Source organism: Platalea leucorodia (genome assembly GCF_965183815.1).
Source record: "Platalea leucorodia genome assembly, chromosome: 15".
NCBI classification, from domain to species: Eukaryota; Metazoa; Chordata; class Aves; order Pelecaniformes; family Threskiornithidae; genus Platalea; species Platalea leucorodia.
This window is the reverse complement of record NC_138837.1, coordinates 610250-751357: the sequence shown is the minus strand read 5'-3', so window position 1 is coordinate 751357 and position 141108 is coordinate 610250. Positions and strand designations below refer to the sequence as shown.

Here is a 141108-nt window from a genome sequence, read left to right as displayed (position 1 = left end):
GTGAATTTAACTTTACAAAAGCTCCTTATGGGTTTCGTTGAAGGCTGGAAAGCAGTAAAAGCCCGTAGCATTTCCTGGCCCTTTCATGAAGAGGAGGGGGAGAGCAGGTAGGGGCTGGCTGGGGGTAAGGAGGGCTGCAGCGAGCAAGTGGTGGCCGGCAAGCCAGGTAAGCGCGGCCATCGCGGTCTCCCTGGCAGCGCCCGGGCAGTAAATCACTGCGGAGGCAGCTCAGAGGCAACGGCTCCAGCACAGCCCCTGACGGGCTCGGTCAGGCCGGAGCCACGCGCTTGGCGAACCCTGCCTGCCGGCGGCTGCGGGCCGAGGCGCGAGCAGTGCCGAGGGACGGTGGTGAGCGCTGGCAGCGAGGCAGGGATGCCCCGGCACTCCTGGGGGCCGCAGCCCTGCGCCCCCGGGCTGCCGGCCAAGGGGCTTTCACCTCTGCGGAGCTGTGACACCCGACCTGAATTACAACCCCAGGAACCACCAAATTCTAAAATCCACCCAAAACCCAGCCAAACCCACTCAGGCAGGCCATGTGGGCAGCACTGACTTCTCTAAACTGGTTTACTTGTTTTAGGCTCTGTTTTTTAGCTGTTTAATGTGTATGTCATATTTTTAGCACCAAAAGAGGGCTGGGGCAGGGTCCCCCAGGACGAGAATCAGGGCAGCAAGCAGCCAGCAGGATCCACTGCTCTGAGGCATCATTTGGTAATTATGTCTCTTTTTACTCATGCAAATTTTATCAATATTATTTATATATTCAAAGCCATTTATAAATAATATATACATTTATGCTAAGGTAATTGCCTCAACTAGATTATTTGTCCCAGTTTTTATTGTCTATCCAGATGCTGAATATTAAAAGTATGTTTTCTTGGATGCATTAGTAGTTCAGAGCTGGCTGTCTTGTCACGGGACCAGCACTTCGGCATCTGCAGGTTCGGTGGGAGGGGGAGAAGGTGGAGGATGGTTTTGGTGAGGGCAGGGCAGGGAGAGGGGAAGGAGGACGGGGAGCAGGGAGGGGAGCTGGGGGCGGGCGGCCGTCCTGACACTCCGGTGCCGGACCCGTGCGCAGCGATGCTGCTTTGCCCTGGTGCCGCCCCAAGCCCCTTCCGCAGGGCAGCAGCCCGTGGGTGGGCTCCTGCTGGGAGGGACAGGGCTTCAAGAGTGACATGGGGAACTGGTCCCAGTATCGCTCACATCCCATCCCACCTCCCACCTCTTCACTTACCAAAACTTGACATCACAATGAAAAAAGATTAGGAGCATTGACAGGCCTGCAAAGGTGACAGCTACAAAGAAATATGGAGCAATCACATTGTCAGAGTGCCTATTAGGAACCTAAAAAACCTCAGCTCTCCTGCACCAGCAAAACTGATTTATTGCACAGTACAGTTCATGAACTCATCAGTGGTTTTGCATGGAGAAGAGATGGATTTTCTTTCAGATGCTTATGGTGTGAGTAGACTGTCCTGAAAGTTATTGTTTGATTTTATAAATCAGTAGTGCTTGCTAGGGTGAGCTAAGAGCAGAGCTGGCTCTCCAGCGGAAACACAGCTAAAACTCATCCTGAGGCCTGAGAAAGTGCTGTGTGTTTCTAGGGTCGCATTTCTTGGGAATTCCCAGCACGGCCTCGCTGAACGAGGATCCTGTTCCTGTCTCCCAGAAAGCCAAACCGTGCAGCCTCTTCTGACCAGCTTCCAGATCGCAGTGCAGTCTCCCCATGCGTTCATGTGGCACGTGGCTGGCCGGCCATCCCAGCTGGCACCGGCACAGCGGCACGGTGGCTCCGGAGGCCGTGGCACACGGCCGCCTGCTGCTGGGTGCTGGGTGCTGGGTGCCGGGTGCCGCGGCCGGCTCTGGCTCCTGATCCCCCCTGGTGCAAGGAGGGGTTTAAAGGTGCGGGTGCAGGGTCGGCTATCTGACAATCCTGTACTTGTGTTAAACATGTGAATGTTTCCTCTCCTGCATGGGATTGCACCTCGGATGCCCTGGGAACAGCTGTGGTTTATGTAGATTTTAAAGGTGAACTTTCATGCTCAGTGAAATTTTAAAAGCAGCTGATTTACACATGAATCCATTTCTCCGCGAGTGTCTATGTAGCTGTTTCTCTTCTTTAATGGTTTGTGACTGAAGAGCCGGGCTGTAAACAAGCTGCTCCCGCACAGAGCAGCAGTGCCTGCGCGGCGGCCGAGACCACCCCGCGGGCAGAGCGGGCATTGGGGCTGGGGCTGGCTGCCGGACACAGGGTGCAGCCGCGCTGGGAGAGGGCTGGCATTGGGGTGCGCTGATGGAGGTGGGGGCTGCTGGGCCATCGGCACCGTCTCAACAGTGAAGAGAGTTTTTTCTTCATCCTCAGAGGTCTGTAAGGGGCTGCAGGAGCTGGGACATCCCGGTATCCTGCCTGCACCATCCTGGTGACTCACCCACCTGCACAGCCCCTGGAATAAAGGATCCACGGGCTGACGTTGCCATTTAATACTCTTCATAGCAAACAGTTCATAAAAATTCATGTCTGCAGCCAAGCTGCTCTGCTCCTTCATGCACTCCTTCCAGGGGACGTGCCTCCTGCCTGCTTTTGGGTGCTGCAGGAGGTGACCTCAGGCACACGTCCCCTCACCAGGGACCCCAGCCACACGTCCTGCTAGAGCCCTGCTTTGAGCCCCACAGCCAGCGAGTCCCAGCACGCCAAAGTGTGGGCAGGAGCGTGCACCCATCTGCCCTGCCCAGAAACTGCTGCCTGCTTCTGCCCTGCTCCTGGGCCCTGGAGAGCCGGCTCCGGCAGGGACAGCCGCCGGCACATGGGGCTCCCGTGGAGCCCACGCCGGAGCTGCCGTTGCGGCTGAGCGGTGCTGGGTGAGCAGTGGCGGAGGCAGAGCCCCCGTGGGAGCACCCGAGGCACTGGCGAGCATCGGCTGCCCCAGGCCCCGTGCCAGCATGCTACCCGTGCAGGGCCGCCGGCTCACCCCATCCACCGGCCCCGCTAATCCCATTTAAACCTGAGCACAGCTCATGGGTCCCCAAGCCCTCTCCAGCCCTGACCCTTTAAAGACACTCTCTCTTTTTGCTTTAAAAACACAAACTTTAAATGGCTCTGAATAAAATAAAAGAGAATAACTGAACTGTGAAGGGTGATGATTGTATTTCTTTCACTTGTAAGAGAGACCTTTATAACTCTCTTGGGAGGAAAAAAACAATAATGGTCCTTCATGGATGAAGTGCTCTAAATATGGTGTATATTTTTTAAAATACCAGTTCTACAGTTATTGAAACAAATTATTGTTAAATGCATTTACAGCATAATAACTGTGCTAATTTGCTGATAAAAAGCATCCAGCGTTAAACCCCCCATACATTATTTTGTCATTAGCATTTGTTAGCTCTTCGTAGGTATTTTCAGACAGAAGGCTTTGTTCTGTATTTAGCACACGGGCCCCGCGCGCCTCGCTCTCCCCTCCCGGTGGGAATTGCTTGTGCGCAGAACTGCAGCTTTTTTTTAAAACTTCATGTTTAAAAACGGAAAATTTATTTCATTTCATTAATGGGCGAGGAAGGGAGGGAGAGAAGGGAGGACGGTGCGTGATTTAGTGAGCAGCATGTCACGTGCCGTGTCAGCACCAGCACCAGCCGGACCCAGGGGCGAGCGCGTCCCCGAGGGGTGCGGGGCAATGCTGAGCCCCCTCTGGGAGCGGGGCACAGACCCCACCGGGGCAGCCTGGCCCATGGCCTTCTGCGGGCTCGGCACCGCTGCCGGCCATGTGCAGGAGCATCGCACCATGGTGGGATTGGGGGGCCCGGCCAGCTTGCACCTGCCAAGGCCAAGGGCCACCAGGGCTGCCATGGTCACCGCAGGCCCTTGTGGGCACCCTGCCAGCGGCGTCTGTGGAGTGGGTGACACGGCAAAGCCTGGACCCTCTGGGGATGGGGCAGGGGGCCTGGCCATGGCCATGCCCTGAGGACAGCTCCGGGTGGGCAGGGGCAGGGCAGGGCAGGTGGGACGGGGGCAGCACAGGGCGGCCCGTCCCAGAGCAGCCCGGCAGCGGCCTGGGGCTGCAGTGGGGGGCTCTGTCCCACCGCCCATCCCATGGTGGCTGCCTGGTACCCCCAGCATCCCTGGGGGGTGAGTGGGGCCTGGGGTGGTGGGTGTGGGCCAGGGTGGTGGGCAGGGGATGGGGCAGTGGCACAGGATGGGGTGGTGGGTGCGAGATGGGGAGGTGCAGAGGGGATGGAGCGGTGGGTGCAGCATGGGTCAGTGGGCAGGGGAAGGTGCAGTGGGCAGGGGATGGGCTGGTGGGCAGGGGGTGGTGGTGTGGGCAGGGGAAGGTGGTGTGGGCAGGGGATGGGCCAGTGGGCACATCCCGGCCTGGGAGCGCCCAGCAGCCGCCGCCAGTGGTCGGGGGTTTCTAGAGCCACCGTTGCCATAGCAACCCCGCTCCGATCATATCATCGCTGGGAAAAAAGCAGCTTTATTATCAACACAGATCTTCCTAAATTAACCCTTGCCCGCCCGCTTGGCTCCAGCCTGGTGCTCGCCCACCCAAGTGCCGCCGGCCGGCTCGTGCCCTGCTCCGCTAGCGGAGGCTCACAGCGGGGCTGGGCTGGGCTCCCTGGGGGCTTCCGCATTAACGAAACACGCCTTCTCCCACCGCCCCAGGAGAGCAGGAGCATGCCGAGGGTCCTTTCCAATCATAAATGTTTATTGTTGTCCATGCAGCTATCAAAACTTTAAGTCATCCGTTTAAGTAGCATCAACGAAAGCGCCGGCGGTGTGAATGTGTGTCTCCCGGTGTAGCGCGGTGCTGGGGGAGCCGTCGGGGTGACAGATGGACCAGGTGGAGGGAGGAGCAGGGAGCTCGGGCTCGGCCTCCAGCCCACTTACCCCTCCTAGCTCCATTTAAAGCAGGAGATATATATTTCCCCTCTGAAATATTACTGCTAATTCTCCGTACGAATGTTCCCTGACCCTTCCTGTGGCCTCCAGATGCAGCCGTAACAGATAAATAATGATAATGAGCAGCGAGGGGGGAGTCAGAGCAGCGATGGCCGGCAGAGACCGCGGGAGGAACCTAATGGAGGCATTTGGAAAGGGCCCGGAGCCGGCACTCTCCCGGCGCCCTGCTTCGTGTCGCCTCGTGGGGACACCTCGCACCCGCTCCTGTGCCTCACACGCGGCCCCGACCCTCCTGGATAACTGATGGGCTGCAGATTGAAGGCCTTAGACAAATCAATTAAGATAGCTACTGTATATTGATTAATACCCGTAGCTATAAAAATATAATTGATTACCGAAGAAGAGCAGAGGTAATGTACAGAACAGACAGAAAACCTGTCTGAAGAGTGATCAATACTTACATTCAGGAAACTTACCCAGGAGTATAATTGGACAAAGCAGAATTTGGGCCAAACCGAGCACCGGGAAAATAATTTTGCTAACAACAAGCCATTAGGAAGCTCCCAGGACTGGCCACCATCTATCCCACGGTGAGTTTACAGCCACGCTAGCTGCAGTAACATTTTTTATTTTCATTCCTTTTGGTGAAGGATGCAAAACATTGTTTTTCCAACCAGACCGAACGCTCCGGCTGGACTGAGCCTCCTCCTGCTCCGGACAGCCCCAGGACTCCCCACAGGGACACGCCAATCCCAGGGACATTTCCCAGATGCTTCTGAGTCTTGGCAACGTTTCGCTTCTGACTGCCAGGGATGCTGCGACCCGGCCCTGCCCGGACCGAGCGGTTTGTTCCGCTCTCCTCATCCACGTGGGAAGCGCACACCAAGCCCAAGCCCACCGGTGTGCAGCAGAGCAGCTGCCCCACCACAGATGGAGCCCATGCCTGGGCCAAACGCTGCCCTCACTGCCAGAGCGGTGGGGTCTGGGCACTGGGGCAGCTGTGGGGCACCCCCGGCACTGGCCCGAGCCCCCGCAGGGTAAGCCAAGTCCCACGGCTGTAGCACTGGCCCAGCCAAGCACCCAAGGGACCGTTGTAGCGTCACTGGGAAAGCCTGCGCTGGCAAACCCGCTCAATTCTCACTCCCTGGGGAAAAAAGCAAGCATCATTTGTGGGGTGTTTGTTGTCCAACACAGGGGCCAGGTGCACTCCTGCCACACGGAGGGCAGGGCGATTAGCAAGACACGCAGTGAGATTACAAAATGCAATGAAATACTTAAAATCTGCCCTCCAGACTAAAGTAAATCAGACATGACTTTGACAAGGTGAAACCAAAGTGATGAAACCAATCCATTGTGCTTGGGGAATCGATCTCCCCAGCAGGGAGTAGAGAGGCCATCGATTCACAGCCTCAGCAGTCAGGAATGTCAAGCTGCCTGATCTAAATTTCTATATGCATCACTCCAGATTAAATGATGGAGGAGCACACTGTGTGCAGGCATCCACCTGCCCAGCCTCGCCAAGTGGCACCGGCACGAACCCGCCGGCTGCAGAAAGCCTCGAGAGGTGACGCGCAGGCAGTGGCGGTGCCTCCCCGGCAGCAGCGGGCGCCTGCTCGGCTCCTCTTGGACCTCCACAGTGCAGACCCCAAACATGCCATGGGCTGCTGGTGGGGGGACCCGGGCCGGGTGGGTGCAGGGACCCCAACCGCCTGCGCCTGCCTGAGCATGGGGAGGGCGCCTGCATTACAGTCTTGCTGTGAAACCCAGTGTAGTAATTAAGATTTCATTCTTAAAAATTAAATATTTATCTGGAAACATGATCTCTAGCTGCGAGAAGCCTGGGCCTGCGTCAGCACAAGGGGGACTTGGGCAGAGAGCTGTCCCCAGACAGGGACAGGGGTCCAGCCCCATCACGCGTGACACCACACTGGTGGGGCCAACGCCATCAGATGCTTTGTCACTGTCGGACCCGGCGAGGCCATTAGTTTTGTCAGTGTGAGAATAAAGAGCCGTCTCTGGGGAGAGATGGAAAAACTCGATCCGGCTCCCAGCAGCCCTGAGGGGGTTGTGTTTTACCATTTCTTTATGACTTACCAGCTGGAACACGAGCAGGCTTAGCCGTCGCGAGTGGCAGGAGCATTTTCTGCTTCCAGCTCCCACGGGGAGCCTGTGACAGAACATCAGGGACCGGCGCAGGAAGCCGAGAAGCCGGGGAACAGATTGAGGGAGGGAGGGAAGGTGGTGGCGCTCAGTTGTGCCAAATCCGAAACACTTCTGGCGCATGCCTGGCCCGTCCCACCCCCTCCCTCCCCCAGGAGCGTTGCTGGGACGGGCACTGCAGAAAAAGGAAGACTTATTGAGAAAGGCCCACCTGCTTGGCGGTGCCCTGCGGTGATGCGGCCCTGCTCAGGAGGGGCATCACCAGTCCAGGTAGGGGCTCTTGAACTGGTCTTGGACCATCGCAGTAAAGGATGGCAAACAGCTCCAGGTACCCAGTTGGGATGGTTGCTTTCATGTAATGGATGCAAATCTGCATGCAAATAAATCCTGGTCTCTGGACTCATAAAAACCTGAGTTTTTTAAAAAACTCATCAGAATAAATGAGTTTTTAAATAAATGAGTTTTTAAATAAATGAGTTTTTAAAAAACTCATCAGAATAAATATGGTTTGCCTCAACTTCTTTCATCCACCAAAGGAGTAAATTGCTCTTTTTCAACAGTTATGTCTCATGACGTATTTAACCATTTCAGTATAATAACTCAACAGTAATAGATGATGAGCTAATACACAACAGTAATTAAAAGTGGCCGTGACCTCTGTCCCTGCTGGTAACAGAGCTGCAGTCATCCCCGCACCTCCTCCAAGTCACCAAACCACCTTTCCTTTTTTTAATGTCACTTTTGCTGCTTTAATACACAGATATGACGCATCTCTGAAAACAGCTGTATGTGAAGACTTGCCCCGCCCCATCTGGCCACCATGTCCCGGGACGTGCCGCCCCAGTTCAGGGACAGCCTGCGGGCTTTCTCCAGGGCTCAGCGGGGTTACGGGGTGCTGTGGGGCCGGGCGTCAGGGGTCCCAGCCCTGACCGTGGGCTCAGCCCCTCAGCGGGGCTCTGCAGAAGTGGCCGGAGAGTTGCGTCCTGAGGGAATGTCCTTTTTGAGCCCTTTCCCCACAAAAAGCCAGGGTGGGATGGGGCGGTCAGAGCCTGCAGGCAGCTGCCCGAAAGGGGTCTGTAAAGCTGTTCCTGGAGTCTGCAGCTCTCGGAGGAGAAACCGCATGTGATGGACGGGGAAAGCAGGCTGGTATCAGTCAAATAATCCTTCTCATTAGTCTTCTGTAAAGCAGGAGATAAGGCAGTGAAAGGGACAGCTGCTCCTTTGGCCGTGCGGTGGGTGGGGGTTCCTGCAGCAGATTTGTCAGTGCCAGAGGACTTTCCCACGGGAGGGGTCCCCACAACAGGCGCAGGTACGGCTCTGTGGGCGACAGCACTCCATCACCTTGCCCGTGCAGTGGCGCGCTGCCCCGGGGAGCACCGACAAGCGGGGGGAGCCCCGACAAGCGGTGAGAGCCCAGGGCAGCGCCAGCGTCCCACCATCGCCCCCTCCGCCCCGGGGACACCGGGCACCCAGAGTCCCCAGGGCCGGGGAACCCAGCCCCAGGGAGGCTCAGACTCCAGGTGCCCGGTGGGCGTGTGGAGCCCGGCCCCCACGGGCAGTGCCTGCTCTGGCTCCTGCTCCTGAGCACGCGACGTCCAGCAGCTCAGCCGCCCGTGAGCTGGAGAGTCGCTCTCTGGCCGGCAGCCCCGTGCCAGTGCCCAGCACCGCCCGGTGAGCCCTGCACAGCCCCCAGGCTGCCCCTGCCACCGCCAGGCGAGAGGGAACAGAGGTCACAGGTTGCATTTTTTTAATGTAGGTATTTTATGTGTTGTTTCCATTCTGGGATACGCGTATGTCTTTCTTAAAAGTGCTTTTAAAGAGACACCGTGAAGCGAGGGTCAACGCTTACAGCACCGATACATGGCTACCCAACGGCAACGCACGCCCGTGGGCACGTCCTCGCAAGACGGCTGGCCACTTTCAAAATGGCATCCTTGAAAATGTTCACGGTTTGTTTTCAACATCCTTTAGAAGTTGCGCGGAGCAGTGTCTGCCAGCAGAGCACAAAGGCAAGTCACGAGTACGGCGTGAAACCCAAGCAAACAGCGTAGTACAGCTCTAGAGAAAATGTAAGGCTTATGTAGTTAAAGAGTTACCAGTTTGATAAGAGCTTCTAAATGACTTGCTTCTTTTTAACCTCACAAAATCCATTTGCAGTTTTTTATAGCAGTTCTGAATGAAACATACACTGACAAACACACCTGAAAAAAGGGAATAGTCTTGATACGTGGTAATTGTTTATGCAAAATAAACTGCCACCGCCGATGTCTGGCACTAGTGTACATCTTTGTCGACAGTATTTTAGTAATGTTCCATTTTCTGTATGAATGATTATATTTGCAATTACGAGATACAAAATACCACCCAGCACCCACACCAACTTCAGCTTCCCACTCTCTCACATCACAAGATTTCTGTACTACATGAAAGCTAGTTTCAAAATTTCATGTTTGTAGTTACAGATTAAATAATATTAAACAGTATTACACTTGAAAGATTTGTTTCCAAGTAGCGAATAGATTCCCCATATTATTCTTTACTGTAAGTAGTTGTTGTTATATCTTATTCATCTGGAAAATAATTTCAAACAGCCATGAAAATAGCGGATTTCTCTCTGTTAAAATGATAGTCAGAGCCTGGGCCGCTGACATATAGTAACATGATTCACTTGGACAGTTACTGACTGCACATCCAATTCATTTCTTCTCTAGAGCACCAAGTTATTATCTGAAATGCACAAGGTGTCTGGGGGTAACATATGATCAGCCAGGGACGCTTTTGACGGCTTGAAGAGCAATCAATAAAAATTGTCTCCAGCAGTTTTGTAGAGTATGGAAGTTGGTGGTGAAATGAAGTGATGGAGATTAACTAGTGGAAGTCAATGCCCTGGTGCTGTGAACCCTGTTTTTTAATTAAAGATCCAAAGCTGCTTTTCACTTGAATAGGGTTCCCCCCCCGTACCAAATTCGGTGCTGAAGGATAACTTCCCTCCGCTCTGCGTGTGCACGGGCGCGTGTGCACCGTGTAATAGCTGCTGCCGCCTCCGCCTGCCCGGGCGCCGGTGCCGCTGCGCCCTGACAGGGCCGTTTGCCGTAGCTGGTGGCGCTGGCTCGGCTCAGCCCCGAGCAGCCCCGTTCCCCCGCCGGCGAGGGCGGCGCGTGGCCATTGCGGGCAGTCGCAGTTGCTCACTCTTTGGAAATGCATTTTAAGGATAATCTTGACAGTCATATTGACCAAATTAACATTCTTGCTCCCAGCTCCGTAACCCAGCTACACCCTTTATTGACAGCTGTTAGTTCACCCTCAACAGAGGACCTGTAAGCTACTAGTCTTATATGACAATCATTTAATTTAAGTCTCATATTTATGAGTCTGCATGCACTCTCACTGAGGTTAATGCAAGTTTTTCAATTAAGGTTAATAGTGTGGGACTGGGCTCTGTTCTCCTTGCACAGAATGACATTTGGTTTGTGAGTAAGCGCGTTGTGCAAAGGCTGCTGGGTCTTTATTGCTTAGCTGCACGGCAAGGGGGTGTTCGTATCGCTGAAATGGGTCGTGGCAATGTCAGTGGAGGCACCTGTCTGCGCCCAGCGAGCCAGGGACAGCCCCAGCCTGCCAGCCCTTGGGAAATCCATTTGCTATTTTAGCATTTCTTAGTGGAGTGGTTTTTAAAACACTCTGTTAATTTTCTTCCATTAAACGCAGTACAAAGCTATATGTTTTTGATGGTGACATAGTAATAAACACTTAAGGACTTGTTTACAAAGAAATAGTTATTGTTTGCTAAATAGTTTTAATGGAAAACAGCAAAGCTCCCTGCTGGGGTTTAGTACAGGACCGCTATGAATGCAGGGTGGGCAGTCCCGAAGCAGCATGCTCTTTGCTTCTCATGTACCCATTACTTAAGCACAGAAAAGGTTTTTGTAACAGCTCCAGTGCCCAAATATCAGATGATTGCATGCTTTAAAGCTAATCTTTCCTCCCATCTATTCAAGCGTCTTTCTGATCAGTGCCATGTTTAATATTTGAATTTCTGTGGATGGCATCTTTCAAGCTCGCCTGGTGAGGCATACAAACAGTATGTATGCACGTCAGCTCCCGCAACAGATGCTACTTTAACCGATCCCTTCCCAGCAGGGTGAGGACTAGAGCATCTCCAGGAGAAGACCCGAGATCCAGCCCCTGCGAGCTGTGCCTGGCCTGGCTCCTGCAGCAGGCACCAGCCCACGCAGCCCTGCGGCTTTGGCAGCTACCGGTCTTTAGCAGAGCCACGGGCTGGCTGGTGCCTGTTGCCCGATTTGGGGGCAAACTAAAGCAGGGGATGTGCCCCCGGTTCCCAGGGCTGGGAGGGGGTCACCCCCCCAGTTTGAGCTGCCGCCGGCTGTGCCTGTCCCTTCTGTCCCATCTCTGCACGGGTGCTGGCACAGGTCTGCACGGTGCTGGGCTGCCTGCTCCTGGTGTCGGCCCACCCGCCTGCACGGTGCCACAGCATATTATCCCCAGATGACTGCTGGGGTTTTGGGTCATTACAGAATCCAGCCATTTTGGTCCAGCAAAGATGTTTACAGACACTGTATAAGGTAAATGGCAGAAGAGAAAAGGTGAATTATGGTTTGAATGTAGCAGCTCATGGAGGCAAAGCAGGCAGCCTGGGTCCCTACGCCACTCCTCTTGTGCCAAAACCCTAACAGGGATGAAAAAGCTGCACTTAAGGAAATCTCTCCTGGTTCCAATAAGTGAACAGGAGCCCGGGCTGCCCCTGAGGACCATGAAGCCTGTGGGACCGTTCTTCACCACTCCCCTGAATACCGTCCCTACGCAGACTGCACCGACTGCCCGCTCTGCACGCACCCGCCCAGGGCCAGAGCACCCTCAGCTTTAGCCTGGAGACATCAGGGGGTGTTTTGCATCAGAGCATCCCAACACCCTCCCTACTGACATGAGGGATCACGCAGCTGCAGTGACTTCTCCACAGAACCGCTCAAAGCCGGGGCTCACCCCGGGCAGGCAGCTGGCCCCGGGGCCCCGGCTTCCCCTGCCCCAACAGCCTGGGAGGGAAGGCAGAAAAGAAATAGGTTTTGAAAATGAAATTAAAAGAAAGAAATCGTTTTAGCCATGACCCCAGCGTAAACATTATCAGGGCCACCTGCAGCCAGCAGCAGCATCCCCATGGGCCAGATCCCGGCTGAAACTGCCTGGGCGCTGCAGCCCAGACACGCAGAAGCAGCAGACGATGAAAGCCCCCACGAGCGAAGGAGAGTGAGCGCGGGAGCTGCTCAGCTGCAGAGCTGCCTCCGAGCAAGCGCTGCCGCTTTGGCCGGAGCAGGGAGGGCGGCTGCTGGTCCTGCCGAAGGATTTACAGGCCCACGTGCCGCAGCAAGCCCCGCGACGGGCAGGCGGGTGGCGAGGGGGATGCGCAGCCCCTCGGTGTCACAGCCCGGCCCTACTGCGAGGCACCTGCAGCAGCAGCTTTGCCAGGCAGCATTAACCCCCCATTTCACGTGCTTACTGTAATCCTCCAGTAAGGGCTGGCTGCATGGGCTTGAACTATACCGCTTGGTTTAATAAGAAATGTATAAAAATAATAAAAATGGAAACTCATGGATATTATTTGTCAAGTGTGTGCCTAGCAACTCCCTGTTATTTCACATATCGTTCTAGTGGGAACATAAGTAAAACACATTAGCAGTAATTTAAAGTTGCTATGTGCATTGATTATTTATACCCTTACATAAAACTCCAGTCTCTCTGTGCAGCACACCAGCCTTGATAAACTGTGTATGTTAAATCACAATCTCCGAATATGTGGACAGAATCTCCAGGCGAATATTGTAGGTTTTTTTAATATATATATAGAGAGATAGATCCACTCTTTGGTAGTGACTTGTTTGGTTCAAGTGCATCTCTAAATCACACTATACATATAAATAATAAATAAGGGAGGCTCATATCCTTAATATTATTCTCATGTCTTATTAAACTAATATTTCAAGAAACTTTTATTTTTCCTTTAGTTGCAGGTCACCGCTAAAGTTAGAAAAAAAAAATTACAATCCAGCTCTGATGCTTCACAGGAAGAATGCAAGAGTCCCCGGTAAAGCACAGGCATGAATGATTATTCTAATTGCCTGGAGATGCCTTCTGAGAGATGGAATAATTAAGCGGTGAGATGATTGAGACCTTCGGCACCTTTGTCTGTGTTCCCCCTCAGGCCCCCCCTCCCAGGCACGGAGAAGAAAAGGACCATTTTCTGAAAGCATGTTTTATTTTTCACTTCATCACTATGAACATTTTATTTGATTTCTTGCCATGAAAATCTTTCACTGCATCTGGGCGATTTCTTATGGCCCTTTGTGCACAGCTTTCCTTCAGCAGAGGGGGAGCAGCGCCGCCGATAAGGCTTAGGGATCCGGGCAGAGCCGGGGTGACTGACGGGCAGGCGAGCGGCCTTGCTAACGCCTCTGGGAAAGCCAGGCTGTCTGCACGGCTGCCGGCATGGCCTGTGCCTGCCTGTGCACGTGTGTGCATTGCAGCGTGTGCCCGGGCTGCACGCGTGGGTCCCTGCACGCAGAGGTGTGTGCCCTCGCTCCTGCTGCGTGTGTTTGCCTGGACCTGCTGCAAACCCGGCTGCGCGCGGCTGCGGCTCCCTCTGCGCAGGCACCCACCGAACGCTGTCAGTGCCCTCGCCTGCGCACGCGGGCCGGCTGCTCGCAGCGTGCAAGTGCACGGCAGCCGTCACCCGCCTTTGGGTGGCACGCGGTCTCTGGCTCGCCTTTCTGCACAGAACTGCAGGTTATTGATTGCTGATCTCTGAAGCCCCACGCTATGTTTGCATAGCACCGTCGGCTTGGCAGTGACTACGATGCCGTGGATAAGCTGACAGCATCACTGAGGAAACTGAAATGGCAAATCTTCAGGCCACGGTTTTCAAAGAGCCCCCGGGGCTGCGTGTGTACGGCGGCAGCACCGCAGGGCTATCGCCGTGTCAGGGGAATCGCTGGGAAGCGTGCAGCCAGTCAGGCACAGCGTGCCAGGAGCGGGAGTGAAAACACCTGCAGGACTCAGAAGGTGATTTCTTGGCTCTGTGAGGCAGCTGGGGAGGCAGCCGACGGTGCTCAGCTGCGGCCGAGTCGGCGGCAGCCATGGTGTTTGCTCGGGAGGTGATGCACGAGCACGCCCGCAGGGATGGGCACGGCTCTGCCAGTCAAACCAGGAGTAAACATAATGCATCAAAATTTACTGGGAATTAACACCCCAAACATCTGCTGGAGCGGGGGTAGTTTGGCAGGTGACTGTCACCAGGGGATCCCGCGACGGAGGAGCCTGGCATGGCCGTGGGTGAGTCGGGTCTGGGGCTCAGCAGGTCCTGTGCCGGTCGTGGCTGGGCCCTGCTGGGTGCAGCGCTCAGAAGGGCTTCACAAACCCCATCACCGACTTGGTGTTGGCTTCCATCTGTTTATGTCTCCGTGGCAAGGCCAGGTTTGCAGGGAAAGGTAAAAGCTGGTGTTAAGCCAAGTGCATATATTTGGAAAAAATGTCACAGCTCTGGGGCGCGCAGGCGATGCTTCAGAGCAGGCGCGGGATGGCTTGATTCCCTCTCTGCAGGCGCCCGGTGATGCTTTGGCACGTCCCATCTCGCGGAGCCGGCGCTGATGGGGACGAGACAGGCGCTGGGTGGCACCTCGGGGGTTGTTCTGCTGCCTGGGCGCAGGCAGCGCTGGCGCAGCCGGCCCGTGCAGCGCCGGCTCTGCGGGACGGGTGGCCTCGCGCCTGGCTCCAGCACCAGGGGCTGGGGGCCGCGGCCTGGCTGAGCCCGGCAGCTCAGCCCCGCTGGGTGAGGGGCGAGGGCGGCTCCCAGCCCTCGGCCGGCCGAGCTGCCGGGGGGCTCCTGGCTGGGCCGCCTCTGTCGGGAAATGCCAGCTGGTCAGAAGCAAGATGTTTTGTAGGAACATGTCGCCTTTGACAAAAATTTGTTTTGAAAGAAAAATTGGGGATGTGGGGGGAAGTTTTCCTGATAAGGTCAAAACATTCAGCCTCAACCTTTTCAGAGCAGAACATTTAAATTTTCCACTTCAGCCTGTTTCATTTCAATTTTGTGCTAAAAATGTAAATACAATAAAAATTTGGAATTAAATCTTCAAATTTTCCTGAAGGAAGTAATTTCTGTTGAGCTAACAGTTTTGCTCCATGGAAGATTCCGGAATGGTCTCACCCCCTCCCATTCAGGAACCGGCTCCTCTTCCAGCCCAGCTTTAACTGCTCTCTCGGATGGCAAGGTCTGGCTTTCTGTTTTACACTGGTTTTTGCCTGGTGAAAGGGTCTCCTATTTCCCATGGGGCTCGCTATTTTTACTATAATGTAAGTAACAAAATTTATAATAATATATGATAATACTGTCAAGGGACATATGAGCCCCAGTTAGAACTGGACTCATCTGACAGTAAAACAGGTAGGAGCTTCCAGAAGAGACGGACGCAAACCTGGGTAGTGCTTCAGCCTCAGCTGTCTGCAGCTGGTCGGAGTGATGATACTGCAGTGCCGATAGCCATTTGCATAACCTTATAAAACGAGGTTTGTTTACTACTGTCCCCGTGCTATAATTGCAGGGTATGGGATGCTTTCCCTAGAAAGGGACACATTAGCTGCTCTGCCTTCCTGGCTCAGCCGCGTGAAGCAGCAGCGCAGCACGGTATACACAAGCGGGCACCCTAGATTGTGAGCGATTGCCGCACGTAGAAGCTGTGCGAGAGGGAGCACGCGGCTGGGGTGCGGCATCACGTCCTCGTGCGCGTGCGGTTTGGGCAGTTCAAGGGCGCAGTTTCTTCAGTGATAGGCAGTGCTGTTATCTGATAATACCTGAAATCACTTTATTAGGTGCTATATGCTGACTCTGGTGACTTATTCCAGTGCCGTCACTCCAGAGCGTGGGCATTACTGTGGGTAATTGCCTGCACCCACCACATCTGCCTCCCGAAGCAGAGGAGTGTGCAGCGTATCCGCAGTCTTTGCTGCTCCAGGCTCCGCGCTGCTCACGACCACTCCAATTAAAAATCTCCATCCATTACGGAACCTTCAAAACTCTCCATTAAATCTAAAAAGTTTCTATACTTAGCAGACACAGCTGATTCTGATGTTCCCAGGATGAAAACCATTAACCCCATCAGTGCTGCTGTGCTGCAGCTGGACTGCGGACCACCGTGCCAGGCCAGCTCGGCTCCTCCTTGTCCCGCCGAGCGCCGTGGTCCCGTGTTCACCGAAGAACGCTCCTGTTGGGGCGGAGCAGCATCCTTCAGGTTGACAAGCAGAAGGAGCCTGAGGACATTGCTCAAATGCCTCTGACACAGAAATCCTCTCCCAAGTCAAAAGCTACAGTGAACACATGGAGCAGACGAACACGGCTAATCCGGTGCGTGAACAAACCACAGCATCTGGCTCCAAAAGCCCATGGGGCCAGCGGCCAAGGTGCCAAGCGCTCGGGTTCTGTTCCAAAGCGGCACACAGCTATTGCACCACGCGGGAGCTGTGGCCAGGGCACGGGGAACTCGCTGCCAGCGAGCGGGAGAGCAGCAGCCACGACTAAAGGAGAAAAGGCTTGGCATGGGAGGAGGGCAAAGTCTGGCGGCTGCTCTCTGCCCGGCGGGGGTTTGGAGCACCGTTGCCCTGGGTGCTGCCCAGACATGGAGTGGTGACCCTGAGGCTCAGGCTGACACGGGGCCACCACAGCAGCTGGGGACGGTGTGTGGCAGGGTGGGCACCGCGGCCAGGGATGGCCGGTGGGCGGGAGGTAAGCAGTGCCTCAGGGAAGGAAGGGGGACAGAGCTGGTGCGAGCCCTGGGCAGTGCCAGGACCCCCACAGCTCAGCTTGCCGTCTCAGTGCAGAGGCTGCCGGATTATCAGCAGTTTGCATGTGAAAAGGGTCTTACAATTTTGTTCTAGGTAATAACAAGTTGCTTCCCTGGCGGGGTTCCCCAAGGGTGTAGGAGTCGCCTCTCCTGCTCCTCTGTGAGGTTCCACACCCACAAATCTTGGTGCAGGGCGGACGCTGCCCAGAGCCCCTGCGTGGGGAGCCCGGGGCGAGCGGGGAGCTGGGGGCTCGGGGCGCCGGTGGGGTCAGTCCACTGCGCTGCTCGGAGCCCCTCGTGCTGATCCCCCTCCAGCACAGCCGCCTGGTCCGCAGGTCGTCGCTGGCTCGAGCAGGAAAGGAATCGCGCGTTTGAAGCATTTAGTGCTGCTTTTTGCACGGCTGCGGTTGCCGCCACGCTGGCTGCGAGTGCCGGGCTCCACGGGTGTTGTCCCCCTCCCCTAGCCTGGCACGGCTGTCGGCGCAGTGACATGAGAACAATACTTTATGTAAATAACTTCCAAGCGGAGTTACTCATTATTAATGCAGACAGTTCTGAAGGCGAAAGCAAACAGCATTTGGCAGCAAGAACTTTTAACGAGAATGTCATTAAGGAATTCAGACTGCGAACCACAAAGTGATTCCTGGTGCACCCAGCTGACTTCTCTGCCTTCCCGTTTCTTTCCTGTCCACTAAACATAAAAATGTCATTTGTTTTTATAACCCCAGAATCCAGGCTTTCTCTCTCTCCTTTTATTAACCAATTTATTAGCAGGACAAGAGCAGCCAGCTGGAGTTGGAGGGCAGTGCCCTATGAACCCTTTTTTTGCAATCGCCCTAATTATTTATTGCTATCAGACATCAGTGTTTCTATAAATTAAACCTTCTCTTCCCAAAGCTGCCCCGTGGGTTTAAATCAATACTGTGCATCTCACATAATACACGATTATTAATAAGCAATGGTTTGAGATCATTCTGCATAACATTACTTCTTAGTCTGGCGTGTGCTGGAACGAGGGGGGTGGGAGGAGGCAGAGCAAGCCCCGGCGTGGGGGAACGCGCCGCTGCCCACGGGCTGCTGAGGCCTCGGGAGCCGCCTCAGCCCGAAAACCAAGGTAAAACCTGGGATTTGAAATGGTCAGAGAGCAGCGGTTCTGGTCTATGGAACGAACATACTGGCACTTCAAAATGCATTTTCCTCTTGAATTGGAATAGAACTTTAATATTCAACATAGAATAGGAAAAAAACCCCAAACCTTAATTTAGAAGCATCTGCGCTGCCTTCTTGATAATATCAAATTGTTTCATTATGTATAAAAATATATTATCAAATACAACATGCTATATATTATAAAGCTAAATATTTAATATTATATGCAATTTTAAGCAAAAGTAGTTTAAGTAAGAACAGCGAATGTATTTATTTTTAATACTTTACCTTATCAAATAAAAAATTTCAACCAAATATAAAAAGGAAAAAAATTGTTTGATCTTTCTCCCATCAATGGTGTCATCAAAACTGACATCCCCGCGAGTATTTCCATTTCAATGAAAATGCTTTCCTTGATGGAAAACTGCTCTCCTTAAAAAAAAAAAAAAAAAAAAAAAAAAAAAAGTGCTGCTGCCCTCTGCTTTGCTGCCTGCCTGCCCAGCGCCCAGCTGGGTGAGGGTGCGATGCTCAGCGTCCCGCCTTCGGCGAGGTCCTGCCTCAGTCGGCCCAGGCTTTGGCCGGCACAGTGGCATTTAATGGGAACTTCTGTGCCGTTATTTGCACTGAAGGCAGAATCATTTCTCCCCGCGGGGATCCGCAGGGACAGCGAGCGTGGGCAGGCAGCACGGGGGGGACGGGGCGGCCCGGGAGGCGGCGCGCGGCCCGTGCAGAGCGGGGGGCCCCGGGGCCCCGGTGTCCCCAGGCCTGCGGGGCCCTGGCCCGGCACTGGCAGCAGGAACCTGTGCCTGCTCCTGCTTCTTCCTCCTTTGCTGCTTTTAGATTTAATCGTTCGTGTGATAAACATAAATACCGTTTCGGTGTCATTACCGGCTGGGACGTGGCTCAAACACTGGCACTAAAGGAGGGTTTAGCTGTGCGGGTATTAGCCGTAAGTGTACGGTCATATGTCACCGCTTCTGCTTGTTGCTGATTGCAACTTCCCTGGGCGCGGGATGGCCCCGGTTTCCCTCCCTCCCTGCTGTGAATCATCCCAGGGTTTGCTTTGCCTCTCCCCTGGAAGGGCTGGTTTTGCCTTTGCCTCCCATCTACTCATCTGGCTTCTCACAGAGAAAGATCTAGATGCAAGATATTTTAAGCAATCATGTAGATGAGCTGTAGAAAATGAAAAATCCTCAAAGCTGGCTGTTTCTGTATCGTCAGGTTAAAATCTGCAAGGCTGTCGCGCGCGTTCCTGCTCGTGCTGTTCTGGTGGTCACCCCATGGGCCCCAAACGCCCCCCGCCTGCAAACGATGCCGGCCCGGAGCCTCTAGAGCTGCCCCGGGATCTTCGTAAAATTACAGACACGTTACGCGCGGGACTGTCGCGAGGGCCAGTCCGGCTTTCAAAAGGAAAGGCGTCGTGTCCAACAAGACCTCCTCGGTGTCAGGGGTCTCTGGGTGTCGTTGTCATGCCTCCCTCTTGGGATGGCGGCCTGGGGCGCTTCGGCCGGGGCGCTTCCGTTACCGCCTGTGGCCCCCAAACTTTGGGCCGGGATTTCCGCGGGGGCGGGGGGCGGCTCTCCCGAGCGGCGCGGGGCCGGGGCCGGGGCCGGGGCCGGGGCGCGGAGCGGCGGGCGGCAGCGCACGGCACCGGGCGGCCCCCGCGGAGCGCTGCAGCCCGGCGGCCCCCGCGCCGCTCTCCGCCACTTTCACCTTTCAGCGCCGCGGCCTCGCGAACGCCCCGAGCCGCGCGCACGGGGCTGCCCGGGCCCCGCGCCCGGCCCGGCGGGGGGAGCGGAGCCCGGCGGGGGGAGCGGAGCCCGGCGGGGGGGGGGCGGGGGGAGCGGAGCCCGGCGGGGGGAGCGGAGCCCGGCGGGGGGGGGGCGGGGGGAGCGGAGCCCGGCGGGGGGAGCGGAGCCCGGCGGGGGGGGGGGCGGGGGGAGCGGAGCCCGGCGGGGGGAGCGGAGCCCCGCGGGGGGGGGGAGCGGGGGGAGCGGAGCCCGGCGGGGGGGGGGGCGGGGGGAGCGGAGCCCGGCGGCGGGGGGGGGGGGGGCGGTCCCCGGGGGCCGCGGCCCCGCAGCACCGGACGCGCCGCGGCCGCCCACAGCGCCACCTGGTGGGCGCTGCCCGCCACGCGCGGCGCGGGGACGCGGGAGGGCGCGGGGGGCGCGGGGACGCGGGGACGCGGGGCACGCATCGCCGGCAGCACAGCGCCCGGGGCACCCGGGAGACGCCGCACGTGGGACACCGCACACAGGGACGCGCTGCACGGTGCGGTTCCTTCTTTTCCGCCTTTTCACATCTTCCGCCGTCCCCCGCCCCCCCCTCCGTGCTTTGCTTTCTCTTCTCTCTCCAGTCGAGATTGATTACCGGGTCGGTTCTTCCAGGGGGCTGCAGGCTCTGCCCAGCCATCGCTTGGGCTGCTGCCAGCCTTCCATTGCGGCCGTCCTGCAGACCCCATCTGTGGCAGGCTGAGAACGCAGAGAAAAGCGCCCCTTTGAAACACTCGGAGATTTTGCCCCTGAAATGAATTGCGCAGTCGTTTCAAGGACATCTTCGGGAGTCACAAATATTAGCATAAGTGCTACATGCAAATAGAAAAGGAGCCTCTACAGCTCTGCTGCAAGAGTTGTTCTCTCCGGCACAATGCGCGGCACGATCACTGTTTGGGAACAGCCCTGCATTCACAGAGCAGTTGAAAAAAACAACTTTTGCTTGTTAAAAATAATTATATCTTGTCAAGTACGGTGGCATCTGCAAAATATCTGTTAATCTAAATTATATGATACTTAAAGAGCAGAACTAGAAGCTGTACTGATGGTATTTTTTTTCTCACACTTTTAGAAATGGAATTAACACGTTCATACAGCCTGTGCTCCACGCAGGAAGGAGCTGCGGGAGCTATAGGAGCCAACCTGTCCTGGGGGTTGGTACAGCCCCGCTCCCCGTGTGACGCCTGCCCTTGCTCAAAGCATCACCTTAAGAAATGCCGCGTTGCCACTGAGCAGCCCAGGCCACGGGGTCCGTGGTCGTGGCCTTTGCAAGCAACGGGGCCCAGCCGTGGCCGTGGCTGGGGCAGAGCTCCCCCGCGCCGGGCTGCCCCCCCCACCGCCCCAGCCCGTGCTGCCGGCTCGGGGCTCTGCCGGGGGAACCGCCACAGGTCCCGCAGGAAAATGCCCGGCCCCGCGATCCCGAAGCGCCTCTTGGCTTGGGGCCCTCCCCAGGCTGGTGGGGCTGTATTTGTTCATCCTTGACAGACTTGGGAGTTTAAATCTGAGTCTCTTGATTTTTGCAGACCGAGTAAGCGTGGGCAATGGCAAAATGTATTCCGCCTCCTTTCTGCTGTGCAGCAAACACTGTTCCCTGTCCAGGACTTCTGGGGCACTGCCTGTGCATCTGCTGGTGAGCGTCTAAATATCAAGGAGGGCTCCAGACATGAGAAGAATCCTTCAGGGAGCCCCAGCTCTCTCCCCTTCTGCTTCTGCTGATTGGGGAGAGGCACGGTATGTGCGAAGTCAGGGTGCCTGGAACATAAGGGCTCTGGCGATAGCAGGAATGGATGAAAATACCTGGTGCTACATCATGAGTCCTGATGAGCTCGTGCACACGTGCCAGGGAAGCGGAAGCTGGGAAGGACCAAAGAGAGGAATGTGGTGACAAGCAGATTAAAAACACAAAGCCGCCCGAGCCACGTACAGCCACTGGGACTGCGCTGCAAAGAGCAAGCGCTGCTGCCCCGAGCAGGCTGCAGCTGATTACCAGCGACACATCCCAGGCTGCCTCCACAGCAGCACAATGAGACCTGGCACGGCCACCAGCCTCCTGGCACCTCTGCTCTCCGGCTCTATCTGCACTCGCACATCTGTGCCGCCGCCGCTGCGTGCCAGCCGGGGGGAGAGCCAGCCCTGCCGTCGAGCAACATCCGCAGCCATCGTCCTCCCAGGCTCCTGCTACGCACAACACGCTGCTTAGCAGCTGAGGCCAAAAGCTTTTCCCAGTCTGAGAGGATGGGAGAGCTTTCAGAGCGCGCTATGCCTGGATGCGCCCCATCCTAGTGCGCAGGCAGGGGCTGTGCTGCGGCGCCCGCGTGGGCTGGAGTCAGAGCGAGCTGTGGGCAGGGGGAGCGGGGCTTTGGCTCCAGCACGCTGCTCATTATCAAAACCTGTGAGACATTTGTTAGCTCGTTAGCACTCCCGCGCTGGACGGCTGCTCATGGGCTGGCGCGAGGGCGCAGGCGTGCAGCGGTGGCACTCCGGCGGCGTGGGCTGCTCCGAGTGCGGCAGTGCCGGGCACCTGGAGCTGAGGGCACTCATCCGCTCCCGGTGCTCCTGGTGCAGCAGCCCGGAGATGAGCCTGCGCTCTCCCGACTTTGTGGTCATTGTTCACCAAGGAGCAGAAAGCGGAGCCAGCTGCTCCCTCCTTATGCGCTGGAGATGTCTGAGGGAGGTGTGGGATTTGGGTCCATCCTTTGAGGATGCTCACTAGGAGCAAGAGACACTGCAGACGCTGAGGAGAGCCCTTGCCTAAAGGACCTTGCACTCACCAGTTTTCTGTCATCCTTTTTACCACCCGTGTGCAGCCATGGGGTGTGCTGCGCTCACAATGTGAACCAAAGCGCCAGCAATGCAGAGACGCAGAAGCCAAACCTGCGGCATGGTCCAGCTCTCCGGGGCGAAGCCCTGCATGGTCAGAGGGTCGTGGAGTGCCCTTAAATTCCTTATTGATGCTCAGCTGCCACAGAGCAAACATCATGGGGAAACCTTCCTGGTGAGTGCTGGGAGCCTCCCATCGTGCCAGGGATAGCCGGGCCTCAGCTGGTCATGGCAGCACCTACAGCGGGACGACAGCCACGCCGTGCCCACAGCCAGCGGGGCAGTGCCCGGCCGCGAGGCCCCTGGCCTGAGGGCCGGCACAGCGGCTCCCCTGGCTGCTGGCACCCCGCGCTTCCTCAGCCCTGCCATCTCCCAGGCCCTACCAAGCACAAACCGCAAACCCCAGCACCTGGCACCCGTGCCCATCCCATCGCCTGCGACCGCTGGGGCAGCTCAGGGTCAGAAAGAAGCACAAAGTGCTCGTCGGAAAGCAAAAGGCATCTGGGCAGGGTGTGGGATGGGCTTGATGTTGGGCAGTGAAGGGATGGGCTGTCCATGGGATGGACATGAGTCGGGGCTGGGCAGGCAGCCCCAAGCACGATGAGACACCCTGAGCTGCCTGAGGGCGTTGGTGTCACCCGCACGTGGCTGCCCAAGGTGAGAAGAAACAGGTCCCCAAGGAACGGGCACCGATGTTGTGGCTTTGGCCGCAGCCAGGCAGCGCCGGCGGCAGCGCGGCGTCGGGCTGAGCTCTGCACAGAGCTGCCGGCAGCGAGGAGGCAGCGCTGCCCCGAGCCCTGCCACGGCCGGCGAGACGGCGGTGAGTGACAGCAAACACCGGCGCTGCACCAAGAGGCAGAGCGGGCTGTGACAAACACTCACTAGAAAATAATAAAGTGGCAAAATAATTCTGCATCGGACACACTTACCAGAGCATAAAGAGTCTGAAAAGGAGACAACATCTTGTATCATCTATCTTCCTTAAATACCCAAGCTGTGACAAAGTGGAAAGCAAAATTATGATGAATGATCGGACATATTTAGTCTGTACCTGTGCTCTTTAACTAGGCCTGGTGAAATGGGTGCTAATGAAAAGCAGAACACCTACCAAAAAGAGGAGATTTCATTGAAAACAAGTCTTTATTACAAATTGGCACTTCGTTTTCATAAAGTGCATAATGAAGGTGCATATTGTGACATAAATTAAAACAGGCAAGTGATGGGTCAGCACTGCAAAACATTACACAAAGACAAATCACCAGTGAGCCCTCGACAATGGCTGTATCTCATTTACAATTTTTCGAGTACATTTTCAGATTGTGAGGGAACACGGCTAGGTTTTGTTCATAAACGGCATGCCATCATTTATTTTACTGCCTCATTTGAATATGATGAATACTGTAGCCCTTTATTTGTTCACAACAACCAAATAATTGTAGATCCGTGGGTTTCTGGGCAATTAATCACATTTTTTTCCTCCAACAATCCACTATAAACATGACATTGAACAATAAAGTACATTAACCTCTGCTTTGCACAAAAACTTTGCTTATTTAAACACCGCAAGGGTATCGGCTCCCGTTCTCCTTCAGGATGGATCCCGACGCGCTGCCGCGCGCCCTCCCCGCCGGGCCCGTGGGACGGGGCTCGCATCCCGCCCCACGCCAGCTTCCCGGGGGACGGCAGCCCGCGGGGCCGTGCCCGTGTCACACCTACAGCACTGCCACAGCCATGCCGAGCCGCTGTCTGCCATCTCCGAGCAATGCTGAAAACGCGACGGCCCCCTTGGCTCGGCCGGGGGCTGCGCTGGGTGCGAGCGGGGCTGGCGCAGAGCCGGGCAGGCGCAGGGAGACGGCAGCTCCCCGGTGAGGTACCAGGCACCGGGTGGTTTCTGAATGGCATCTGATAAATATGGCTGCGCTCACAGCTTGGGAATCCCACAGTCACTGACAAGGAGCCGATTCCTCCTACCTGCCCAGTGGCCGAGCTGCCGCGTCCTGCTGGCAACGGGCACGTGGACGGCCATGGCAAAGCCGACCTCAGCGCCTGCTCCCGGCAGACATCCGTGTGCTTCCCTGGGAGCAGGACAGCCGCAGGGATGGCAGCCCGTTGGGGGTGCAGGGGACCGTGTGAGGCCCTTCTGCTTGTGTGATGAAGGCTCTTCCTGCAGGTCCTACGTTAGTTATGGGCAGGATCCTTTCAGTCAATTTCCTGACTCCAAAGAAGTTGGCAAAAAAGTTTGTCAGTGATTCAGACGTCTTCTTTTTACAAAAAAAAATCCCAAATTTTCCTGAAATGAGAAGGCTTTTCGGCACATGGCGGCGGCTCAGCCAGCCCGGGGAGAGCCTGAGCAGCCCTACCCCGCGGCCAGCCCGTCTCGCCCCAGGACGGCCCGGCGGGGCCGTTCCCACTGTGGCTGCTGCCAGACGAGGAGGCCCCATTGCCGTGTCAGTACGTCCAGATGTCCCCCTGTCCTGCTGGATTTCGGCTGACCCCCATCCCACCCCCGCAGCAGCATGAGGGGCTCATGGTGAGGGGGTGCTGCCTGGAACCCACCCATTCCGCCGTGTTAAACCGGAACATATTTTTCTTCCATGTTGCTGTTATTTTTAACATTTTGAAAAATCCTGTTTGTGGTTTGTGTTTTTTTTTAATCTACCACTGGGGATAGAGCCTGTCTGGAAAAAAATGGGAGTGCAGCCACTGTTAAGCCATGAAAAGCAGTGACTGGACCGTTATCTAACACTGTTGTAAGGTTACTATTTATCTAGAGCAACTGAAGTTGGCACTCACATCTGGCGCCTGGTACTTAGTGCAATTATTTATGATTTCCACCAAGATTTAAAAGCTCATCGCCGGCCTTGTAATGCAGTAACTGATTGCACTGCTAATGTAATTAAGAAAAGATTATGATGTCCACGTGGCACACCAGATGGTGGCATTCATAGCAATCGGCACACACAACTGGCAGACAACTGCACAAGGGCAGCGAGGCACAGGCAGCTGGAGCGCTTCGTTTTGTACCCTCCGCTTGCAGGCGAGGGAAGGTCTCACACCGCTCCTTGCACGGGACTGCTGCCCGACTGCTGTGCACCCTTGGACCGGGGTCCTAGTTGTGCAGCGCACCCATGCACATTTCTGCACGTGGGCTGCCCCGTTCACCCCTGCAAACACCCGCAGGGTGCAAACAGGTGCAAACACCCTGTTTGCAGGGGTGACCGGGGCAGCCCATGTGCAAGGAGATCCCTCTTGGTGGATGCATGCATCCTCTGCTCACGCATGCCCCCCTGCCCTTGCATAAGCCCACCCTCGTTACTCCTGGGAAACCACTTGGTAGGAGAAGTCTCCAGTTTGCTGCTCATTGTCGTCTCCATCTCCTGGGAAATGGCGACTCTTTCAGCTCCCCATGGTGTTGGAGGGAACGAACCTGACCTTTTCTTGAGCAAGTGTGGATGCCACCGTGATGCTACGGCTGGCCAGGGGACCCTGCGGTGGGAAGGCGTGAGCCTCCCTGCAGAGCATGCACCAGGCTGTGGCGGTCCCTACCAGTCCTCTGGCCATCCTTGCTGTGGCCATGCTACGGAGTCCTTAAAAAGAATTAAGTCACCGTGGGGTAGGGGCCAAAGGCATTTCTGCCTGTAGGAAGAGGGAGTTTGGTCCTGGGACTCCAGTGCGAACTCCTGTGCTAACTGGGACTGGCCTAAATCCGTATCACCGCACCAGATCCAGGTTTCATCCACTGTTTCTCCTGCAGGAGGGGAAGCTACAGGCAAGGCTCTAAATAAGAAAGTTTGAAAACTGCTCACCCGTTTTGTCAGCTGATGATGGGGTTTAGGGAAGATCGTGCTTCCACCTGAATGGGAGATGGCTGGCTAGCGGTGGGAGTTACCCAGGGAAAGCACCGCCACTCCGTGCACGGCTGGCCCAGCTTGTGCAGCTCGCGCCCAGGAGGTGACCGCAGGCGCTGTTCGAGAAGCTGGTTCAGAAAGCGGGCAGAGGGCAGGGGCCCGGCTGGCCTTTCACAGAGAGCTTCCCTCACATCGATCCTCCTGGGACAGACGCTCTCCTCCCGCGACGGAGCTGAATTTAACTTCTGCAAAAAGACAGTTCTGCTGCGCCGCTCCGAAGGCTCGCCTTGGCCAGGGACCCTGCCAGGCTGGGCCAGGAGCGCCTGCCTTCTCCGGGATTTTGCATTCCCCGCCAGCGGGAGAGGCTCGTCCCTGACATTGCTGGATCCATTATTCAGGATTAATGCCCATTTGCTTGTTGCACCTTCTGTTGCAGAAATAATGCTGCAGCTTTGACTTGCTTCCAGCAGGGCAATGGAGAAAGCAGAGTTAATATCGTGTCAGAGTGGAGGGAAGAGAGGAGCGTTTTTTTTCTTGGAAGCAGTAACGTATGCAAGGAGCTTGTGTCACCTAAAGCCCATTCAACATCGTGCGTCGCCTTCCTTGCTATTGCGTGTGAATTTAATAAAGTGGCTGTGACTCATTCGCTCTCGGTAGTGGAGCTGACATAAGTAAATACGCAGGCTGTAACCTCGCTGGAGATTTTATACCATCTGTATTTACAACATGAATATTTCAGCAAATTTGACATTTTGGAGACTTCTGTCTTCCAGGTTTAGTGACGACAAGTATCTGGGTCAGGAGTGCTGCAGGTTCACAAGCAGCAGCCTGTCAATAATTTAATGCTCCGAGTGCTAAGCAGCGCTAGCAGGACGCACGCCGGCACTGCAGGGTTTGTTGGCTCATTGAGCCGACACAGCTCTGAAGCAACATAAAAACAGTTTTTGATCTCTTGCTGCTGGCCTCTGCCTGGAAAGCATAAAGCAGGAGGCAACCCTGTGGCAGCGATTCTGCTAATGTCACCATAATATGGATGCTGTTTTACTGTCACTTTCAAGATGAAAACAGCAATACATGGGGCGGGATAGGAGGAGGCATTTCTCAGCCCTTCCTCCTGCTGTCCAGGTATGGGAGCTGCCTGCCGCCCGGGCCGAGGAGGGCAGCCCCCGTCGAGTGCAGGGACGTGCTGCACGGCCACGTCCGCTTTGAATCCCCGGGGGGGCTCATGCTGAGGCAGCCCCCGCGCTGGCACAAGGGCAGCGGCGCAGGCTTGCAGCCACACAAGCTCTCTCCTCCAGTCGCTGCCCAGACCTGAGCCAGCGCTGCTGGAGTGCAGCAGGGTCCTGTCCGCTGGGATTTCACAAGGTTTTGTCTCCAATTAGTTTAGGTGGTTTTTAGAGATACAGGGTGAGAGTCTCCAGTCACCTCACTGGAGAGGGTGGGCAGGGTGCCCTGAGCATGGCTGTAATTGGGGTTCCTTTGGTGGGCTGTCACAGCAACACTCAACGGCCTCTGTCCTGCTGGGAACGGGCACAAATCATCACACCTGTGGGAGATGGCAGCATTTCATGGGAAGCTCCACCCAGAGCCCAGGGCACTAATTGTCCTTAATGGCCCTGACCAGCCCCACCTGGGCCCCCCACCCATGGGCCCAGGAGCCCATTTAAGCTCAGCTCTGGGCCCTCAGCCCCTGCCTGGGCTATGCTGTAGGAGGCTCAGGCCTATGCCCCATAGACACTGTGGATCCAGCCTCTGGCTGGCTTGGGCTTGGCTTTGGTCCTGCCTTGTCCCTGTGGACCTGCCCAGCAGCCACTGGACCTGACCTGTGGGTCGGATTCCCAGCTTGGCCTCAGACCTGTCTCATCCCATGGACTTGCCGGGTGGTCTGGATGGGGGGCTGACCCTGACTGTGGCCAGCCCTGCTCGCTTTGCTCCGGTACCATGAGGAGCTCCTGGCAGGTGGGGTCCCTGCCCTGCTGTCTCAGCAGAGCCCCAGCACCTCTGCATGTGCTTGCACACGTGTGCACAAGCTTGCACAAGTGCTTGCTGTGCTGCTGCAGCTGGGAGCTCGGCTGCTGTCCCCCAGGCAGAGGGACCTGCTCCCCACCCAGCTGAGCCCTGGGAAGATGCTTGTTGGTGCCTGTTGTGGGCATCTGGGCTGGCACAGCGCCGAGGCCGATGCACCAATTCCTCTCCTTGGAGGGCAGGGTAGCAGTGACAGGAGAAACTGAGCAGCCAAGAAATTAAATATGAAACAAGTTACCTTAACAAGTCCCACAATTACCCAAGAGACAGAGGGAGGAGAGCATCCTGCAACAAGATCTTTGACAGAAAAAGAAGAAACTCTCTGAACAGGCTTTCCTGTTAAACTCAGGTGAGATTTTTTTTCTCTCTCTTATAAAACACTGTTCTTAAAATATTTACATTGAAAAAATGCACCACTTTCCATATGAAAGCTATGCTTGGCACAAGCATCCTCTTGGCTAGAAAGGAGCTGGAAGAGCCCTTCTCTTTCTAATGTCAGCTCATTATCGCGTTGTTGAGGCATATTATACACCCTGAAAGCAAAGCCACTCTGGCTCTGTGCTGAAGATCCCTTTGGTTAGCAAGAAATTGATGATTTCGGCAGCAGAGGAGCCATCCTGCTTCAGAAGTGTCTGTGCTCTCAGGATGCGCTTTGAGGGAACCGTGGGCTTGTAATTGTGGAACAAAACCCTTAAAACTTATATAGGAGTAAACTCAAAGCTGGAAAGAAAATAAATGGGATGTCAAATTATGTATTCAAAGAATGGCTTCTCATTAGTGATGCTGGGTGATCTGTAGATTCTCCCATCGCACAATACCCATCTTCTTGTACTTCCCAGCGATGCAGAAGTCTTTCTGAGGGAACTGGCTGATGTGCTTCATTTTGGTTTTATCTCCCTCCTTGTAAGGATTGTTAAGTGTGTTTTCCTAAAGGGATCCTACAGACGTGAGGTTTCAAGTATTGGTACAGCTGGGAGGACATTAAGCAGGTGCTCAGCGTGCAGCCTCTTCCCTGCCACCACTGCAGCTGCCTGTGCAGGAGGCTCTGCCTGCGGCCGCGCCATGATGGGACTCGGAACCACTTGGCAGAGTCAGCGCTTCTGCTTCAACCATTGGCACAGTGGGTTTAGGTTTTCCCATGGAGACCCCATTTCTGAGCTCATACCCCTGTTTCTGGTCCTGAGCCTCAGCTGCATAATTCATCTGGCCGCATCCTGCCCTTGCCCGAGGGTGCTGTGATGCCCTTGGGGTGGTGACCTTGTGTTTGGGGACAGCGAGGTGAGGCTGGGGAGGCTCTTGCTGTTCCTGCTGGCTCTTCATTAAGGATATTTGGATTGCAATTTTTCTCATCTCCCAGTGATATTGTAATTGTCCAGTTACGACTGACTTTGGCATCGTTATCCATACTGAGTCCTGTCAGACGGATAAGAAACTCGCTGGGGTGCTAATATGCACAAGCTGCAGTAGCCAAGGAGCCAAGCAGCAGTGTCTAATGCTGCCAGCTGGCCTGGGAATTGCGACGGAGGGAGCCGGCGTGCTCTTGCAGGAGGGGACGGGGCCCTCGGCGTTAGCCGGTGCTGCTGCGCTCCTGCACACGCCGCAATGGCGGGAAGCGGGGCAGGACGGCTTGGGGCTGGAACAAGGGCATTAATCCTCTGGCTGCAGTGGTTTAACCCATATATGAATTATTTCTTTCAGTTTAGGAGGAGTGAAGGGTGCTGGCTGTGGCCCTGCTTTGGGGAGTCTGAAGACCAGAGCTGTATTTTTGGGGTCCTTCATGGCTAAGTGGAGAAGGGGCTGCACCTAGAAAAAGCCTTGCAAAGGCAGCTGAACCGTGACCAACTTCCCAGTGCCGCCTGCCAAGTGGTCACCTATTAACTTATTCATGGGCATTCCTTCGTGCAAACACCCAGTCATCTGAAGGCTTTTGCTGCCAGCATCTTCCTGGGACAGCAGCTTTGCAGCCCTGATAGCCACCACCCATGGATTTTCCCTGTGCATATCCGCAGGGAAGGCCTTGGCAAAGAGGCAAGTAGCGTGCTGCTCAGTCCAGCTCCCTCTGTCCGGCCGGCAGCAGGGGATGGCGCAGGCCTGGGGCAGTGCTGTGGGACAGTGCCCACCCCGAGCAAGAAGGCAAGGCAAGCAGTAGTATTTCATCAGAGGAGGTCTGCAAAGAAAACATTATTTCCCCAAATGTGTTCATCATTCAAAATTACTCAAGCAAAGGTTTCCATCTCACTGTGGCTATTATTCATAATCTGAGAATCTGGATGTGTGGCTCTCCTTGGTAATTAAGCCACATGGAGTTTTTTCTGCCCTCCGTTTGGGTGGAACAGCAATTGTATCTCAGTCCTGGGACGTCTCTGCAGAACGAACAGGGCTGGTCCTGGCTGCAGGGCCTTGAAGCAGGGCTCACGAGTCCAGATTTCAGCCTTGCGCCATTAAATGGTGCCAGCTCCCCATGCACTTGGACCAGCAGCTCTCTGCAACCCGGGCAGGTCACAGGATGCTTTGGGCCCTGGTTTCGCTGCCGTGGGAGGGGGCTGGTGAAAGTCTCTCCTCCTGGGCCATCTCTTCAGATGAGGAATGCCTTGAACCTCTTTACAGGACAGGTAAGGCTGAATGCCTGCCCTGGCCAGAGCAGTCCCTGGGTGCTATGTAAATCACAATTATGGCTAGCAGTGTTGTTGTATATTGGTGTTCTGTATACCATAACTGAAATGGGGACTATAATACAAATGTGAGGGCTTACCTATACAGCATCAGTGCTATTTAGTAACAACTATGGGATAGGAAAGGAAACAGGAAATAAACCAAGAAATAGTGCCTTTTCCAGGTCACTTTCTGTTCCAGAACGGATCCCTGAAACAATGGTTCAGAGCACTTTTCTGCAAAGGCTATTTTGGTAACTTTCCAGGCATTGCTTGCTCATGTCCTGTGAGTGTGATGCTCCAGGCAGTGAATACACTTGCAAACGATATTTTCCTAAGCATGTGCATGGCAGGAATGGAGGAGTCAGCTGCCAGCCAGAGCTGGTTCCCGTGCAAGGTCCTGGAAACGCACTTGCAGGGGCCAGCAGGACATTGACCCCTGCAAGCAGGTAAGTGCCTCCCCTGCCTCCACAGCAAATGTGTTGTGGGGTATCTGATGATCCCCTTGTTAGGGAGAGGAGTCAGAGCTGCCTGCCCAGCAGCCCAGGACCTCGCTGTGCACAGCCAGCCTGGTCCCCTGCTCACCTCTGCCCGATGCCCACCAGGCTCTGAACACACCCACCTGCGGTGAGGGTGCAGGCACCATCCAGGCGTGCCTAGCCCCATGGCTGCGTGTGCCCCACGGCCATGCACGTCCCCTGGGAGGGACTTGCTCTCCCTGCAGGAGCCTGCCAGTGCAGGGACTCGACGGTGGCTTCACCGCTCCTGTTGGGGCTGTCCGACTGCAACAAGCAGACACGCGGGCTTGTTCCTTTGGGGCTGTCATTGAGTCACTGACCCCGCAGCCATGCCCTGAATTCAGGAGCTGGTTAAGCACGTGCTTGAGAATGGACACTTGGTTTTAGTGCTTTGCTGGTCTGGGGCTAAGTGAAGAGCTGATAACACTAAATACAGCATTTTCCTTTTGTATGCAGGCTCCCAAGTGAGCTGCAGCATCTCCTCAGGACTCGGTGATAGCTGCGGCAGGAGCTGCAACACAAGCACAAGACACTGAGCGTGGGTGCGAGCTGCCCGCTGTTTCCATTCTGCTGGAGGTCGACCCACCCTCGAGGTCCGAGGTGCTGCTCCTGCCCCCGGGGCACCTTGTCTGCAAGGTAGGACAGAAGTTGGAACAGAAACACTGATGAGGACGCATCACTCAGCAAGTAGGGCTGTTTGGTCTCCGTGCTGATGGCCCAGCTCGATGAGCCCTCTCTGGTGCAGGCTGGCTCCCCAGGGAAAGGGTCTGCCCCAGCGTGCTCAGTGCCTGGTGGGAGGGACCCTGCCCAGGCTCCCCCCAGCACCCTCCAGCCTGGGCTCCTCACCCCCGGGGTGCAGCCAGCACCAGCATCACCCTCAGTGGTGGTAGGGGGACGGGCGGCACCCACCTGCGCGGGGGCCTCAGCGCGGGGTTTGCCATGGTCGGGAAATTTATGAACAATTCATAAATGTGTTTTACAGACAGCTGTTAGTATGTGCTGAGCAATACTCATTCTGTCAAGGAAAACTAGTTACAGGGTTATAGCCAGGCCACTTAAATATTATGATCCATAATATATAAATAGTGGGCGAGTGCTGCTGCTGCTTTGTGCTGTAAAGAGCCCTCTGCACACTTCAGTCCTGCACTGGCTGAAGGTGTCTGCAAGCCATGTACTCACACAGACACTTGGCGCTTCTAAAGATCCCTTTCCATGCCATCCTGGGGTCACACAGCGCACCCACTAATCAAACTGCAGGCCACCAGGCTGCCACAGCTGCATTGGAGGGGAAGGTGAGGCTGGCGGCTGGGAGAGGCTTGCTGCGGGTGGGCAGCACACCTAGGAGCTGTGCCACCAGCCAAGGGCGCAGGGCCCCGGGCTGCCACTTGAGAATGGCCTGCATTGCCCCAAAACTAAGGATGCGGTGATGCTATGTGCCATTTCACTCTTCAGCTTAATTCAGAAACTGTCTTTTAACCTTGGCTGAAGTCACACGCTTCCTTGGTGTCATGGCCAGACCAAACCGAAAGGGACAGAGGAAAGTGTCAGTGCAGATGTGGTAGGGAACCAAAAGCACAGCTCAGAGGCAAGAGCTGCTGGGCTTTCAGCAAAGTATCTGCCCGGCCGTGGCGTGCCTGGTCTGGCCGGTGAGGAGCTCTGCTCGAGCTGCGGCCTGGCCTGCCAGTGGTAAAACACACCAAGGTGCATCAGACAGCCAAAAATGAGGAGGACTGCAGTAGTAAAATAGTGAGCTATTTTCCCTGCAGGAAATATTATACAGCCTTGTTGAACAAGAACAAAAGATTAAACTCAAAGTGAAATGAAATGCAAAAATGCTGTGAAACCTGGTGGGTGGTCTGGGGGTTTCTAACTACAGTGAGCTCCTGAAATATCCCTGCATCTCTTCTCAGGATCATGTCGCTGCCTGAAATGCTTTGGGGTCTCTTTATTAAAAAGCAACTCCCACGCATCCCAGTAGAAAGCAGGTGCCTACTGCAGAGCTTGCAGGTCTTTAAAAACCTTTAGAGTGGCTTGTTTGCTTTAGTCAAGAACTTGCCACTACTGTAAAACTGGGGGTTTAGCTCTACCGTTGTTGATCTTCTGCTAGGGCAGGACTGGGCCCCAGGCTCTGGATATTGCTGAAGACAGAGGGATGGAGGGTCAGTAACTCTTAGGGTTTCTGGCAAGCCCTGCCCCGGCATCGCCAGAGACAAAACCACCCTGCAGCTGTTCCAGCATGAAACGAAACTCTGGGCTGATTTTTCTCTAAAGGTGGGCACAGAAAAAATGGTACATGCAGCAGTATTTCACTGCCACACTAAATGTGGCTACAGAGAGAGATGAATTCCTGCAACACAAAGGATTTTAAACAAACAAGGGCTCAATCTTACAGTCACGATGAGGATGCAGGATCCTTTACAGTTTGTCACAGTGTTTCCCCCTGTAAACTGGGATCTTTTTTTGATGGTGATGCCTGACCAGTGGTTGCCAGGAATTTCTGCTCCCCCCGGGAGTGAGGGACCGTGCAGGTGAGGCAGAGCCGGGCCAGCGCCCGCTGCGCTAGCCAGCAGTGCTGCACATCCCCACCCTGGCACCAGTGCACCCTTCCAGCAAAGCCGTGCTGCTGTGGCCAGAGTGGGGTAACACAGACGGAGCAAGCCGTGCACTGCTAACAAACCCGCCTAACACCCACATTCATTTGGAACAATGTTCTGGAGGATGCAAATTTTGGCATTTGTCCACTCAAGTATGAGTGAGCCATGTTCGTTCAGCCACAAATCCAGCGTCGTAGCCAAGGCTGACTTAAATTCCTGCTATTCAATGTCCTGAAAACAAGACATTGGTCTGAACTGGACAGCATGTATATGACTGCAGAACTCGTGAGAAAAGACATGCTCTGAATAAACAGAAGTAAATAAATGCATTTTGAAAAACATTTATGTAAAAAATTCAGAGGAAAACATTACACTTGCAAATACTTATGCTTTTGAGTAACTTTACACTGGTAGATGAACCAACTCCAGTATAGTTATTCATGTACCTAATACCGAGTGTGCAAGTAGCTACTAGAGAGCACCCAGAGGAGAGCCACGAAGATGGTGAAGGGTTTAGAGGGGAAGCCATACGAGGAGCGGCTGAAGTCACTTGGTCTGTTCAGCCTGGAGAAGAGGAGACTGAGGGGAGACCTCATCGCGGTCTGCAGCTTCCTCACAAGGGGAAGAGGAGGGGCAGGCGCTGATCTCTTCTCCCTGACGACCAACGATGAGACCCGAGGGAACGGCAGGAAGATCTGCCAGGGGAGGTTTAGGTTGGGCATTAGGAAAAGGTTCTTCACCCAGAGGGTGGTGGAGCACTGGGACAGGCTCCCCCGGGAGGGAGTCACAGTGCCAAGCCTGACAACATGCACGAAGCATTTGGACAACGCCCTCAGACACATGGTGTGAATTTTGGGGTTGTTCTATGCAGGGACAGGAGTGGGACTCGATGACCCTTGTGGGTCCCTTCCAACTCAGGACATTCTATGATTCTGTGAAGTATTTGCTGATTCAGAGCCTGTGCTTATGCTCTGTGAAAGAGCACAGTGGTGCCTTTCCCCAGCCTCCGAGCTCTGCCAAGGTTTAAAGGTCTCCATAGGCAGAAGCGCCGCGCTCGCCCCGAGCTGTGCAGCCTCCCCAGCTGCAGCAGTGGCGTTCGCTCTTTTCGGGTAGCTTCTCCAAGAGTAAAACTGAAGCAGCAGCTAAACTGTGCTGGAAAGTGACCGTCTTTTTGGAACAAATGTTATTGCAGATCATGCCACAGACATGTTGGGATATATCTTTGCAGTGTATTTTAGAATATTTCGTGGATACTAAGCAGCAATTAGAGTCTTCCTTTGGAATCAATTCATTTCCTACCGCCGTGGAAGCAGGGAGGATCTTATTGAAACTCCAGGATTTTTAATATTATTACACTAAAGACTCTCTCAGTATCAGCATCTCCGTGGGGGAGCATTAGCACACTGTAATGTGTAACAACTTCTCCAGTTCAGGAAATCTTGTTGTATTTGTAATAGGGCATTTGGGGCATATATTATGTATGGGACATATATTTCTCATTTCCACCAGGCATCATCTTTCCTTCTCTCTAAATTACTCTCCAAATCAAAAAAAAACGCATTGTATTCCTTATCGCTCAAAAAATATATATATTTTTAATCTTTGGACCCAGAAGCCACTACCAGCCATCAGGGCTGTATGCAGCAGAAGCCAGAAAGCTTTGGTCAGACAGTGAGGTAACAGAGCCGTAGTTGAGTACCCCGTTATTACCATGGTTTGGCAAGCACCAGTCTAACATGCTTTACTGGAGAGAAGCACCAGCCAGGACAGGAGGAAGGTTTGCTCCCAGCGCAGGGCTGTATCCAGGAGTAAGTGGGACACCAGGATTCTGCTGTTGCAGAACACTTTGCTTTACGGGCAGGAATACAAAACCACTAATGTGTATGTTGCTTTTCAGGCAAGCCTCTCAAACACAAACTAATTAAAGTCCATAGCATTTCTGTTGGTAGTAAGGCTGACCACACCAGGATGAAGAGCAAGGAGCTGGAACAATCCTGAGGATCAAACCCAAGAACTCCCCTGGTCCTCAGCTGCAGCCAGCTCTGCACCCACCTCAACAACTAGAGACCAGCCACAGCTGGGCCTCTGGGAAACTCCTGGGCAGCCAAGCTCCTGCCTACCTCAGTGAGAGCCAGATAGGTGCAAAGACAGCCTGGAGATTCCCATGGAAGAAAAGAGAAGGGCTGTTTGCTCAACCGGTCCTGCTCAGTTCAGTCTGGCTACGGGGATGTACATAGAGAGTCCAAATAGGACGGAAGAAGCAAATGGTTATCCAAGTGGGAAAAGAATAGGCTGGACAGAGCTCCTCAAAAGATGACCAAATCTGAGCAAAAACAAAACGGGAGAGGGGAAAAAATCAGGACTATTTGGGAATTACTGGTGTAGTTGAAGGCAGAATATCAGACAAGGAATCACCCTGTAACAACAGAGATGGATCATCCATTAAATGGGCCGCCCTGCAGCTGGTACCTGATTTTGTCAGGGCAAAAGAGAAGTGGGAGGAAATTTGGGTGACATCATCTGAGTGAGATCTTTCTTCTCTTACAAGTCACAGGGGCCGCATTCCCAGCACAAAGGAAACCATGGCTCCAAGCAGGTAGCATGTCATGGAAAACAGCTGGCGGAAACCAGCTCTAGGAAGGCCCTGGGAGACCATCCTGCCTGGTCCCTGCCCTGAGGGAATGAGTGATGTCTGGTGAGTGCTTTTAGGAGGGCTTTCAACTTGGCCAGTGATAAAAACTCTCCAAGCTGTGCTTCACTGTCTTTGCTGTTGCAAAGTTTTTCACCGTACCTTTGCAGAATCTCTTGCTGCGCTTCACACCCACCACTTCTTAGTCTAGCCACAAAGGACGGGAGAACAGGTTACTGCCCTCCCCTTTAATTCACCTACAAATGAACAAGTTTTCCTCCCTCCTTTACTTCATTTTTCACCCCAGGATTTTTTCTTTTTCTTTAGATTAGCAGCTCTGACTCTTTAAGTCTTGCATCAAAGGCCATTGATGTCAACCCTTTCACCAATCCTGCTGCTCTCCAGATTATCGTTAATGACCTTCCTTGAGGTAAGGTGCTCAAAACCAAATGCAGGACAGCTGCAGGATTAGTTCACATGATTATGGATGCAGGCCATGCTGCTGTTCCAGGTTATGCTGCGATCATCTGCTAATTTAATAAGTGTGTTCTCAATTTCTTCGCTGGCATGTGATAGTATTGAGCAGAACCAGACCTGTGCGGACCCTCAGGTCAGGATGTCTTCCGAGCTGTGAGCGGATGGCTAACGGCTGTGGTTACCCGACCAGCCTGGCAAACCCTGACCTCTTGGACCATATTTGCTTAGTTTGTTTTTCAGGCCATGGTGAAAGAGAACATCAAATATTTTACTGAAGTCAAGGTAGCTCCTAAAGCTGCTTATCCCTTAACCACAGGGACTGTTTTCTCAAGAAAAACACTCGCTTGGTTTGACACAATTTGCCCTTCATCAGTCCACAGCAGCTGTTGCCCATCTCCTAGACGTAGTTTGTTTCAGAACTAAGACTGAGGTTGCATTGACCAAATCACTATTATTCAGCTCTTCTCCCACTGGGCATCGTCCATCTCCCAAAGGCTCAAGGACCACAGCTCGTGGCTGGGGCAGCCACCAGCCAGGAGATGCTGTTGAGAAGTTTCCACCCCAGCGGAGGTCAGCAGAGGAGTCCTTTTCTCTGTGAAGCCGGGTTTTTGTGGCACGGGGCAGGCAGGAGCTGGCCTCCGAGCCCTGGCTCTGCGGGAACGCAGGAGGGACGCGGCGGAGGGGCAGAGCCCCGCTACCCGGGGGCGGGGGGCCGCGGAGCCCCGGGGCGCGCCCGCCGTGGGTGGGGCCGGGGCCGGGGCCGGACAGCGGCGCGCCGTGCCGGGACAGCCCAGCGCCGCGCCGGCCTGCGGGGCCGGTTCCGCCTTGGGCCGTGCCCGGGCGGCGGCGGCGGGAGGCAGCGCTGGGCGGCCGCCGCGGTGAGTGCCCCGCGGGACGGGACGGGGCGGCCCGCGGGGGTCGGGGCGGCGGTGCCGCGGCGGCCGGTGCGGGGCGGGCTCTGGGCCCTGCGCGCCGCGGTCCGGCCGCGGGTGGGCGCGGAGCGGCCGGGGCGGGGGCCTGCGCGGCGGCGGGAGCCCGAGCTGCGCTGCGCTGCTGCGGCCGCGGCCCCGCCGCTCCCCGGGGCCCGGCACGCCGCGCTCCGCCGGGTGAGGCTCCGCGCGGGGCCGGGCCGCGGCCTGCCCGCCGCTCCCCGCCCCGCTCCGCTCCGCCCGGGCCCGCAGGCCGCTCCCCCGCCGCCGCCGCCGCTCCTCCCGCCGGGCCGCGCCGCGCCGGCCCCGCCGGGCGATGAGGAGCTGCTTCTGCCTGCGACGGGGGAGCCGCGACCCGCCGCCCGCCGCACGGGCAACAGTTAAGTGTCCCCGCCGCCGCCGCGGCCCCTCGCCGCGGCCCGGCCCGGCGCGGCCGCCGCGCTCCGGGGCGAGGGGCCGGGCCCGGCGGGCGCTCGGGGCTGCTGCGGGGCGGCCGGCGGGGGCGGCGCGTCCGAGAGCGGGGCCCGGCCCGGCGGAGGGGGCGCTCCCAGGGCCGGGGCGCCGCGGCCCCGGGCGAGGCGGGCGGCCCCCGGGCCCGGTCTGCGGGCCGGGGCAGAGCCCGCCCGGGCCCCCCGGGGTGCCTGCGGCGGAGGGGCCGGCGGGAGCGCCCCGGGCTCGGGCCCGGCCCTGCCGGGGCCGTGCGCGGCGGGGAGGCCGCGCCTTCGCAGCGCTGCCAGCCCGGCCTGCGAGCGGCCGAGCTCTGGGCCGGCCCTGAGCTCCCTGCTGTTCTCCGAGGGAGCTCAAAGGGCTCTGCCGGGGCTGGCGGTCCGCTGTGGGAACAGCTCCCGATCCGCGGGGGCCAAAGCCCTGGTGACCTTGGCCTGCTCAGGAGTTTACTGCAAATGTTATTAGTGACTGGTTAGAGAAGACCATGCGAAACATGGGGGTTTCTTTTGTTGTCTTTTGCTGCAGGTGTTTACAGCGTGGGTTTACTTGACTGCCCGTTTTTCTCGCCTGTTTTCAGGTTTCTGCGTATCTGGAGGTGATAATGTGGGCTCTCTCCCTACAGTACTGGCTGGAGCAGTGCTACTGAGCGGCCTGTGTTTTATGCGCTCACCTCTTGTATTACCGAGGCTTGTGAGCTTTCACTGTGGTTTCTGGAGAGGTTCGCAAAGATCCACCAAGCTCCAGTATTTTCTGCGCTTTCCCTGAGCTGGGGCATTCACAGCTTGGTCACGGTAATGCAAGCAGAGTCTTTCAGCTGCAACAAGACAGGCCGGGCTTCAGCAGGTGTTCAGCTGGTCGGGCTGAAACCTGGGCATCTGCATCTTGTGTTTTATTTTCACTGCATGAGAACATGCTAGTGTATACCTTAGTGGGGCCTGCGTGTTGTGTAGCAGGTTGGCAGCGTCATCCCTGTGACTTTTAGCTGAGATGGCCTTACCTGCTAGATTTTCTCAGCGTACTGCGACGAAGGCTTAGTTTGAGCTTCTGGAGGTGTGAAATAAAACGCACAACATTTCAGTCTTGTAGCGCATGCTGCTCTGACAACATGAATCCTAGGCTCAAGGGTTCCTGGAGCCCCCAAGGACTTGTTCACACACGTGCCAAGATAGAAATAACTGAACTGAATGTCACTTAAATTTTGCTGCCCTGGTGCAAGGTCATCTGTGTATGGAAACCTATTTTGGTTTGAAATAGACACTCTTCTCAAATGAGTGTCCATAGTTAGAAGTGCTGTGATGCAATGAGAGATCTCAATTTTGCTCATTCCGTGATATAAGTTCCTCTTTCCATCCAGTTCAGTCACAAACTGTAGAGATTTTGCAGCTGATACGGGGCAGCTGTCTCCAAGATGGGAGCCTGGGTGCAGGGGTGATTCCAGACATACCTTCGTTTGGGACGAAACGTGAAACTGAAATTCTGCCTGCTTGTGATGGAGGCCTCCAGGGCCTTGACCCTGTGTCCCGCCGTGGTCTCCTGTTTTTCTGATTGAAACTATGTCCTATTCCATGAACAGAAATAGAAAATTGGCTGGGGCTGTGTCCTGTTCCCGGACGCGGTGGGAGGACCGGGCACGCGGAGGAGTATGTCAGTGTGACTTCTAAGCAACCCGTGTTGTGCCAGCAGTACCTGCCGCCTTTTCAAAATGATGGAGCGATAACCCGAGCATGTGAGCAAGGGTTTTAGCGGCGTGTCTGCTTTGGTTTGATGGGATTATTTCCCACAGGGTGCAGGAACTCAGTGAGGTAGTTGATAATTTTTTTCCAGTTATGCCTTAGCTCATACTTTTCTGCCTGTGGGAAGAGCAAGTCAGTGTCAAAGTGCAGGGCTTGTAGCTGAAAGAAGAAACAATAAGACCATTCTCCAAGTCCCTTGCTATTTAACTTCAGAACTTGACCTGCTTTGCTGGCAGCGTGATGCTTCTGTAGCGAATACATCATCAGGCCTGATCTGATCATGTACCCACCAGCTCTTGAACTTGCCTAACTTGTTGAAAAGGAACACCAAGAGGGAAAAATGCTCTACAAACTCACAATAATACATTCATTTCTGAAAATGTATTCCTTTGCTATGTATGTGTCCTAGCGAAAGCCCAGCAGTGTGTGTGGTCAGTCACCTCAGTGGGATTCTTGAAACAGACAGTGAGGCCAGCAGAGAAGTATGCCTAGGATAAACTAATAAAAGCGGAGATGAGCTAGCAAGAAAATGGGTGAGAGCTAGTGAAAAGGATGTAAACAGACAATCGTGGGGGTGCTGGGAGAAGGGAGGCGCGTGTGCCTGCGGGCTGCCAGACAGCCTGCTCTGGGGCGATCAGCTGCCCTCGGCCTTGCCATCTCTGCGGCGTGCGAGGCTCAGGGTGCCGAGGCAGCCGCCTGGAGCTGTGCTGCCAGTCGGCAGAGGGCTTCCCACAGCCAGGGCAACGTGAACCCTGTGTTACACGTCTCCTAGGGAGCAGACCCAGTCTGCATGTTGGAAAGAGGTACTTCAAGAGGACCCAGAGCAGGGCACCAGCGAGTGTTGTGTGGCGACAGGTCAAACCGAGACCCTGGCTGGACTGTACGTGTGTGGCTTTCTGACTAAATGTCACTGCCTGCTGCCTGCTCTTCCTCTGCTCTTCTCCCCTGCCTGTGCCTGGTGGCTTGCCCTGCATGCTGGCAGCCTCTGGAGTCGGGGGTGGTAGGACAGGACAGAGCGCCACTTGCTCCGGTTTGTGTAAAAGGCCATCAGCCCCCTGGCCTCAGACTCCCTGGTGCAAAGACTTCCGGAAGCCTGGTCGGCGGCTCTGCCTGGAGCCTGCCTGCTGCAGGGCACCCCGGCGCTGGTCTCTGCTACCCGCTCCGTGCGCTGCGGCCCGCAGAGCCGTCTCTGCTGGGCTGGGGCAGGGGGCCTTGCTGCAGTGCTGAGGGAGGAGGAGTGGGTCTGTGCCACGCGCCTGCAGAGGTGCCTGTTGGGGCCAGTCTGGGTCTGGCCGCACTGGGCCCAGGCCTGGGTTGGTGCCACATGGAGCAAGTGGTCCCCCAAACCCTGGGCAGGAGAAGGCAAAGAAGATAAAGCAGGGCCTTGGCTGAGGGCAGGGCGAAGGCGGCTGTGGCAGAGGCTGGCAGAGTCCCTGAAGGCCTCTCCTGCAGCCGAGCATCAAGATCCCTGGGACCCCTGCGCCTGCTGCCCACGGCACAGCCAGTTCAAGGGAGCGGGAAGCATTCAGGATAAAGCCAGCAGCGTGGCAGCTGCATGCCAGGAGCCTGTTCTCTGTGTCTTGTCCTGCAGCCATCCTGCCCCTCTCTGCCATGTGCTGCTTGGGTCCGCTGCCGGCAGGATGCGCGGTGACTTTCTCTGGTGGAGACACATCCTTTCCCTGCCGTGGCCCCGCGGTTTTTTGAAACTTCTTCCTGCCCCAGGGCTCGCATCCGGCTTCCCTTCGCTGCCTGGGCATGCTGGGGGCTGCATGTGGCCCTGCAGTTGAGAACGACCTCCAGGGAGCATGCTCCCAACTAATGGGAAAAATGTTCTTCTAATTGTTTTGGGCTGTTCCCAGAATAACCCTGCAGTGGGCGGAGTGGCGGAGGCCTTTCAGCAGAGCTTGGCAAGCGCAGCTCAGCGCAGGATGGTGAAAGGCCATCTCCTGGTCAGCTGGTTTGAGTTCTCGGCCACCATGATGTTAGGTGGGTGTATAGGTCAAACTCGTGTTGTTTAAAGAGAACTTCATTAAAATAACAAGCTGTCTAATAGGAGTATTTATAGAATGCTGCTCCTTAATTTAATCTGTTCTTTCACTGTTTTTTTTTTTTTTTTTTTTAAGTTCAAAGGTGCGATAGAAAAGAAACGAAACTTTGCAGATGCCCTGGGGGAGAAGTGCAATGTAACTAATCGTCTGTATGATTGCCCAGCCAGAGACTCCCCTCTGACCTGTGCAGAGTTCATCAAAACATTTATCCGAGTGTGCAAGCCGATTGCTGCTGCTCCATATCTGTTCCAGATGCATCCTCGATGCCACCTGCGCAGCGGGAAGCTGCCCTGAGCAGCTGGCCTGGTGCAGCAGAGCCTTGCTATGCTGCGGTGGCCGTTGGGCCAGCCGCCTTCGAGCGCTGCTGCCCCAGCCCTCCTGCTGCGGAGCAGGGTGCACCACGCTGCCTGGAGACCTGGCAGTTTGCTTCCTGGGCAGATGCTCTGCCCACCCGTCCCCGCCGGCTGCGGGCACGGGCTGCGGTCTGAGTGCTGGGCAGAGAAAGGTGCCAGGGTCGCTGGGTGCAGCGGTGGTGGGCACAGGGAGCTCAGCTTGGCCCTCGCTGTCGTCGGTGCTGCTCTGGGCCCTGCACTGGTGCCGCTTTGCGTCTCACCCCATGGCTTCCGCCTCCCGCCCTCTTGAGGCAGAAAGCCCCGTTCTGCGTGCTTAGCTGCTGCCGCCGCCATAGAAGGGCTTTGTGTGAGCCGGCACAAAGTGAGGATTGATGCTGTTTCCCCTCCCCCTGCTGCGCCGAGCAGGACCGCAAACGGCTCTGACAAAGGTGCCCTTCTTCCTCCCGCCGAGGACGGGGTGCTGTCAGGCGGAGCGGGTCTGCCAAGCGGCACCGCGCTGCGGGTGGAGGCACCCACCTCCCCTCCTGCCGTGCAGCTGGGGACCCCCAGGGCCCCGTCCTTGGCCTCTTCCAGACCGCCCCTGCTGCTGCTGAGGTCCCTGCTGGGGCAGCTGGGCCTCCTCGCAGCAGGCCCCAGCGTGGTGAGCCGGGGCCTGGGCAGCGTTTGGCAGCAGGTCCCTGGCCCTGCCACCAATGCTGCGGAAGAGGAGGGAGTGCCTCCTGCCTGCTGGGCTCTCTGCCTGCCTGGGCTCTCCCAGGGTCCGAGAAGGGGCACAGCCCCTCTGCTTCCCCCCCTGAGGTGTCGGTGCTGTCTCGGCTGCTCCTGCTCCCCCTGCCTCTGCGGAGCGAGCCGGTGCTTAGTCAGGGCAGGTTTGGTGGAGGCCAAAGGCACCTGGGGGAGCGGATCTGCTTCCCTGCGGTGCAGCTGCGGCTGTGCTGGAACCTGCCATGCGGTGTTCTTAGCGTGCTGGGGAATATCGTCACTTACCTGGATTTCAGTTCAAAATGGCCTGAGAGAAGCTCGTATCAGCATTCATTATCTCCCAGCTCCTCCCGATGTGTAATAGCAAGTCATCACGTTATTGAGAGTGACTTGGAAAAGTTTCAAAAAACATGCATCTGTATGAAGAACAGATTGTAAGTTCTTCATTAAATTCACATTATGTTTGCTCGGTACTGCACGTTTTAGGCAATGGGTTCTGGATTATTTGCAAGGCATCTGGATGAGCCGGTGGAGCAGCGCAGGCAGCGGTGTGGGGTTTGTCTGGGCTGTCCTGCGTGCTGCCAGCGTTCCTGCGGCAGAGTCCCCCGCTCCTCGCCCGCCCTGAGGACAGGGAACCCGTCGGGAGGGGAGGGTGTCGTGCTTATAGTCGTGTTTTGGAGGCTCAAACTGCGTAGAGAGCAAAGTGGGTCTGCTTCGCTCTGTGCGTGCTGGATGCTTGTCTAGGTGCCGAAGCAGAGCTCTCTCCTGGGTTTGGTTCATTGGCAATGGTGTTTCACCATTACTGGTCACTAGCTTCTGTTGTTTTGGACTCCTCAGGTAGCCTGGCTGTTCGTGTGACATTATTATTATCTACATAGGGCCCAGACTTGCTCTTTTCTATTGCCTGCAGCACGATGTTTGTTCTGACTGGGCATTGTGAAGTGTAAACCCAGGTCCCACTGGCACCAGCACTCACCTCTGCCTTTTCTAGAAGCAGTAAGTAACTAGCTGTCTACATGGCCTAGAAATGCTGGGGTTTAATTGCTCTGAGGAGGGAATTGAATTAGGTAGCTCTGGTTCACGGCTTGTCTGGCTGCGCAGCAGTGACGCTTGTTTACACAAAGCACTGCCCTTTTATCTCGGGGTGCGTGGGGGGTGGTTTCCTGGGGCATTCCTGCCTGAAAGCTGGAGAAGACTTGCCCTAACTGGCTGCCTCTGCAGGAGACCACATGCTTAGGCAGTGGCACCTTTTCCCATCCTCCTCCTCAGCGAGTTGTTTCAGCAGCTCTCTCTTGTCCTCTCCTCCTGCTTCCTGCAACAGCATCTCTCCGAAATTGGTTGGTCTTACCTGCTTCTGTCCCCCTTTGTGTATCTCCCTCCCCTGAAGTACGCGGTGATGTCTCCCTTCTCCTGGAAGATGCTCAGGCCTCTTCAAGGCCTCTGTCTGCTTTGCATCAGACCATCCTGTGCTGCTTCATCTGTGTTTCCCTGGTGTTCAGGCTCTCTGCAGCAAGCGCGGTTTTGCATACAGCGCCAGATACATCTGTGCTGCTACATGAAAATGGTCTGGTTCAGCAGGGTGCGATGGGACTGAAGACGCACGGGGGAACCCCCAGCGTATCTGAGACTCAAAGTGGATGGGGAGCCTCCCAATGAAGCCATTAGGAGCAGATTTCTTGCTGCTTAAAATGGCAGAGCTGCTTCAACCAGCCTGACTCAGGGGTGAAGTTTGCTCTCTGGGAGGGAAGGAAATGAACTTGGGTTTTCCCATCATTGCTAGATGGAGACCAGCCCATGCTAAGTATCCTGGAAACAACAAAATCTCAGAAGAAGCTGCTGGCCCAAATTCCAAACCTACTGGGCATTGCACAAATGTACCCTCTTACCAAAAGCAAATGAAAGTGCAGAAGGTGTGTCTGGCCTAATCCTGTGTTTAACTTGGCAGTCTGTGGTGTGTCAGCACAGGTGCTGTGGCATGCATGCAGGCTCTCGGTGCTCTCTTGTCTTCTGCTGGGGTGTGCTGCCGAGTAGCTCTTTAATTCTGCTCCTTTCTTTCAGGATCAGTCCATAATGCCTGAAGTGCGAGACCTCTCAGATGCCTTGCCTGACTTGCCGATGGATCCCATCACGGGTGTTGGTGTGGTTGCATCCCGGAACCGAGCACCGACAGGTTATGATGTAGTAAGTAGAGCTATTTCAGCTGCCGTTGCTAATGCTTTGGTTCTACACTAATGAGGCTTTACTTTGCTGGCAGAAGCATCTCTTCCAGAGAGGGCTTGCCTTCAGACGTGTGCTTTAAGAAGTAATTTGATATCCAGCTGCCCACCTCTCATCCCACAGCACTTAGTGCTTTCCCTCAGTGGAGGTTTGTGGGTGCAATCGTGCTACTTCATCTGTGCCACTCCAGAGGAGCATAATTACCTGGAGGAGTGGTTTTCAGAAACAGCTGGCCACTGTGGCATGCAAATTTAATAATCCTAGTAACATTCATCCTGAAGGAGTCCTAAGTATTGCACAAATTATATCTCTGAATAAATGGATCCCACATCAGCTGTTTAATCCCACATATCAGCACTGCACAATGATGATGAGAAGCTCCAGAATGGGAAGCATAGAGTTTTGTATCCAGCTGAAATTGCAAGGATGATTTTGATGGACAGAATGCAAACCTCTAAACTAAGCTTTGGCAGGAGGCTGGGCAGCAAGAAAAGGCAGCTGGATACAGCAGAGAGGAATATGTGAATGGATAAAGGGAGGTGACTGTTTAACAGCTGCTCCTTCCTTGGATTAGTTACTGCGTAACCAACAGCATGATCTTTCTCCCCATAGATTAGTGTCCCAAACAGTGAAATATCATAAAATACTGACCTTGCAGAGCTCTGTATGGAAAGATTTGGCCCATAGTCCATCTGCTGACCTTTCTGTGTATCCTGCTCCAACTGTGCTACATCACATCTCGGGTTTCTGCAGTTGCACAGCTTGCATGGTTGGGAGTGGAAACCAGTTGACTCGAAGCTTTGCTCACACCTTTTCAGCTCTGGATCACTGCATACCCTGTTCAGTGTGAGAAGGAAGAAAATGGGTCGGGCTGAAGTAAGGACACGAGGGAGGGAATTGGGAAAACGCTCCTTAAAGACCTGGAAGGTTTTTGCATTTACTGCATTTTTCTGAGTGCTGATTACCTGTGTGAGGCAGGCTGTGTAATTAGCTGCTTGCCCTGATAAAGGAGCATGGGACAATGTGAGAGTTGTGATAACAGAATTGCATTCTGCCTAAATGGCTGGGCAGAGAGAGCGCTTACCCCAGATAGCCTGTCTGTGGTTTAATAGGGAGCTTCAGCGCTAACGCAGTTTAAACTAAACAAGATAAAAGAGTCTTCCTGTGGCTTAATCCAATTACGGTGGTGTTGTAATAACGCTTGTGAATGTGGGTCGCTCTCTCCTAGGGGGCACAGAGAGGAGGCTGCCTTTCCTCTGGTTCTTCTGCCTTCCCCTCCGTTTACAAGGAGCTCTTCTCTGACCCTGGGGCCATCAGTCCCCGCTGCAGGCCGTGGGGAAGTGCCTGCCGTCTGCAGTTGTCTTACCCTAAGCATGGCTTCCACGCGCTTACTCCTTCAGCCACGCGTATGGCAAATCAGCTGCCCAGCTCTGTGCGTGGATGCTGTGAGCCGCGGTCGGTGTCCTTTCCACCGTACAGCACCTGCGGTGATGGGGCTGCTCTGGGTGCCACCCTGCTGTGACAGGATGTCCTGGTGCCCAAACCCACGGGACGGTGGCACGCAGGGATGTGCTTTTCTTGCCTGGATGTCTGGGAACGTGGCTCCTCTGCGCGAGGCAGGGCTGTGGGGCAGTGCGTGGTATGCGGCATGGCCGCTTCCCCGTGACCTCTCTGGAACCCAGTCTGTCCTATCTGAAGGCGTGAAGCCAAGTATGCAGAAGTGCACTTCTCAGTGCAGTGGATAAAGTCATCTTCTGAGACGTGGGCAACGTGCAGACTTGGCCGGTCTCAGGCTCTGTGTTTCTCCAGATAGGCAATTTCCCTAATGAGACACCAGCAGTTGATTGTGGCTTCAGGGTGTAAAGCCTTGATGAAAGCAGCTGTGGCAGCTCCAGCCTAGGAGTGTGCTCCCTAAAGTCCTAATAGTTAGAGGTTCAAACTGCACCCTGAAAAGGAGAACCACTCTCATCTTTTGGGAAGCGTTAACACCAGTTTATCTTGGGATGTTGTTGTAGTCCCCTTAGGGATCTGATCGGTTTGTGCTTTGCTGTAGCGTCCTGCAGCATTCAGTTCCACAGGTGGATTCAGAGTTGCGTGGGAAAGTATTTCCTCTTACTAGTGATGAATTCGACATTGTGTAGTTTCATGGACGGTTTTGAGTTTTGTGATGGTGAAGTGCCCAGTTCTCTCTTTCTGAGACAGCTGTGTTATTTATAGGCTTTACCCACTTTCTCTTTCATTCATGTCTTTTCTCCAATAAACAACCATTGCCATATTCTTTTCCTTCCTTTTCCCTTTGCTCCTCTTTGAAACAAACAAGCAAAGGCATGGGTGCTTTCAGCCCAGGTGTAAGTTAAATGCCATGGGGAGGTTCCAGTCTGTTTCCCAGGCTCGGTGTACTGCCCAGCTGGAGGTGGCGGTGCGGCAGAGCTCAGGGTACAGACCTGCGGGAATCTTGGCAAATGGGTCAGAGATCTTTTGCCCTCAGTAGTTTTTTAATTACTCAGAAATCTCCATTGCCTTTTGGGTCTGCTTAGAAAACAGCTACTGACACTTGTAATGACTAGCCAGGTCTTTTAACAGCTGAAGCACCGAAGACTTGATTTTGCCAAAATGTACAGAGTGTGTCTGAACTTAGGTTCCTGAAAATCTGCCCAAACTGGCAAGACTGAGCGTATGGATGGGGAGGAAAGGGAGGAGAGGAGGGAGGCGGGAAGCCTGGGGTAGGAGAGGTGTGGTTCCCCTGCAGCCGCGCTCCTTGCTGCCGGCTGAATGCCAGCTCCACAGCTCCACGGTGGGGTTTGCTCTGGGGCGAGAGCCCGAGCATGCTGCCCCCCCTGGGGCCATGCTGGAGCAGGGACGGCCCTGCACACCACTGGTGGTGGGGCAGGCGGTTTAGTGGGCCCGTTTGCCAAAGGCCTGTCCTGTGGTAGCAGTTACCCCATACTGACTGCTGGGCAGCAGGTAGATCACCCCGCACTTGGAGGGGTGGGCTGGGGGACACCTTCCTTACTGGGTGTCACTCCGTCAAGTCCATGTGTTTGTAGCACATGATTGAGGAGTGTCTTCCCCCAGCTCCATGAGGAGAAGGACCCTTCCCTGTGCCTGGGGTGCTGGGTGCCCCGTGCCGGGTGCCACGTCCTCTGTCCCGCATGTTCCTCGCCCCTTAGCCAAGCAGAGGACTTGGCGAGCTGGGGCTGCACAGCGCCCGTCCTGCTGGGTAGGCCTGCCTCGGCCTCTCCAGGTCGGCTCCCTTCCCATGTTGCCCCACCGAGGGCACGCTGCCATCGTGAAGCAGCGCTGCTCAGGCACAGCTCTGCTTCGAGAGGTGGTGCGGATCCTCCTTGCCTGCAGGAGCCCAGCAGATGATGCAAGAAGTTTCCTGTTTATATTGCTCTGTTTTCTTTCCCCATGAGTTTTCTGACAAGTTAATGCATGCTTACATTCTCCAGGCTTGGAGAGAGTTTTCAGCAGGATGATGTGGAGGCAGAGCGCTCAGGGTTAATTGCTGGTGATGTCGCCTGCGACTGCTGCATTTCAGCAGAAGCAGGAATGGTTTTGCTGGCTTTCCCGTGGGGCTCTGGCGCTGGGAGCTCTTACTCCCAGCTGCTTTTTGCTCCGATGCTCGCGTCCTCCTGCGAGGCTCCACAGGTGGCACGGTGCGGCCTGCCTGGTGCTGCCGGGGCAGGCAGCCAGGCAGCGACCGGCAGCTCAGCTGGGTGGGGAAGCATCAGAGGGGCCCAAGTCGCTGCTCAGCAGGGACCCTGTCCCCAGGGGACAGTGCTGTGGGCCAGGCCTGGCACTGCTGGCTCCCAGGAGCCGAGGACCCGGGCCCTGCCATCAGCTGCCGGCGGTGCCCAGCTCTACGTTGCCCAGGCCGGCCATCGGGCAGGGCCGAGTGCGGGGTCAGCCTGGACTGCTGTGCCTCCCTGGAGGTGGGTCGGGTGCCTCGCCGCGTGGCTCCCCACGGAACCAGCTTGGGTCTTTCTACTAGATGTTTGATGGGTTAGAATGGCAGGGTTGTTCCTAAAAGGGTGTGTGGTGTGGGTTGGAGTTTTTGGGGGTTTTTTCATCGTTAAGTCAGAGTATAACAGTGCCGGGCCTCCCTTCCTCCCGAGGGGTGGCAGTGCCAGCGCGGGGCCCTTAGATGTCTTGGCCAGCTGTGATCCAGCTGTGCCCTGGGCAGTGAGTTGTAGAGGAGATGATGTCAACTGAAGTGATGTGCTTCCACCTCAAAAATCATTTGGTATTGTTGTAAGTAATATAAAGTTCCTAAAGCTTACAGAGGTTAGCTAAAAAGTGTTGCAGTTGCAGACTGCATCTATTGCTGCCTGTTGAGTTTTGAGCATCTTTAATGTGGGAACAAAGAAAACAAAACTGGCTAACACAAGAGAAACTGAAACATTGAACTCGAACCATATTAATTAACAAAGTGATTAAATCTGGTTGTAGTCCCTCAAACTGTTTCTAACAAGGGCTGGAGTTCAAGCTAACTGTCCCTATATGCCAGCAGTTTTTTCCTAGGCAGTCTGCTCTCTGAATAGCTTTTCACCAAGTCTGACTTGCGCATAGGGGAGGGAGATGTGTGTGTATTTTATATATTCCTAAACTAGGACTTCAGGAAAAAGTTGAATTCAAGGAATAATAAAGAAAAAATCCCACCAAAATCTGGTTTTAAAATTTTACTATTTAAAAATGATGCATGTTTCTTTGCAGAAGCCTGACCACAAAAGCTGTGTGTGTCGTACAGGGGCTTGAGCTGAGCAGGGGATTGTGAAGAGCAGTTGCCGAAACGCGAAGAGCAGCCAGTGCACTTTGCTCCCTTTGCTGATCAGACAACAAACACACTTTTCTCTCCCGCGCTTCGGATAATCGGAGGGTCTTGTCAGCATGCATCTCCTGCTTCCTGCGCCCTGCACAGAGTCTCTGCTCAACAAAACACGGGTGTAAACAGTAGCAACAAATGTCAGCTCTGTTATCAGGCTGCTCTGGGGCCAAGCTCTTACTCAGTTCAATAAGATTAGACTTGGAATAGCTGCAGTGGAGTGGTTTGCCCCCGTCCGAGAGGCATTAGGCAGGAGTTCAGCTGTGCTTCTGCATAGCTTTAGACCACACTAGAGTCTCCTATAGGGAGCCATCAGTTGGGCTTTAGTCTGGTGGGGTGGTCTTATTTCTGCTACCCTTCTCCTTGTGTTTGCCTTCTTGTCTCCTCTCTTATTCGACAGCAAACCTTTTGGGGCAGGGGCTGTTACCAGCTTGCACCATGCAGCACGAGTGCCCAGCTGCTGATAGAGCAGAGACCTTTCCTTGGGCGCGGTGCTGCCTCCTGCCCACTCCTTGAATCAGCTCGAAGGTTCGATCTTCTCCTGCCTTTCTCTTCCTGCATGTGCCTCTGGCTCTTCGGTGAAGGGCCAGGGTCTGTTTCCTTCGCCCTCCGTGCAGTGTGTGCCACTGATGCGACTGGATGCAGGGTTGCGTTGGAGAGGGATGTTTGCAGGGTGCATCCTTGCACGCGGCATTGCTGCTAAAGTCTGTGAGTGACCAGGGCTTCCCCCAGCTGCTGGAAGCAGCTTTTTGGCCTGCAAGCTAGAATTCCTCAATGGCTTTTCTGTGAAAATAATGCTGAGATTGGGCAGTTTCTGTGCTTTGTCTACATGGACCCCACCTCACAGCTTGCCCCAGTGTGCCCTTGCATGTAGGGTGGTAATGAGAGCCTCGATATGCTGACTTTCCCAAACTATTGTTTGGAGACTGTAACCGAAGTTGCTGTTTCCTCATTAGAATAGCCTTTGTCAGAGCATCTTTAATCAACGGACTCCCGAGAGACAGCGTTTTTAGAACTTCTTTTTATACCTCCTCTTGGAAGTTCTTTGCACTGCGCCTCGTGAAGAAACTAATGAGATGCTGTGAGAGTTTGGGCTACCGTTAATTAGAAGAGGTCTGAGGAAGAAGTACTGCACATACATTAACTTTATCTTGGCTCACACATCTCCTCTCTCCCTGTCTCTTCTTTCCAGGTTGCACAAACAGCAGATGGCTTGGATGCTGACCTCTGGAAAGATGGCTTGTTTAAATCCAAGGTCACACGATACCTGTGCTTCACGAGATCATTTTCAAAAGAAAATGTAAGTCCGTTTGCTGAGTGTCTGCATGATTTGCATCTGTGCCTGGTATGCTCTTACCCATAAGATGATTCATTTTATGGAGCCAATTATAATTCAAGCAGGCATTTCACTGAGTTTGGGTGAGTCAGGAGGCAAACTGCAATGGTTAGATATTTGCATTTTGTCTATGTTCTTCATGGAAAGAAGTAGAAAAGGGAATGCTTGCATTTCAGCAACCCCCTCATGCTAGTGTTCCCTGCTGTAGCAATGGGCGCTGCATGCTCAGGATCCTGATTAATTTCTAACACTAATTACCTAGAGAAGCAAATGCTGCAGGTAGTGTTGATGAAGGAAATGTTAGTTTCTGAATCCAGGGGCATCATAGATATCTTCTTGCAGGATTAGCTTTTCTTTCTTTGTTGTTTTTGGTGCTGATTCTTGAAAATTTGCCCACATTGTGCATATGCTATCATATTCTTGTAATCTTCTAGTATGGCTATTAAGCATAAGTTAATTTCTGGTTAGTGGCAGTTGTCAGCCCACATCTTCCGTGGAGGAGAGGGGACCGTGTGCAGTGAGAGCCTGATGCCTTCTATTGTGTTTTTGGTTGAGGCTAGTGTGAAAACTTCCTCTTTTCTGGAGGTACTATTTAATTCTACAATGAATGCGCTCCATCTAGTGGGTAATCCTGCTTTTCGTCGTGTTTTGGATATTCACAGTGACTCAGTTGTCAGGGTATGGAGATACCATTTTGTACTTGTGCTTTCACCAACGACAGGAATAGAAAAGCGACTGCGACTTCAGAGGCTGATCATGGGTCCTGACAGGAAAGCCAGGGGCTGCCAGTTTCCAGCATTTGACCTTTATTCCATCCGCTTCCCTGCCTGCCTCAGGATTAAAATAAAGCTCCAGAGCTATGGGAAATATCACTTCCTGGGGTGGATGGACAATAATTGTGCTTTTCATCCCGGAGTACCTGCAGTAGCAGGAATAGCAGCCCCAGAACAGGCAGGGAGGGTATTAAACAGAAAGATTTGTGATGATTTGAGTATTACGTTTACCTTGAATGCGGGCTTGTCAGAAATAATTACAGGATAGTAGCAACTGCTGGCTACCAGAGACAGTGTAAATACCCTCAGTTGGTGCCTGTTGGGCTTTTGGCATGAATCCTTTCCTCGGCACGGTTTGGGAATACGTTCCTCGTTTTGATGAGGAGTGAATTGACGGGAGCGTGGGGGGAGGACTGCCAGTCCCAGCCGTACAGCAGCCTGCTGTGCGAGGCGTGGCGCGAGTCGCTGCGTCCCGCGCGTGGGTTGTCTCGAGCACCGCGTCAGTGGCACGTTAGACCTGCGGGCGCTTCTGGCAGAGCTCCTGGGCAGCAGCCTGCAGGCAGTGCTGCTGGCGTTTGGGTGCTGGCGTGGAGCCGGTGCTCCTGTGGTTCGCCGCAGCCATACCCGATGGACGGCGGGAGCGCCCTCGCCTCTCAGAGGGTGGATTTCCCAAGGCCCATCAGCCTCCTCCGGCCAGCCGAGCGGGCTCCCTCCCGAGGACACCCCTCTGCCCGCGCTAGACAGAACGTGCGCTCGTGCTGCTTGAGGCCATGGGCTTCACGTGTGCGAGGGGACCTTTTTGTGAGGCAGAGACCAGACCGGCAGAGGCTGGCGCCAGTCTGCCAGCCCCTGGGAAGCACGCAGAGCTGATCAGCGCTCCTGGTCCTCCGGCTGCGGGCAGGCTGCAAGTGGGTTGATGGGCTGGGAGGAGGTGGTGACCAGACTGGTGGGGGAACAGCCTTCTCCCCTTGTGCAGGGAGCAGCACCCTTGTCTCTGGTTAGCCCAGCAAGAGCTTTCCCTCCCCTCTCAGTCCTCTGGCCACACAGGGGTACGATGTGCTGCCTGACCAGGGACCTCCGAGGGTTAAAAGGCCTTGGTCCTCCCTCCAAGGTAGCAGCGACCTAGAGCTCTCAGCCGGGAGGGAAAGGCTCATCTCGCCGGGATGTTGATGTGTTGCTGCGTTTTGGGTTGGAACTTTTACCGCTCAGGGTTTTCTTGCGTTTAACAAAACACTGGGAACTATTTGTCCTGAAGAACATGTTCTGTTTAGCGGAGTTGATGTACCTCAGATACCTGCTTTATAACAGAGGCAGTCTGTAGTGTCTCTTTATCAGAACCGTCATTCTCAACAGCTTACAATATTTGACAGATTGAGGGTGTTGCCAGTATTTGAGTGTCATGGTGAGGAGGTCCTGAGTGGTGCATCTCACAAACGGCGAGGCTTTGTGCCCTTTTCTCCTGTGTGTATGGCAGAGCATCGATGCTGAATCCCAGTGTTACAGCAGCTAATGAATTTATCAGAGGCATCTCTCCTACCTGTCTGCTGTTGATGGAGGAATGATTGTTGGTTCAGCTGAAAGTTGCACACTGATGTAACACAGCCAGACAGTTTGGATAAATAAAACATGAAAGATGAATCGGCAGCAACCACTTCATCTACCATTTGCTGTGCCAGGACCATGTTAACTGATACATTCAGGCTTTGCATCATCCAGCATTGCTTGCTCTGAGATGCCCTGGCCAAAGGGGGGACGGAGGCATGTGAGGACAGCCTGGCCTCAGCCAATTTGCGTGAGCAAAGGACATGTGCCGCGCTTGTGTGTGGTGGGACGGGGCTGCCGGCGTGGTGGCCCTCCTGCTGAGGAGTTGGCCATGAAATTCAGAACCTCCAAAAAAGAAACTCAGACCTGATCTCCCCTTACTTCAGAGGCTGCAAATTTATATATGTTTTAAAATAGTTCAGTGTAATAATCAGAGAGTAGAGGTTTGCCCGAAATACTCTGCTAGATAAAAACTGAAGGAGGTACTTAGCAACCAGTAACAGTAAAACACACTGACATGGTTTGATGGCTTAGGATGAAATTTTAATTGTTCTGTATTGCATTTCTGTTTATAAAGGCTGCGCAGTAACTAAAGTGTGTTTTTCTTCCATACGTGAATCCAGATTATTGGCAGCAATGCTGGCTTTAACGAGAACTGCAAAGAAAATCTGGTCTCTAAACAATTGTGGAGGCTGTCATTCTGAATTGTGTTTTGAGCTCTTCAAGCCTTGATTAATAGGATGAGGCATCAGTTCAGAATTCATATGGACTCCAAATGAAGTTCTTCGTTCCAAATGGCCTGCTCTTCTGGAGTGCGCCTGCGTTTGGAGCTAGAACCATGTCTATTCAGTACTAATTAGCTAATGCATGTAATAACTTTGGCTGTGTCTGCATGAACCATCTTCCTGTAATGCTTTCTGCTGTTACTGTCACAGAAACGTCATGTAGCTATTGTAGATGTAGAGTGTGTGAGAACTGAGGTGACCTGCTTAGTGGATGAGTTGATGGGGGTAGTACTTTGAACTGCCGTGTGTCCAAAGGGAAGAATTTGGTTATGCTTCTGAGGATCCAGAATTATGGCAGTGGATGAGATGTAAGAATCTGTAAATGCTGAAAGTTGTCTGGCATCTCCTAGTCAGTCATCATGTAGTTGCTGCAGAGGGAACAGTTGCCAGTCTTGGCTTGGTACCTCCTTATCATTTTTAAAGTTGGCGGTCAGTTACAATGCCAAGGTGTCTTGGGGTTCAGCAGGCGAGAAGAGCTGGGTTTGGATTCGGTGACGTTGTCATCGTCAACTCTTTCTTTTCTCTCTCCAAAGAGTCACTTAGGCAACGTCTTGGTTGATATGAAGCTTATTGATATCAAGGACACTTTACCCGTGGGCTTCATCCCCATCCAGGAGACCATCGATACACGTAAGTTGGTATCTGTTCTTCGGTCCCACGCCTTGGGAGCAGCCGCTCCGCCGGTGCCTGTGTGGTCGGGCAGTGGAGGGTCGTGTCCCAGACAGAGGGACCCTCTCAGCACTGCTGCTCTCTGGGGTTACATGTGCATGTTTGGGGCAGCTGCAGTGAAACAGCCTTCGGTTTTCCTGTGCTTTTCAGGCTTTTTAATACTGCTGCCCTACTGTCACCAGCTTGCCTGCTAGAGCAGCACAGCTTTGGGGCAGGAAGGAATAGTTTATTCTTTCATTTGCAAGGGTGGACTAGGCCTAGCGGGAGCAGAGCTGCTGTGCTGAGGGATGTTCACGGATACCAAGCGGAAGGGTGTGTGCTCCTGGTGCTGGGTTCATCCACACCGGCTTTGCACCTCCCACTGTGAACAAACGAAGGCCTGTGTCCTGGTAGGTAGCGCTGAGGATGGTGGGGTGTATTTGTGCTTGCTGAGAGAAGGCACAAGTGGAACATCCAGGGAAAATACCATCCTTATTTCTGCAAGGCAGAAATGGCTTTGCTGCAACATTGAAGCCAGCAGTTCCCAGACAGCGTATTCGGATCCCACGGGACTTGTGGCAGTGGCAGCTGGAGCCACGTCTGGTCGCAGCACTCTGCTCTGCAGCAGGCATCGAGGGCTTTGGGCTTGCAGGGCAGAGGAGGCTGCGGACAAGGCCCATGGGAGCTGAGTGTGGAAGGGCTGCAGGACGCCATGCGCTGGCGCTGAGGTACAGCTGCTGCTCAAGAGCGGGGCTGGTACCAGTGCTTGTCAGTAATGAAATCCAGCCTAGTTATGAGTAGAAAGGAGTTACATGAGCCTGCTTTGCAGGGAATAATTCATCTGGGTCTGCAGCAGCTGAGGATGGTTTTTCAGTCACTACCGACCTGGTTCTGATTCGAACCCGTGACCTAGAAGTGAAAGGCTCTGCAGCCCATTTCCCATTCCCCCGGGTCACCCCTTCCCCTGGAGAATTCCTGGGCACACGTGGCGCGGGGGAGAGTTGTCAGCTTATCCTGCTCGCCCTTGGGAGTGCTGGACACTCACCGTGTGCTGCTGTGATTTTTGTGAAAGTCCTGGTGGAAGGGGACTTCGTAAGTAATTTAAAATGTGTTGGATTGCGACCCATGCGATCTTTAAAGCAGAGGCACTTGTCTGTATTAATGAAGTGGTGCATATCCCTGCCTCCATAAGCATGAATGAACACATTTCGATTGACTGTTTATAATATGTTTACTTAAAATTAACTCTGGTTAAGCATGTGTAATTAATGAATCCAGCTCCTAAACCAAGTTTGCTACAGACTGCAGACTCTAGCCAAGTGTGAAAGAGGCCAAAGACAAAAGCAAATAGTCAGCTTTGTACTTACTGTGAAAGTCAAATAAGAGGCACTGATTTTGTTCAGAGTTAAATTTGTGATTATACGTGTTTCTGTGCTCCTCTCTGAGTGACGGCTGACTTGTAGTAAATATATTAAATATAGTACTCCTTACTAGGTTCTGCGAAAATTTTTGGATGTGGAAGCCTAAAACCCTGGGCTCCTAAAATCAGTTTTAGGCACTTCAAATAAAAGCCCTAGTTTTCCAAAGCAGGAGAAGACTAGACTTCAGGGATACAGGCATTTAACATCTCTAAAAAGCAGCACTGTAACTGAAAAGCTGCACGCACAGATGCTGTCTCGTGACACACCTCGCACTCTCCGTACATTTATCGGTTCTGGTGTGACAGCAAACTTCAGAGGCCGGGATGGATTGCTTTCTCCAAGGTGTGGATTACGAAACAGGAGGAGCCTATAGAGACAGGGCTGCTTGCCATCTGTTGAAGTGAGAGCATATTTTTAAGCTGGAGGATATTTATTCATATTAAACTGAAGGGTTTTTATTTTGCAGCCACTTGTTTGTAGTTGTTGGTTGTTTCCAGATTTTCATTCAGTGTCTGCGCTTTAGATTTTCAGTTTATCAATAGACTTCTGTCATGTCTTTCAAGTGCCCGCATTCACAAATAGAAACCTCACCTTGCTCACGTTGGGACTCTCGCAGACTCCGTAGGGCGAGATAGAGCAGGGGTTTCCAAGCACCGCAGATCTGTGTCTGTGTGCCAGTACCGCCTGTTGTCATGCGGCTGCCCCACAGCTGGACGTGGATTGTATCTGCATGCAGGCAGACAGCGTGCATATACATGTATTCATTATACAGATAAGCCTTAACTCTGATGGGCTTAAGTTTTTCTTGATGGATTACATGGAAACAAGTGAAATTGCTCTGTGATGCAGAGCAGGAAAGGGCGATGCAGCAGATTCATCCACCCTCTGAACACAGGTCAGTGCAGCACCCCGTAGGAGGTCCTAGCAGTTACTGCTTTGTAAATCTGGTTTATCCCTACAAAGATACCAGGCCAAACATGGTGGGAGTATCATTTCAGTGCTTGCTGACTGAGTCAGGAGAGGTCATTAACACTTAGGATGTGTGAGATTTGGGCAGACAGCTTTTACTGTTAGCTGCTCTGCATGGCAGTCTGTTTTTCTGCCTGCTCCTCCTCTCGGTTTGGTTGGCTGTTGGGAAGCACTTGGCAGAATAGACTGACTGGTTGTGTCAGCTTCCAGGTATGCTCCTAGAGGCAGTGCTTGTGGGAGGAATATTTGGATATGACTATCCAGGCCAGTAAGGCAAAAATTACCTTGGAAAGAGAAAGTGAATGCGATAAGTATGTGGAACTGGAAAAATCACCTGCTATTTCTGTTCTGGGGTGCAGTACTCTGTGGCATACATGATATCTTGCCTTCTCTGCAGAGGGTAGTAGGGAGTATTGGTTTATTGCAGTGCCTAATAACAAATCTCACACAGTGTACAGAGAGCTCCTGATAGAAAATTTCTCCAGTCACTGAATGGCACTGCACTGTCTGGTTTGCTGACATATATCTGTTCTTTGGCTCCAGCTCCTGCCATAATTATCTGCCTAATATCTGGAGAGACAATAAATAACATTTATACCCTAATCTTGCATAAAAACCACCCTGTGTCTTGTGTTGTTTTTGCAGAAGAAATAGCTTTCAGAAAGAAGAGGCTGTGCATTAAATTCATCCCTCGAGATTCTACAGAGGCAGCGATCTGTGATATCCGAATCCTGGGTAGATCTAAACAAGCCCCTCCTCAGTACACGTTCATAGGGTAAGTACCCCTCACTCCAGAAGCTGTTGCCATAAATTCAATTGTACCAAGGCTAAGCACCCTGTCTTCCTATAATTACTAAGCAGTAGTTTGTAAGAGCTGAAGCTTGTCAGTAGAAAAGTCTGCATAAGTACAAGTGTTACTGAGTTTCATGTAGGAATTAACTAACCTCCCCCCCCCTTTTTTTTTTCCAGTTGGACTGGTTATCACTAACCAAGGTGTTTGTGAAACACATCAATGCTTGATGCTTGTGCACGTGTGCAGCATTTGCTTGTAGCATTAACGTCTTCTGTGTTGATTACCCAGGGAGTTGAACAACATGGGCATTTGGTACCGGATGGGTAGAGTTCCACGCAACCATGAGTCTTCACAGCCTGAGACTCCTCCTTCCCAAGTACCGTCTTCAACACCAGCTCCTAACCTGCCGAGGTAAGTTTTCTGCTTTTCAGCCCTTTCTGCTTGATGCTGCATGGCGTAGTGTTACTAACCTTGCCTGGTGGAACCAAGACCAGGGTACCGCATCAGTATGAATGATTACATGGAGTGATCTGATAATGAGGGAATGTGTCGTTCTTCCAAGTGTTTGCCTACTGGAGGTTCCTTTGGCTGTCATTGTATAAAGACATACAGGTGAAGAAGTCAGAAGAAAGGAAAAGCCTGCAGAGGAAGGGAAACAGCAAACTACACTTTTTCTTTGCTTTAAACTGTGTGGGATGTTATAGTTTCCAACAAGTATGCATGGGTCACCCTTGGAGGGTGGGCCAGAACTGTAGCCAAGCCGATTTCTCTCCTTGACCAAAGGGAGGGAGAAGCGTTCATACAGATTTTAATGTACAGGGAGACAAGTTTTGCTCATGCTCCAGAAGAATCAGTCCACTCATGGTTTGAAGTACTGGCCATGTTTTTTCTTTTGTTGGACCCGACTACTGTGCTTCAGTCTTGCAGCTGACATTGAGCATGCAGAGCCACTGACAGGAGCAGCACTTCTGGGCCGATGCTGGCATAGTGTCTGTCCAGGTGGTTTTCCCTTTAACAGACAATATTTGTGTGTGTGTATAAATGTATGCACTTGTGTGTATACTTGCATATAACGGTAGTCCCGTACTGACAGCTTACTTGCTGGATTTCTCTGGACAAAACAGAGTGTTGTTAAGCAACAAACCAACCCAGACAGAGGTTAAACTGTGTGCTTTATACTCCTGGCATTTGCTATGAAAGCACAGCATCCAGTGAGAGATGGGCTCCTGCTGGTGAGGCTTATCAACTGAACTCCGGGCCGGGCTATTTCCAGGGGACAGCACATTGTGGGTCCCTTTTGGGCTTTTGCTTAATTAAGCAAACACATACTTTTGCACTAGACATTTGGTATACTGCAGATATGTTTACAGTATTACAATAACTGTTGAGAGCTAGAATTGCGAAGGAGTCAGTGGAGGGGAATTCCAGGGGGATCGGTTTGTATGCAAAGGTCATTGTACCGCATGAATGGAAAAGACTCATGTCCTTCGGAGTCTTGATTTACAGGTCACTTCAGAGAGTGGCGCTTTTAAACTGCTGTAAGCTGTTCCCGGAAAAGCTATCGGGTATCTTTTTAAGGCAGGTGTGTACATTTGAGCCTTCACCCCTGACTCAGACTTACATCTACTGTCTTGCGGTGGCTCTCTGAACTCTCCAAAGCATTTGGGCGTTTCTTTCCCTGAGGGTTTTGCTCCGTTGCTCGCGATGCCGTGGCACGCTGCTTGCTGTCCTGTACCGTCAGGTGTGAGCAGGCAGAGATGCTATCTTGCTTCTCAAACAGAGATGGAGGCAAAAGAGATCAAAAGCCAGCAGTCTTCTGGAGATTTCAGCCTGTCCTACTGGGAGCTGATGCTTTGTTTTGAAGCTCTGCTGGACATAAGGTACATGCTAGCATAGGCCATGTGAGATCAGAGAAGATGTCTTGATTTTTAGAGCACAGATCTTCATTTTCTGTCTGCAAGAAATTCCTGCCTGGGCAGATTTCCACAATAAAAAGAAAAAATTATCATAGCAAGAGAATGTCAATGGCGGTCCTTAATCACTAAGTGTGGAAGGGTCACTTTATGGCCGAGCAGGGAAGGCTGCAGAGCAGCGTCAGAGCTATTGGGAACGGGGCCAAAATTAGAGCTCAGAGCATCAGCGACAGTCTGAAAAAGAAGTGTTTACAAGGCTTATATATTTTATAACCTCTTGTTGTACAGTTTATGGTTTACAATGGCTGCAAGGAAATTGGATCAGTTTTGTTTTACTTGCCAAATAAAGCAAATGTCAAAATAGTCAATATAAAATGTATTCTAATTTGGCTGAGTTAAAACAGCCAGTATGCAGTGGAATAATTGAATGTTACATTCATGCCTCCTAGTAAAAACCACCTGTCTGTAGCCAGCTCCACTCTCGTGCCCTGTGCATGATTTACAGGTAACTTTTACACCACCAGCCTGATCATTCAAAGCATCTTTCATGTCTGTTTTTTTCTACTCTTATTATTTATTATCCAATATATTTTTTAAGAAATAGAAATGTATATAAAGGTGTATCCTGTAAATATTTCATTATTACAAGGAACACATACTACTTGAAAGCCTTTTCTAATACTTCATCAGCAGAGTGGTAAGTTACTCAACACTTAAAGTTTGTGGAAGATTGTAGTCACGAGTAACCTCTTATTTTTACGTCACCATAGAGAGATGAAATTGCACTGGTAGCCAGTTTGCTGTTTTATTCCATGTGGATATATCCTGACAGGAACAGCAGCGAGTTATTCTGATGCTGCCGTGAGTGCTGAGAGAAAATTGGTGAGCGGTGCCGAATAGAGAGCACTGTGGAGATCCTGCCGTTAGACTGGTCAGATATTTAAGCTATTCTCTTCAGTTGCTGTCTAGCATTATAAAATAATTTGAAATGGAGAGGGTACGCTTGGGTGCTTCAGAACAATTGCTAACACTGTATGTAAACTAAACCAGTAAAACACACCAGGGAGCTTCTGAACAGCAAAACCTTCCTAAATGGAAGGACTTTTTGCTGTGGGAGATGTTTATTTCTGCACCAGCCATGTTTCCTCCTCTGATCCACGGTCTAAGTTACTGATGGCAGTGGATGGCGGCACATCAGAGTTCTGTCATGTGTCAGAGGTTTGACCTCCACAGCTTGCTGCACGTCAGCAATGCTGCTTCCGCTGCTTGTGTCACGGGGTTACGGCTCGCGGTCAGAACTGCACAAGGGGAGGCTTTGTTTGATATTCGTGCTGGACCGCATATGTTGTTTTTCAGCCATTTCTTCTCCTTGGTGTTTCCTACTGCAGGCATCTGGCTTAATGGTCTCTAACGGCAGCCCTCACCATCCCAGCGAGAATGGCATGCTGTGCTGTGGAGCACAACCATGCCATTGTGCAAGGCATCAAGCTGCTTTACTGTCTTTTCTCTCCAAATTCTGCGACAGCTTCTTGGCACTAATGGCAGCCTGGAGAAATGCACTTGCAGTTTCCCATTCTAGAAGGCTGCTCCTAAAGAACTGGTTTTGTTGACTTGAGTCACTAGTGGAGATTTAATGTAACTTTCCTTAGTACCTCTGCTCTGTGTTCAAGGCCTGCGCTCTCTGGTGCTGCATGGTGACATTGCTTTGGGGAACAAGAAGGTAGTCCTCCCCCAAAAGAGGTGCTCGTAACAGGTAACTCCTTGGCCCTTTGCACTCTTTTCCTTCACCCGGCCTGCGTGTAGGCGATCGCCAGTGCATGGCCTGGGGACTTGGAGGAAAGTACACGTTCCGAGCATTTGAGCAGTGTCTGGGGGCTCAGCCCCTCCATGCCTCAAGCTCTGTTGCAGTAGGCTAGAGCAGGATTTGTGTGTGATGTTCTCCTCTTTGCAAGTCCAGTTCCAGCCTTCTGGGAGCAAGTCCCTGTCCTCTGTGAACGCACGCAGAGCCAACCTTGAACCATTTTGCCGTGCGGCTGCCTACACGATGGCTCCCATCACAGCCGCAGTGCTCTGTGAGCCTCTGTGGCTTCTGTGGTTCGGGAGCGCGTTTCGCATCCCTTCGCGAGGTGCTGCAGGAGTCTCTACCGCCGTCATTCAAACAGCCCTCTCACAATTTGTCAGCTGCAAGCAAGATGTCAGTCAGTGCTGCTGAAGTGTGTTTTACAGTGACAGACATAATTGCACTTAACTTTTTGCGTGGATGTTATCAATCTGTGATGGATACTTTGGGAAATGGAGCACTCTGATTGTAGATGATGTGTCACAGGCGTTTAATCTTCCTCTCGTAGAGACCAGGATTCAGTCACAACTTTTACTTGTTGATGTCAGGTTTTGAAAATGTAGATTTGCGCTGACCCTGGGAATCGTTCAGTCATTTAGTTTGCAGGGCTGTCATCTGAAAGGTTAATGGCTTACCAGGGAGAAAGAAGATCTTGCTGCAATCCGCTTGTATTCATATCATGTGTTAGCATGGCTGGGTGCTCGGTGTTTCAGTTCAGAAGGGCAAAACTCCTCCGGCTGCCTGCCTGGGACGCCCATGGCACGTCTCCATGGCTGTTCTAATCGAGAACCGCAGAGGCAGGGCAGGGGAGAGGGCAGGCCAGTCCTGGGGCAGGGGGTAAGCCCAAGCCGCAGGTCTCGGTGGGGCTCGCGGTGCCCGCTGCCGCCTGGGAGGCAGAGCCACGCGTTGGTTGCTCGTGCTCTGGACTGACCAGAAGGGCACACGGGTGAGCAAAACAGTGTCAGCCCTGCGTGCCGCACCTGCAAGCGTGCCTGGTGGCCAGGAGAGGTGGCAGCGCTGGTGGGACACCTGGCCCGGCCAGGAGAGGCCAGTGGCGCGGGAGCGCTGCAGTGCGGGAGGGCGCTGCCGTCCTGGCGGGTGGCAGTTGGGAACGCCAAGCGGCTCGGTCAGGTTTCTCACACGTGGGCTCCTGGTGCAGCCACGCGCAAGCCGTCGTGCGGACTGGCAGAAGGAGGCACTGGTTTGCAGAGCCAGATGGAGAGAGGATTGGGAGAGGGGTGGCCGCTCCCCCGAGAGCGGCACGCTGCTGGTGCAGCACGGCTGCCAGCTCCTGTGTGCACAGCAGCCGGGACAGCCGAAGCTGGCACAAGGCAGCCGGATCGAAAGGGCATGGTTTCCTCCTGGTTAGCAAGGCGGCGCGGCCGGGCTGGCCTGAGAGGCTGTGGGCAGCGAGCGTGGGGTCAGCTGGCGTGTAGCAGCCTTTCGCGGTCGGGGGGAGCCAGGCAAAGCCTCCCTGGGTGCAGGGTGTCTGTGTCCGGCCGGGCAGTACGAAATGCCCACCGTGGGCAGGCAAGGCACTGGGCTGCCGGTGCTGCCGGTGGGGCCCAGCTGGAAAAGGCAACGGGTGCTCCGTACTGCCCCGGCTGGAGGGGGCTGCAGGCCACAGGGCCAGCGCTGGTCTGCCCCAGGGGAGGCGGCACGGGTCCCTGTGGGCTCTGCCCCAGCCCGGGGGCGATGCCAGGGGCAGAGCAGCCTGTGCACCTCTCCCCGCTGCCCGCCCCCTCCCCGGGGGTCCAGGCTTCTGCAGGGAGAGGGGCTGCGTGCCCTGCCAGACCCGGGGCCCCAGCACACGTCTGCTGCTTCTAGCTCCTGCCTGATCCGCATGGCTAATCAGCTGCAGAAACAGCTCATTTGTGCTGCAGCTCACGGCCCTCGCAGCTGTGGGTCTGCAGCCTGGCTGGTAGCCCTCCCTCCCCGCGTGCCCTCTCCGCGCTCTGAGCGCAGCCGGTCTGTGCCACCAAGCGCTGAGGTCTTGAAATACTGATCTGGCGGGCGTGTTGCACCAGGGAAGTGCTGCTCTGGTTTTGATAAGAAGATAACAACTGCCCTACTTAAACCCCTGAAATAAGAGCAGGATGTGTAAATGTTCTCCGTGCTCCCAATTACCTTTTAAATGGTTAAGCTAGCCCTCCTTAGAAAAGGGAAATTATTTGCTCCTGTTCCTCTGCTCCCAGTGGAGTTTAATGCTAAGGAATGTAAGAATTTCCTTTCTAGGCAGAGAAGTCTGATTTTTCAAATTGATTTATTAATGGTGTTTGAACTTTGTCGTCTGGGCTTGGAAAGTGATCAGTGTGTGGCTTTCTGCTGGAGGCTGATGATGTGCAATAGGTGGCAGCTAATAAAGCAGCACCAGCAAGCCGCTGTGTTGGAGACCTGGACTCGGTCTGATGATAAGCCAGTCTTACTCTGTGCAGTGGGCTAATTGAAGGGAAGCGGGAAGCCTTTTACCTTCCCTATTTTTTAAGTAGCAACAATATTATTTATAAATAACTACCTTAATTTTCTCTTTAAGACATTTGAAATAGATTTTATGGAGAGTCTGTAGAGGAAAAGGTTCCAGGGTTTCAGTGCTTTTCTGCTCTGCTGGGGAACAAAGCCAAGACTTCAGAAAGCTGCCGCGGGCCGGAGGCAGACATCACTGGTAGCCTGATGGCCAGGATGCTTTTGCAGAGTGGTGGGGGTCTACCTTAAAGTCCCTCATCTGAACCAGGTGCCACCAAATAAGGAGTACTTTGGGGTGGGTGTCTCTGGTTTGACTGGAAACCGCTCAGAGAAACGTTGCCAGTGGGATCTCTTGAAAGTCTGATCCTTTCTACAAAATGCTTCCTTCTTGATGGAGTTGCATTTTCTAATCTGTTTCATCAAAAGAGCTCTAAAGTAAAACTACCTTCTGGTTTGCAACTAATGAAACATATTTTTTGGCTTGAGTGCTCAAATCACTTGTACTGTGAAATACAGCACGATGTTCCTAGTTTTTAAATTATGTACCCCACAAGAGGCCAAGGATGGTACAAGGGCTATGTTCACATCACAGTAGCTATGGATTAAAAAAAACCCAGTGAGATTGACACAATAAGTTAAAGCTTGGAGGAAGCGTTTCCATAGACCCATTCCAGTGGGTACGGTAAGAAGCAAAATTTAAGGATGGAATGTCCGTGATGCGTGTGCAAATCTGAACATGATGGTTTGTTTGAGCGGGTAAGGGGTGCTGGCACACGTTCATCCAGAGTCTGTTTCCCATAAGGAATTTGTTATGAAACTGCACTGACCGTATGGCTTGCATCCAGCTCAGCTGGATGAAGACGTGCAAAAATTGGTCACAGTCCAGTATGTTTTAGTGGTAGAAAATGACGATTAGGAAAAAATTTTTAAACAATATGAGTGGTTTCCAGGCACAAGAATCCCTTGCAGCAGCCGAGAGAGAGAGAGACATTAACTGTAGTTAGGAGAAGTTTGATTGATTTAGCTGGTTTTGAGGATGCATTGAAAAATTCGGGGAGTGCTCTGAGTGAAGAGGGTTCGATATCCTTGGAGTCATTTTTCTTTATAGAGCCCTGTTCCTGGTATAGTAATATTCCTGGAGGCATATTTTCTTTAGGGTATAGTGTAGGGTCATTAAGTACAAACCGAAGGTATTCAAAGAAGCTATATACTCAATTGTTAAATAAGCCCTGCAGGGGAATTGAGCGTTTTTTCCCTAAAACTTCTGTGTTGTCTGCTATTTAATATGATCTCTGCCACTGTTGATTTGTAATCTGTGCTTTCACCCTGAAGTGCATGTGGTTGTGTTCAGATATTTCCTTCTTTAAATCAATCACTTTCACCATTTTCCAAAACACTTCTTGAGTTTATTGCTTTTAGTAAAGTGTTTGGACTGTCATTATTTATTACTGGCAAAGTGCTGACAATGTGCTCTTCCCAAATGAGTCTTTATGTGGAATATTTGTTTAACAGGTTTTGCAGGGGAGGCGTCGCGGCTCCCCGCGGGCTGGGCTGTGCCTGCAGCACCCCGGTGCTGCGGGGTCTGCCTGGGCGGCAGCCCCCCTCTGCGCCGGCCCCGGCGCGGGGCTCCTCGGAGGGGTGCTTCTCCTCGGACACGTGAGCCCAGGCTTTGTTGTGCTGATTAATTTGACAGAATTTAAAATCCTAACCGAGGAAGCTTACACCATGTGTAATTTATCTTTTTGGAGTATTTCTGCTGTTTGGCAATTTTTCCCTACTGCTTCATTATCTGAAAACTCCTGACTCTGGAGAGTAGCTGGTGAAGGATGTGGAAAGCTGCGCTCTTCCCTCTGCAGCCTCCAGAGACACCGCGCTGCTCATCTCAGACAACCACTTCATAAGCACTTCATGCTTACAGTATGAGGTCTTAGTTCTTTGATGCAGTCCTCTGCCTATAACAATTTAATTGGCTACAGCTCAGACTTTCAAGCAGTGTAAATTAAACTTGTTGGGTTTTTTCTATTGTTTGGCAGCTGTTCTATCCTGGTTACTTAAGTCCTCCGGTCTAAATTAATCCCTGTATAGAGGAAGCTGCAGGAGCTTCGTTCTGCATTAAGCCTCACATTTTGGGTTGCTGGTCTGCAGTAGATCATGCGCACTTGTTAGCATCATCGGGTTTGTTCCGTTCAGCTGGCGATTGCTTTAGTTTTGACAGAACAGCGCAACATCATTTTCCCCTGTCTTCGAGGCGTGGTGGTTTCGGGGGGATACGCAGAGGCACGCTGTATGTAGTGCATCGAGTCCGTGTGCTGCAGACAGGCCTTCTTCCCTTTCTGCAGCTGGGAAAATTAAACGGGTAAATCTAAAAGTGGAAAGAATCACTCACTCCCTTTTTCATTCTCTCATGAATTTGGGCTTTTATAAAATCTGAGTCTGGCACCACCAGCTCCCATTGATTTTTGGGAAACAGGATATTTTAGTAGCTTGGAATGAGATGAAATGCTTGCAAAGCCCATATGTTGCTTGTTTTAGGGAAAGGGTCAGGAAGGTTTTAGAAAGTATTTAAATATTTGGTTTACACGATTAGAATAGATTGTCTGGAATGAAGTCCATTACCCGAGGTGATTCTTGCCTCACAGTTTTGTTTTTCATTGCAGTTCTTTGGAGTATGAGGTAGGTGTTCTGGCATCGCAGTGCCTGAGCACAGTAAAAGTTAAGGGCTGCGAATAAATACTGTAGATGGGGTTCTGGACACCACCGGAGCGGTGGATAGCTGCTGTGGCATTGTCTGTAAGCTGCAGTTTGGAAAATGCATTCTGGTAGAGTGAGCAGTGGCTGAGAGCTCCTCTGATGTCTGTCAGTGAAACTCCAGCAGCTCGTTTCTTAGACATGGGCTTTTTCCTCCCTCCATAGGCAAAGCTTTCAAGTTGGATTACGTTTCTTGAGAGCTACAGCCTGATATTAACTTCTTGTAGGTGTGTGTTCAGCTTTCTACAGCTTGCAATTTAATTGTTCTGTCCTCAGTTTTTCATGAGACGTGATCTTTGCATAATCCATTGATTATGGAAGATACGATTCTTGTTATTTGAAAGTATTCCTATGAGACTGCATTTTTTTCTGCACTGTTCTTAAGTTCGTTTAAAATAACTTGCAGTCATGACAGTGGTACATCAAAGAACAGGACCGTTCCGGTCTGCAGCATGCAGTACGGTTTCTAATATATTTGACAACGTGGGGCAGTTCTGAAAAGTTTTGCCTGATTTCTCTACCACGCTTATCCAATCCAGTTGGAAAGCAAAAACTTACCATTGTTCTTTTGCTGTGCATTGTTGATATTTTTATGTGAATTATGAAGCATCCTTTGATATCTGGCATTTCCCCTTATGATTCTCTGTTACTTTTTATGAGTACTTGCCCCCTAACTTCAAAAGCAGTTCATCACCTTCCCGCAGACAGTTATTAATAACTGATTTGGAACTGTTGGGCATTCCTGGGCCTGTTTTATGCAAGTTTCTCCCAAAAACACTCAAAAAGTGGCCATAATGTGCACAGACCTCAAACCGCCTTTGCTAGCATGTGAAGGATCTCTCTCATCACGTGCTGCTTCTGTTGCTGTCGTACGTAGACGTGTTCCATGGATTTAATGACTAAAAGCAAAAGGGAAGTTAAGAGAGTAATTAAATCTACCCTGTCCTGAACTGTGCTGTTGCAGCTGTTTCAGCCTAAATTGCCTGGAAGTTATCGTATGCTGGGGAAAAATATTTTTTGTATTTAACCCATGCTGGAACAGTGGGGTTTTGACTTCAGCCTTGGAGAGAGCGGCCTGGAGCCCTGACGGCTGGCCTTGCTGGAGCAGGCGTCCCTCCGTCCTTCCCTCTTCCCGGCAGCACCAAGTCTGCCTCGTTGCTTTCATTCAGCGGGGAGGAAGAAAGCTGCTTTTTGTGATAGTTCAAAAGGAAAATAATTGGCATGGGGGTAGTTAATGTGAGTTGCCATTCCTTAACATTAGAGATTCCACTAAAGTACTAATAATTACTGTTAATATCTTTCAGTGGAAACTTTCAGAGTAAACGAGCACTGGTTGAAGCAGTATTTAACGGCATGCTGCTGGCATGATAAGAATGCAAATAAGCGTTATTAGCCTAATGATTTTGCTGTCGCCATGGCTGTGCAGCAGTAGTGTTGTGAATATGTCATGCAGTACCCGTGAATTTGGAAAGTGTGTCAAAACACAACTTCAATTAGTTTGCTCTAATTATGGCTCTAGAGAGTTCATAACTATATCACTCCTCATTAAAAAAGATTTTCTTATATGGATTAATACAGCACAGAGAGGGATGTTTGAGCGATGTGAGGCAGAGCTGTGCGAAGGGAGGATACCCACGGTGTGGCAGGAGGTGCAGTGGGTCCGGAGCAGCATCGGGGTCCAGCCCTGTCCCGTGAGCTCCCGGTGCAGGACAGGGGCCGTGAAACCTGCCGTGCAGGGCGGGCAGGACCGGGTGGCTGTGCCGGGTCAGCCGGTGTTTGGCCGCTTCGGTACCGTCAGAAGAGGGTTTCGTTCCTCAGCAGGTGAACCTGGCGGATGATTCTGGACAGGCTCTTTGGTTAAAAACAAAACAAAACAACAAAAAAACCAATAAAAAACAAAACACACGAGCCCTAGTAGGAGCCATACTTGATGCTAAAATACAGATCTGGCCTGAAAGCTTTGCTCTGATAAAGGTCGAGGAGCGTAGGTAGCCAGAAGCCTGTGTCAGTCTGGCATCTCCGAAGGAGCCCCGCAGGATGCCACGTGTCCGTGCACCTTTCCCAGGGTATTTGTAGTGTCTTAAACACTGTCTTTTCCTATTGCCTGAGCATGTTCTTGCTTTGCGGAACAGGGAAAAGATTCTTGTGCTCACAGGTGAGCAGTTGGTGAAGGGTTAAAGTAGTAATTGTTTAAATCTTTTAGGCTTTCCTCCCAGTTCTGTGATAATTTGATGAAGAACTTCACCCTAATTAAATATTCAAATTAGGAATAAGTGTCAATATGGCTTCCCATTGCCTGGAATGATGATTAATTGTATTCAAAACTCTAGTGGCCGCTGTAATCTAAACCAAACCGTTGTTCTTGATTATTTCTGCAACACATTTACCATGTTTTTGTTTTAAAATTTAAACTAGTAATTGATTTGCCATATGCCGCAGAGCTGCACATACTTTCACGATATGTGTTTAGGAACTTGGGGACTTTGTAATTGGGATTTTCTTGCTTTTCAATGGCAGCCTCTTTTTTTTTTTCTTTTTTTTTTTTTTTTGTCTTCTACAATGCAAAATGATTTGGCTTTCACAACGCATAAGGAAAATGCATTATGCAATCAACTTAGTAGGTATAAGTTATATTGATCCTGGCCAAAGTTTGCATTAATTTAAAATAAATTAGACTTTGTTTCCCATTTTTCCCTACAATGTCATGCTTTTAAAAAAGGGAAGGGGGAAGGGGAGAGCTGATGTCCTTCTCGTAGTTACTGCGTTCTGTCTTGTGGTCTCGCAGCTAAATGTTCTCCTTGGAGAGACCTGGCTCTCCTCGGTGCAGCTCAGTGGGAGTGATGAAATGCCCGTCCATCCTACCTCAGAGGTGGAAAGTGGCCAGGGGCAGGGGGTCACGGGCCGTGGTTTCCCAACGCCCTCGTAACAGCTCACGTTCAAGGCCCCGGTGCTGGCAGGCCGGTGTCCGCAGCGGCTGAGCTGGCACTTTTGGCTCCCAGGCTCCACGAGCGATCACAGGACTGCTGCCCTGCTGAGAGCAGGTCTCACGGTGCATCCCTGCGCGTAGCATTTGTAATTCCTCCTGCTGCGAGGGAATACCTCGCTCTGTCTTTTAACGTTGATATATCTGAAATGGAGAGCAAATGGTATACCCTGCAGAGATAGGCAGCGAGGTCTGGATATGTCGTCTTCTGCTGCCGTATTTGTGCGTGTGTGGTCACACTCGTTTGGATGGCGAGTGATTCATTTTAATTACATGCGTGGAACGTGCCCACCGCTTCAGCATATGGTGCTCGCGAAACCTCGTGCTTGCGTGAGCTGCCAGGCGTGCTTGTGGCAGCTGGGGACGTGGTTGCAAAAGTCTTTTGCGAACTAAGGATTCAGAGCTTTCCTGGAAAGCTGCTGCGTGACGCCTCCTTCGTGGTGCTATTGCAGTGCCCGCCACAAGCCGCCTGCGGGACCGTCCCCTGGGGCCGAAGGGATGCTGGTCACACCTCCCTCGCAGCCTGCAGTGGTCCGGCCGGTGTGGTGGTGGGTTGTGGAAAAGGGCCGTCCGGGTGGAAGAGGGTCAGCCTCTCCTGCAGCAGAGCCTGGTAGAAACTTCTACAATACTCTGCTCAGAAATGGGCCTTTCAAGATCTGCTTTGTTTACTTCCAAAACAATTCCTGCTGTTTTGTTTGGGATGAAGAAAGCGGTCCCCCATACAAGCAAGAGAAATTGAAAAGTCTTTCTGTTAGCTGTTTTGGTGCCTCGGAAAGTATTTTTGGATACTGCTATTAAAAAACAAATGAAAAGTGTGTAATGCCTACAGGCAGTGGTCTTCTGTTTTAAAGTGTGTTCATGACAAACCTGCCTCTGCTCGCAAAGAGCCTCATATGGATTGTGTTTTAAATGGCAAACTGTTAGCCAAACTCGAAAATATTTTCACACCATCTTTTTTTGGTTAGAAATAGCTTTGGGAAGCACAAGCAAACTCAAACTGATGTTTGCTTTTTCTTATTTTATCCGTGCTGTTCACCATCAGCTGTATCAAGGTCTAAAAATATATAGTTCTTCACAAAATGTGTCCTGTTCTTAAAGGCAGATAATTTCCAGATGATTTGCTCGATAGATAAAACCTGCTAGCTAAGAACGTGGATTTGATGCTCTGCCGGAGAATCCACAGGGCCCTTTCTCGCAGATAGGGTGTTTGTGAGAGGACACAACGGCGCCTGTTTTTTCTGGCAGGAGGGCGATGCCGAGGGCCTTGCCGTGTCCAGTAGCTCTCGCTGCCGTGAGATGGTAGCTGCCGCCTCTGCTCTCATGCTATGCTGAGCCTCTCTGTGAAGAGGGAGCATCTTCGTTACGTACGGCAGCAGGGTCCAGAAGATTAATGATAACGTTTTATAAAAATTCACACAGACCTGGGATCAGCATTAGAAAAATACAGATTTGAATTGAAAGGGAAAAGCCCGAATCTCTCATCAAAGCATAGAAATCTGTGGGCTATCAACAACGGTTACTAGCAAAAAGTCTTCTCTCAGGGCAGGCTTCTCGGTGGGGCTCTATGGCTGGCCGGCGGCTGCGCTGGCCGGACGGGGAGGGGTGTGACGGCAGAGGCCGAGCCGTGCCCGCTGTGGTGCCGCTTGCTCCGGCTCTCCCAAGCCCCAGCGCTCCTGTGCCCGGGCAGCTTTCCTGGGCTGTGCCCCGCGGGGCCGGAGGAGCCGGCGCTGCCTGGCTGCGCCCTGCCCAAAGGGCTGCCGGGTCTATCCTCAGTGCCAGGGGCGGGTGCAGAGCAGCTCCGGGCTCTGGCAGCTTTGTGTGCAGCCCCCTCTCCAGTCCTAGGGCCTGATGAGAGCGGGGCTTGCGGGGTGTTGCATCCTGCCCTCCCATACTGCATGTTCCTGGGAAAGTTGCCCACCTTGTCTTCTAGCCTGTGTCCAGGCTTGCCATGTGCTGGGTTTTCCTTTTAATAAGCACCGAGCCACTGAAAATAGTTTCAACTGCGCGTCCATGAGCTCTGTTTTTTCTCCTATTTATAGGAAGGTTTAATGAAAGATGTAAAAATATCTCTGCTGCAGGAATGCTGGGCAGAGCGTTGTTGGGAGGGAGGATGTCATGCACTGCTGCAGCTAGAGAGGTGGCGAGTGAAATTTGGCTTCCCTTTTCTTAGGGGCTGGCATAGGGGAGCTCAGCATGGGCATCACCCCCTGCCTCGGGGAGCACAGCAGCATGCAGCAGGCTCTGCGTAGGTTTGGAGCAGGCCTTAGCCGTCAGAGAGTTCCAAAGATCTTATTTATGAATGTACTCAGAATTTTTTGGCATGGATAAATCCAAAACGCTTGCTGTTAGTGCTTTCTACCTTGAAGGAAACGTGGTTGAGTCCCACAGGGTGTTCGGGTCCGCTCTCGATGCCTTATGTTGAGACTTGTGTTTGCAGAGGGAGGATCGTACTCGCCAGCCACCGCGCAGGCTGTCCCCGGGTGCTGGCTCGCAAGGAGCTGCCATGTCCTGCCCGGGAGGTGGATGGCCACCTCTGTAGCGCTTTGGTTGTTGGCTGAGTCTGGCATTCAGCAGGGCGGAGGGGGCTTGCGCCAGGGTGTAGACCATCTCGCTCACAGCTGGACTGAGGAGCAGGTAAAGCAGCTGAACCACCCTTGGTTGTAATGGCTGAGCCACCACCTCGGTCTCCTCCTGGTATTTGGGGCCCACTATGGCTTTTACAAGCAATGTTAAAGTTGATGTTTGCTGTTTAACCTGCCTGGAATTGTCAGGCAAGAGTGAGCTGACGGCAGCAGTATCTTCGCTCTGCAGTAACGTCATCTCCGTTTCCCATCTCTTCCTTAGGCATATCTCGCTGACACTCCCTGCCAGCTTTCGAGGGAAAAATCACAGCACTCGCCTGGACTTGGAGCACCAGCACTCGAATTTGTATGCCATATCAGGTAAGCTGGCGCACGCAATTGTTTCTCTGCTCTTCTGTGTAATCAGAAGTGTAACCAAGCAAAGAGGCCCTGCTTGCGCAAACAGCCAGGTGTGTGGTACCCACGAAGCATTCGTCCAGCTTTTCCTCAGTGCCATTTAAGTGTGAAGAGCAGAAGGGGTGCAGTGAGACCCCAGAAAATGCCTAGGCACACGTGCTACTGGCAGCAAACGTTACTGATCGCTGGGGAGATCGCAGCCCTCGAGGAGGGATGCTGCTGCCCGTAGAGGTGCCAGATGAGAGCTCTGATGGAAAGCAACACTGACGCAAACTTTGCTCCTCATCCGTTTCATGATCTTCACAGGTGAGTCATAAGAGACGACATCTTTGCCCGTTTTGCAGGAAGCTTTGTCCTGCCTAGCAAGGATGAGTTTCGTACACACTGCTATGCTCAACATACACATTAAAAACAGATGGGATCTTTACTCTTTCCCATTTTTGTATTCTGAATACTGGCACTGCATAGACTGGTTTCCCCAGTATTAGGGCAAATTTGAAATAAGATGTTAGGATATGGGAGGGGTCTGCGTTATTTTTAAGAAGCATGCGCTTGCACATACACGCTTGATCTCTCTAGCTGCAGCTTTCTCTCTGTTCGCCATTCCAGGCTAGTATACAAGTGCTAGAGCTAGTGATAGTTTCCAGATGTCAGTGTGGAAGAAACCTGCCAATGAATAATTTAGCTGGTTTTTATTTTTAACTAGTACTAGTCTGCAGGGAAAATGTGTATTTAAATAGAGTGGTGAGGATCAAGCCCGTTCCTTCGCCTATGCAGGTACAGGTACTTGTTTCTGTGCTTCAGGACCACACAGTGGGTTTGGAGCTGAGGTCCCTGTGAGCTGACCCTGGCAGCTCTGCTCCTCTGGAGGAGGTCCTGCTTGAAGTGCTTGCCTTCTTGAAGGAGGAGTGAGCTACAACGGAACGTAGCCTGGTTCTCGGGGCGCAGGAAGAAATGCCTCTGCGAGTGAGAGGCAAGGATGCCTTACAGGAGTAGACTCAGGGAGTCTGTCACTCCTGGATGTGCCGAGAGCTGTGTGGTCTGGAAGCTATTTGTGAACCACAGCAAAAGGACTTTTGGTTTTGCAAACTAAAGAAAAACGTTAGGCGCAGCTGTGGCACAGCAGTGGTTTCACCTGCCTCTTCTCTTACGGGGCCAGCTCATGTTCTGAGCTTCAGCTGAGTAGTGCTGGGGTCCAAGAGAGCTTTCCTTAGGATTATTTTTTTTGGAGTAATATTACATCTGAACAAATATTGTGCTAGGCATGGTAGAATGACGCTTAGCCACAGTTTTCTCTTTGTTATGTCGTTTTTGCAAGAGGAGAAGAATATTTGCTTTAATCCTGACTCTGTCAAAACCTGGTGAAAATATAGTCCCTTCATCGGGCTGAAGGAGATTTTCAGGACAGTTTGGAAACCCAGAAAAAGCAGCAGTGGATTCAGTGGGGCTGTACAATAGGTAGTGCTTGTGCATAATCAGGGAAGAGAAGATGGCAAAAATGTGCCATTCACAGGTTCTTGCTATTAATAGTGAGTGACACTTCTAACATGGGAACATGGCATTAATTCATGTACCATAATCAAAGGGTTATTTAAAAGGTAATCTCTGACTGAAACTGCAGCTTCGGGTTCCTAAATAGATGGAATATAACAATTGCATAATTCTTGTCAGTACTCGTTTTTCTTGTTACTCTCCTGCCCTAATAGATTTAGAAATGTAAGGGAAGGCGTGCTCTTGTGTTCACATGAGACAGTCCTGGAGAGAGGACGGAGAGCTGCGCTTTTGGGCAAATGTGGAAAGAGCAAGGCAGCAGCTCTGCGTGAATGTTGCTGAGAACAACCCTGCTCTCGGACTTCCCGTGGACTGCCGCTGCTTGCAGTGCAACCGGGGAGGATGACCTATTTCTCAGAGAACCTGAATACCTTGCCAGATAATTATAGGCAAAGCACAAACCAGGCCTGTAAAACTGGACATGGCATTAGTCCTCCACATTTGCATGAGCACATTTCAGTCAAAGTATATAACTCTCTTCTCTTCCCCCAACTGCACGTTCTCCTCCAGACACGGTGTTATACAAGTTGTTGTGCATACATGTGCTGTAATGGCTATTGCAGCTGTGAATCGTTTCTGAAGAAAGGGTCTTGTCATATGAAACATCCTGTGCATTGGCAGGGATCTTCATGCCTAACTCCTGACCGCTGCTGCCTTTTCAGCAGCTGTGATGAGGTGCTGTGACAATTCCCTTTGCGTGCTTAAACATTGCTGAGGTAGATTAGCCCCCAGACGCACTGTGGAAACCATTCTGAAGTTTCCTGTTACGTCGGTGTAGTTTGCAGCCGGTCCATTTTATCTGCGCTGCAACGCGAGTGTCTCGCTGCAGTGCCATGGCAACAGGAAATTTATTAACGCACTTCCACTGTCGTCCCTAATTGCTCTACTGGGATGTGGTTTGCCGCGGTGGGGTCCGGGCTGCAGTGTGCTGCGGGGCCCGCGGCGCCAGGGGAGATGTGGGCGCGTGGAAGATGTGCGGGTCGTGGCGGCGAGCGGCCGGCGTGGCGGGCGAGGTGACCGGGGTCTGGCGGGTGCAAGACTCCTCTCCGGTCCTGCCGCGCGCGTGGACGGGTCTGCGGGCTCCCTCTCTTGGCTCTCAGCAAAATGGAAGATTTCCTGGTGCTGGTGCAGGGAAACAAAAGCCGTTATGAATGGTCTCTTATCTTCCAATTTTGGTATCGCCTCAGTCCGAATTCTTGTGGTGGGGACAGGATGGGCCCTTTAGGAAGGGAGGGCTGTAAAGGAGGGGGAAATTAAGAGTTGCAGCATGGTCTCAGTTCTCTCTCTGTAGATACCCAAGATGTTCTCAGTAGTCAGAGAAAATGACGCTTCCATCTGGGGTTCAGCCTGTTTATGGAAGGTGAAATGAATTTTGGCTGTTAAGCCTACTCTGTATCTCAAAATACATTTTGGCAGAAATTGCCAGATCGCCACTGGAACCGTCCTGTTACTCCTTGGGGTGTGTAACGTAATTATTATCACAAAGCTGGAGTCAAGGAAAAAACGGTCCTGAAAGTAGTAATTACAGGTTTTAACCATCCTTTTGTTGTTTCCAGTCTTGGTAATGAAACACTGGGTGACCAGAAAGTTAGGGAGGCTCCTCTTTGCACAGTAAATGAACGAATCGGTCTTTGACAGGGTGCATATAGGAAACGATTGCCCGGACCTCGCAGCCCTGCGCAGGGAGCCCGCCACGTGCCGCTGCGGCGCAGCACTGCCGTCTGCGCTTATGCTTGCACTGCTGGCGGCGTCCTCCGCACCCGGCAGGCTCCCTGGTCCCGCCATGTGCCATGCGCCTGAGACCAAAAGGCAGAATTCCTTCGAAGCTGATCTGCAGAAGGTCTCTGGGTGCTGCTGGCAGCACGGTGCTAAGGAGCTGACAGGTTTAATATGCACGTTCAAACGGGCAGCTGCTGGAAGAAGAATGCCTTGCTCCAGACAGACCTGTCGACAGACACTGCTCAGTATTTCACAGCATAGTCTTTCTTCATGGCCTTCAGCTTAATTAAGATGTTGTTGTGACTACATACTGCCTTCATTTCAGACTCGAGCATCTTCTGGCTGCATATTGCTTTGGCTTATCAGAGGCACAAGGACAGTGAGGGAGAGAGGGAGCCCTCTCAGGCAGCCACAGATAATAATGTACAGGGAAAATTCCTGAATGAAGTGAAAAATTATTTATAATAATGGTACTCAAATAGAAGAGAAATAAGTCACTCTAAGGGTATATAAATTTTTATGATAGTGTATAAACAGCCATAGCTTGCCTTGTCTCCCATCTATCCCTGCAGAGAATGAGCGCAACATCTAGCATAAAGAAAAATATAATAAGAAAACGAAGAAATGAATGGGAAGAGCTGGAGGATTGATCACTTGGTGTATTTGTATATCCTGATGTAAAAGGTGCTGCTGACAGGTGGCCAGGTTTCGTCTGTATAAAACCATGTGTGTGCTGTCAGGGCGGTGTGAGCAGCCTTGTTTCGATTGATGAATTGCCTGCTTTCTTGATTAAACCTTCCGTCACTTAAGAAACAAAAAGCCTGTGTTTGGATGGCAGAGTGGGACATGTCAAAAAAATCTGTCTGCTTTACCTTTGTGCAGATGTTGGGCACAGACTGTAACATGTATTATTAAAATGAATGTGGCATTTACTGTGCATTATTTCTTTCCTGGGAGAAAGGACCTGTAAATTATATGCTAATAATAAGCTTTAACCCTTTCAGAAACCAAGAGATTTAGGAGTGCAAATACTCCTGCAGGCCTCACTAATTGGATGGGCTTGAATACCACTGTAGCTCTCTCTGAAGTTAATAAACTGTGTGTTTCAGACCAGTATGCCGATGCCTCTCGGGGATCTTGCCTCCAATAAGTTTTCTGCTGTGTAAGTGCCACTGAAATGTAAACCTTTCGAATTACAAAATCTTCCATTGAAAGCCCCCTTCAAATTCTGATTACAGGCGAAAGCTGTCTCCTGCCTGGGGACGAGGCGGGCAGCGGAGAGGTTGCACAGCCAGCCATGCACGACCTCCACCGCGGGGGGGACAGCGCTCTGGCGTCGATGCTGGCAGAGCCTCCCCGCACCGGCTCTAACCTTTGATTTCACTTTCAGAATCACTTCAACCTGCCAGTTTGAGACGTGCTCAACCGACTTGTCTCAGGAAAAGGATTAGGGATGGAAAAAAGTCTTAACACACCTTGCAGAGCACATGGCAGGATGTTGCGTCGGAATGAGTGACTGAGTTTGCAAAATGAGTTTTTTACGGTCTCAGCTGTGATTCCTGGTAAATCACAAGCTGGTCCAAGCTGTGTGCTTCCCTATCGTGTGGGCTTTCTCTGCTGAAGTCAGGTGGGCAAAGCCATCGCTGGCTTTGGCGTGTGACCGAGCGCACTGCTGGGTAGGGTCTTTTTTTTTTTTTTTTTCTTTTTTCCCCTGCAATTTTTCTGTAGCCACCTTCTGAGTCACGTTGCGGACGGACATGTTTGTTGGTTGTAGCATGCAAGCTTATGGAGTTTGAATATAGGACAGTCGATACTTGTACCTTCTCTTGACCTGCTCTCAGACTGTCAGGACGGAAATTGCATTGCATGGAGTGTATCAGATACTTCTGCACAGCCCCACCAGAATGTGCGCACAAAGCAATTAGAGCCTCTGTACCAATTTTGTGTCTGAAACAAGTGTAGGAACTTACAGATACTGCTACAGCTGTCATCTCATAGCCAGAAACCTAACTTCGGTCGTAAAATCCTATCTCCAAGGGTTTTTCTTCTGGCAGAAACCTGGAGATAACAGGATGATCACAGTTACCCTTGGATAGGACCAAGTTTCATTTTTTGAACACTTATATATGGAAACTGTGCTGAAAAAGCAACAGAACAAAAGCAGAACATACTTTGATGTATGGTTGTTGATAGTCTTTTCAAATAATACTTTCCAGCTGTCAGCCCCAAACAATTAAAACATTTGTGCAAGTACTTACAGAGATAGCTGATGTTAGCTTGACACGCTGATATGCCATCCATAAGTTCAGTACCTCAGGTTGTGTTAATCCATAGAAATAAAACAGGATCCAGAAGCACATACTGTTTGTATGGTATAAAAGTTAGCTGAATTGTTTTTTAAAATATGCTTAAGAATCTCATACCACTTGACGAGTTCTCAGTTCAGTTACGGATGCTGCAGAAGGTGCTCGTGGAGCAGCAGTCGGTGCTCTGCGCGGAGCCCGTCTTACAGCTGCGCCCGCCAGAGCCCTCGGCCGCGCAGGGAGAGCGGAGCTGGGCACCTCGTGCCCGTCACCGGAGCCTGCGCTTGGAGCGTTTGTGCCGCCTGCCTGCAGCCCTGCACGCTGCTCCTGCCTGGCGCTGTACGCCGTTCAAACGCTGCTGCTCGCTTTCCTTAAATCCTTCCTTAACGTTCAGACTCCATCCGTGATTATGGCTGCTGCTTCCTGGACATGCCAGCGTTCTTCAGTTTTGCTGATGCCGAACTGAAGGTGAAGGTTTTCCTTCTCTTGCAAAGGGAAAATGCCATGTCCTCTGAGTTGAAGCTTAGATGCCACATCCCGAAACCTGTCACTCACTTTATCTACTGGTGAAGCAATATTCGTGTTTGTGAACAAGGCTGCAACATTTGCCATTCATTTGCTTAGGAGTGGCAGGTTTTCAGAGCAGTTACTTGATGCAGCAATGCCTTTGCGTATATTTCTTATCTTAAAAAGTATTATTTTGTAATTGTCCTTAATCACATTATCAACACGGTTACTTGCGTGAAGTATTTTTCCCAGAGAAACTGGACTGGGCACCGAGGAAGGGAAACACGGCCGGCTGCCAGCTTGGCGCTGGCTGCTGCACGTTTGCCAGCTCGCTGTGAAGGATGTGTTTGTGGGCAGCTCTTACAGGTGGCACTTTCTCCACATCTCTAATTTGTTTATTTTGGAATTGTGCACCAATATTTATTGCCTTAATATTTACCTTAAAGAAGCAAATATTTAAATGGCTGTTTGTTATTGTATTTTGTATATAAATATTTCTTTATTATATTTAAATATTTATGTACCTCTGTAAGACACTTTATAGAAAGGCCAGACCAAACTTTGTGATCTGGTCAGCTAGCAGGAGGGCTTTGTTGTGGTGTCTGGTGGGCCGTAGGTAGCAGCTTGGGGCAGGCAAGTGGTCGAAGCAGTTGCTGTCGTGAAGGGGGACGCTGGGGCCGCGGCTGCAGAGGGGAACGTTTGCAAGGGCAGGTTCGGTCGGAGTTCCGTCTGCCTGGTGGCCCGGGCAGACCTTCCCAGCGGGAGGTCATCTTGAGGGAGCAGGGGCGTCCCCTGGGGCCGGGTCCCCTGTTGGGGAGGGGGTGGAGGGGCTCGGTCCGGTGGAGCCCGGCTGGGGTCCGTCCGCAGCGCGGCGGTGGGACGAGGGGGTTGCTCTTCAGCTCCTGTAGGAAATGCAGGGAGAGCTGGCAGTCATTCTGTGCTGGTTTATAATCCAGGTCTCTGGAGGCAGCAGAGAGTGTGCAAACTGATGTTAATGATCTGGAAAAACATCAAAGCCAGTGGATTTCCTGAAAAGGAAAACAAGTTGCTTCTCTGTATTGGATAATGCAGATCTTGGCAGGGGGGAGTTGTAATTTGTCTGGGTAGCTTTGCTGGTGGAAGCATTTATTTCACACACTGCTCTTACGGCAGCAGTTTGCGTCCAGATTCCTTCTTCCTTTCTGGAGCAGAGCGGATTTATTCAGCGTGGCTGTGAGTTTCGCTCCAAAATGCCAACGCGTGGCCGTGGAGCCTGGCTGGAGCCCTGCGGCAGCGACCGCTGCGGGGGCCGGGGCGCACGGCTGCCTGGGTTGGCTGCTGGCAGCTCTGGTTTTCCATGGCTCACTGACTGACTCAGGAAGGCCTTGTTGCATATACCCTTGCTTTTCTTTATTTTTTTCTTTATTTTTTTCTTTATTTTTTTCTTTATTTTTTTCTTTATTTTTTTCTTTATTTTTTCTTTATTTTTTATTTTTCTTTTATTTATTTTTTTCCACTCCTTTCTCTTTTCCCCCCTTTTTTTCTTTTTTCCCCTTCCCCCCCCCCCAAAAGTCGTCTCTTTCAGAGGTCTTCTGGATTAAGAAATGGAAGAAAAATTAAAGATTTCATTACCTTTCAGTGCCCATACATCAACTTCTTTCTTGTTGCAAAATGTCAGGTTATCTATGCCACAACTGCCACTTACTTCTCTTCAATGTACGTTTTCTTTTAAAAGATACTGTATCTTTCATCTGTATGTAATGAGGACAGACGTTTTAATCAGAGGTTAGTCATTTATTTTTGCAAACTATTGTTTTGCTTCATCATTTTTGCAGATAATTAAATGGTTCACTTGGCACAGTGTGTCGGCTTTATTAAAACAGGTAATTTTGAAAAAAAGGAAGATGCTGGTTTTTGGATCACTGCACAAGAATTGCTTTTATCGTCATCTTCCAGCATAGTTTCTGGTGGTTTTGCGTTACCCTCCTATGTTCAAGTGTTTTAGTATGCTCCACTCTCTAAAGGGGAGGCCCTGTGCTACATTTTACTGTCGATCCAGATTACCACGTGTACGTTCTTTGCGCGTCTTAAGAACACAAGTGGAACGAAATTTATTTTTTGTGACACTGAATTTTAATCAGGATGGTCCAAAAAGCAGACAAGTTGTGACACAAGCTTTATTCTGCATTGAAACCTCTTTACTGAGGCTCAGATTAAAGTCAGCCTGTTCTTTGCCCTGTTGCAATTTTCAGTCTTTGGACTAAGAGACCTGGATAATCTTTAAAACAGAAAAGGCTCTATTAATATCCAGCAGTTCAGGGAGACTGAAGTCTCATCTAAAATGCTGCAGCTGCGTGTTTCAGAAAGGCAAATGTGTTACTTAATACTATATTTAACGAGATTCCAAAAAGTGTATTCCTTATTAATTTAGCTCATCCATGGTATACTGATTCTTTGGGCGCTTGCTGCTGCAGCGTACCGTCCTGTGTTACCAGTGCTGCGCTCAGGCAGGCTTGGCCCAAGCGGTGAAAGATGGGAGTCCTGAGTTCTGCTGCCTGTATAATTTTTCAGACATGTAATTTTCTGATTAACCTGCTGTCGTCCGAAGTGGCATTCTTCATCTTCATCATCTCACTTTTGCATACTTGCACAAGAGCATGACGGCTCTGGCTGTGGTGCCGCTCTTTCTCTTGCGTTCTCCCGACTGTCCCCCGAAGCTGCGGGCTGGCACGGGAAGCCTTGCCTTCTGCTGTAACGCACCAGACGTGCAGCCTTCACCCATTTTTCTCAGCTCACACGTCACCTTCCGAGGGAGCTGCTTTTTGATCTCTGCTGAGAGGATTATCTGCCTGCTACCCCCGAAGCCTTGAATTATGTATGAGAGGTGTAGCGGCAGGGATGTTCCCCATCCCGATGGCGTGGGCGGTGGCGAAGGCGTTGACGCCAGCGGCTCTGAGCCGGCGAGGCGTGCGGGGAGCATCAGAAAGCGAGCGGAGCAGGGCTGTGTCGAGAGGGAGGGCGATGCTGGCGGGGACCCCCGCGGTGACGCGGAGCCCCCCGGGGCAGGGGTGCTGCTCCGCCCGTGCTCCGCGCGCCCAGCAGCAGCCGTCGCAGGAGCGTGGCTGCTGGAGGAGGACGAGTTGGCGGGACTCGCGCCGGTTGCTTGTGGAGCGCAACCTTTGAGGCGGGCTGCGCTGTATTTGTTTTGCTTTTCTCAGTGCCATAGTTTAATTTTTTTTAAATAGGAAGCCGCTCTGTGGTTTGGATATTTAAACAGTTATTAACCGAATGACAATTAACAGATTGCATAGACAGATTTTCTTTTCAAAACCTCTGAAATTGAGTACAGTTTGCAAAACTATCACGGCATAGTAATGACAATGAATTTTGATTTCCCGGAACTGATATTAGACTCCTTATTAAACTATGTGCATCTGCTTTTAATTTACTCCAAATAATTGGAAAATGCAATGAAGCTTTCCAATTAAAGCACGGCTTTATGCTGTTTAATAATACCCCCATAATATTATAGCTTATGAAGTGACAGGTGAGTTGGTGTATGAATAAAACATAAAGGCAGCAATAAGGGACAGAAAACCGGAGACAGTTGTTGGGGATTTTAAATGCTGGATGTAATTTGCATATATTAATCTCTTCTTTTCAGCCTTATCAGGCGTTCTTCAGTATTTGAAGTTAAAATAGCGTTGACAGGCGGGAGTACGCTTAGTTTTTTCAAGGATTTATTACTTGTATAATTTCTGATCTTTAATAAGCAGATATGACTGATCCTCATAGTTCTATAGAAATCGGTTAATTGTTCCAGATGGCGTGTACTGATTATGCAAAATTACTTTTCACACCATTTTTTTTTTTTCTGATGGAGTTTGGAGTAAAATTAAATTTTTTATAGCCTTCTTATCATGCTGTTTTACAGAGGTTTTTGCACAGAAGTTGAATTTAATCTACTATATTACATTGACCAGCAGAGTTATTCTAATGTAGCATTCTGTGATTTGACAAAGAATAATAGAACACATTGCTCATTGTTCGTTACTGTGCTGCTAATAAAAAGGAGTTCTAGTGCAGAAAACCAGGCTGTTATTTATGAAGAATGCTTAATTTGCACAGTTAAAAATGCAAAATTGTTACAATGAGACGTTCTCTCTTTTGGGTAGAAGACTTGTGCAGAACAAATGAAAATAGTCTTGTTGCTACAGATTTCATCTGATAAAGAAGGATTTTTTAAAATGACTGGTGTGGCTAGGCTGTATGTTATTGGGAGGAGCAGTCATCCAGGCAGCACGCTCTGACTCCTATCAAGAGGTGTCACTGGTGTTTTCCCTGATTATCGTCATCTGGATATCTCAATGGCATAATTTCATAATTGAAAACATTTATAAAGGTGGTTGGGCTTCATTTATCTAATGAAAAGCTGTTTATACAAAATAAACCACACATAAAGCCCCCTTGCTAATAAGGTTATTGTGATTCATTCTGGCGGCGACTCAGTTGTTGGAGGCGGCGGCCCAGCGGCGGGCACCCATCCCGCAGGCACGCCATGGGCAGGGGCTCCGCAGCCGCTCTCGCCGCAGCGGGCGGGATGCCGCGGGGGGTGTTCACACGCTGCGCGGGTTCGTCCAGCAGTAACGTCGGGCCCTGGTTAATTTTGGTGTTGCGTCCCACCCCTTGTCGTGCCGCGCCGCGGGCAGGCGTGAGGCGCTCCGCTCGGGCAGCGCTGCTGCCTTCCTCCCGCCCCGCTGAGCCTTGTGTCAGTTTGCTCGATTTTTCCTCCCTCGCGCCAGCCCCGGGGCTGCGGCGCCTTCGCCAACAAGCAGCGTGCGGCCTCGCGCTGCAAGGGTCCCGCTGGTCCCTCGGGCTGGGCTTCGTCCTGGGGTCTCTGCCGCCGCGCTTGGACCTCCGTGGAGGGGCTGAAGGGGCAGTCGGGGGCCGAGTCCGAGACATCTTACTAATCTTTGCAAAGCAAAACAGCCAATGTTTAAAAAATGACCTTGCGGTTAATGGAATTAAAATCTCAAATCAAATTGGAAAAGTGGGGATACAGTAAATGGACTTTTATAAAGAGTGCTTATTTTTAACTCAATAGAAAAAAAGACAAGTAATTAACTCAGCCATTAGAAAGCTCAAAATTTCTCCTGCCTCCTGTGGAACTAGAAAATTGTTTTGTGTATACTCTTTATATATATATATATATATATATATATATATATATACACGAATAATATATATGGAGACGACTAATAGCATAAATCAGAAATGATTAGAAAATATTTGTTCTAATGAAGTAATAATTTGGTAGTAATGCTTTTCATCAGTGTAGCTTAAGGCTACATTAAGTGGACAGACTTTATATGGATTCTCTAATTTTAATCTTCAAAACGCTATCTAATGTCTCATTAAGACTTGCATATAATGTATCTTAAGTACAGTCATTAAATATAGTTTAGGGAGATTTATGTTCAGATATTGCTTAAAGATGTTTTAATAGGCCCATTTACTCTGATGATATTAATGAGCTCTTAACACGTATTAAGCTTCTAAAACTAGTGGTATTCCGCTCGCAGTGAGCAAAACAACTTAGGAATTGTAAATGAATTGGTTGCTCCAACAAGGCTGTTTTTCAACCCAGTCTTCAGACACCCTCTCCGGTCTGTTCAGCCCTGTAAGCACGGGGCTGCGGCCCCGCGCCGCCGGCTCCTCGCGCGTCCCGCTGACGCGTGCTGCCCGGGCCCGGCGAGGTCGTTCAGACCCGCTCGTCGGGCGGCGTCTCCTGGGCGTGCAAGGGCTTAGCAGGGGTCGCTGATACTCGTGTAACCGCCTGTATGGTAAAAACTGCGGGGTGAGAATAGGCTAGACCTGCGTAAATATCTGTAACACGTTAGGCAAATTTGGTTGCGTATCTACTAAAATAAGTAAATCAGATACTTTAAGGAAAGAGCCAAATACAGTTGTGCTTTTAGATGAATTCTGCTTTTTGATCATCTAAAGTTAAGATGCAAGAATTGTAATTATGATAATAAAAAAATGTTCATTCCCCTATTGTCACTTTAGTTCCAACTCGGAAAGTTATTGCAAACAAAATTCTCTGGTTTCATCACTCAGCTCTTCTTAAAAAATCCTTCTGAGTTCAGAGACTTTTATAATTACTAAATTGGTTTGTTAGAAGGAGATAATAGCAAATTTCTTCTTTTCATAATTGGACATTTCTTCCCTGTAGGCTAATGTATGCGCGGCACTTGCATACACAATAAGCTGTGCTTTTGAAAAGCCATAACTAGCTAATAAGTGCTGTGGTGTCATCAGAGAGTAATGGTTTGCTGATTAGCATAATTAATGACAAATGGTGGTGCGGAGCGGGTGGATTGGTTTAGCAGATGATGAATGCGCTGCAGCCCAGGCTGAGTCCTGCCAAGGCGGCCTGGCTGGCTGTCAGCGGCAGCTCCCGCGCAGGTAGGCCTCGTTAGTCACCGCCAGCCCGCGCCTCGCGCCCGCCGCCGCGCCCCGGCAGCGCGGGAAGCTCCGTGGCACGAGCCACGCGCTGTCACGGCTCCGCAGGGCGGCTCCCGGGCGCCGGCAGCGCGTCCCGGAGCAGGGCTCGCTGCTGCTCCCCGCCACGCTCGGGGCGGGGGGTCTTCGGCCGAGCGCTGCGGGACGGCCCGGCGCCGGCGGCAGAGGAGCTGTGCCCGGCCGGGTGTTCCCGTGGGCCGCGAACGGTCCTTGTCCTCCGAGGGCAGGAGCGATGCTCCAGGCGGCCGTCCGTGCTACGAGACCCGCACATTTATCTGCGACTTGATTAATCAGGGCTAATTTGCATTCGCAAATGAGACTGATAAAAATGGAGTTACCTTTTCACCTTTAAGGGGGAGGAGGGATTATTTCTAGGTTGCCTCTTTTTTAAGTGATAAGCAACTCTTTTACCAATAAGGATGAAAATACTTAATTTGCATTAGCAAAAGAAGCTAATTATTACATAGTTAATTAGCATCTGGAAATGAGGATTATCTTAATTACAAAGCACAATTTCCTTAATAGCTACAAAACTGTAAGTTTGATCTGTGTGGAGATTGGTGACTATTATTATGTAATTAGTGATCATATTAATGGTGCAGTGTATTTAGATATAATTTGCATATGCAAATGAAATTTACCTGATAGAAATATGTGGCTCCACTAATGACTCTGAGCACTTAAAAATTAAATTACATTAGGAGATCTGGATCCTGAGTTGCCGTGCACAGTGGATCTCCTGCAGAAGAGCTTTTGGCTCTGTGGGGCCGTGGCTCCGTGGTCCGGCTGTTGGGAGGACAAGGAAACCTCCCCCCACCTTTTCGGCTCCCCAAAGCTCAGCGTTAGGTACAGCCTCCTGCAGCTGAGCGGTATCTCGCGCAGCGTGGCCACCGCCCTGCCATCCTCTCCTGTGCTGAAGACCTCCGCTTTGGGTCCTCATCAAGGCTCTTCTGGCCAGATCAGCACTACATCGCTGGATGGTGGGAGCACGTGTTCGGTGCATTGCTGAGCTCCCAGGCAGGGGGTGGGAGTCCCACGTCCTTTGTAGCCGTGCTCGTGATGAGTTTCTGCTTGCCGTTCGTGTTTAGGGGTGCCTGTGGTATGGAGAGCATGGTGCTTTCAGGACAGCTGATCCGTCATCTTTCCCCTGCTTTTATTGGAAGCAAAAAGATGCCTGTGTGTTTAAAAAAAACTAAAGTCCTTTAAAACAAAACCATGTTAAGGGAGGGTGCTGTGCACCCTTATCTCCCCAGGGAGCCCTGTGGGACAGATGTTGGTAGCCCAGTGCACAGCTGGAGATTGTGCGGTGCTGGTGCTGGGGCGGATTGCAGCCCTCGTTGCAAGTGAGAGCGTCTGCCGCTGCCCGGTGACCTGGCTCCTGTCCAGAGAGGTTTTTGAGTTGGGGAGCCCAGTACCCTCACAGTGACAACCCGCCTGCCCCTGTTGTACGAAATCACACCTCCATAGGTGTCTCAGCAAAGGAAAATCAAAGCTTCCAGGGCCAGATATTGTAACAAAATGCACTGTGTTTCTTTAATATACACTGCTCCTAACCTGCAGTACTGGAATGGCTGAAGTGCAAAAAATACCAGTGCTGGAAGGAAGCAGCCGTTACCCAACAGGATGTTTCTCTCATCAAGAGGCAGAAATTTACAGCCACCGGCCGGGGAACACTGCAGCTATTGTGGGTGCTTCCCGAGATGCTTTTTGCAACTGCTTGCTCCAGCCCGAGTCCTGCCTGCACCTCCCTGCCTCTCTGCAGCAGACAGACATTACATGTTTAATGACTTCCAAGGAGTCTGCCTATCATTACAGCTAGAGCTGAAAGTAATTGAAAAGCGTCTGCGTTTCTCTTCAGCGCGGTGGCCCGTGCGCGGAGGCTGGAGGAGTACCTCCGCTTCGCCTCCCCGTCCGCGAGCAGGACCTGCCCCGTCTCTGCCCAGCCCCGCGCAAGTGCCCTGTTTTGTATCTGCTCTGGTCTAATTAATTAAGGGTTGTTGCTTGGAAGTAGCACATGCTTAGGTGTGATCTTTGAAGTTTAGTGTGGTGCAGAGACTTCAAAGGGGACATTTTATTAAAAAATAATAAAATCAAGAGCTCCTAAACACTTGCAATTTGAAGAGCTTGTTTGAAGTCTCTCCATGTTCTCTGGTGCTGATACAGCCGCAGCGCTGAGGTACTACTTAGCCGTCACCATGCAGTACTTAACCTTCGCTTTATTTAAAAAAGAAAATAATCAAAACCAGGAGTATTTTCTCAAGTGTTTTCATGGCTTGATCTAGCAGTAAAGAACTAATTGTGCCGTGTCATGAGCTATGCAGGAAACAGAGAAAATCAAGGCTGACAATCAAATTAGCAAAAACGAAAATTTAGTCCAGGTCTGTTTTTTTAATCAAAGTTGTTTCAAGACGAACAGGAAAGCTGTAAACCTTTCCCATCGCGAAGGTTTCCTTCCACGGCCCAGGGGGCCCCTGCTCTCCCGCTCACCCCACCCAACGTCGTGTGGTTCGGTGCTGCCGCCGTCCCGCTGCCCGGCCTGGGCCCCGCGCCAGGGCCTTCCCAGCCAGGCTGCGCTACCGCTTCCTCGATCCCCCGCGACAGCTCCCTGGTGCGAGCTCCTGCTCCCTCCGGGAGCTGCGGGACCAGCGGCACAGCTGGCCCTGGGAGCTGGGTGCTGTGCTCCGGGGCCGTCTCGTGAGCTTGGGTTGTGCCTTGGTCCGGTGGAGATGAACGAGGGGAGAGGTGGTGGGTTGAGCCCTGCACCCCTGCCCGCGGGCCGGGTGTGCGGGCAGAGCTCACGCAGCGCTGCCAGCCGAGCCCCCGGTGCCAATCACTCGAGTGGAGCACGGGACCATCCTGGCTGCTCTGGTCTCCTCTCGTCAGTGCGTTTGACTAACGAGGGGCTGCGCAGGGCCGCCAACCCGCTGATCCCCTCAGCACAGCCGGTGACGGTGGCCTCTGTGGGAACAGCACAGATGGCAAGCCCGAGCGACAGCGTAAACTGCAATATGTCTCGGAGACGCCGCTGGGCTGCGGCTGGTTTGTCACATTGTGGTGGTCTGCTGGGCTGGGGGCAGCTCTGCGTTCCCCTGCCCCTTGTCCGAGGGGTCCCTTACTGTGGGGCTGCTCTGGGTAGGCTGAAAAGTGACTGGAGAGGAGTGAGAGGAAATGGGATCGATGCCTTAATATTTGGGTACTTTATTAAATAAAGAAGTATGTGCATTTTGGGGGCAGTGACTGCAGCTGGGGAGCGCAGCCTGGGGCGGTCGCAGCGTTCCCGATTGCAGCCAGCTTGGCAGGAGCTCGCGGGAGAGTTTGCTTTTGTTTTCCCCTTGAGGTTTTGCTATCATTAGTGATTTGGAAATGCAGAGTGGTGGTATTCCATCTGGGACTCAGCGCACAGTAGCACAGAGAGCACACACACATGTTTACTATTCAGACTGCTATTTAAATTACTGTGTACAGAAATACAGAAGTAGGAGGCTTAGCTGTACATTATGGAGAGCGTGGTTTATTTTGAAAAGCTCGCGTCTTTCTCTTGATGCGTTGCAGACTGTGGTAAAACATTTTTTCCATACTTCTGAATGATTTCCCCCTGTACTGAGATCACACAACGTGCCCGGGTTCATGCAGGTGTCCTGTGCCGTCCTCCACGCACGGGTGTAAAGGCTCAGGTGTGCAGAGCTCGCGCCGGGGTGCTCGGTGGGAAGCAGAGAGGCGCGAACGGGAGCCAGAGCGCGTGGCACGTCAGGGTGGCTGTGGTGGGCAGGCAGGGGCTGGAAGCGGGGGATGTCCTGGTCCCTGCCTGACCAGCCCGCCCTGGCCAGCGCAGCGCTGTCCCACCAGCTCCCCACGGCTGGTCCGCTGGCCCAGGTAGCAGTGCAAGTCCTGGCATGCCGGCTGGCCGGGAAGGGCTGTGCCGCTGGCAGGAGCAGCCCCGCTGGGCAGGCGGGCGTTGGACCCGTCAGCCTGCATGCCCTGCAAGGGCTTGGGAAGTCCCTCTCCTGTTCCTTGGAAAGGTATCAGCCTGGCGCTGTCACCCTGAGTTAACAGTCAGGATCGCAGAGAGCGGGTGTTCCCCGGGGGAGAGCCATCTCCATCTGCTGTGGGGTGACTCCGTGGCTGAGTCACAGCCTCGCCCATGCAGGGCACCGCTTCTGATGGCAAGAGCTGTCTCTTGCCCTCCTCGGCCTGGGGGACAGGACTGCACGTGGGCTGCGCTTTCTTGCTTACGTGGAAGTGGCCTTCGAAGGGCCCTCCCTGCAGCTGGGGTGCCCTCCCGCCTGCACGGGGCCGGGCTGTGCGCTGAGGGGGCAGCGGGCTCTTCTGGTGGGTGCCCTTGGTGTCCGTGCAGGACGAGGGCTCGCGTGTCCCTCGTCTAACCGTGGCTTCCCTTGGCGGGTGCGTGCAGCCGCCCGGTCCCCGCGCCGCCGTGCCTGCGCTCTCTGCCAGCCCCCTGGCTGTTACCCGCTTCCAAGTTCCTCTGCTGTCATTTAGCTGAAAATGAAGTTTCCTCTGAACAGGTGAGCTTTGCTGGTTTTATGCTATTGCTGCGGGCTGGTTTGAGAGAGATTCATCTTGGTAAAACATAAGCGCTCTGCTAGCATTTCAGGTCCAGGGAAAATCCTAAGACTTTTGCAGTATTACAGAAAGCTCTTTCTAAAATCTAAGGTCATTTAAATTTCAAAGGTGGCAACAGTACATTCAGTGTTGGGGTTTTTTGTTGGCCTGGATTAGCAATGCTTAGTTTTCAAAGTCATGCTGGAAAATGTTTTGTGAGGGATTTATTTATTTAAATATTTTTAATATCAGCAGTTGAAAATTCAAGTGTAAAAGGCCATGCAAAAATAGCAATAAAGAAATCCAAAGCTATAAAAGCTTATGGTGAGAATTTAAATGCAGAAACAGCTGTTATTTCCTTGGGAGTTGAGGTATATAAGCTCTTCCATGGCTGTGTATCCCCACAATAGTGGTGTGAAGAATTAGCGCTCACTGCAGTGTGCAAACTGAACCCGCCAAGCACTGAGGCAGCTATTCATCTATACCCAGGAGCTAAATATGACAATGTTAGCATTTTTCATTTCCCTGACGTTACCATTAATAAAGCAATGATCCAAAAGAAGCTTTGCTGAGTCTGTTCTTTATGCTTCCATCACTCACGACTAGATAATTTCACACAGGATCGTTTTTAAATTAAATGACGATAAAAGCGCTCTGCTGTCCTGTGTTCACTAGTTCATAGAAGTCTATCAAGTCATTAATGTGTCATGACAAACTGCTAGTTGGATACAAGAGTAATTAATTATTTGCATAAATAACAGGTTGAACTTCGTGCTTTGAACTGCAATGACATATGCGTCACATCGTGGACATCTTGGAACCTCTTGCAGAGAGTTCGTGGGAGGGGTGGAAGCGGAGCCGGGCGTGTGTGCAGTTGCATCCTCACGTGCTTCAAGCGGTCAGGAGCTTGGCTTGAGTTTTGATGCTTTTTGTGTTCCGAAGTTCTTCGTTAATGGCTGTTTGAAGAAAGCATCTGATCGTTGGAGATTTCAGTGAACAATTATACAGATTTTCATAATCACCATTAATCACCACATATTTTTCAAGATAATTACAGCAATTATTATTTAGATTCCTCTTTTATGTGCGCATTGTAGGAAAGAACAAGTGCTTATTACGCTGGGTAGTGTAGAGAACTAAGGTCTGAAGTTCTTTGTCATCCAGAAACTCATTATGTTAGCTGATGCTGCTTGTGAAAGTTCGTCAGCATGTTTAAATTAGGGTAGCATTGGCAGGTCTGATTATTTAAATCTGGTAGCTTTGCTAAAAATATAGTTATTCAAGAAAGATGAATTACTAATTTGACAACTGAGATTTAGTTGGAGTCTACAGCACAGAAGGCAGCATCTATCGTTTGCTTAGAGGAGGGTGACAGTACTTTTTCAGATTAAAGAGAGAATTTCTAAGCAAGCTAACAAGTTGTATTTATAGAGCAGAGTTTTGTGGCCTGCCCTTTAAAGGCTGAGAGTAAGTCTTAGTAAATTACAATGAAGAAGTAGCCACCAGTTTAAAGTTGGTTGTGGTTTTCAGTGGTCCTGCACTGACCAAAGGGGTGGCTCCGGTGCCCTTTTGGGTGCCCTGCTCACCGGAGGGGTCCGGCCTCCTCCCGGCTGCCGTCAGGTGTTCACGGGGACACCGTCCTTCGGGGTTTGGTTTTAGGAGCACAGTTCTGGCTGCTGCCTCCTTTCAACTCCTTTATCTAATTGCAGTGACGGAGCTAATTGTATGTGACCCCCAGGGAGGAGCTGCTCCTGGGAGACAGCAAACAGCCATTGAAAACAGTTTTCTTTCTGAAGTCCCTTTTTATTTTGTTCTGGTTTGAGGGAGAAGAGCGCAGGCACCTCCCTAATCTGTTGCAGATGCCGTGGGTGTAGTTGCACGGGGAGAACCCGCTGCCTCCTGGATTCAGCCCCTCAGTGCCGGGCCCTGGCACCATGGGCATCCTCCCGGCGGGTGAGGCTCTGGGCGAGCGGCGATTCCACGTGTGGGGCCGGCAGCCACGGCCGCCCGAGGGCGGGTGCCAAGGGAGGTGGTGTTCCTGATGGCCCTGCCGCTGGCCCCACTTGGAGCAGCACAGGGCAAGAGCAGCTTTGCCTACCTGTGCAAGGAGGCTTGAAGTGAAACATGTAAGGTGCAAACGTTTTATAGGTCTTTAAAAATATTTTAAAGTTACAACCTTTTGAAGATGTTAAAACCTACGGGGGTTGATGCGTGAGCTTACTCGTGGTAGTATGAGTAATGCTACTGGTGGTGATGCTGTAAAAATGGGACCTTGCCCACCTTTTTTGTTCTGAATCAGTATGTGTTGCCTTTGGAAAGAGAGCTGTACTTTATCATTCACCAGCACCGATTCCTTTTATCCCTTTGTGTTACCGTCTGCTGGTCTCGAACGTGGTGCAAATTGACATGAAGGAGCGTTGAATAGCTCTCGGCCAGACTAAAGCAAGAACTGCAGCTCTAGGCCAAAGCCTGGCTGGTAAATCTTGACGCTGCCCGTGAGAATGGTAACACTGGGCACTGAGCACAGCGCTCTGCTCATCAGAGACTGCCAGGAATGCTTCAAAAGCAACAGGGGAAAAAAAGGAAAAAGGGAGGAATCAGAGGCTGCTGCTGCTGTTTATTTACAGCACAACATCAGAACAAGGGACATGGAATTAAAAGCCTCCTACAGTTCTGGTTTCATTTAATTTTATTATGAAATTAACTGGCTGCTGTAAATGGCAGTTGCGTACTGTCTTGTAGTGCACGGTGGGAGCGATGACACCCGTGCCCAGACCCCGGTGCTGGACACCCCGGCAGACCGTGGCACAGCAACGGGAGCTCTTTCCTGCCTGTTGCTGGAGACTCCTGGGCCTGGAGAGCGCTTCCTGCGGTCACCTCCTTCCCAGCTCTGCAAGTCTCGGTGAGCTGGTGTGCAGTGCAGGAGTGCTTTTAAGGGCTCAACCCACACGAGCTCCAAGCGTGAGCTTCGACATGTGCAGCCCCATCACGGCAGCATTGCTGCTCGTGCTGCGCTCTGCCCGGGAAACACGGAGAGGTGGGCCCTGTGTGGGGAGAGGGCGTCTGCTGCAGCCGGGCACGCGTTGCTGAACCAGCGGCGACGGAGCCGGGGCCGCCCCGGGAGCAGTGCGCTGCAGAGCACTGGGAGGAACCGGTGCTGCAGCCTGGCCTCGGGGGGCGCTTGGCCCCGTTGTGGCGGGGGGCTGTGCAGCAGGCAGGGGCGCGCAGTGCCGAGCCTCCCCAGTAAATCACTGCAAACGTGCACTGCTGCAGCTGGGGTTTTGTTCAAAGCAGCGTGGTGCACGGGACCCCCATGAAGCATGCTCTACACATCGCATGACGCAGCCTTGTCCATAAGATATAAAAGCTAACATTAAGGTGAGGTGGTTCAGTGTTGTGGTGGAACAAATTGTCACTGTGTTTGTTAATCTTCTTGGATTTAGATTCATACTCCTAAAAGGAAGCTGGGTGCCTCGCTCTTGAAGTCCTCGTGAACATGAAAAAACCCTTCTTAGGCAGCAGTAGCTTTGAGTCTCTCTCTTTCTGCAGCCAGTGCTGCAGGATGGCGGGCAGCACCTCCGAGGGCGAGGGGGGGGGGCGCAGGGGTGTCCTTCGTCTGAAGCATTTGCTTTGTCCGGGGCCATCGTTCAGCCTGGCAGCAGAGGTGAGGGACGAGCGGCCGCTCCCCGCACGTCTCAGGGGGGTTCCCACCGCCTGCACCCAAACAGCTCCCGCCTGCAGGCTGGCGCCGCGGGCTCCCGGAGCCCAGCCGAGCCGTGGGGCAGAGGGGCGAAGGCTGCTGCCCTCCCGGCGCTGGGGGAGGCGGCTGGCTGCGGCAGCCTGGCGCTTTATTTCTGTAAAGTTTCCTGAATTGGTGGGTATTTAAATCCTCGTGACTCCTTGTGCCTGGCTGTGAAAAGAGCCGTTGAATGAGTGTGTTGTTTCCCGATTTCTCCCGTTAATGTATTTTACCAGCAGCCTAGTGACGGGCCTGACACGCCGGCTCCTGTGCACGCTCCTGCGCTTTGGGAGTGCAGCATTAATAACACACTTCCATGCATCATGCCATTTTTAAGCATGATCGTTATGATAAAGGGCATATACTTAATTACAGGCCTGCTTAATTACAGCTCTGTTGAAGCTCGTTTGTTTAGGAGAGTGCTAATTGCGCTGCTGAGCCTTTGGCACACCCTGCTTTCATCTGCTGCTTTGCTCTGCAGTTTTGAGCTTCGGGAGGGCTGGCGTGCGCGAGGACTGAAGGACGGATGGAGGCAGTCCGGCGGGGGCTGCTGGGGAACGCGCGCGCTCATCGCGGCTTAGTCTTTAAATTACTTTACAAAAGCCGGCGTGTGACTGATCAAAGCAGGTTTCTGTCGGGATAACAAATGCAGATGGTCTTTCAGGTTCAAAACTTCCTGGATTTGGTGATGCTGCTTTTCATCTGTTTCCTTTTGTTTCATGGAGCGCTGTGGCTGCCACATAGCACCTTTGATAATGAAATGACTCCACTGGAGGCGTTTTTTTTAAGTCAAAAATACACAAAGCAAATGTCAAATGCTAAGTATTCTTAAATAACCCTTGTTAAATCACTAATGTGGTAACTCACTGGTGCTGATGGAAGTTACAAACAGCAAGCAGAGAAACGCTGGGTTCGTGGGTGCAGATGCTTTGTGAAAGAAAACCCTATTTGAGGATTACTTGAGGGCATTTCAGGGCTTAAATTTGCTCTAGTTTGAAGTTTTTGTTTCTTTCAGAGCTGAAATTTAAAGACTTAAAATGTTAAAGGTGTAGCTGACAGAAAGCGAGTGTATTTGGGGCTGCACTCTGCCTTAGAAATGTGCCCTTTTCAGTCTTATGTGGAAACTGCTGTTTTAAAAATAAGTGTCTCCCTTGTACTGACACGTCTTGTGGGAGGCTTTGTGTGAAGTTTCTGAGGTGGTGATAGCAAGACAGAAACACTGAACATCATTGCGCTATCTAAGAAGAATACACAAGACAATATAAAGGCAAACAGTCCTCTTAGTACATGAAGGTTGTGCTACAGAGAGAGCTTGGCCCAGTGGCACGAGGCTGTGCCGTGTGCCGTCATGTCCTTGTGTCTGTCCTCATACTCCACTGGTTTCTGTGCTCCAGATGTGGTTTGCAAGTGTTTGAGCTCCGTTGCTCACTGTTGAGTTTCCACGGGCAGCAGCCAGGCCAGGGAGGGTGCTTGGCCCCGGGTGTTTTCATTCTGCTCTGGCAGCAGTACGCACCGCTTTGGGGACGTACAAGTCAGCCGAACGGGGAATGTTCCTTACCCTCTTGCTCAGACACCGCCGAGTTCACTCAGATGGTTCTGTGTGGTAGTGGGAAAGAGATGTCTGTCCTCTTAAACTGTTTGTATTTGTTTTCAGTTCTGAATACTGTCCTGTTTCAGCAGCTGGACCAAATTGGAAGACTAAAAATTGAGACTATGAAATTGTATATGGATAGAGCAGGGAGGGTTCACTGAATTCCTGATTTGGTAGGGACTAACCCAGCTGTGTCTCAAACAGAGAGAAACCTCTGGCAGGTGAGAGGCAGGAAAAGGCTGGCAATAACTTCTACGAGCTATCAATCATGTGTCAATGCCATGAATACTTGATCTGTCACTGGGAATGTGTGAAGTTGCATGTCAGAAGTCAGCTGGAAATGTGACATGTCTGCCCGTTTTGTCCCTTTCAGCAATGGATGGAGTGCCTTTTATGATTTCGGAGAAGTTTGCCTGTGCTCCTGAAGGGGTGAGTTGCCTTCGTTGTTCTCCCAATGCCTGAAATTCATCTTTTCGTGGAGAGCTATCACAAAGCATCAACGCAAATGACCTGCTTCGGCGCGCTTTGCTTTTGTGGGGCCTAGTATATACCCAGCACTTGAGGTGACCCAAGGTTGTGCTTCACAATACTTTCCCATAGGGTGGGAATGGCTTTTGCCAGATCACTTCTAAAACTGAATTCTCCAGGGAGGTGAAGTTTTATCACCATCAGAAATAGGAATGGCAATGGGACTCTCTGGTGCCGGAAGCATTTCTAGTTTCTTAGCACAGATAGCAAAGAAAGCTGCAAATGTACAGCTCTCCTAGATTTAACCTGCTGCGGAGATGGCGTAGTGCTGTCAGCTTTATGACTTTGCTTTTACACCCCAGTTCCAGGCAACGGTGACGGCGTGGTGCTCCTTGGCGCTGGGAGGCGCTGCCGCTCGGCAGGCTGCCGCCGGGCTCCTGCGGCTCCACGCCCTGCGCAGGCAGAGCCGGGCAGCGGCGGGTGGGCGAGGGTCTTCCAGATCTTCCAGAGCTACTCAGTCTTGGTGGGCGCTGGTGGTTTTGCAGGTGGAGCGCGGGCGGCTGTAGCTGACCGGGGGGTAGCAGGGTTGCCACGGCTGCGCTGGCCAAAATCCAGTTGGGTGGGGAGCCTGTGCCCTCCTGTTTACCAGTTCCAGCCTGGAAAGTTTGCGGAGGTGGCTGTGTCCTAATGATGCCGCAGCTGGACCTCGGCTGGGTTCCAGGGAGCAGGAGCGGGGATGGAAAAATGATTTTAGGATTTGGCATGGGAGATTATCTGAGCCAAAGTGTCAAGTGCAGCAGCAAACCAGACTGGGTTATTTTCATATATGGCATGTTTCTAAGCGAGTTCACTCCTCAAGCGGCGTCCTGCTCAGCATGCCTGTGCTGCTGGGGCACGGCTCCTGCCTGGCAGCAGGGTGAGCTCGGGAGGGCACCGCGTCCCGCCTGCTCGGTGCCGAGTGCCGCGGTGCCAGCGGAGGGTGCCGCCAGCAGCTTGGGCAGGGCAGGTTGCTCAGCTGAAACGGAAACCCCGGTACCAATTCACAATGACTTTTGAGCGTTGCTGCCCCAGCGCTAATTTAAGTTGGTGGTCCAGAGCTCAAAGGCTCAGCACCCCATTATCAGTTGCCTAGTCCATCCAATCCTAAAATAATATCTCTGTAAAAATCAGTTTACGAGAAGCTGTTACAGCAAACACCGAGCCGTCAGCTGTATCTGATTTTTCACGTTGTGCTCCCGCTTTGTGCTTTCTTCTTCCTGCTGACACAACCTGCATGTGCAGCCGGATGCGGTTTTTCACAACCATTGCTTTCTGAAAGGGTTGTTTATGGGCCCTTATTCCCAGAAAGCTGGAGTCCCTGCTGCGAGGACAAATGCAGAGAGATTAGGTCATGCTAATGCTCCCCTCGGATCCTTTAGACACCATTGCCACCATATGGTCAGTTTGGTCGGGGCTTCCCACAGCCGGTGCCGCTCACACCTACGTGCTGCAGCCACATGGAATCCATAGGGTGTTCAAAGTGCATTCCAGTAACAGCCGTGCTGCGGCAGGGAGATGGCTAAAGAGCTACCTGTGCAAAGCGACACCGAGATGAGTGTCAGCTGTCCCTGCTCAGGGAGAAAGGCGTGAGAGCTGTTACCCCGACCCACCTTCTGCTTCTTCGCTCCAGTGGTGGACTGAGAAACAGGGTGATGCATGTGTTTACAGATGGTGCCTCTAAATCTCTGGTGATAGAGTATTTGCTGACTTCAAGCAAAACACAACCAAACAAAAAAACCCCTAAATTTGACATTTGTGTTTTTTTTTCCTTTCTTTCTTGCCAGATGCAGCCAGTTGATCTCTTGGGCATCACAATCAAAACCCTTGCAGAAATCGAAAAGGAGGTAGGTACCCAGCCAGGCACTAAACAAAAGTGTCATGAGAGCTGTGTTCGCTTTGTTGTGTGATCCCTTCCCTTATGGAAAAGGCCTCTCTTGTCCTTCCCAAGTCACTGCTGGTGGATAAAGTCAATGCAGAGTGAAACAGTAAGCTCAGAACTAGGGTGTCCTCTGTGATCTGTGCTGGGTGAAGATGCTTTAGATGTTGAATCTAATGGCAAAGTCTGCTGCCCTCTGTTTAGTTCCAGATGTCTGTCTTATTTAACCTTTCTTTCTCACTTATTAACAAAACATGTTACAAGCAGGATGCTGTTTGTGGTAGGTTGCCTCTTGCATCTCAGGGAAGCAAATGAACTTGATTAAGCAATGTCAGGTAAACTACTTCATCATTTTTCAGTTTGACGGTGCTGGTAACTTGTTACCAGGAAAAACAGGCTGCGCTTTCAGTGAGCGTGAGTCTTCCAGGAGCTCAGGGAGGAGACAGCCAGCAAACCGAGGATGGTCTCGTGTTCCCGAGGGAGCATTTTGGCACATGCATGACTTGGGCTGCCTGGTGCCGAGGAGCTGCCTGCTCTGCAAGGGCTGCTGAAGTCTCAGACCAGGAGGAAAATCTGTCTCAGCAGCACATGCTTCTTTCAGCACCATTGGTCACAAACATCTTCTCTTGTGCCAGCCAACTGGGTTGAAGGGGAAGAGTAAGAAGATGGCATAGCAAAACTTCCAGACTCCTCAAGGCTTCTCTACTTTTTGATTCCAGTTGTGAGTCCAGTTCCCTAAATCCATCCTCTTCTCCTGCCTGGAAGTTTTGTCTGAGTGCCAAAAGAAGGTCGTCGGTTGCCAGGGCTTTCCAGGCACCCAGTGGGCCAGGGGAGCAGCGACGGCGGCTCCAAAGGTGCTACCCGATGGGGGCAATCGCCGGCAGAAGCACCCGCTGCCTCAGGCGCTGCAGTCCTGCCGTGTGGCACGCATGCTGTGCTTCTGCTCGGGACCGCCCGCGTCTGTCACGAGGGCATCGTGCGCTGGGAGCCTGAGCAGCGCCGCTCAGGGCTGGTGGCCCCGACGCGTGCCCGCCTCCTTTCCCCAGCTCTTACTGGGAGCTGGCCGCAGGACAGCGGGTCCCTTGAGCCGGAGGGAAGCAGAGTGGTGTTGCGTTTGCTTCTGCAGCCCTTTGCGTGTCGCCTGCTGTGGGGAGAGGTCTCAGGCGCTGCCCAGAGGGGTGGGCTGTGCAGCCCTCCCCCGTGCCCCTCGCAGGCCTGCAGAGTGCAGGGACACCGGCACCGGAGTCGTTTGTGTGGCCTTGGGAGGAGAGGTTGATACCTGCTGGCTCTCTGCACACCCTCCTGTTCCATTACAGGCTGTGTGTGTTTCAGAGTAATGAAAAGTATAATTATGCAGCCCATATTCCTTGATGAAGCATCTTGTCTGCACATAGATAGCTACGCATATAAATATTGTGAATTTCTGCATGGCTTTATTTCCCTTGCAAGCAATAGCACCATTACAGCAAATCTTCTGGATTTCCAAAGCAGCGAGAACATTTTCCCTGGAGCTAGATGCCTTGCAAAAAATATTCCCAAAGAATTCCAAGAGTTATTGTTCTCTGTCGCCACATTTGCAGATGTATGCAACATCCTCCGAGCTGCGAGGCGAGCCGAATGAAAGGACTCCACCCTTTCAGAAAAACTAATGAAAATAGGAGGAAATCCTGTACTGCACGCTCAGGCTGCACCTGAAGTCAGCATCTCATTGCACTAGGACTGCGCAGCCATGCCCCGAGGAGCGTATGAAGAAGCAGTGTACAAAGAGGCGGTGAAGCCCAGCGGGTGAAAGCAGGTTTAAGCTGAGGGCGACGTTCGCCCACGGCTGTTCTGGCGGACGTAGGGTGGAGAGGAGCGGAGCCCCGGCAGCGCCGCTGCTGGCTGTCCGTGCAGGGCTGCAGGTGGTTTGTCCTCGCTGGTCCTGCCTGTCTGGGGTAGGGGAACGTCACCGAGCAGGCATCTCGGCAGGCGAGGCGGCCTCTGTGCGGTGCAGAGCGGTGCAGGCGGCAGCCAAGGCTCCGGGACTGTTCATGGCTCCGGCGGCAGCGGCGGGTGCTGCCATGCCACGTGGCCATCAGCGGCGCGGTCAGCCATCGGACTGCCGTGGGCCTCCCGCCCTTGCGGGGCGCTGGCAGCGTGTGCCCCGTCTTTGTTTTAGCTTGGCGTTGAGCAAAAAGTCTGGAGAGAGTCTAATTAGTAAAGTGAGCATCTAATATTAATCATTCCTTTTAAACTGACAAGGCAGGCAGTTCATTTAACCACTTAATTGCTACAAGTTTTCATGGGCTGCTCTTTGCAAATATATTTAATGAAGAAGTTGTAAATCTAAAAGAGCTTAAAATTTTAATTTTATACAGAAATATTTTTCCTTGTTCTCATGTTTGTAGTCAATTCTCCAGAGTGCAGTCACATGAAATGTTCTTTAAATGAACATATTTGATAACTGGCATGATTTCAGTTTTTAAAACATTGGTTCCAGCAATTAGGCATTTTTTTCAGTTCCCAAATGACTAGAGAAATTCGTCTTGATTATAATTGCTCTTAGCCACGCATATCTAATTTGTGTCTTTTTAAGTGTTAATTAGTAAACAGTTTGAGCTGACATCTTTATGTGTTTGCGTGGTGAAAAATGAGGCTTATTGCTTATTTAGCTGGGGGCTGGCGCTGCTGGCTGTGACATCGTGACATCGCCGTGGAATTAATGAAGACGTAGCCGGTTCCCAGGCAGCCTCGAGGAGGGCGGCTGCGCGGCGCGGCCCCTGCGCGGCTCCCCGCGGGGCGAAGCGGCCGCTCCCCGCCGCTCCCGGCCCCGCCCCGGCCCCGCCCCGCCCGGGCCCCGCCCCGGCCCCGCCCCGGCCCCGCCCCGCCCGGGCCCCGCCCCGCCCGGGCCCCGCCCCGCCGGTGGGAGCCGGGGAGCGCCGCGGTCCCCGCGCGCCCTCTGCCGGCCCCGCGCCTCCCTGCAGGGGCCGGGCCCGGGCCCCGCCGCGGCGGCCCCGCAGCCCCGGGACGGAGGGGCCGGGCCGGGCCGGGCCGGGCTCGGCGGGCGCCGGCTCCGTCTTTGCGGGAGGAGCCGGTCCCCCGGCAGCCTGGCGCCGCGGGTTGACAGCTGCGGGAGCGCCGGCGGCCTCGCTCGCCCGGCTGCTGGGCACGCCGACCCGGGACGGGGAGGAGGTTGTGGTGTCGGAGCAGAGAGGGCCGAGCCCGTGTCCGCTGGGAGCCGGCTGGAGGAGCACGTCCAGCTTGTCTCCCCACAAGAAGCTTGCAGCCCTCGCACAGCTCCGAGGGGTCTTGGCAGCGTGGACAAACCCGCGGCAGCCCTGGCACAGCCAGCCCGGCCGCAACGTGGCCCCATCCCCGCGCACGTGGCCAGGGTCAGGCGCCAGCGAAGTCGCTTGGTTCCGGGGCCGCCTCGCTGGCAGCGTGTCCCATGCGCCAGGCTGGCTGGTGAGGAGTGGTGACAAACGGGCCTGGCCCAAGGGAACAGGGGAATGACTTGGTGACATCCCAGGAGCCACAAACGGGACACTGGGAGACGTGAGGGAGGGCAGTCCATATCCGGAGCCGTTACAGCGGGTGTGCTGGGGCCGTGTGCCGCTGCTGACCCAGCAGCCCCAGTGCATCGCTCCACTTTGGCTGCACCACCCGTGATGGGACAGCCACCGCGGCCCCGGCCTCTCCTGGGGGTGCCGTGGCACGGCAAGGGGCCACAGCAGCGTCCAGGGTGGTCCGGGGCTGTCGGGGTGCGCCCACAGCGTGCCACGAGATGGCACTGCTACGGCGCACTCCATGCGCGTTGCGACGCACTCCATGAGCGCTGCTGCGCCCAGGCCCACGCGGCTGCGTCCAGCCGGCGGCAGGGTCGTCCCTCAGCTGCAGGGACGTCCCTTGGGCTGCAGCAGTGTCCAGCCAGCTGCAGTGACATCCATAGGGTGCAGGGACACATATATAGGAATTTTCACCCACGTTGCCAAACAAAAAATGTTAATTAGGATGGTACCAGCTTGTGTAAATGGGGCCTGCAAGGGGGAATCTTTCTGACTAGTTGCTTTATGCACAGGATGAGTGGGGTCATGTTTGTGTTAACGCTGGGTTGTAGGGGAGGGGTGTGAATCCTACCTGGGACGGTTACCGACATGGGGTCAGGTGGTGCCAGCAGGCTCACCCAGCGGGGCCCTGCCCGGGACAGGGGGACGAGATCACAGCTCAGGGTGCTGCCAGGCCCAGTTCTTACCTCATTCTTCTGCTTGTTGCATTGTTCTGCCTCGGGCACGGGCTGGGGAGCGTGGCTGTGTGGCTGCCTGGCCACGCACCCAGGCCCGGGCTGCCGTCGGGCGGTGCCTCACGTTCCCTCTGTCTTGCTTTGCCCCACAGTATGACTACAGCTTCCGGACGGAGCAGAGCGCGGCAGCCCGCCTGCCGCCCAGCCCCACCAGGTGCCCACCGGTCCCGCAGTCCTGAGAGGGGCCGCCGGCGCTGGAGCAGGCGTGTGCATGCATACTACTGAGCGGGACGCAGGACGTGGCGCCGGGGCCGTCCCGGCAGACCTCCGCTCATCCGGCCATCGTCGCCCACCCTGCGCTGCACCACCTCCTCCTGCACACGCTGCTCTACGCGTTGGGACTGTGCAACCCTTCAGCAGCTGCCCCCACCCTCCCTCGCTGCTGCGGACACCTCTCCACGTGAGTACGTGACTGGGAGCCTGATGGCAGCCCCTCGGTTGTCCCCACTTTGTAACCCCTGCTGCAGGACAGTCACAAAAACCAGAGCTGTAGCAAACTGCTGTGAACAGTGAGCTGTGAGCTCGTGGACCGTCAAGAAATGCTCAGCAGCGAGCACTAAAAGTAAGGAAGAGTAAAAGATACGGCTGGTTAATCTGCAAGCCCCCAGGCATCCCGCCTGAGCTGATGTGGAGCTGATGGGCTCTCGACGCCTCACAGCAGGAGGCCCCTGCAGTGCTTGGTCCAGCAGGCAGCACCGAGCCACAGCGGATGCCATGTCTGCCTCCCTGAGGTCCAGGCACACAGCAGCTCCACTGTGGCCAGGATCAACCCCAGACTGTGACGAGTTGGTTTTGCTGTAGGCTAGCGGGGCCGGGGTCGCTGGCTCAGACCTGCCTTGGGCTCTCTCCTCAGGCACTGGCAAGGCGGAGGGGCGCAGAGAGCACAAGCTGCACTGCAGTTCCCGAGGTGAAGCACCTCCGCTTTGCACGGGGCATCCGTGTGTCCGTCAGGACCTAGAGCGACAAATGTCCTGTATTTCTTTCCGGGCTGGATGCTGGCAGCAGCCTGGGCAGACCCCAGCAGTGTCCTGCTGACCCCTGGCCAAGCTGCCTGCGGAGCTGGGGCCCTGCTGACAACGTGGATGCTGTCACCTGCTCGTCACTTTGGACAGTTTTCTAATATTCGCCCCGCTAGCTGCTAAAACAAAAGAGATGTGCCTGTTCTCTTGTGCACTCATGGGGAAGCACTGAACTCTGACGTAGTGCAGGACGAGAGTGGGATGCATTAAACCCTGACCTCAGCCTCCTTGTGATCGCTGACCTTAGCTCGCTCCCGAGTCAAATGCATGTCTTGGAGAAGTCTGTTGCTGTAATAAGTTGTTTGGAAGTGCCCATCTGACTCCGTGCTGCTTTTTCAAGTCTCTGCTGTAGAACAAAGCTACATCATGGCAGCAAAATGGCAATTTTTAAGTTAGTGTTAAAACATACAACTTTTTATATTGTAAAATACTGATTACCTAACCCTATTGAAATGTAATTGCCATAGTAACAAATAACAGTATTGTCGCTCTCAGTCTGGGTCATATGTATGCCCTGACCTGCTTTGCACTGCTTTTGATTGATCTTGCATTTTCTAGTTGGACAGAATGGTGACTAACAGTAGGTTTTGTACTGTCAGCTTGTATTTTTTATTTGTACATATGTAAAATATTTCTTGTCCAAAGATTCATTTCTGGTTTTAAGGCACCATACCCCATTGCCGGGATAATGAGCACAAAATACTGTAACATTCAGGACAGACTGATTCCAAGTCTTTGCTTCAACTTCTTCCAATCAGGTAAATAATTTTCTAAAACTGCCTCCGTAAAGCAAGGCTGTGCAATTGGAAATCAGAAGCCAATTTGGTTGCAGGTGTGTCATATTTGGGCAAAAGAATTAAAGCTATGCCATTTGCACCAGCTCTGGAGGTTTGGGTGGCCCCCTGGAAGTGCTCCTTTGCTTGGAGGCTGCAGCACCATTTTTGGTTCTTATTTATCCTGCAGGAAAGCAAAGCCAGACCTCACTGCCAAGCTTCACAAAGGCTAGATTGATGATGCCGACATCGACAAATGAACATACCATGGCAGCCTGGTCATTCGGCTCAGGTTCACTTGAAGTTCAAATCCACTCCATGCTGTAGTACTATGCCCATCTCATCCATCTTTTGTCTTTCTGTTTTTCTGCTTGTAATTTGTTCTGTGGTTTTCTGTGGCACCCATTTATAGCTTCTCCTGTGGCTCAGTGGACACCGCAGGTGGACAGATAGTGTTTCTCACAGCTTTGGGATGAGGGAGCTGCCGAGAGCTGTCCTTCCCTGTCACTGGTGGTGAAGGAGTGCGGGCTGCGGGCTGGTGCAGGGCCGCCAGCGCAGAGTCCGCAGAGCCCCAGGGGCAGTTCCCGCTGCCGGGAGGTGGGGAGAGGGCTGCCAGGAGCCCCTCCTCGAGCCACGGCTTCCCATGCCGAGGGCAGGGCTGGCTGCGCAGCAGCTGGAGTGCTCAGCGGGGAGCGGGTGCGGATAGCTGCCGAGCCCCGCATTCACTGGGGCACTCCCTGGGTATGGTTCGGAAAAATGGGTGCGTAGCTTCGAGTCCCTTCCCATGAGATTTAGCTTAGAGGGCATCAGTAGATAAAACTGGTGCTTTAATATTTATAGCAACAGTTCCATTTGCTCAGCCTTCTTAGAGATAGTGAGCTCAGCTTTCTCTTTAGCGACCTACAAGAAACACTGGATGGCTCAAAACGCTGACAGGACATGCAGCTGGGACAAGCATCTAAGAAATCTTCAGGATATATTTGTATAGTTGGTTCTCACTTTTCTCTCTCTTACACTGGGCTAGCAAAGCTGCTTCAGGGGTGCATCTGCAAAGAAAGTCGAGAGATTAGTTTGATCTTCACAGTGTGTTTCTGCACTGTGGCACTGCAGGGATACTCTGTACCGAAAGCATGAATAGTACAAATGCAGTTCTCGTGGTAGAAACGCAATAGAGGTGTTTTGAGCAAAGAGCTACAGCTGCTGAGAGCCAGCTGAGCTCTCAGCCCTGCTCACCGAAGGCTGGAAAACCGGGCATTACCAAAGGGGAGAGGCTCAGAGCCAGAGCTTGGAAGCACAGCGAGACACACGGTGCAGGGTGGTTGACTGTAAGTGTCGTCTTCTCAGTCCACTGATGATAGGAAGCTTTCTTATTGCACCTCTGAATTCCCAAGATCTTGGCCATCAGGTCAGCATTTGCACAGACAGGTTTTATTTGCTGTTCCATAGCTTTTGTACTCGCAGCAACTCATTGCAAGGCTGGTCCTTGCATCCTTGCAGCAAGTCCTCCCTGTTGGCATGTACCACCATCTCTCTGCATCTTCCTCCCTCCCTGTCCCAAAGGCGACTGTGGTAGCATTGGCCTGGGCAGTAAATGTTCAGGGAGCCTGATGTTGATGTTGTCTGGCTGTGGAGAAGCCTTCTGGAGCATAAGGGGAGGGGATGAGTCAACGGAAGGCAACAGAAGTGGATTTGCAGAGCTTTACCAGTTGCGCTTGGCTACCTTGCCTCTATTTCTAGAACAAAACTAGTCTCTAGGTAGCTTAATCTTGTGGCTGATGGAGAAATTAATTTGCCAAATTATTTTATGTCTGCAACAGAGACAGAAAAGCAGCAGTGAGGGGTTTGCTTACTGTAAAATACACCTTCTGATGTGAATTAGTAGTGACACGCTGCCTCCTGGATTTCTCACGGCAAAGAGCAGGTAGTGTGCCGAGATGACTCGTGGGCCATCCAGGCCAGGCTGTGCTGTCTAATGTGTTAACAATGGAAAGGCAAGAAATTAGTCCAGAAAGTAATGTAGAGCGTGAACTTTGTGATAAAATTCAAGTGTGGACAGTCGTAGCAGGTGTCTTCCCTGTGGGAGCGTCTCATAGCTGTAGTTAGATAGTACTAAACTTTGTCAAACTGTTTCCTTTGACTGTCACCGAGTTTGCCCGCGGTGTTTGTAGGGGAGGATCCCCCGTGAGCCTCCTGTGTAGTCAGAGGTTGTTGGTAGTCTGTAGCTTTGGGCTTGTTTGGTTTCACACCCGCCTCTGCCCCCACCGGTTTCCTGAGCTCTCCAGACCGAAACCCACACACCGCGGAGCCTGGAGGAGGTCCCGACGTGGGCACGGCACGTGCCAGGTGGACGCTGGTGGCGAGGGCGTGCATCCGCAGGTCTGGGCTCTCCTCTTCAGTGGGGCCCTAAAAATCTCCTTGGGGGAGGGAAAACGGGATGCAGCACCTTTGGAGCTGGCCGGTCCCACGTTGGCCTTCACCTCCCACTGCCCTCGGGTGACACGGGGTCTGTCCCCCCAGGTCTGCCCACTGGCTGCTCTCCCAAAGCAGCCCCAGGAGCCTGGCCGGGGTGGCAGCGGGTGCGTGCCGCGGGTGCCGGCAGAGCAGCTCGCCGGAGAGCCGTCCCCGCTCCTCCTGAAGGGCCTGCGCGTCTCGCTGCACTCCAATAATTACCTCAGCCTTCGAGCCTTGACGAACGGACGGAATCTCTGCCGGCAGCGGGGCAGCCGAGCAGTGTTGTGTAAGTTATCCTGAGCCATAAAACTCTGACAGCGTTGCAGTAGGGAGGGCGCTCCTCTGCTCCTGAAAAAGCTCAGTAAGGTGCTGCTCAATTCATTCAATACAGGGAAACCAAACAGTTTGGATATTCTGGTCGTTTATTGTGAAATTGTTTCCTAACAGCAACAGTTTTAAATGTCATCATGCAAATGGAAGAGAGAAACCTTTTATGCAGTTGCAAAGTGTTTTTCTAAGATGCTATGCATTTTGTTGGGTTGTTGAAAGTGAATTTACTGTGCATTAATCTTATGAATGTTACTATGTTTTTATATTTATTTTAGATGACCCTCCTGTACTTTACAAAGGGAAGTTTCATTGTGTGATAACTTAGTCTGTATTCTTAATATAATTTGTTAAATAAAACTTGTTCTAATCGGTTTATTGTCTGTGTTTTGTGTTTTAAATTTGGAGTTTAAGAAGCTTAAAACACCACAGCTCTGACTTGCGGGAGTGGAAAGGGACCAGCTGCTCTTTTCCCTCTGCGCCATCATTGCATTGACTTCTTGAGACCCCAAACCTGGATGTTTTGAAAGTACTTAAAAACATCAGGAGGAATGAAACATGAGTCAGTGCTTATTCTGAACTGAGCCGCGCTGTAGCGGTTGTAGCTGTGGCACCTGGAACTGCTTCTGTTTCTTGATGTGATTACAGGTTTGCTTGGTACAGGTGATGCTTCTTACAGCGGGCTTGGACTTCAGCAGGCATCGGGCTTTGCACCCCGCCAGCTGGTCGTTAAGGAACGAGAAGGGTGCGGGGTGGGCCTTACGCACCGCGAGAGTACAAAGCTGCGTTTGTCGCCCCGTGGATGTTTCCAGCGGTGTCCTGCAGAGGTGAGCGTTCCTCCCTTCCCACCTCCTGTCTACTTCTGGAAGAAAATACCAAATCATCATGCATGTCAGTCCTTGGACTGGAGAGTCTCAGTAAACAACAGGGATTGCAGGCTTTAATGTGGGAGGCTCACTCACAAGGTGCTCTTTCCTCTGCCACAGCTGAGCAGATTGCCTTTTGCTTCTGCTTGGGGCTGACGGGGACTTGGGGCAGTTTTGGTGGGACGTGAGGGCCGAGACCAGAGGCACCTTTTCCTCTGCTCTCAAGCTGCCCAGGAAGGCGGAGGACACTGCAAAAGATGGGACCTGTTTTCAGGCACAGAAGGAATAAAGAAATGGGAGCAGAGGCTTCGTTAGAGTTGGACCAGGGGCTGTGAAGCCTCCGAGGAGGAGGTGGCGAACGGCAGTGACTGCCGGCAGTGTTGGCCGGTCTCTCAACTAACTGGAGCAGCTACGGTCTGTTCATCGATTTGAAGGGTCAACGTCAGAGGTGGCAGCATGATCCCCCTGCAGGTAATTTGCTTCTGTTTGTGGTTTTTATCCTTGGAAATGAGATATAAAGGGCTTTGGAAAATCTGTCCAAAGTGTCTGTCTCAAAATGTATGCTGCAAAGTCAAAACACAGAAGTCAAAATAGCTCAACTTCAATGTTTTCTGGAGCGTAAGGGACCACGCGTGACATCTACACTGTCACACAGACCGTGTCCCAAATATAAGTGGCAGTAAGTGTGTCACTACATAAATGACGGCAATGTCAGTGAAACAACTTGTTTATCCTCTATAAGGATTAACAACTTTAGTCACTCATAATTATCAACTGTAAAATTTGCATTGTGTGTAATTTCAAGGAGGTCAAGTTGAAGTCAGGGAGTCAGCCTCAAAGCCTGGAAATGCCGGTGCAGGCTCGACTCATCAGTACAGGCTTTCTTTGAATTAATTGTTTTTAACGTGTACGTGCTTGCACATGGCCGGTCCTTCCTCCAGCCTCTCTGTGCAGACGTGCTTCCTCGCGCCAGGGGTGCCAGTGCCGCCCCAGCTCGGGGCGGTGGTGGCTCTCGCCGGGAGCTCCTGGCGTTGCAGCCGGAGCAGCAATGGACTGCTGTAGCCACGTGCAGCAGGTGACAGCAGCGTGCAGCTTGCATGGGGCTGCACGATACCTCACCGCAGCCCCTGACCCCAGGTCCCAGGCCGCTGCCTGCTCCCCTGCACAGTGACCTGGCAGCGGGCAGGGCTTGCGGGCAGGGCTTTCTGGCCCGGAGGCCACCCTGGCAGCCGCTCTCGGGTGCAGCGTTTGGGCTCGGAGCTGACGCACCAGGGATGCTGGCTGCGCGTGGGCCCGGTAGGAGCATTTCTGCTAGCTGAGAGTGGCCCTGCCCAGCTCAGGGCTCCATGGTCTCGTTTTTTACAAATATCATAAACTGGCATTCTGCAAAAATAAACAGGGTTTTATAATCAACTCTGAAATACAGCCGTGTTTTAAGAGGCAGTTAAGGGTGGAAGTGCGAGTTGCAGGGGAGGTGCCGTGCTTTCATGACGATGGTCTGTCCTGCGCGGCCCTGCTTTGCTCGCACTCGGCAGAGCACTGAGCGCTCTAAGGGCACCGCAGGGACGCTGCCGGACGGGCCTCGGCTCGAGTGACAGGAGACAGCGCCTGGTGTCCGTGCGGTGCCGGAGGGTGAAGTCCCTTTGGCTGCCTCCCAGCAGCGGGGAGATGCCTCATTACTGGGCAGGACGGGGCAAAACCTGGTGAAAGAAATACCTGGCGCAGGGACCGTGCTGGCGGCAGCGGGGGCAGTGCTCGGCTCGGGGCAGAGCCCTTCCCGTCGGGCTTGGGCAGGCGGCCGCAGGGGTCCCAGCTCCGGTGGCTGCTGGGCTGGCGTCGCTGCGGGCAGGCAGGGACCTGCGTGGCCAGCGGCAGCGAGCCCCTGCAAGGGAAATGGACTCCTCAACTAGGGAGAGGCTAATACCACACCACTAAAACTGAAAATTGTTATTCTTCATGCTAAACTATTCTTCTGAACTTGACCCAAGCTGGTGGCGTGCAATACGACCTCTGGCATCTTCTCTCGCCCCAGCCAATATTTCTCTCTCTCTTATTTTGAGTGGCCTTTGAAATAAAGGAGATTAATACTCAAGTTCCCGACATCCTCTTCAGGCACATGTTTTTATAACCTCCTTCTGAAAGTGAGTACCACTTGTTCCACCAAAAACTAAGAAACTGCGTCTTGGAGCTGCTGTGGGAGCCGTCACCAGCACCTGATAGAATATCCCGGCCAGGGAGGAGGTGGCGCGGGGGGGACGTAAACCAGAGTGGGCCCATGCCGCGTGCTGGCTCACGTCTTCCCGTGTCGGCGTGCGGTGGGCAGGCACATGAGCTGCTCGGAGCCATCACTGAGTGGGTGATGCCTGCGAACATCAAAGCCACTTCTGCCTAATTAGCTGTTGCCTCTGACATGGGCTCTGTTCTGCGGCACGGGAAACCGCGTGGGGCTGCGCATCCACTGCCTGGAATTCCGGCCAAGCTTCCAGGTACGCCTGCTGGGGAGGACCCTCATCCCCTAACCCTTCTTTTTGTTTGTGGTTGGACCCAGGACCACTCTCGTATGGCACAAGCTGCCCTTCCTCCCGCTGCTGGTGAACGGCGCTCCTCCCCCGTGAGGCCTCTGGGATCGCTCTGCTGTTGAAATACTCCAGACTTGACCAAAATCCCAGTATTTCTGCTCAGCCTCTCATTTTTGCATTTCCTAATTCAGCTGCTCAGAATTTTGGGGTAATTATTGAATCTTAAAAAGAAAAATAATAATTCTTTACCAAATCTCTCTGCCGTTTCTGCAGTGCTTCTTCTGAAACAGCCATAATCTAAAGAACTGCTGTTACTGGTGGTGATGTGCTGGGAGGGGGTCTCCACCATTAGGAGCAACAGCCATGCTCCCTTGTTGGACAAACTAAATTTAAATTTGTCTGCAAAGGGCGTTTTGATGCCAGGCGGAGAGCTCAGCTGGTGCTGAGAGCGGCCGTCGCCACGAGCCCTGCACAGGGTCTCGGCCACGGCGCAGAGGCCTGGGCGGCTGACAGCACCGTCCCGCCGGACCATCAGCTTGGCCAGGTGCTTGGCGCTGTTTGCCCCGTACGGCCCCTCCGCATTGCACCGAAGGTCCCAGGTGTCTGCGGGGCTGAGGGACTCGCCCTGCCGGCCCGGGAGCGTCCCCGGGCGGGTGCGTAGGGTGAGACCGGAGCTGGTTTACGTTGTCCATCATTCACAGAACTTATCTAAGGAAACTCGATAAATTAATTGAAACTTTCACAGCAGCCTTCTGCTCTGCTTAGTGCTCCCGTCACCAGCAGCGGCCGTTTGTCTCCAGCAAGGTGTCTCCGGCCATTCCCACCCCAAGGAAATCCTCCTTTTGTCACAGGGGGGAGCAGCAGGCGCAAGGGCTGGAAGGAGCCAGCCACGGTCCCCGCGGCGTTAGACGGTTGTGTTAGGCTTTGTGTGCTTGTGGCTTTGGTGGTGGTGTTTGTTTTCTTTTCTCCTCTGCCTCCTACAGCTTTAAAAATTAACTTGCCTTGGGAGTTTCTCAAAACCGTTCCCTTTCTCTGAAATGATGGATAAGCCATGTAACTGATTGTCATGGCCCTGGAGAGGATAAACATCTTCTGCCGTTTAAAATAAAACCTCCTTGCTTCTTGGTTAATAAGTGTTGAAAGAAGCATAAATAGAAATAACAGAGGATTTCCATGACTAACAAGATGACCACATCAGTGAATGCTGTTTGGGGTTAAAAATGACTCAGCTTTTGCTTCCCTAGGGTAAGATGTTTTATCCCGGCACAGGAAAGGCTGCCAGCAGTACTTTGAAGGTCTGGCAAACTCGGTGTAGCCTGGATTGTGAACTGGGAAGTGTTTGAATGCATAGCTAAAAAAAAGTCCTAAACTCCGCTCCATGTGTGCAGATTTCTCGAAGATAAAGGAGCCCACAGCTTTATCCAGCTTGTGCTGACTCTTTTCTTTTCCAAAGCCTTTTCAGATGTTTTCACTTTTCTGCTTGCTTTGTTGAAAGATGTAAAAATTTAAGACAACCACAAAGTAAACATTGCAAAACTTTCTATTCTGAAAATTAGTGACATTTTCAAAATCCGTTGAATTCCATTTCTGCACTATCAGAAATGAAGATGTTTGGGGTTTTTTTGATTGACAAATTTTCCAGGCGGGTTTTTGTTTATTGATAACCTTTCTTTTATTTTTCAAAGAAAATAGATTTATTATTCAGTAGAAACACTAGATAAGTAGATGTCTTGTCAAAATAAAGCAGGTTTTCTTTATTAGAGTGAAATAGTAATGAACTCATCTGCTTCCAATATTTATAAAGAGTAGGGAAGGCCATTAATTCTACTGCTTGTGAATAAAACCATCTGTGATTTCTTTCCATTTGATGTGTTTTGGGTTTAATATACATTTTTCACAAATAAGTGCAGGGATTTTTTGTGAAAATGTCACATTCAGAATCTCATAAAGAAGGAACGCAAAGAGGGGGAAACGAAATGTTTTGTTAGCTAAGTAATTTCTCACCTTGCACAGAGAATAAAATTCATGCCAACTTTAACACATTAGGCGACAGAATTACATGTTCAGCTCTAATGCAATCCATGACATGTAACAAGGCAAATAGAGTATGTTTGGAAGTTTGTTTTCCTTTGGGAATCACACAGTACATTTAACCTAATCTGTCCTGACACTTGAATTATAACATTATGAGCTTCTTCAGGGAAGCAAAACGGTAGATGCCTCTTTTTAAAGCAAAGCAGAAGTTAATAAAATGGGCGACGTGTCAAGGAGAAAAAGCCCAACCAAACCATAGTGCAATTCTCCGGAGGAAACGGGTTCTAGGCTGGGTTTTTTCCGCCAGAAATGTTGGAAGTCTCATGACATACTTCTACTGAGGGTGAAATTTGACCTCTAGAATTTTGCTCGATTAAACCAAAAACTGCAAGAATACCCCAAGTGGGACCACTTTGTAGTTTGACTTGTGAGTGTTGGATCTTAAATTAAACTGAGTATTCATCCAGCTGCTCTACCAGATTTTATTTTACAGTCTTCCCACCAAGTCGTACGATGGAGACCATACTGTATCGTCGCTTTCCAAAAATATACCTGTACACGTAAAGGCGCGCTCTGCAATGCGCTTGCCAATACGGGCTGCTGATAAAAGAAGTCCATAGCAAACTCCAAGTAATCCTCTTTGAGGGGCTTTTATGGGAATAACACTGTAAATGCTATGTGCTCAGCTGAGTGTATCTCAGAGAGGTTAGCTGTAGTTATATATTCTAAAGCCCCAATTTTACATCCACCATTCAACAGGACCAAAGCAGATCCTCGGGGGTTCCTCCAAAACGGACATGAGTGAGTGAAGAAACCTGAAATCAAATAATGCATGTCCTCACCCCAAGTCCAGAACTCCTGGTGCTCCGGAGCAGGGCAGGCACTATCCCAGGGAGGGATAACCCATGCCAGGCGGTTTCCCACTCGGGCAGAGTGGGGACCCGCCAGCCGCGCTGCCAGGGGCTGCCCCGCGCCGCTGCCACCGCTGCCGCTGCCCCGCGCTGCCCGGGGCTCCGAGCCGCCCTGCGTCAGCTGCGTGGTAGCGGGAGCCACTTGTGCCCATTGGCACCCAGGTGAGGCTTCAAGAGCGTGAGCCCCTGCGGGAAGAAGCAGTTGGTTTGGATGAGCGCAATGTGAAGCCCTGGGGATTATGTGGATGATTCACATAGTGATCATAAACTGAGCTGTGAACAAAATGTTGCTGTGAAACCCCGTGCGTTACCTCTGTCCTTGAGTAACTGCAGCCATGCGTTGGAAAAAAACACGCTGTCCTTCATTTGTTTCTTTTTTTGCAGTTATAGCTAAAATCTTGCTTTTCATAATCAGAAAAAAGCCTTTCTAGGAAGGCTTAGCCCCAGTCAGAGCTGCTGGCAGTGCCTGGAGATCAGCTCCTGTGCTGCCCTTGCAGCTCCTCCGAGAAACCCTGCTGGCACCTGAGCAGACCTGCGTGGGCAGCCCCCGCGCCTCACGGCCCCCGCGCCTCACGGCCCCTGCTGAAGCATTTTCACTGGTACGTTTTTTCCGGGAATTTTTAGTTTAGAGGATATTAAAAAGAAAAGAAAATATGTTAAATCATAAGCAGAAATTCACTGTTGGTTATCACTGAAAAAATGAGCAAACCAGTTGTTTCTCCAGCCATTGGGAAAATGGAGGAGGGAGGGGAGAGACGGAGAGGGTTTTGGCCCAGATCCCGGTGCTCTCCGAGGCGGCAGAGCTCCCCGGCCGGCGGCGGCAGCGCTGCCTGGTTCGGGTCCGTGCTCCCTGGCGTTGCCTGCGGCTGCCAGGCCCTTGCTGCAGCAAAGACCGGACACAGGCAGGCGGAGGCTGTGCTCTTCGGGGAGCTTTCACACTGGTGTCAAACAGGCGAGTCTGCCCACCAGTTTGCTTATAGTTTATAGTTTTATAATTTAAACTAATCTGGCGTGGAACAATAAAGATACTAATTGTCCAGAACAGTTTTTTGACCAAATCAAACTGCGCTGTCAGCTGGGCAAAGAAACAAAACCTTCTATTAAACTTTTAAAAGTTTTACCAGGCAGTTCCAAGAGCAGGGTCACGTCTTAGATTAGGCCAGGTTTGGGTGGTTTTGTGGCAGGTTTAGCGTTGCTGGCCCCGGGGCACCCTGACCACAGGACGGTGCCGGACGCGCCGCAGCCAGCAGAGCTGTCGGGGCATCAGCAGCAGAGGCTGGGGAGGGACGCGCGTCCTCGGGGAGGGACCCACGACCCTCTGTGGGTCTCCTCTCCTTGGACAGAGAGCACCAGAAGTGCTGGGTTTAAATGGTAACAAGGAAAATTCATACTGGATATTAAGAATACTTCCTAGAGGGGAAACAGGCGAGGCCTGGGAGGGTCATGTAGTCTCCATCATTAAGTCTTTGCTAAACACTTGCTGGAAGCAGTAGAGGTAAAGCTAGGCCTCTGCAGGGAGGGGAGCGCAGCAGTGCCCAGCGCCGCGTCCCTGCCGCCGAGGCACTCCCCTTCCTCTGGGAGCACATGAGTGGGCTCTTCCCGTAGTCATGGCAAAGGTTTGGGATTTGGGTTGTTTGGGTTTGCTGGAAGCTGGGGGAGGGCGCCTACAAAGTCACTGAACTGTCAAGAAAACAGGGAGCCCGAGGAGCCAACGTGCCGTAAGGTCATTTCAGGTCATTTCCCTGCCAGGGAAACGCTCCCAGCAGGAATGTCTGAACACAGTCGTTCTTCAAAAACGAGGCAAGCAGCCTGTTACTGCTGTTCCCTGTAGTGTGTCCTGCGGGAGCACCTGAGGGCTTGGTCGCGATGCATTAGGCAAAAAGCAGAGGCGGTGAGGTGAGCAAGGGGAGGGAGAGGGGGACAGCAACTGCAGCCGGGCCGGCCTCCTCCGGAGCTGCCTGCCCAGCCCCGTACCAGGGATGCTGGTAGCGGTCCAGGCACCGGACGTAGCGTGAACGCTACGGCAAGATGCACTGTGTAAGGACCCAATGGCAGCACACCGAGACTTGCTGCCAAATTGGACTCACTTCTGGAACAACACTTTTCTTTCCTGTATAAAAAGCCCCATGTACAAAATTCCTCTCCGCCCCCAGATCACAAACAGCCTGAGTCGCCCGTGGCCACACGGCACAGAACCCACGGCACGGTAACCCATGGGATGGTAAGCCATGGGACAGTAACCCGCAGCACCATAACCCCCAGCTCCCTCCAACAGCGGCAGCGGGCAGGGCGCGGGCAGGATGGGAGCCGGAGGCAGCCCTGGGCTGGCAGCCGGCGCAGTGGCACGGCTGCCCTACAGCGTCCTCCACAGTGGAGGCCTGCCCACAGCAGGGCTGAGCCGTGTGAAATTGCGATGAACAAGGGAAGCTGCAAATGCACTCCACAACATGCAAAAGTTTTTTATTTTACAGTGACTAATGAGTTCGCCACTGGCTGGGGAAAAGCCATCGTGTCCATGAATTGGGCCACACCGCCAGTGAAAACCAAGAAGTACAAGCTTTGGGGATACGTGAGAATTGGTTTGTTTCACGAGCGCTGGAGGTAATAGAGGTGGTTTCCTGCAACTGACTTTTATCTGAATTATACAAAGATTTTCTGCTCTTCCCACCTACACCTAAAACTTTTCCCACAGTCTCCCGGCAGTGACCTGTCGCAGTCGGCAGAAGCCAGTCAATGGACTCAAAGCCCCTAATGCAAACTTTTTGCCTGTTCTAACTCTAAATTCCTTTTTCTGTCCAAGTGCCTACTTATATGAAACTTTTAGGAACTTAATTATCCTTGAGACTTCTACCTCTCTGTGAAATCTGGTTTAAATCAGTAAAGAAAAGAGTTCAAAGTTATTGGGCAGGACAGGCAGACAGACAAGCATACAGGGATCACAGGAACCTTGTTTTCATAGGAAACTAGATTAAAAAAATCCCACAGCAGTTACCAGCCCTTTCGGTGGCACCCCCCCTCGGTCTCGCGCAGGGCAATGCTTGGGGCAGGGGGCTGCGGAGCAGGCACGGCTCTCGGGGTTTACGCTCTTCGTAAAAAGGGAGGGAGACGGGAACAAAACCTGCCTCCTCCGGCCAGCGGTGGCTTGGGCGGTGGCTGTGCGGCAGCAGCGCTTCTGCAGCCTGTCTGCTTTTCCCAGCTGGATGCAGATTCATGACATCCCTGCTTTCTTTGGCATGCAAACCTGTACCTAATTTCTTCTGAAAAGGGCCCTGAGGAAGTCAGCAGATGTTATTATTAAAGCATTGAGTATCAGCAGCTCCTGAGATATTGTCAGTCCGTTAATGAGCTGATCAAACTGGGGAAAGCAAGGAGTTTCCCAGCTTCTTATTAAGGAAAATAAGACCTCCAAGGTTAAAAGACTTCTTTTAAACTGCACCAGGTTTATAGGTTGCAAAATGTTCTTTAATCAGTTTATTCTTAGAAGGCCTTAGCTGTCCAGGCACAGGAGTGGGCATTATCTTAAATGGTCCCCGTAAGGAAACACAGCGGCTCTATCTTGGTAGTGTTTGCTGGCATTTTTGCTTGCTAAGTAGACTTCTTAACAAGCCAGTTCTGTGCAGTTCCTGTAATTCTTTTGTGAACACTTTGTGCATCGCTGCCAGCAGCTCTGTCCTGAGACTTCTGCTGATTTGTGAATTATTATGTTTTGCTGTTTGAAAGTTAAACTGATTTTCCTATCAATATATTTGTATTCTCAGTTTGGCAAACCTTAAATCTCTGCTGTTTCCCAAGGCTGCAGGAGACACAAGATGCACAAGTGAGCAAGAAATGACCCTGAATCAAAGCCTCCCTGCACCTCTCCTGTGCACTACCTGTCTCAGCCTGTTTCTGTATCTGGGGACGCATTGGATACTATTCCCCTAAAAGCAATGGCTAATGGGGAACCCACTTTCTTGGCTTTTTTTCTTAATCCCATACTATCTGGAAGTTTCCTTGGGGTTTTTCAGCTGCAGGGATATTTATAATTTGGACAACAGTGCTAATGAGATTAGAGTAAATTGGTAACAGCTAACAGTTTAGGAAAACCATTTATTATTTCTATGGTTCAGCAGAGGAGCATGACACGCCTTAGCAGTGCCTTACCACCAATATCCCAGGAGGCAGGTCCAAGACCTGACTAGGTACGCTGAGGAAAACCCTTGTCTTGTGGAGCCTCGTTATATCCAAAATGCAATTAGGTAAACATCTACAGAGGAATGGTCAGAAAAAGAGAATACAGAGAAGGCTCCTTTTAATCCTCTCCATCTGCTCCTTGGTGCAAGTATGAAAGAAAACAAAAAGGCAAATCCCCACCGAAGTGCCCTGCGTTCAGCAGTCCCGATCTGCCCTCGCCACGGGGGAACTCGCCTCCGCGCGGAGGGCGGGCACCCTGCCCCGTGCCCGCGGGAGAGGCTCCGCGGGCCAGATGCTCATCAACACTTCCTTCTCGCCACGGGTCACTGAGCTTCACATCCATGTCTTGATTTATTTTAGCACGGACATATTTATACCATCTGATAAGCAGTGACTGCTATAAATATGTCTGTGCACTCCCTTTTGCTATGCACCAGTGAGGAAGGGGCATGTTGTGATAAATTGACCCTGAAATATAGTGTATGTACATGATTTTGAAGATGGAAAGGATTGGGTCAGTTTGGTGTCTCTCTGTTGTGGTTCAGTTAGTTATTTTTAAAGGCATCTGCTGAACTGTGGCTCCCAGGGAACATTTCTGACATTACCTATATTTTTAATCCTAACGTGCGTCACTTGGCGAAACTTTATGGACACTAATAAACAAACAGGCCCTGAACTATGTCTCGGCATCAAAGCAGCACTATTCTTTTCCTGCTTTCCCAGCCGTCTGCACCTTCCCCGGCGCTGCAGGCGAAGGCAGGAATGCTTGTCGGCAGCCCGTGCTCCCCGCGCTGTGGCGCGGGCTGAGCCGCCCACGTGCAGCCATGGCAGGCTTTGCAGCAGGCAGCGTCGTGGCGGCAGCACCACTCCTGCCCGTCCGGACTCAGGCTGCCCCGTGGCGGGGACTCAGCCTGAGAGGTGCAGGCAAACCACCCGGAGCCCCCGCGCTGGCAGCGCCCCGGGCTGTGGCCTCGGCCAGTCCCCTCCGGGCTGCACGCGGCAGGGGCAGGAGGACCAGCCCTGGCAGAAGCCCTCAGGCGAGGGGCCCCAGCTCGGCCAGCAGACCCGCTCCTCCGCCTGGAAGGGGAGAAGCTGGGTCAGTGCTCACCCTGGGGACCCGCTGCTTCCTCAGCAGGGAGAGCAGCCTCCTGTGGGCAGCAAAGACCAGAGTCCACCAGCATTTCTCCATCCCCTGCTCTGAGACCTTCAAGTAACCCACAGACAGCCTTTCTAACCAAGAACATTGCACACGTGTTTGTGGTCAGCAAGTGCCCTTTCTCTATCCTGGGTCATTTCTGATGGCTTCAAATGATAATGTGTAACAGAGAAATAATAACCCTGAAAAAAAGTCCATAGGAAAACAACCCCAACAATCTAGAGCTGGCTCTGTTTATGGAGGAGGATGAAGGGCACTGACACACAACCCACCCAGGAGTCCCACTGAAGCCAGGGTGACCACGTGCAAAGAAAGCTAACCAGGTGCAAGCCTGCAAAGCCAGCTCTCTGACTGACAATAAAAGGAGCGACCTGGGACAGAGCTCTGCTCTGTATAGAAGGCTGGGAAGGTTTTCCCCCATCATCTCTTCCAGGTGTGGAGCCAATTAGCAGCCATTTGTAGAATGGCTGTGTTAGAGCTGCTGCTGGCTGCATCTTCTTCCAAACTGTGAGTATCAGCTATATTTTTTCATCTTTCAGAGGAAGTTCATAATTAGGCTGGAATTCTTCAGGAAGAGACAAAGGTTGTGCTGGTTTGGGTTAGATTGTTTTGTTAAATCTCAAGAAAAACTGTTCTTCATTAAAGAATGTGTGTTGGGTTCCGGAGATATGGCTGAAGACCTTTCCCCTTTCTAGTATCCAGAGTCTTGTGTGTTTCTAAACTTGAATTTCTTTTCTCTTTAAATATTTAAAGCTTGCCTTTCCTTTTGGTTTCATAAAACTTGAACTGAACTAGAGAGATGGTGCGTGCTGCAGGAGCAGAAGCCAGGTTAGCCCTGGCTGCGTGGGCCCTGGCTGTGCGGACACTTACGGTGCGCACGGCCAGTAGCTGAGTAGCCTAGGCAGGTTGGTCAAACGTGTTAGAAGGAGACGGCTGGCTTCCCAAGAAATTTTGGATGGTTGGTTGTCTCTACACAGGGCAGAGCAAGAAACCTCAGCAGGTGAATTAGGTAAGGTAAAGTGAGCTTTGCTGCTTAATGTGTTTGAGAAGTTGGCTGCCTTTTCCCTGCTGCACAGTTGTTTGTTTGGTTCATGCTTGAAGTGCAGTTGAGTAGTGATGCTTCTGGGTGTCCATGGCCAAATGATTTAACTCTTCAGATGTGTATTTGCATTTTATTTTTTAAAATGTCTTTCAACTTCAGCAGTGTTCCTCCTATATTTCATCTGGGTGAAAGATACGCACCTGGCTCTTTAAATAACAAGAAGCCAGCGGAGCTGTGTGTATATGTGTTTACGCGGAGCACAAGATAGCTGTTCCTATGTTGTGCTGTGCAAAACAAGCAGAGAAAGGTGGTTCTTCACACAGTCTGTCATTATGCTGTGAAATGTGTTACCGTGGGTTGTGATGAGAGCTGGGAGGGACGGAGCTCACTGAGGGCTGCTAGACACAGAAACCACACGTGCCTCGGGAAACTCCATGGCCAAGGAGGGCCAGAGGAGCAGCCATGGGATGCAGTGCTCTGCTTTGGGCATTTGCTCCTGCCCAGTGTCGGAGAGTCTTGGTCAGACAACTCTTCCTTTGACCTCTTGTGGTTGCTTTCATGGTTTCCATTAGGGGGTCACAGACTTTAGGTGGAAAGTTTTCCTGCAAAGTTTGCATCGCTAAAGATGCAGAGCAGGAGAGCGAAGTAGGAATATTGCTACTGCTGTGAGTATAGACATGTCCTCCCTGTGTCTGGCTGGAAGACAGGCCTGGAAATGTGGCAAGGCCGCCTTCCAGCCTCAGCGTTGCCTGTGCTGTGGATGCGCGGTTAGAGCTGCCCGTGCAACTGGGGTGGCTCTGGAGGCGAGAGCATCCTCGGGGTGGGAGGGGAGAGCGGGCGATGCCGCCGGAGCTGGATGCGCCCGCCGAGGGCACCAGGGCAGGTGCTGCCACGCCGGCCCGCGTTGGCGTGCCCCTTGAAGGGGTGCAGTGGGGAAGGCTCCAGACATGAATTCACTATGAGGTGTTTTTTTTGCCGAAAATAAACCTGAAAGGATTAAAGGGGCAATTCTGCACTCTTCTGGTAAAACACACCACCCCACATGTTGTTGATGGTTGCATATATGTTGGTTCGGTCACCAAAACCTTAGAAAACATGAAAGCACTTCACGTAACCAGAAAGGACACTAGATACAGGCCTATTTCTGTATTCACAGAACTGTTTTGGAAGAAACAATTTAATGATTTAAAAGAAAATATGTATGTATCAAGATACAGATTATTTTTTTCTTATCATAACACCAAAAGGAAACTAGTGCAACTTTTGGCAAATTAGAAACAGGCTCGAGTATTAGACTTTACATTGATGGTACTCGGGTATTAATCCATTAAAGTAATCAAAAGAGCTTAAATAAGAATCTGAAGGCTGCAATATATATGTCAATGAACAAGCTGTAAAACTTCCTGAAAAGGTGATTTCAAAGCCATATTGCCCAAGCTTGGCAAATTGCATATTTAATTATTTTGTCAGTCCCTCTTTCTACTCTAATCTTTTGGTGAAATACCTTTAGACATATGAAATCAGTTAAGATAATTAGGGTATGATGGAATTAGGTGTTACTTGATTTTTAAGAAAGATACCATCCTCTGCCTTGGTATAAAATGTGTGCAGACCCCAAAAGCTAGACTGTATTGTAATGTTTTCTTTTCTATAAAGATCAAAGGTCTCCAGCCCCTTTCAAGATGTTTGCAGAATTTGTTTCCTAATTATCCCACATTTACTTATTTGTGTGCTGGGACATCAGAGTTAACTCTTTGATTGTAAAGATGAGATGGGACCTTCATCCAGATGACTGCAGGCCAGCAAAAGCCTTGCATCTCTAAATTGTTTTTTAGATTACCTGGCTTCTCTAATTCTAATGTTCTGGCGCAGCAGATGAGGTGTTGTGTTTGCTTTATTTTAATACCCCAGTCCTCTACAGCAAAGATTTGTTTTTCCTCAGTAAGAGTTTACACCTCCGTTAATATCCTTTACAAGTTTACATGCTCTTCGTAAGCAATAGTAAACTATTTAGTCTTTGATTTGTCTGGGAGTTGGAACTGTTTTCACCAAACCTTTATGATCTTTCCATGATGTGGTGCCTGAGTTTCTTCAGGAGAAATTTCTATAAAAGTTTTGAAATTAGAATTTTTTGGCTCACTTCATTGACTTTATTTTCCCCCCATCTAGAGAGATATAAAAGACTGACAGGACACACCAGAAATGTGAAAACAGGCTGTAAGGTTTGCAGTTTCAGTTGTGAAGTTACAAAAATAAAGTTGATTAGAATAGCATGAAATCTATAAAATAAAAAGTAAAATGTTTATAGGGGAAGTCTAATATGAAACATTTTTAAACAATGTGTTTTATTTACTTTTTATACATTTCCTTTCTCATATTCTTTTGAACTTTTTTGAATCTTCTCATATGTTTCCTAATTACATTTGCCTCTACGACTCCTGTCTCTATTTTTTCCTTAGTACTGAGGGGGCTGATTGTTTTTCTTGGGTTCATTTTTTTTTTTTCTTTGAAAAATCAAGATGCTATGTCAAGCTTTTCTGAGGGAATATTTGAAACGGCAACCACCAGGATTCAGAAATCGCAGTTCTACGGGCAGCCATGGGAGATGCAGGGTTGATAACGAGCGAAGGAAGCGTGCCCGTCTGCTTAGAGCTCTGATGGGCAAAGTCTGGGACCTGGCAGCATCTATAAATCCTCTCTCTTTGAAGATGATCATTCCTACTATTTGACCCCTTTTAAAAAGCAGCTCGGTCAGAGCTGCAGGAAATGTGAGTTGCTGCTCCTGGCCCCGTACCGCACAGCGCAGCCGCCACCGCCGACCCTGGCGCCTCTGCCCTTCGCTCTGTGCAGAGCCGGGCTGGGGGGTCTCCAGAGGAGCCGGCGGCGCTGGCACCCCGGGCCTGTGTCATGCAGGCTCCTGGGGAGCTGCCCGCAGGTGCTGGCTGCCCGCTCTTCCTGCTGGGGCTCCACACGAGAGGGTTTCCCTGCAGGATGGGCTCCGGTGGTCCGTGCTGTGGGCGTGCATGGTGCCCGCTGGGGATGCTCGCCCTGTGCCCGCGGGGAACATAGCACCCTGCACGATGCAGCCTGCGGGTGCCTCCAGGAGCTGCTCGGGTGGAAGGAAATACCTGTATGGCTGGTACAGGGGGGAAAAACTGCTCAAATGCTCCCTACTGATAAGTATAAGCTTTTTTCCTTTTATCATTAAGTCCTACTGGCCTGTTTGTGGTTCAGTGTACCACGCTGTGCCTCAGCCCAGGACTCGGCTCAAGCTGAGCAGGGCTCGTTTGAAGCCTGCGAGGAAGAAGAGGGCTGTGAGCTCCGCTGCTCACCATGCCATCCTCCAGCTCCTGTCTGAGGGGGACGGGGTCCCTGTCCGTGTCACTGTCTCTCATTGTGCCTGGACCAAGCACCCACTGAGCGTGACCACAGTCACAAGCTGCCTCTTGTTGGCTCTGCCCACTTGGCCTGCCAGAGCCTGCAAGATGGGGCAGCACTGGCCTGGGCGGGATGGCAGCGGTGCCCTGCACGGGAACAGCCCTTGTGCCCAGCAGCACCTCATGCTCCTTCCTATGGCCCCGTCCCCGGCATCACCTGCTGCAGGGGACCCCCAAAGCCTCTCGGCATCCCCGCGGTGTCCCCCGTCTGCTCTCTCACAACAGCCCCTGCACGCTGGGACCTCCTCCTGCCTCCGCAGCCCGGTGCAATATTTTCTAATGAGCCCTCATAGAAGCCGTGCGTATAATTCATCAGCCTTCTTGGGCATGTGGTGTTTCGCAGGGGTCAGAGCCGAGGGCCTGGCTCTAGCAGAGCCCTCTGTGTGTGCACAGCCCCTTCGGGCTTAATGGGGCTGCGTACGAGTGACTTATGTGTTTAAATGCTTTCCTGATTTTTGCAGTGCTATTTATTTCTTTGCCATCTTAGCTCAGGTGTGAGGTTACTTATTGTTTCTTTTTTCTCTGCCTTTTAAATTCAGGGAGATTTTCTTCAGAATTCACCATTTCAGTCTTTGCTCTTAAATTTTCTTGTTCAGTTCTTTTTTTTCCTACTATTTATTATTTATTCACATAGGACTCTAAATTTGTCTCTTTCACTCAGTTTGATAGGAATAGCTTTCTTATAACTCAGGAATTAGTAAATTTACCTCCCCCCCCCCCCCCCCCGAAGTCAGGATTCATTTTAGTATATTCATTTGTTGTTATTCTTGACTTCAATAACATCACAGCTGAGTTTTTACATTATGTACCCACTTCAGGAAGGTGTCGGTGAAAAGTAAATATTTTCTTTTTTTAAACACACACCTAAAAGACTTCTCAGATTCTTACAGACTCTTGCTGAGCTTAAATGCTGCAGTCATGAATAAATATTTCAGGTGATGCTTTGGACTGTGAAGTGCATGTCCTTTTGGCTGGGCTAGCCAAAACATTTAAGTTCTTAATCTTGCATATGGCAGTTTTCAAAAATGCCCAAATTTGAAATAAAAAAGCATCTTAGGTGTCTTAGTCGTAGTCCTGTTAAAGGTCAAAAGGCTCTTCTATGCACTTGGGTAAAAAATTTTAACTAAATTTGGATTTTCAAGCATCACAGAGGTTTTTGAAAAAGTTTGCCCTGTTTCACCTTGGGGTGTGTCACGGGACTGTGCCACTGCCCTCGGCAAGCCGCTCCTGGTACCCTGGAGCGAACGAAGGCAGCTTTAGACCAAAGCATTTGATCCATTCTCATCTCAAAGATTTCTACTCTGAGCTACTCGAGGTCTCCAGAACCATTTACTTGGCTTCTAGCTGCAATTTTGCCTTGATATCCCTTTGCTGGGAAATTGTATTTTGAAAGAAAATAAAAAAAAAATAGTAGGGGGAGAGGAAAGAAATATGCAGAGGTTTTACTGAAGAACTTGTGTAAGTTCTGGACTTTGTAACTAAACTTAGAGTTTGTATCTTTGAGGAATTTCTGTAGTATTGCCTCAAATAGCGACACAGAACATGAACTCCCTGGTTTTCTGCGAACGTTGTCCTTTGGACATACCTACCGCGTTCCCCTAGGATAGGAGGGGGAGCAATTCTTTGCCCGCAGGTATTGCGAGTGTTCTGACAGAACACGGAGAATTGGCAAAGCAATTGCTTGAACAAGAGCGAGCCTCAACATATGTACGTGATGCTGCTGCTAGATGGGGGTTCTCTTGAAATGCAGAGTTTTCATTCCCGTTAATTACTGTGACGAGCAAAATAGCCCTCTTCAACAAGCATCCATGGAAAACCATAGATACATCTTTGTTCAAATGGTTTTTAAAAAATAATCTCTCAAAATTAAACACTTAAGGCTATCTTCATTGAAATATCTAAGGTATGTTATTACTGGTAAGAATGTTTAACTTCCTTTATACTTAATTCTAAACAGATTAATAAAATATATTAATTCCACAGAGTCTTACACAGATAACTTCCTACGAAAGAAAAGAAAATCTGCCATGCATTATTTTCCCTATCCTTTAGAGTGTGTCTAATTGATTGTAATTTATGCTGCAGTTTTAGTCGAAGCAGTAATAAATATATTTGAATAATATTAAATTTACCTAGCATTTATTTGTTAAGCTGGTTAAACGCAACTGTAAAAATCCAAGCATTTACCTTGCTGTGATTAGAGGCAGCAGACGCCCTAGAAGGCTCGGCTCGGCGATGTCTATGTGCAGCCGAGAAGCAGCCCGTGGAGGATTAGGGTGTGTTAAGTCTCTCTTCAGACAGGTGCACAAACACTTCCCCCTTTTAGGTGCTACCTGCTCTTTACTGGACGTTTATTACAAGTCAATGCAATTTCACAAAGCACCTGCATGCAATAAAAACCTATTACATGTGTGAGGCCTTAAGGAAATTAACGGTTCCTCCCTAGGGATGCATATTTTGTTAAGATGTTTATTACAGATGAAGTGGTCCTGGGGTAAAACATTAACAAGTTGTAGAGTGATAAAAGGAATTTTATCATTTCTCAGTGACATAAATAGGAAGAAACCTTTAACTAAATCTATAAAATTCCTGTTTCCTAATGAATTTGCTTTAACTATTTATTAACTGGATGAACTTGTTCAGCCCACGATTTGTTTTTCTTCTTCCTCACCTCCTCCCTTCCCCCCCGGCTCCCCCCAAAACCCAGCAGAAGCAGCCCAGGGTATTGTCTGTTAGCTGATGTGAGCTCTGGTACCCAGAAAAGAAACTTTCTCAGTATCAGTTTTTAAGAAATCATTAATTTTCCCTTGTGAGCTTAAGGCAGAGCCATAAAACTCAGCTCACTCTTGTAATACTGATTTTAGAATTAAATACAACCTTAAAGTTCTGTATTATTATAATAATGCCAACTCATACCACTTAAATTACATGTTATATTTTAGGGTTCAGTCCAGCAATTTATTTTTGGTTACCATTACAAATGCAAATTCTTTTTTTTTAGCACCGTATTAACTGAGTTTGTGCACCATTATTAGAGATGAAAGCATAGAATACTGGCTTTGGACTAAGAATGCTCAATCTAATTGAATTATATGAATGTAGTTAAATGTCTACTTCAGAAAGGCTATATTCACTTTCAAGATTAGTTACTCCAAGAGTTAATGGGCTATTTAAACAACATAGTCCAAGAGCCAAACACAGGTGGGCTGTGTTAATAACTTTATTTAAACCGTTTTTTCCCCTTTTGAGAGGCACAAGCCATCCATTAATGCATTCATTAGAGTTTATGGCATAGTTCTGCTTTTCTCCTAATGACACTATCCAGACTCAAACTTGCTCAGCTAATTTAGCCCAGCTGCCCTTTGCCTCTCAGCAACAGGTCTCTTGTTCTTTGGTCATGCATGCTGAAGTGTCATGATGATTACGTTTTGGTCATTGCTGCTCTTTGCCATATTGTTTTGTGTATTCTCCGCATCAGAATTTACTTTTCCTTCAGATTTTTTTTGCTGAAAAGTTTGCGTGAAGCAGCTGTTGGAAAGGGCATTGCAGCACAGAGGCATCACCACGCTCGCTGCAGCCCTTGCATTCCAATGTGATTGAACATAGCGGTTTATTACTTTACTCTGACCAAACAAGCTCACAGGTTTTAATATCCAGCTCTGCTGAAGGTATTTGTGGCAGCTCCTCGCAACTGCGGCATCTAGCTTTGCCTTGACTTTTCAGTTTTAAATCCGATCCAAAAATGCCTTTTACTGATGTCATTACAGTTGTAAAACATATAACTGAGGACAGAAGTGCCTGTTTCTTCCAGTAGCTACAATGGAGGTAACCTGTATGTGTTTAGTAATGAATTCCCCAGGTACTAATGAACATCACAACGAATAAGAATGACCAATGCGTCACTCGGATATTAACAGCCAGGCTGGATTAGACTCTGCACTGTCAGCTGCTGACATTTGCAGGGTTTATTTTGGAATATTTTATCAGTTTGGGTTTGCATGTCTGATGTTCCTGGGAGTTCTGTGTTAACTGTTGGCTTCCAGCCTGAAATATCACCTCTGCCTTGCAGAAACAGCGAGAGTTGTCTTGGCCATTATGAGATGCCGGGCTAGCCCCAGCCCCGCTCGGGGAGGATCCCAGTGCCACTGAACTCGAACGACCCCAGGAACGAGTGTTTGTAGATGCTTACTAACAGATGTATTTTCAGGGAGTAACGGCTTAGAACATTCCTGTACCTAGAGATAAGTAACGTAACTGTAGTGGGAGTACGGTATACTGCAGAAGTAACACGTGCTTCTACTTTCTCCTGTATCAACTGTATGAAAACTTCTGCTGATTCCCACTACAGAGTCTCTACACTTGCAAACCACGGTGGTAAGGCATTTCCTTTTATTATTCTGTAAAGCAGCATGTGTGCTTCTGACACTGTATGAATAGTAATAATTATATATGTTGCCTATTAGATTGCTTTATGCAGTACCTGGTCCTGAGTGCTGCTGCTGGGTGGGTTCTGCCTGGTCACTGCTGGGCTTTGCCAGTTCAGCTTGGCAGCTGCAGCTGGGGCTGGGATGGGCTGGAGGTGACCTGGCTAGATAGATGTCTTGTTAGCCCGCTGCCTGAGAGGCGTTATGTTGCTTAAGGTTTGTCCTACCTTGGGTATCGTTGCCCTGTGTCACAGGCAGCACACGGCTCCTTCCCAAAGCAGAAGTGCTCTTTGGCCATGCAATAGTCTCCCAAGAGGAAGAGGGACAGCTTCACATACCTTGGTGACACTGCAGGGGGCTTGGGGCTGGGCTGCCCTGGGTTAGGCAGGGCTTCGCAAGACAGCAGCCACCCGAAAGGAGAAAGAGCGTGCACCGGACTGGTGCCCCAAACTGGCCCAGTGCACAGACAGCACTGGGACATGTGCAAGGCGTGGTCTAGGACCAATGCATGAGGGAAGGAAGTGCTTTGTGGTTTGGTGGATGAAGAGAGGAGGAGGCTTTGTATCTTTGTTCATGATAACTAAAGCTAAAGGCCAATGTGGAAGAGCAGAGCCCAGAGAAATATGTGCCAGGTCCCCTCAAGTGCTGTTCAGGGCTTGCGAACCTCTGTCCATCTGTTGTTGCACCAAATAGCTCTTCCGAGACAGGCGAGTGAGCGCCTGAATGCCGAGCATCTCCTGCCATGACTAAGTTTAAATGGATGGTGGAAGGAGGCCTGCACAGAGCAGGGGAGAAAATGTGGCATCAAAGGATATCCTGAACCTCAAGAGCTGCGTGCTGGTGCTCCTGTGTCCACCCATTTCCAGGGAGCCTCATGCCCAGGGATCGAGGTCTTGGCAGATGTGCTAAATGCAAAATAAGTGGCAGGGTATTTTATTTTTCTTGTTCCTTTATCCATCCCAAGAGAGACAAATATTTTCACTTGTGGTGAGAGGTGATCTGGGGCCAAGACCCTGCAGTGAATCAGAGTGCTAAGGCAGATGTCATCCAGCACAACACACTTCCCAAGAAGAGCTGCTCGGGGGCAGGCTCCACAGCACAGCAGTCTGAGCTGGACGCTTCAGCCAGTCCTACCGGGTGGCGAAGCAGGGCAGACCTCGCTCACTTGCTGGGGCGTTTCTGCTCTGTGCTGCCGGCAGTGTGAGCTCCTGCACAGGGCATCCGGCCCTACTGACCCCCGTGGGCTGGGACCCCTGCGCTGCTCGGTGCATCGATGGACCTCCAGCCAGTTATGCAGCACTGACCACAGCTGGGCCATCGTGGAACCTGTGAGAACCTAAAGCCCTCCTATAAATGGTGTGCTGATTCCTAACATGGTATAGGGTGATGCTCTGTGTGATAACGCACATCTTGCAGCTCATTAGAGGGCTGCTTCTGAGGCTGCAAAAGCAATGAAGGGACAAGGGGACCAGCAAGATTTGAACGCGGATCAATCATCTCCCGCGTGCTGCTTATATGTCACAAGCCGTAAAGCTGCTAGGGAAGGAAACTACCTTAAGCACAAATGAACTGAACATTTCCCATGCATCTTTATTTTGGGTGGTCTTAGTTTTGTCTTTGATTTGTCATAATTTTTACTTTTTATTCTGGAGAATTATTTTGTGCTGCTCATAGCTCGTTCACAATCCCTTTTCATCCTCTCCTGGGGCTCTGTCTGCCCGGAGGAAGGCCCGCGCCAGCAGCAGGTGCGTAAAGGGAAAGATTTGGGTAAAGAAACGGCAACTTCGTTTCGCCTTTGTGCAGGAACCCCCGGCAGGGCAGCAGTCTTCCCGCCGTGCTCCCACCGCCACCCGGCGCCGTGCTGCGGCCGATGCGGCCGCGCAGGAGCGGGGCTGCGGCTGCGGGCCCGGTCCCCACGGCCCCGCTGCGCCCCGGGCCCACGCGTGCCGCGGCCCCGCCTGGGAACGGCCGCTAGGTGTCAGGGGCGGGACGGCGGCGGGGCGGCGGCGGGAGGAGGGGGAGCTGCGGGCGGCCTCGGGGCCGGGCCCGGCCGGGAGCCCCGCGGAGCGGAGCCCCCCCGGGCGGCGGCGCTGCCTGCGCCCGCTCCGCGTCGAGCTGCGGCTGGGGGTCGCGTGGCGACGCCGCCCGGCTCGGCCGTGAGACGCCCTCTGCTTCCGCCGAGCCCACGGAGAGCGTGGGCGCCGCGGGGCCGCTGGCAGCTCCCGCCCGGCGCCTTGCGGAGCGCCGCCGCGGCCAGCGGGGGCGGCGCTGTAGCTGTCGCGATAGCCTGTAATGAACGCAGCGCGCCCCGGCCCCGATGAGAGCAGATCCCCTGGTGATCTGGCATCTACGAGTTCCGCAATGTGCTCTCCATAATTTCTGGTAGGCAGAAGTTTGAAGATGTTGTCCCCTTTCAGTACTTTGGTGTGAACTGCTTTATTACTCCAAGGAGCTTGTCTGGCACGGGGAACAGAGAGCTGTGTTGCTGATGCTGCGATGATGCAAACCATCTGAAAGCAATTGCAGCGCAAGTCAGGTTTTGTCACCCTGCCCAGTTAATGAGTTTGTCCATGTGCTGGGATCCCTATTTCTAGCAATGAGAGAGAGACTGTATAATTTTGCTCTCTTTCAAAACTGCTGTGAGTTGGGCCAGGACAGATGATGCTGTCAGCTGGGGGATACAGGTGAGAGCTATGAAGTTACCAAGCCATAGTGGTCAGGCTCATAACAACAGCCCAAGCAGTTGCTTCTAAAGCTGCCTTTACAATAGCAGTGCAAGTACTCTTCAAAATCAGAAATTATTTTATAATTAGCACCAGGGACAGACGTTCAGCTTGAATCATTGCTTCCTTGTGCAGCTCTCCCTGCAGCTGGAGAGGGCGAACAAATGTGCTGTGTGACCCACGAGCTGGGGTGGCCTTTCCAAGCTGTCTGTCTTCCATTGCACTGGGCTGTGAGCATCCCTCCTCGCCAGCCACGCCTGTCCTGCAAAGTTTAATTGTAGTCTATTGTGACACTTGCAGAATGAACTCTAGCAGGTCAGAGATAGAAATAAAAAATAAATATTGTGGCAGGATTGCTTGCTTTCTTCAGCTGCGAGGCAGCATGCTCTACAGCAGAGCAGAGGCAGGTGGCACTGGAGGGTCTGTCCCTCACTAAATTCTGTTTGTAAATGTTTGTTATCCCCAGATCAAAGAGTGTATGAGGTCAAAACATTGTTATTTACAGTTGCTGGTATGCTATTTTAATATTTAGTGTATCTGCTGGCACAGCTGCATGCACATGCTGGAGAGCTGGCCTGGCTGGAGCGCTCGGTGGTAGGAGGGAAGTCGCTACCCGCAGACAGCACCTCTCTGCTGCCCGGTGCCTGCCTGGTGCTCAGGCTCGCTGCTGGAGAAGGGGAGGGAACGAACACAGTGTGAGGCTTGGTAGGCTCACAGATGGCTTTGTGACTTTTTTTTTTAAGTGTTTATGAATGAAATTCAGTGCTGCATGTCACTAGACGTTCTGCAGACAGTCATGTCCTCATATTAATCAATATTCCTGAGGTCGGACGTGCTGTCTGGTATGCTTGCCTGGCAGCAGGCCTGCCTGCTCCCCTTTGCTCGCATGGCTGCGCTGCTGCCGGTTGGCTTCCAGGAGGGAGCAGGCAAGTTCTCCAGTGTAGGACACCAGCATTCAGTGACTCCAGGAGTCTGATGAGGTTTCCAGCAGCAAGGAATGAGCAGCCAGGCAAGGTCACCTTAGAAAGCACTCATCTGCTGTCCTGCCACTGGAAGTTACCTGTTTCCCGAGCCTCTTGCTTGCTTACAGCCAGGCACTACTCTCCACAGCAAGAAGGGGGGCTTTGGCGGTGCCCTGACCACAGAGGTCAGTAGTAGCAAGGTGGAGTAGGAGGCAGCAAGGGAGCAGCAACCGCAAGGAAAAGTGCAAGGTAGCTGAACGAGCGTGGTGCATTTCATGTCGCTTTGCCTCCTCTGCAGAGCCTCTGGGTTATTAACCCTGTGCCTAAACCAATGGCATTCTCCATGCAGCGATTCAGAGCAGCAAGCCACATCCCTTTTTGTGCCAGACACCTCTGTCTTCGCTACAAAGCAGCGAGGAATGTCGCATTCTGAAGGGTGGAGGTGAAATCACGGAAACCCCTGTGAAGTGAACCCAAGCAGCAGAGCAGAGGAACAATATTTAATATTAATTAAATACTAAATAAAGTGCACTCTGTCCCACTGCAGCCAGGAGCGCAGAACTGAGCGCTCCCGGCAGGGGATCTGCTCCAGCTTTAGCCCACCAAATGCAGAGATGTGTCCGCTGCTGGCACAGCCGCAGCACGGGGGCTGTGCCGGAGCTCGCCCCGGCAGGGCGCGGGGTGGGGAGCGGCAGGCAGGGCCGGGGTTCTCTCGCTTGTGGGCATTCATCCCTGCAGCAGGTGTAAAGACAACTTGGAGTGTATCGCAGGAGCCCGAGGAGTCCTGTGGCAGCACCGTCTGAAGAAAAAGCATTGAATGACAATTATAGATGATTATTTTTTTTTTTTTAGCCTCTGTGCAAGAATTGCATGTTGCAGACTATGAGTATCATTATGAGGGATTACCAGTAATCCCTTTCCCTTTTTCATGGCTTCTTCATTTGATGACTTTTGGCAGACACTTTTATGTAGGCACGTGAGTTCCCTATGTTTTCTGCAATACTCTAATGATTAATTAACACTCTCAGCAGCTTTGAATGTGAAACCTCACTCTGCAGAAAGGGGAGTTGGGTCCAACAGGCACCTACAATATATCTGGATGAATTGGAGCAGGATGTTGAAATTGTAACATCTTGTGACCCTAACGCTTTCATCTGCAGTAGCAGTGAAAGAGTTAATGCATTAGTTAAAAAGATTTTTAGCATGCGTCTGAACCGAGGCTGACAATCCATTATTCATAACTCCTCAGAAACCTGTAGCCTAATTCTTTTCTCTTTCTTTTGTGATTTACAGAATATTACAACAACTGTAAGCACTTTGCAGTTGGATTTTTATTGCATACCCGAAGTGAAGAATTATGATTGAGGATTCACGATGAGCAAATGTGTTCTGGTGTTTGTACATCCTTTTCATCTTCTCTGCCCCCATCTATAGCTTGCCCCTGCTCAGAGCAGGGAACTTCTGCCGTCTGTAGGAGCGAGCACTGCCGAAGCAGCTTTGCCATTGTGCTTGTGAGAGGTGAAACACCACAGGCCCATCTGCAGCAGGAGCTGTTGCCCTCCGCCCAGCTCTGGGCCAGATGAAAGCTCCTTGCACATCCCAGCAAGCAGGCGGGTAGGCTTGCAAGACCTCTAAGCAGTGCTGGGACAAAGGGGAAGTGCTACAATGGGTCCAGCACAGGGGTTTTTGCTGTTGTACCCATTTTGCCCTTGCACTGGACCCTGGACACCAGATCAGCCTCGAGCAGTGGTGGATGTGAGCCTCAAGTGTGGCCACCACTTGAGTTGTTTGAGGTAAAAGTCCTGTTCTCACCAAGGCACGGGCCATTGGGAGGAACAAATCTTGGGACTGGTTGGAGACCAAAAAGTTCCCTTTCCTGCAGCAGCCTGCGCTGGGGTGTGCTGCCCGCGTTCTGCCCTGCGCCGGTGTCTGACAGAGCAGCCGCTCACTTCTGCTCTGATCAGCTCCCCGAAGAAAATAATCGGCAAGAAAGTTACTGCAGTTACAATTCAGAAACACCTCCCTCCAAGGGGGTTTGCAGGCATATTTGAGGACTACTGTGGCAAACACGTAGTTAAGGGGTGGTCTGTCGCTCAAAAAGCATTTGGGGGCCTTTGCTGCAGCTCTCCTTGGCTCTGGAAGGACAACTGCAACAAGAGATAATTTTTCATTATGGACAAGAGAATTATGAGGTACAAACGAGTGTGCACAAGAAGATTAATAAATTACTTGGGATTAGTTTCAGTGATGGGTAGATCTGCTGTGTGCAGCGTTAGCCTGGCAGGACAGACGGGATCCTGCGCAGTGTTTGTCACAGATCAGAAACACTAGCCCTTTGACAGATGCCACGTAGATCTTCATTTCCAAATTCACCCATCTGAGAAACATCTGTGTACTTAGGCTGGCAAATCTCAAGGAATGCTCTGCCAAGCAGTCCGCTTCCGCTTTTATAGCCCCGTAATCCTCGCTTGGGACTCCTCCTCTGAAAAGAACAGGAGTGTGTGCAGCTCTTCAGGAAAATTGCGTAGGTCCGGGAGAAGTCTGTGAGGAAAAGATTCATGGCATGATCAAAAAGCACCCAGGCCTTTTACAGACAGGGCTCGATAGGTGCTTTAAGCAGTTATAAATAACAGCAAGCGGGAGGGGAACGGATTACAGAGCCAAGTGCTCGGGCCTGTGCTGTGCTAGACTAGGCACAGCCACGATGTTTGCTTGTTGCTCTTGCACAGCAGGATGGCCCCAGCCTCTCGGCAGGGTCACGCACACACGGAAGCATCGCCCAGCACTGGAGGATGATGCGGGCTGTGTAGCTGTCCCTGTTCGTCATGCCAAATCATAGAGGGCTTCAGGGCTCAGCTGAGGCATCTGATGTTCAGAGACTGGGATTTTCCCTGGAAATCCACCTCAAAGTGAGCTCCCTTGCAGAATTTTCAGTGGTTTGCTGATCCTGGGTCTGACACAACTGCTTTGTAAAGAGGGCTGTTAGTAAGTGTCCAGCCCCCAGATTGTTAGCCTGGCCTGCAAAAGTAAACACTCACCTGAAGGACTGAAACCATGGGGAACTGTCCTATGTGTGTTAAATCCTGGTTCCAGTTAGCCCAGTTTGCTCAGCCCAGTTTGTGGTGTCCCGAGGCAGAACATCCTACTGTCAAGACCTTTGGAGCTCTGAGGCTCTGCTGGTGGGATACATGTGCCTGTAGCCTGCTACGCTGTCATTTGCACTGTTTGCAAATTGCTGTTTTAGTATTTTGGGGAGAAGTGTCCCCGCTGCTTTTGCTGATAAGTAGAAGGAAAGGTAAGGGACAGGAGAAAATGGAAGCAAAGAAACAGTGGGGGAAAGTTACACTCGCTCAGTGTGCAGCTTCAGTCTGTTCAGGATATCCTCGAAGCAGGTCCATGTGGATACAGTACAGACACTTCTCTCATTGGTTTTGTATCGGTTTGATTCAGTTTTCTTCAGCGATGTTTATGCCGCTGAGAGGTTAGACTTGGACCCCCTCCTGCCAGCAGGATGACCATACAGATACGCTCTCAAAAATTTACAGGGGCATTAAGTGTTTAACATGGCTTCGCTGTTAATCCGTTTCTCTTCTGTTTCTTTCCTGTGTGCTTTCCCTTTCCATTAAACTGCACCAAGGAACCCACTTCAGCTCTATACAGCTTCCCTCTGCATAGGACCCTGGCCTGCCAGGCAGACCCCCTAGCTGAAATCTGATTTTCCCTGAGGCTTGGCAGAGAGCAGCGTTCTCACCAGTGAGCACGCGCCTCGATGGCCCTGGCAGCCACTAGCCTGTCTCCGCGCCGGGCTTCTCCCATTGGGAGCGAACATGTGCAGGTACTGGTGAGCTCTGCTGCCACGGCGCTCACTGCCTGCAGAGTCTGGGACAGCAATGCAGGGGGTTAAGCTCTTTCTGGCTGTGCCCAGTCTCAATAATATTGTAAATTATTCAAAAAGCTAAGAGCACAGTGGGTGCCACCACAGGGCAGCCAGCAGCATACAGGGAAAGCCAGGAGTGGTGTCAGGAGACTTTGTCCCGAGCACATGTGCTGGGAGCGACCTTGTGCCCTTGCAGGGGGAAGAGATGTAAGTGGAGGGAGGGCTCAGGCTGTGAGAAAGGCACAGAGACCATAAAGAAACACGGTGGAAAGGAAGAGGAGGGCTGTAGCCAGACAGACTGAGCCGAGCTGCCTCCTGCTCTGGTAATGGCATTCCCCATGCAGGAGGGATCTGGAGATCTCGGCAGCTGTTTCATTAATGCTAGAAGCACCTGTCTGTGGAGGTACTGCGGTCCTTACCGATGTGAGGGGTCTGGGGAGAACCGCTGTCTCTGAATGCAGCCTGGTGTGGCATGAAGAAGTATACCCCTCTGTACACCTGCGCCTGCTGCACTTCTGACACAAAACCCTGCTTCCAGGCAGGAAAGCACTTGATGGGCTGATAAATCCTTTGCTAGAAACTCTCACTTGTCTCAAAGCTGCAGGCAGGTGAGGAGCGGGGCCATAGGAGTCGCAGCCTGCGAGGCTCTGCGGGAGGCAGGCAGCGGCGAGGTGGGCGCAGCAGTCCCCAGCGGACCGAGCGGGGACAGCCGAGTGAGGACGGCTGTGGTACCTGTTGTGAGCTTTGCAGTGAGCTGCTTTGCTGTCAAAGGCTGGTCTAGATCCATGCTCCAGCCACGAGCACCAAGGCAGTGACCTGCCTGCCTGTCCGGCCTGCTGCAGTGCTGGAGGCCGGAGCGAGGTAGGGCTGCCTAACTCCTGTTAGGAGTTAGGGGAGAGGGGGGCAGTGGGTGCACCGGGAACAGGGCTCCTTTGTCCAGTGCAGGGGTGATTCCCCGTCCATCCGTCCTCATGTATAATGAAATGTTGTTGCACTAATGGAGAGAGAACTGAACCCGTAAGACATGCACTGAGTTAGCCTCAAGTTTCTATCAGTGCTTTTTGTTAGAAAGGTAATTATGCAGCTCTGCAGGATGCACAAATAAAGACAAACATGTCAGCAGAACACCTAGCAGCAGCTTAGATGTGTGTAAGCAAACCGTGTGTGCATGAAGGGCACAGGTGGGAGATGGAGGCTTCACCATGCTTGCCAGGGGAGTTACTTATTTAATTGCATGCACATTTTCCAAGGTGCCTCTAATTTTGGCACGTAGCATTTTGGGAGTCCAAATGATCTTCTCGGACCCTGATTCCCAATAATGCTAGCAGCACCACAGCCATTGTGCAAGAGCGCCAAGACAGCTGCTGGACTGGGGGCGTTTGCTGCTTCCGAACAGCAAAGTCAGGTCTCGACATCCACCTCTGTCCTGCAGCAGCGGGTCTCTGGCTCTCGGAGCAGGCGCTGAGTCCGTGCCTGCCCAGCTCCTCCGGCCGCGGCGCAGGCCCTGGCAGCCGCAGGGATGGTGCCTGCGTGGAGGGTGCGGGTGTGCAGGGAAGAGGTGTGAGCGAGGGTGCAGGTATTGCTCACCACGTGCTCTAGAGCAGGTCTGTGATTGTTCCCCGTGTCCCTGCCTTTCTCCCTCTTCTTTGCAGCCTGTGGATGAATTCCTGCAACACCACGTTCCTGTGTCTCTTTGCCTACGTGCCTCCACCCCTTTTGGAGTCACCAGCTCCTGTGCTAGTTATAAAACAAGGCTCATTTCCCTAGGGGATTTTGAATTTGGAGCAATTCTGGGAAGTCTCTGGATTTTCCATACACAATCTGCAGCAGTCACTAGGGGTTTTTCTATGCTTTTGTTTTTTTTGTTTTATTTTGAGAGAAACCTTTGGAGAAGTATTAATAGCCTAGGGGCTGCCCCAATTTTTTCCATTTGTGCAGGCAAAAGAATATTGATGGGGAGGGGTAGAGACACCCACAGCACCCTCGGGGCTAAAGATCTTTCATAGGAAATTGTTGTTTTCAGACAGATGAAAGCAGATCCCTTTCATTTTTCGTAAGTGCACGCAAGGAAAAAAAAAACGCTGTTCAGGTGTGCTGATATTATCCCCTTGGATTCAGGCTCTGTCTTGGTGGAGCTTGCTCTCAACTAGTCTAAAAATGAGATGTTGAAAAAGAATAGCAGAAGCGTTTTGGTTTTAAAAAAGTATCCCCTGAAAATGGGTCCTAGCAGGTTGATGGCACAGCAAGGCTTTCGGCTGTCCCAGCAGGGAGAGGCGAGGGCGTGGTGGCAGGCTGCGGTGGGGCCCGGTGCGTCAGATGGAGAGCGGCTGCGCGGCTCCGGTTCGCCCGGTGCAGCCAGCTGGGGCTGCGGCCCCTCACCCGCCCTCCTGCCCTGGCAGCCTTTGGCCTGGGCTGCTTTGCCATGGGACCGGGGAAACCTCACCGAATCCCCTGCCCACATCTGTGCATCTGCTGTATGTTCTTTTTTTTTTTCCCTCCTGCCAACAAGGAAGGCAGTGTGTTTTCTTAACATTTGAGGGCATGATTTATAAACAACCATTAATGTGCCTTTTAACCTCTTTTTTCATTGTTTAAATTTCAAATTTTTTGGATGCAAACTCCTTAAATCAGTTCAATATGCTCTGAAGGGCTTTGCTAGAATTCGAGTTGAATTGCTTCCAAATGGAAACGCTTACAACACAAAAAAAAAAAAAAGCACGTCAGTGATTTTAATTGACTCTCCACTGTGCATGTACTCTTAAATAATTGAAGTGTTTCCAATACTTATAGATGCCTCGATTTGGCAGAGATTTGGGTATAGGCATAAAAAAAGGCAGAATATAGAAGTATTATACCTAGGGCTTCACAAGGGATTCTCTCTGGATTTAATTGGGATTCCTGTAAAGCTATGCAGAACTTCAGCAATGAAACTGGAAACCAGGTGAGCTCTTGGTGAACCTGTGTGAGTTTTGGTGTGACCTGAGGAGCTTTGAGGTTTTGGATGGAAACCAGGCAAAATTCACTGATTTCACCTGATCCTTCTTTTCAATTTTGGGGTTTATTTTTACCTTGATACACAAAACCAAATCTGAGGGCTCTGGATTTCCCTGGTTGGGGGCCTTTTTGAATGAGGCAAATTGAAAACCCGTCACTTGAGGATCAGGCTGTTTCTCCCTGGAGGAGCTGTTATGTTCTCTGCTGGCTGGAGCTGCCCCAGGGTTGGCTTCTGCACTAAGTCACGACAGGCTGGTGATGTATTTCTTCACTGTCATGTGCCAGCTCGGTGCAAGCTTGAGCTCTGGTTGCGAACAAGAAAGAAGTCGTCGGGAGAACGGGAAATTCACACCTAAACGCCATAAAACTGCAAGATTTGCTCTCATGAAGTTTTACTGAAATGAATTCCTCTTAATCCATCTAATATAAAATTTCATAGGCATGAGTTTTACAGTTGCAATACTACTGGAATAAGAGAGACAAGGTATCGTGTACAAAAGCTGCTTTCTTGTGCAATAAAGGTGCCCATCTAGCAGTATCTCGGCAGGATAGGTGTCTGGGCTGGCCAGGCTGCTGCCCCTTTCCTCTCCTTTCTGCAGAGGCACCTTCCCCTGCACCCGCACAGAAGGACCCGGGGCATGGGGGGGCTCTGCTGCGGCCCCTGCCCCAGTGCCGCGCCCTCCCCACACACGCACAGCTCGGCCGTGCCCACAGGGAGCTGGAGGGTGTCGGGGATGGGGAGGAGACCGCCCTGCTGCCGGAGCAGGGTAGGGTGCAGCAGAGGAGGTTTTGGGGGGCGGATGGCTCCCCTGCCCCACGCAGGGCAGCCGGCTGCTCCAGGGCACGGGAGGGGAGAGCAGACCCCACGCGCCAGCTGGGAAACACCCGGTGAGGGCTTTGTGTGCCAGCTCCTTACTTCTACATCGGCTTTCCACCCTCTTTCCATCCCGTGACCTTGACAGGCATGGGATTGCGTCTGCTGCTGAGGACTCGAAGGACCATGCTGGTGCCTGTAGAGGGAGGCAGGGCTCAGAGACCACTCAGTTCGTAGGCACCCAGACAGGAGAGGATGCTCTGTGCATAGAAGAAAACCATTTCAGATGACTCTTCAGCCAAAAACCCCCATCTAATCATTTGCTGTAATAAACAAAGTTGGGTGTTTTTTTTCAAGAGCATCATGTTACATTCAAGTAATTTTGTGTAGAAATATAACTTTTGTCATAGGGCTTTATTACTATAAAATTTGTATTAAGAATTAATCTCTCATTTTAAAATATGTAGAAAAACTTCATTTTTTCCACTGCATTTTTACTTGTTTTCTTCTTTTTGAAGTCTCAGTAGGGGAAGAGAAACTTAGAAAAAAGAAGCGGAAGGAGGACTCTGTCTCATTTCCTCCCTTTTTCCCTGAGGAAGACTGGGGAGGGAAAAATTTTTTCTATTGTTTGCTTACTTTTAAAAATTAGAGAAGTAACAGCTACTCTTCAATCTATTTTCTCTTATTTGAGGGTATTTCACTACAGTGGAAAGGGAAAACTGTAAAAGTGAGACGGGATGCATCAAAATGCCAAACATAAAGGACTGTAGGTTTTCAGTAATCCCAGTTGTTTATTTCACCGACAGTAATGTTTTGCTAAAATCTGAACGTTTTGTCTCAGTAACTTTAATGATACAATATTTCCACAACAAGGAAAAAAAAAAAAAACAAACTAGTAAACCAAAGTTTCAACAACTTCTACCTGGCAGCAGAGCTAGGAGACTGAATACATCAGACACACTGAAATAAGACAAAACTGGAATAAAGTGTTAATCTTTAGTAATAAGTGTAATTAAGCATTTCTGGAGATAACCAAAGACATGGGAAGTGCTGCCTTCTGTGGTGGTTTTAAGTCTGGATGAGGCCCAGGTTTGCCTTAATGCAAGCATTACTTATCCAGATCAATGCAGAAATCAGCAACAGTGAAAGCTCAAGCTAGATTGTCCAAATTGTCTTTTCTGAGGATAAAACATATGAAAATGTAGAGGCTGAGGGTTTTTTCCTTTCTCTTCTGCACACTAAAAATTCCTGTCTCGGATTTTGACATCTAAAACTTCATAGATTTAGCTTCATTGTTCATGTTTGAACCCCAACTTGAAATGGTTTCAAAAAATCCGCTTTCTTATAAGACAGGATGGTTTCTAATGTTCCTTGTCTTTTGGCTTGCAGAAGCTGCCCTGCTGCCGTCAGGGCTGCGGTGCGGCCCTGTGTGGGGTAGCAGGGCTGGAGAAAAGGTCAGCTTTCAGCGGTGCGTCCATGCCGAGCAAACCCGGGCGGTTGCAGCGAGCTGAGGGCGACGGTGCGGGGCCTGGCGGGAGCGTTGGGCCTGGCGTCAGGGCAGCCCTGCAGATACCAGAGCAAATACTCAAACCTGCACTTTCCTGGTAGCTGAAGCATTTCAGTTGCATACCAACAGGATGTGAAATGC

General features: G+C 51.7%; 1 protein-coding gene across 7 annotated transcripts; it reads left to right on the top strand.

Annotated features, from left to right (window-relative positions):
- Positions 1-38181: 38181 nt before the first annotated feature.
- Positions 38182-107906, top strand: MVB12B (multivesicular body subunit 12B). Of its 7 annotated transcripts, XM_082327653.1 has the most exons (12): positions 39413-42471; positions 42609-42678; positions 44499-44584; positions 45647-45769; positions 51823-51930; positions 55600-55696; positions 58750-58879; positions 59186-59308; positions 73689-73786; positions 96670-96725; positions 98588-98647; positions 99039-101421. In XM_082327653.1, exons 4-12 carry the CDS (start codon positions 45659-45661, stop codon positions 99228-99230), a joined length of 975 nt encoding a protein of 324 aa, XP_082183779.1. In that variant the 5' UTR covers positions 39413-42471; positions 42609-42678; positions 44499-44584; positions 45647-45658; the 3' UTR covers positions 99231-101421. The 7 variants fall into 7 exon arrangements, with proteins under 7 accessions (XP_082183781.1, XP_082183780.1, XP_082183782.1 ...); XM_082327654.1 differs by lacking the exons at positions 39413-42471; positions 42609-42678 and adding an exon at positions 38193-38254; XM_082327652.1 differs by having other exon boundaries at positions 42609-44584.
- The last annotated feature ends 33202 nt before the right edge of the window (positions 107907-141108 follow it).

Excerpts from the sequence above, each read along its gene's own strand:
- MVB12B (XM_082327651.1), top strand. The coding sequence starts at position 38,622 with ATGAGGAGCTGCTTCTGCCTGCGACGGGGGAGCCGCGACCCGCCGCCC. Across the intron at positions 38,685-45,646 it reads CGCCCGCCGCACGGGCAACA|GATCAGTCCATAATGCCTGA; the intron begins GTTAAGTGTCCC and ends CCTTTCTTTCAG. Across the intron at positions 96,726-98,587 it reads TTGCCTGTGCTCCTGAAGGG|ATGCAGCCAGTTGATCTCTT; the intron begins GTGAGTTGCCTT and ends CTTTCTTGCCAG.